Source organism: Mytilus galloprovincialis, chromosome 12 (genome assembly GCF_965363235.1).
Source record: "Mytilus galloprovincialis chromosome 12, xbMytGall1.hap1.1, whole genome shotgun sequence".
NCBI lineage: Eukaryota > Metazoa > Mollusca > Bivalvia > Mytilida > Mytilidae > Mytilus > Mytilus galloprovincialis.
In genome coordinates this window covers 71,692,184-71,836,362 of record NC_134849.1, presented here as the reverse complement: position 1 = coordinate 71,836,362, position 144,179 = coordinate 71,692,184, and the positions used below count along the sequence as shown (strand labels likewise).

The 144,179-nt window shown below is 32.4% G+C and overlaps 3 protein-coding genes and 1 long non-coding RNA gene across 11 annotated transcripts in view; 2 read left to right on the top strand and 2 right to left on the bottom strand.

The window, feature by feature from the left end:
- The window catches only part of LOC143054741 (ATPase inhibitor mai-2, mitochondrial-like), a 15,171-nt gene extending 788 nt beyond the window's left edge, over positions 1-14,383 (bottom strand). The window contains exons 1-5 of one of the 4 annotated variants that reach the window (XM_076227781.1): positions 14,285-14,383; positions 10,735-10,777; positions 9,145-9,170; positions 4,617-4,680; positions 2,984-3,064 (exon numbers count right to left, since the gene is read on the bottom strand). In XM_076227781.1, coding sequence (XP_076083896.1) covers positions 2,984-3,064; positions 4,617-4,680; positions 9,145-9,170; positions 10,735-10,777; positions 14,285-14,331 — 261 coding nt within the window. In that variant the 5' untranslated portion in view covers positions 14,332-14,383. Of the gene's footprint in view, positions 1-1,545; positions 1,627-2,983; positions 3,065-4,616; positions 4,681-9,144; positions 9,171-10,734; positions 10,778-14,269 lie in introns of all 4 variants that reach the window. The other 3 variants (XM_076227780.1, XM_076227779.1, XM_076227778.1) reach the window with 3 other exon arrangements.
- Positions 14,384-48,165: 33,782 nt separating this feature from the next.
- Positions 48,166-124,245, bottom strand: LOC143054738 (uncharacterized). 5 transcript variants are annotated; one of them, XM_076227773.1, is made up of 29 exons: positions 124,080-124,245; positions 111,899-112,020; positions 102,000-102,120; positions 96,486-96,539; positions 95,048-95,302; positions 92,261-92,392; positions 81,622-81,676; positions 75,272-75,337; positions 73,827-73,964; positions 73,001-73,116; positions 72,398-72,541; positions 71,877-71,990; positions 70,988-71,080; positions 70,327-70,414; positions 69,272-69,327; positions 68,759-68,839; positions 68,202-68,261; positions 67,146-67,201; positions 66,193-66,315; positions 63,679-65,289; positions 62,829-63,225; positions 61,663-61,797; positions 60,158-60,236; positions 58,708-58,832; positions 57,344-57,580; positions 56,958-57,095; positions 56,030-56,182; positions 52,741-52,884; positions 48,166-49,167 (listed from the first exon to the last, which is right to left on the bottom strand). In XM_076227773.1, exons 5-29 carry the CDS (start codon positions 95,252-95,254, stop codon positions 48,943-48,945), a joined length of 4,773 nt encoding a protein of 1,590 aa, XP_076083888.1. In that variant the 5' UTR covers positions 95,255-95,302; positions 96,486-96,539; positions 102,000-102,120; positions 111,899-112,020; positions 124,080-124,245; the 3' UTR covers positions 48,166-48,942. The 5 variants fall into 5 exon arrangements, with proteins under 5 accessions (XP_076083888.1, XP_076083887.1, XP_076083890.1 ...); XM_076227772.1 differs by lacking the exons at positions 111,899-112,020; positions 124,080-124,245 and adding an exon at positions 107,245-107,396; XM_076227775.1 differs by lacking the exons at positions 95,048-95,302; positions 111,899-112,020; positions 124,080-124,245 and adding an exon at positions 107,245-107,396.
- LOC143054740 (uncharacterized) lies at positions 86,266-88,389 on the top strand. The gene is made up of 3 exons (XR_012971811.1): positions 86,266-86,367; positions 87,376-87,715; positions 88,219-88,389. It is a non-coding gene; the product is annotated as an uncharacterized LOC143054740 (long non-coding RNA).
- Positions 124,246-124,345: 100 nt separating the features above from the next.
- On the top strand, positions 124,346-143,486 carry LOC143054739 (translocating chain-associated membrane protein 1-like). Its single transcript, XM_076227777.1, has 12 exons — positions 124,346-124,559; positions 125,470-125,533; positions 126,399-126,520; positions 127,572-127,688; positions 128,295-128,350; positions 128,643-128,727; positions 129,064-129,134; positions 132,349-132,459; positions 133,255-133,326; positions 134,410-134,481; positions 138,502-138,638; positions 138,914-143,486. The coding sequence occupies exons 1-12, from the start codon at positions 124,434-124,436 to the stop codon at positions 139,009-139,011; spliced, it is 1,131 nt and encodes a 376-aa protein (XP_076083892.1). The 5' UTR covers positions 124,346-124,433; the 3' UTR covers positions 139,012-143,486.
- The last annotated feature ends 693 nt before the right edge of the window (positions 143,487-144,179 follow it).

The window sequence follows — 144,179 nt, the reverse complement described above, 5'->3', positions numbered from 1 at the left end:
GTTCTACTGTGATGTGGAAGTTGTTTTGGCACTTCCCTTACATATAAAAAAATTTTATACTGTAAGATACCAAAATAAATGGGGAATGGGTCCATGGAACACAGATGATGCCCCGCTTGCATATCATAAAAAAACTAAAGGGACCATGAAAGTGATGCAACCTAAATTAGTACTTGTTCTGAATTTTGTGGTAATAAGAAGTGTATTATTTCCAATTGGTTGAAACCAAGTTAAGTTAGAGAACACAAACAAAAAATTAAGTTATTTTTCGATTTGTAAATAAGCGTTACTCTAGAACAGTTAAAGTGACTACCCCAAATTCAAATTTTATCTGTATTTCCTGGTAATATGCATAATGTATAAGTTTAATTTCATTTATTTAGTTCAGGTAAACTAATGTTAAAGATCAGAAACAAAAAAAATCAGCAATTTTTCCATTTGTGATGGGGCATAACTCTAAAACAGTTAAAGTGACACCACCAAAATTCAGTCTTGATCTGTGCTTTATGGTAATAAGCATTGTGTGTTAGTTTTCATAAAGTTTGGTTGAGTCAAACTTAAGAGAATATAAATGAACATTGGGACGTACTTTCTGAAGAACATAGACTGACAAGGGTAAATCTAAATGCAACCTCCACTACAACAGGGGCATAAAAATTCTATGCCATAAAAGTCAGGAATAACTATATTTCTCTGTAAACTTGTATTTAGTTTTTAGAGAATAAAGTATCTATCTATCTTTTATTTAAAAAAAATATCAAAACAAAGTTTTTTTGTAATAATTGAATAATAGTTTAAATTTAACAAGATATGAAGTCTTAAATGATTGATGTTAATTATGAGTATAGTTTAGGCTATAAATTGTTAGTTTGAATAAAGCTGTCATAGTTTGCTTGGGCATCATTTTGTACCTTCCTCCTCTATCTTCATGATCTATCTTTATTTAGTTTTGGTCAAGATCACTGGTATTGTTTTATCAGTATCAGTCTAATTGATGTTAAGAAATGAAAACAAGATAAACCACAGGGCCTTTTATAGCTTATAGTTTTGCTCATTATTGAAGGCCATATGAGTGGTGTATAATTATCAAAATGTCTGTGCAAAAGAATTTAACAATTAAACTTCTAGTTAAATATTGCATTTGAGGAATGTTTAAAATCCAATTAGCTTCCTTTTAAATACAAAAGTCAAGCAAACACTGTTACACATACTTTTACACAATCTTGAAAAAAATGTAGAACAAAAACATGTGCACACTATTTTGACAAAATGGCCATACACAATGACAGTAAAAGCAAATGCTTTTAAAAACTATAAAATAACATGACAATCACAACATTAAACAACATGAAATAATACCTTGTTTGACTCATATCACGTAAAAATCACATGGTATGAATCACATGACAATAACACAAACAAATGTCAGACACAATGCCATACCTAGGCTACATATCACATGACAATCACATGGTATGATCTTTAATCACATGACAATCACAATGGTATGATTCTTAACTACATGACTTTCACACAAAACCATACCTGGTGCTGTTTAATTTGTACTTCGTGATGATTTACTTCTTCATCTAAGTGATCTTTCATTTCTTTTAACTGTTGAGCTTGCTATAGTTTTACACAATAAAATAGAAAGGACAAAAACTAAGAGAAACAATTAGTGCCAGTACATAATGAGTTACAATGGATAAATTCTGAGAAAGGCAAATTAACATTCATGTTTAAGATACTTTTTATAAATTTAATTAAGAAGAGGCTGGGGGATGACCATCAATAAGTTTCCCTGGTAACCCTCAAAAGTTTACTCCCTTTTGATCAAGTGTCTTAAAAATTACAATATATACCCGATAAATTTTACCAGAAGCTTAAAAGGACAAAAAAAAATTATAAGTGTAACTTACTCCAACAAATTTCATATTTTTCGTGTAATCCAAATTAGAAGAAATTGTCATGAATAAAACAAAACAAAAATTAAGTCCATCAATAAATGCAATTTTCCTGTACGGTTATGTACATGCTAAAATTGTCCCCTTACAAAATAAAAATTGCTAAGCCTCTGGTGGAAGCTCATTTTCAGTATATTTTGAGACTTTTCATAAATTAATATAAGATTCCCTTTAGAATTTTGAATGGATGATAAGAGTTCTTAATGCAAAAACATTTCAATTATTTTGCCTTTCTCAGTTTTGTATAAAGCGCCATGCAACCATGCAGAAAACTCTCCTGTATAAATCCAAATACAACATCTAGAAGTAGGCCTTTTAAGATGTTGATCCAACATCTTATTTCAACTTGACCAGAGACATCAATACTTTTTGAGCTAAAATCATAATTTATGAAAACATAAGTTGGAAGCAAAAAACTTAATCAAGATTTTCAATGCCACATTGATTACTAATCACTTAAGTTCATGAAGAATAGTAAATAGTAGCAACAAATATATAAATCAAACTATTTTATAGTTTTAATGTTAATCTTATAAAATTTTATACATTAAAAAGCAAGTTAAATAAAATAATACTTTCTATCAACTTCTAGTCTTAAAATATATAAGTTGTTTCTATGACTATTTACTATTGTCATTTCAAAAACCTTAGAAGTTAGTTTGAAGTTTTGAACCTCAAATAATTATTATTAGAATAAGCAGAAACATGTTTAAGCAGTAAAAGCGAAATTCTAAAACTCAACGAATTTTTAGATCTGAAGTGTTATTGCAAGAAGAGTTTGACAGATGCCACCTGCTGGCAAAAGATCACATGGTCTTTAATCAAAAAAAGAATATATCTATTATAAAACAATTTAGTAAGCCTTTCCATGTTTGTATGTGAAAAGTACAGGAGAGTTTATATACTTTTGTACATGTCAATATGCATCATAAAATAGTTACGAGAATAATAGCGTGTGACTACTATATCATGGTACAAGCAAGGCTGTCTCATTGCCAAGATCAATTAAAAAATTTGACCTGATTTTTCATAATTTCCTTCTCATGGTAACTGACTTCTTCTTCCATGTGTTTGCGAAGATCTTTTATTTGTTGGTCTCTCTAAAAAGTAATTTTTTTATTTAAATCCATAATAAATATATTCTTATTTTTTGCGGCGATCTTTTATCTGTTGGTCTCTCTAAAAAGTAATCTTTCATCTAAATCCATAATAAATATATTCCTAGATCTTCATAACACTTTAAGCCAGGCTGAAGGTTTTTTTAAAGATTATCACAAAGAGAGAAATTGTTTTCAATCAAATGGTAAAAAAACTATCACTCATACAATGCAATGCTGCGAAATTAATATTCTACATTTTTGTTCAACTGCTGAAGAAATAGACAACTTTTGAGTTTGATGCATTTCCGTCAAAAACTTTGGTTTTATTGAACATCACTTGTGCGTTTAGGGACCTTGTCACTTCTGTTCCAGGTTGAGCGAGTGGTTGGAAAACTATGTTGCTGATATTGCACAAGTTTATCATGCACAGTGACAATCACAAAGACAATTGATGAATGTTAATAGTGCAGGGATACAGGCGATCCCCTCTATCTGGTAGTAAATGATGTCATAAAGGCGAGCATAATTGACAAGTTTTTTCCAGTGACTGATGAACTCGAAAGTCGTCTATTATTTCTCAGAAAATTGACAGCAGAATATTGAACTCCTCCTAAGAAAATCATAATAAACACCTGAGCCATGAGCGCATGTTAAGCCCGTCACTTTTTCAAAGAATAAAGTTCAATAACTTCTCAATGGCATATCAGAAAGGAGAAGGTTCACGAAGGGTTAAAATTGGCCCTGATTTTTTTATGTTTTTTAAATTGGGCAAAAAATTACAAATTTCACATAGAAATACTTGTGATAATACTACTAAGACAAAAATATTTTTTCTGGCACTTTCCTTTACTATTTATGGAGCAATGACCCCTTAAATGAGCATAATTTGTATATTAAAAGGTCAATTTTGGTACTTTTTGTCCATAATTTTAATTGTTTTTGGCATAATTAACCTTGGCCTCCATCTACGATCCAAAAAGTTTTTATATTGATGAAATCTATATCAAAATTGGAATCTTTTCGTTACAACACATTCTGGATCGTAGGTGGCGGCCAAGGTGTTTCAAAAGCTTTTAGGTCTGAAAAACGCACAAAATCATTATATTTTGACAAAATGTCCAAAATGGGCTTACTTTTGCGAATATCTTGTAGTCTTATGAAAAGAACTGATATATTTAGCATTTATACTTTTGAAATAGACCCATTTACGAACCAAATTGAGACCTTTTTGGTGTTTTATGATAAAGTTGATATTTTAGGCCATTTTGTGCCATTAGTGAACCTTGTCCTTTATCAACAAAAAAATAAAGGGAGGTCATCTAATAATACATATAAATCAGTCACCAAATTTTAATGAAAACTGCTCAAAGCACTTTAAGGATATTGTCTGAAAACTTGAAATTCACCCCTAAGGCCCTTTAAATTTTTATGAATGAAATCCCATATCTCAGAAACATAAAATCTAAAATTTATATAAAACGATAGTTTAAATACGGATAAAAATTTAAATCGTCTTTAAATTATATATAAATATAATATTTATTATTCTTACCAATTTTCTGAAGTATTGCTCTTCTCTGGCAGCCTCCATTTTACCAAACGCTCCACCAGCCTCTCTGTCATAATAGAATAACTTAATAATAAATTCGGAATATTCATATTCAAGTCATATGAAACGAGTGACTGGTGAAAAATAATGTTTATCCAATTCTTGAACCAAGGCATGTACATTGTATATATCATAAACTTAGTATTCTTTGCACAATTTTATCATTTTTTACGTAAATATATCGTATAATTGTCAATCTATTTTTCTCCCTGTCTGTTATGTGGTAAAAAAAATGGCAGCTACATTATTGTGGTGTTTTGAAGCCATAGTTTAACGATTGTCACCTTATAGTAAACAATCAACAAAGAAGCATGGATATTGAGCACGTGTTTAACATGTACATGTCAGATAATTGTTTATTTTAGACAGATTCATGTGTATTGCAATCACCTGATTTTTACGAGAAGGGTCACACTAAGGTCACTTTGCATATGGAAAATATGTTGACGAATTTCTTCCTGGAAGCAACCAATTAAAAAAAGTAAACTTCTTCAAAATGTGGACTATCTAAAGAATTTTCTTCAAAAAATAGTATATGGATATAAGTTTTATAATGAAAACTATCCATTTAGTTATAAAAAAACATATACATATTTTTTTCTAATTTTAGGTTTTATATGACTTTAAAATGTATTATCATGAGTATTACAAGGTTTTAAAATGAAAGTTTGAGGCTTTCTAGTCAAAACATACAACCAAAATCATGGTTTTTTTTAAAACCATGAATGCTTCATAGTATATAAAACAGCAGTGATCTGGAAGGTTTTTTTCACTATGGGCCCAGGGCCCCTCAAAAATAAATTCAATGGGCCATTTAAAAAAATAATGGGCCATGTTGTCAAATGAGTGGGCCATTTGAATTGACTTCTGTAAAAAAAAATAAAAAGTATCATTATTTTTTGGCAAAGGGGTGGGTGTTGGTACTTAGCTTTATAATTTTAAATAATATCATGGATATTGTTCCTGTGATTCTGTAATTTTAATGAATATACAATAACTTCTTCCAAAACGGACAATATTAAGATAACCTTTATTTACAATGTTTAAACTGGTACTGTTGCCTTGGATTGTTCATGTTCATGTTTTTTTTAACATTAAATTTGGGTCTTCGTCGATACCATACTTATTCCAGATGTTGCGTATTAGAGGACATTTCAGGCACTTCCTCTGCACTTCTTGTATTATTATTATTACTTCATCACGATGACAAGAATATCAGTAAAGAGTACCATTAATTGACAGAACAAAACAATAATTCGCTGAAGTCACGTTTATAAAATGTCAAAACGAGCCAAAAACCCAAAAATGACAAGGACAATTAAGCGGCTTTTATGGAGACAAAAACCATATTCATAAAAAGGCCTCAGGGATTTTCAATCGAAATAATAGCAAGCTAAACTATATTAAAAGATTATTATTAGATTTAAATCTCGTCTGTAATAGCCAAATTTCACAAATTTTAAGTTGCTAATAAAAAATTATATCATGAACGATGGTTAATTACGTATTTTCGGTTATCAGTTAAACCGCATGGTTCTATTGTATTACCATAGGAAAACACCTGAGACTTAATCCGCATGGTTTTATTACCATAGGAAAACATCCGAGACGTCATAAAAATATATAGGTGCTCCTATGATTTGAGGAACATTATACAGTTGTGAACACACACATGGCGGCACGGAACACGATCGGAAATTCATTTGACGATATCTAAACGTTTCGAAACGATGTGAAAAATATCGTGCGCCACGTGGGCCCTTACATTTGTCACTCTATGCGCCATTTCTGGTCAATATGCGCTATAGGCGCAGGGCGCACGTCCTTCCCGATCACTGAAACAGAACTGCCATAATGATCACATACTGAAAATTCAACCAGATGCTCCGCAGGGCGTAGCTTTATACGACCGCAGAGGTTGAACCCTGAACGGTTGGGGCAAGTATGGACACAACATTCAAGCTGGATTCAGCTCTAAATTTGGATTGTGATTAAATAGTTGACACAGCATAGGTTTCTGACACAGAATGAATGTGTTCTAATGAACTTAAAATTTTTGTTTTCTCTTAGAGCAATTCACTATGCTGTTGAATATTAATCCTCTCAAAAAAATGTTTGAAGAAATTTTCTTTTTTATTTATGAAATTTCAAATGAGCAAAAATGAACCCAATTTTTTTAATCACATCCCCCTTTCCCTTATTCCAAAACTAATCTCAATTAAAATTTCTAATGGAGTTTGCAACAATAACTACTCATTTAAATACATCATAAAATATTAAGATGTAAAAAAACTGCTTGTTATCACTGAATGGTAAAGATTATTTTAATTTATCAGTTGGTAGTAAAAAGTGAATATACATTGTATATTGTATATAACAAAGATTTAAGTTGATTCTGGACAAAGAAAGATAACTCCAATTAAAAAAAAAATCTTGCTATTGCACAATATTTTGCAATTAGATATTTCTTGCTTACTATTCTGGACAAAGAAAGATAACTCTAATTAAAATTTTTTTTGCTATTTCACAATATTGTGCAATTAGATATTTCTTGCCATTGCGCAATACTGTGCAATTGAAAAGACTTGCTATTGCACAATACTTAATATAATAATTTTAGATCTTGATTTGGACCAACTTGAAAACTGGGCCCATAATAAAAAATCTAAGTACATTTTTGGATTCAGCATATCAAAGAACCCCAAGATTTCAATTTTTGTTAAAATCAGACTAAGTTTAATTTTGGACCCTTTGGACTTTAGTGTAGACCAATTTGAAAACAGGACCAAAAATGAAGAATCTACATACACAGTTAGATTTGGTATATCAAAGAACCCCATTTATTCAATTTTTGATGAAATCAAACAAAGTTTAATTTTAGACCCCGATTTGGACCAACTTGAAAACTGGGCCAATAATCAAGAATCTAAGTACATTTTTAGATTCAGCATATCAAAGAACTTCACTGATTCATTTTTTGTCAAAATCAAACTGTTTAATTTTGGACCCTTTGGACCTTAATGTAGACCAATTTGAAAACGGGACCAAAAGTTAAGAATCTACATACACAGTCATGACAGTTAGATTCGGCATATCAAAGAACCCCAATTATTCAATTTGGATGAAGTCAAACAAAGTTTAATTTTTGACCCTTTGGGCCCCTTATTCTGTTGGGACCAAAACTCCCAAATCAATACCAACCTTCCTTTTATGGTCATAAACCTTGTGTTTAAATTTCATAGATTTCTATTTACTTATACTAACGTTATGGTGCGAAAACCAAGAAAAATGCTTATTTGGGTCCCTTTTTGGCCCCTAATTCCTAAACTGTTGGGACCTAAACTCCCAAAATCAATACCAACCTTCCTTTTGTAGTCATTAACATTGTGTTTAAATTTCATTGATTTCTATTTACTTAAACTAAAGTTATTGTGCGAAAACCAAGAATAATGCTTATTTGGGCCCTTTTTTGGCCCCTAATTCCTAAACTGTTGAAACCAAAACTCCCAAAATCACTCCCAACCGTTCTTTTGTGGTCATAAACCTTGTGTCAAAATTTCATAGATTTCTATTAACTTAAACTAAAGTTATAGTGCGAAAACCAAGAAAATGCTTATTTGGGCCCTTTTTGGCCCCTAATTCCTAAAATGTTGGGACCAAAACTCCCCAAATCAATACCAACCTTCCTTTTGTGGTCATAAACCTTGTGTTAAAATTTCATAGATTTCCATTCACTTTTACTAAAGTTAGAGTGCGAAAACTAAAAGTATTCGGACGACGACGACGACGCAGACGACAACATGATAGCAATATACGACGAAAAAATTTTCAAATTTTGCGGTCGTATAAAAATCGTTACATGCATTTATTATTGCGATTTTGTCGATTTACACTTAAATGCGATTTTAATTTTTACGATTTTGAGAAAAATCCTCTTTAAGTCTTACAAAATATTATAAAATGTTAGTTTGAATTATTGCATTTACACCTGTCGCATTTTTCGCAATAATAAAAACCTCACAGTAGTTTCTGAATTTACAGTCATGTGACAGTACATAAAACAGGACTGGAATGATGATCAACTGCATTCATAGATTTCCCTATTGTGAGTATACAAGTAGGGTCATATTAAAACCAGAAAAACAATGTAAATTCAAAAGATACTCAAACTTATGATTATTATTCAATCAAAACATGTGAAGAAGGATCACCTGAGATAATACCCTTGTTTTTAGGTGGGAACCCCGGGTTCATGTTCTTCAATCTTTAGTTTTCTATGTGTTCTGTTGGGTTTTTGTTTTGTTTTTTTGTCATGGCACTGTCAATTCTTTTTTACTTGGAAAGTTTGAACAATTTGGTATCTTTGCCCAATCATTTCCTAAGCCACAACTATAAAGCTGATCCATTATCAGTTGGAGAACTTCCAATAATATTTCTTACAGTTGAATAATACTTTGTTTTGTTATCTTACCTTACACTGCCACCAGCACCACCACCCTACAAAGATAAAATTATGACAAATATGATAAACATGTAGTGTACATTATCATTTCTTGGTTATAGAACAAACATTTATCCCAATGAATTGAATTTGAACCACTGCATAAAAGTCAAATTATCATGTATTAGCTGTATAAATAACATTGAAAACTGATTATGTCATCATTTGAATTTTTTCATAACATTTTATCAAGTTGTATTGAACGTTATTATCATACTTGACTTTTTATACTGATGTATGCAATGTATATGTTTGTATTTGTTTGATTTTCATGATGGAAGGGAAGATAAGTTATATAGCTAACTGTGTAACCCTCTTAAAATAAAGTATTGTTGTTGTTGTTATTAACATGATCAAGTAAAAGTGATTACCCAACATCAAAATTCAGAAGGTCCTTGTGCTGTGTAGTTTTCTTTGGGACTTAATACAACAACTATTTTACAGAAATAAGTCAACCTAAGCTTGAAGCTAAACTTCTTGTAATATATGTACATGTATATATGTCTTATCAGTCTTATCACAGTGCTAAATATTAAATTTGTTGATTTTAAGTCAAGTTTTCTTACCACAGAAGCTCAAAGTTACAATTTCATAAATTTTTTGTAAGTGAAAAGATGTAATAAAATTACCATGTATAAATGGTATATTTTGTCTTTGGATAAGTCTGCTTGAAATTAAGGTAGAGCTAAAATTATACAATATTTAATAGGATCAGAGGGTTTACCTTTATGGTTAGAAGAGCCCAATTATTCGTAATGCATTTTCCATAGAGTACCACTGGTGTTCCATATTTTTTTCTCTAAGACAACACAAACTAGGGAAAAACGGTTAGCAGTTACTGTTACTAGAAATGCCAGTGTTGCAACCAAAAAAATATATAGGGTCATGCAGCAGAAATTGACTTAAAATGCAGTTGAAAAAGATCATTTTTTTTTTTTAGCTTAATGAAAAAGGCATATTTTTAATGGCTCCGACATGCAGAAATGGAAGATATTTTCTATACTTCGTAAACTGTGAATATGATTTTCTGCAATTTTTAAACCTAATTGGATAAGCTTTAGGTTAAATGTAATTCCAATTCTGTATCATCCAATCAGAAGCAGTATAGTTTTCTATTCTGGGTACCATCTTGTGGTAAAAAACTTGCCGGTAAAATGTAAACAAATAATTGGGCTCTTGTAACCTTATATCATAATATCAAAGCTCTATTATCTCCCTTAAAATATTATCAAACTTTTTTATCTCCCTTTTCTACTTCAAAAAACACTTTTTTCTTGTGCATATTCTATATTTTCCCCATGTTTGTAATGAACAACATATTTTTGACCACTGATTATTTTTACAATTTTTCTTTTCATTTATATATACAGTCTTTGTGATAAACTTTGAATCTAAAGGCCTGAAGCTGAATTTTACGAAACTTTAATCAGGTTTTATTGGCATGTAGGGGTGATTTTTACAGGCCGGGTAAAGCATTTTACAAGCCTGGATTGTTTGAACTTAGGTTGAGATATATTGTAGAAGACTGTTGGGGATGAATTTAAGTAGATATGTGTTTACCTTTCCTGCACCACTTCCCCATTCATCACTCATGGCCCTGATTCTGAAATAAAAAAAAATCACAAAATATTACAAAACATGAATAAATGGAGATGTGGTCAGTGACAGATCCAGAAATTTTCAAAAGAGGGGGTCCACTTCTGTTATGCATCAGAGATTTCCTATATCAGGGATCTCCATGGATGAAAATTGAACCATGGAGGAACTTTCACCAGTACAAACCGTGTCTATGTTGTACAGTGTAGCGCGATCGGAATTATTTTATCCTTCCATACAAGGAATGGTGAACATGCTAATTCATTGCTTATTTAATTATATTTATTTGAATTTTCATTATAGAATTAGAAGTATCAATATTTTCATTTATTGCCGTTTTTAATCATTCAAATGCCAAGTCTTCATGGTCCCCCCTCAGTTGAGAATGACCAAAGCTGTCACGAAGGTCCCCATGTAGATTTTTTGTATTTTTGGTAATTGTTATGGGGGTTAAAAATCATATGATGTGGAGCTTATTTTTCATGGACACTGTCGAATTCAGAACCCATTACAGGTATGGCTGATTGGCAGCAACAACAAAACGATTCGTACGGGTTATGTAAAAGGTGAAAGAGATTTATAAAGCAAATGTTGACAAATGAAAAGGTTTTCAATGACTTTATCTGGCAAATTGATGCTGTGCAACATGCATCTTTCGAGTCTGAAAAGAAACCGGAAAAACGCGGATGTATCAATTTGATTGTAATATACGAAATGAATTCGGAATTACGATACGATATTTCTTTACAGGAAATATTTAAGTTTTTACTTTTAAACTTTTAAAGTAAATCTAAATTATCGTTACAGCAGTACTCGAGTTATTTGCGATGAAATAATATTTACTGTTTTGCGTCTTATTTTGTACTTCTTAAAAAAGGGGGATGCTGATTGCGTAAGTCAAAATAAAGCACGTGTTCGACTTGTTTTCTTTGTAACTGGATTATTAATTTATTTATTTAATCTAAATTATCATAATCATTTGCTGAAACTTATTTGGTTAATTCGACAAATGAATCGTCTATCCTCAGATAGTATTCTCCTGTCTGGTTTGTTGATCTACCTGTACAAGCTCAGGTACAAGTGATTAGCGATCTTAATCCGGATATACCCCAGGCGTTAGAACTGTATTGGATTATAACATAAAAAGCCTAAGGGTTATGCAATTACATGCATTTGATTATAATTGATAAAAAAAAAAATGGCGTCGGGCTACAAAAAACGATGAAGTTTTGAACGATGGCGGAAGACAATTTAACGATGGCGCAAGACAATTTAACGATGGAGCAAGTCATTTGACGATGGAGCAAGACATTTGAACGATGGCGGGGCGCCATCGTTAAACAGGCCATGGAGATCCCTGTATATATAATATTTTTATTTTGTACATGTATGTATTTGAACAATTTATCTTGTGGTTCAAATTTACAAAAGAAATCCAGATTAAGGAGTGGGTTCAGCCCTCACAAATATGTTTAACCCTGCCATATTTGTTATGTGCCTGTCCCAAGTCAGGTTCCTTTAGTTCAGTGCTGAGTAGTTGTAGTTTGTTCATGTAGTTCATGTCTGCCAAATTTGTTTTTTATAAATTGCTTTTTTTATATATTGGCAATCATATCACATCCTATTTAAATATTTTTATACATTTGTATATTGTTCAAATTAAAAGAGCATTTTTCTAATTACAGTACTGTGCATGGCCATTTAATGATTTATACATGAAAGCTGAACTTCTTGTATTTATTTTACAAATTAATGGTAATCAGCACTGTACAATAGGTGGATGACTTTTCATCTAAGAGTCTAGATGATATTTACAGAGTACAGATAGAGAATAATAGACTATTGCTACTGAAAATGGGGAAAATAAATAAATAAATACAGAGATTTTGAGTCTGTACATGTATGTTTTTGTTGATTGTGTTTGTTTCTAGGTTTATTTATTTATTTATTTTATTTTTTTTTTTGGAGGGGGGGGGGGGGGGTTCTCTGTTGACCTTTCAAATATTTTGGGCCATTCTAATTATCCTATTTAATGTATTGTGTGAGTGTGTGTTTTAGTGTAACTCCAATACCCTGATCCCATGTGCCATGCTCAGAGGCTTTAATGTTATAGGGGTAGTATAATTTGTAATAAGATTTGCACACTGCTATTCATATATAATTGTATACGTCATTACATGTACATGATTACCATTACCATGCTTAAAGACAATATTTTTGTCCAGTCCTTGCAGTTAACAAGTTAACAACTTTCAAAACCATACATCGTATATATACCGGTATGCTTTGGCTAGCATATATAAATAGTGCAACAATAAGCAGTAATTGTAAGCCTATTCAGATTTTTTTTGCACTTGCATTTGAGCATTCCATAACCATTTTATTACATGAGAGACTTACTTCACTTCAACACACAGCTGAAAAAAGTAAGACCATGAAAACAGTTTGAACAGACATTCACTTTATTTAAAGAGGTAGGTGTTTAATTTGTGAACAATATACAAATGTACATATTTATAGTAAAACTTTTTCCACAACTACAACTGAGGTTTTACTGCTATCGACCTTTTCATTCAAATTTAGTCTCATGAAAGAGGGGTCACTCTTGTTCAAACCTATTTGTACTTTTAATATGTCTAAGCATCTTTCTTATCAGAGTTGAGCGCAAACTAATTATTGAAATATTCCTATACCAAATTTTTGATTATCATGATTATCATGATTATATATATGTACATAACCATTTGTCCCTATTCAAATACATTTATCGTCCCCCCAAATGAGGGGGTTTGAAACCTTGCTATTTGTCTGCCATTACTGGATATCACAAAGTTCCCCTAAAATTTTGACGTCATAATACAAAATATACGACGCCACAATGAAAAAGCTATTGTTGTATGACCATGATGACGTCTATAGTTTAGCAGGGGCAGATTCTCGATTTCCAAATGAAAGAGCAATAAGGTGTATTGTGGGTGAAGTATTTTCTATTATAACGCCACCCCCCCTTTTCTGGGAAAAATTTGGTTGCTTCTATAGGGAATCACTGAAGCATGACTGGAGCAGCCCCCCCCTTCCCTTAGGCAGTCAGTGGGCCCCCACTTATGAAAATTTATAGATCCGCCACTGTGCATAGAAGTGCAAAACCTAGTAATGATCCAAAGAAGTCAATGATGTATCAAATTTAGTGATTAGGGATAAACATTTATGGTAAAACAAAATCTTAAAAAAGAGGGGTTACTATAGACTGTAATATTTTAAAACTGTTATCCTTAAATCATGTAACTCATTAACACTTTTACAGCAAATGTCTAATGTGGTTTTCCGTATTCAAAAATACATTACTGTATAAAACGTAATACACATGTGTGTTGACCATGCGACCTTCAACTGTTTGAACAGAGTAAAGGGCAAATTACTAAGTTCTTATGTGTCGTTAAAGCAATTTAATCTCTGTTATGAATAATTTGGTAGTTTTGTAATGCAACAGAAACATTACTTTATATTGCCATACCCAATAAACCGCAGAGAGGTTAATCTTTTAGCTGCTTGCAATGCCATAGTTATTTTACGTCTGCAAAGTTACGGATATAGAACCAAGGGAGATAACAACTATGGAGCGCATTTTTAACAAGAAACTTTTATTCATTGGGAGTCATTGGGACGTCGACATTTTCATCGTTTCTAATAAAGATATAGAATCGTTTGCAAAAATGAATTAATGTTACATAGCTTTAAAGTAATGATTTTTTAAAGTTTAAAAATATATTCTATTTTTTTTTCCTTAATTGTTGCAAAAGCGATATTGGGTGGGAGGGAGCAAGGATTTGTATACAAATCCTTGGAGGGAGCCAGTGACATTAAAAAAGTGACGAACACCCCAAAGCATAATAAAAATAAAAGAAATCTAAAACGTGAGATTAACTAATTGATAGAATGATATTTTGTGCCACTATCATCATTCGGTTGACTATTTCAAGTCCTGGCGACCATTTTTATTGGTGGGAGTAGATGAGTGGGCCTGAGTAGTAGTAGGAGTGTCAATTAAGTTTGTAGTCGAGCGCACCTGCCCGTGCAACCTCTGTGTTGACAGGCCAGTGATACTCTTCTTCTTCTTTCAGTTTCCGCATTCCATCATTATATTGTAGTCCTATAACATATGACTTCGCATTCTTATTCAATTGTTAACGTTTTTATACTGATATTTTCATTTTTTATTTTTTATTAATGCGGGTGGCACATTGATAGTAAAAAAATAAATATCAGAACAGTAAATAGAAAAAGAAAATAACGCCCCCGAGGTCATATGTTATAGGACTACATAATATTGATGATTATGTGCCGTGCATGCGTGGGTAAAATTTACAAGTATATATTTACATCAAAAACTAAATAAAGAAATAATAACTTGTTTTTGATTTTCACTGTACATGTAAGATAAAACTATTTACAAGGTGTTAAAATTACATGGTGTAGTATTGGTTGAGAACAGATGTAGGAATCTGTTCTCCGTGAAGGCTTCAACTGTGGTGCATTGGACAGCAGTACAATATTGGACTACTCAGACCCCCTTTCCCCTCAATAAAAGAGGGAGTGCAAGATGAATTATAATGCAACAACGTTTGTAACGTTCATTTTGATTGGATAAAGTCACTTACTTACATGGCATCAATTGACAATTGATGATATGGGGCCGATACGCGCAAGCGCAAACGGCATATGACGGATTTTAAATACATGTTTTAACGATGTTTTCTGTCAGTTTCATTAGAATGGAGATAACAATATTGTATTTTAAGCTCCGACGGCATCAATTGGGGAATTGATGGTCGCAAATACCCGTTTACTGTCTCCGCTAACGTGTCGCCAGTTAACTTAATTTAAATTTGCGACCATGAAATCCCCAATTTATGCCGTCGGAGCTTAAAATACAATACAGTTATCTCCTAATTAAATTTATGAAAAATCAACTAAAGAGCAAAGATCAGCTAAAGAAATCGAGTATGATTGCATATCATAAAAATAATAAAAATTACAAATCACAGGCATAAAAGTACTAATAAAAACAACAATTCAAATCTTTTTTTTCCTGAACAAAATCTCAAGTCAGCCTGGGACGTAGTATATTAGTAAAGATTCTTATAGTCAGTTCGTGTACGGTCCATTTAGTTTTCAGCATGGCAACATTGTTTTGTTTTGTTTACCCTATAGTGTTCCTGCTATGTTGTGCTTATTGTAGTTTCGTAACTAATCTATATGAACATTTCATGTGAGAAATAATGTAACTTTTAATTTTGTATTCAGATGTTTACTTCATAAGAGCATGCTTCAGTGTCAGTGTTCACGATGCTTTATAGATTGTTTTTATATGTACACATAGTAATATGAACTCTTGCTTGTTATGTTCAATTGTATGTGTGCATGACTTCCTATGTATGTTTTGTTGTGCTTTTTTTCTGTCGGTTTTAAAAGCTTATCAGAGCTAATGTTTGTAATTGTCATGATTGCTTATGCAGGCTGTCGATGGTCAAACAACATACTGTAACATATGTAAACCAGGACAGAGCATTCCAGGCTGTCGATGGTCGAAAAACATACTGTAACATATGTAAACCAGGACAGAGCATCCCAAGCTGTCGATGGTCGAACAACATACTGTAACATATGTAAACCAGGACATATCATCTCAAGCTGTCGATGGTCGCACAACATACTGTAACATATGTAGAAGTCTACTCTGGTACTCAGTGAACATCCTTGGAAACTCATATGGCCATTCATACCAGGCCTGTATGGTGTATACAAGTAAGTAAATTGGAGTTGAGTATCTGTATACTCATCCAGGAATGGCACTCCAGACTGCTTTGGAGGAGAATAAACAGGAGAAGAGAGAAACAGAGGACCAAACAGACATAAATGAGGGATTTTTTGACGACATAACAATTCCAGAAACCATTTCTGAGTCTTCCCATCATGATCTTCCAGTCTATGACCAGGCAATGGAACATACGCTGACAAATTTAACTTCCACCCAATCAAGTTCCCCTACATTGTTGAGAGAGTCAATGCCAGAAATGGTGCCTGAAACTGTCCCTTAAAACACAAATTGTCAACCACACCAATATTAATCGTATATTAAAAATACCAACATTAAATCATTTATTAAAAATGTCTCATTTACATAGTATTAATAACCAGCCGTCTTTCAATCAGTTGTTCATATCACACAGCCAGCCACTACAATTTCTCGTATACAGTCATGCAAAACTGATTATCATCCATCAACTTTCATGATGAACACTTCCGGCACCCAGTCGTCTAACTCTCTAAATCGCTAGACTGGTTCTTTTATAAAGCCGTCTCAGTCAGAACAATATGTCATCAACATCTCACAACCCCACGTCAACATTACGCAAGTAATCCTCCGCCTTTGTAAATCAGCCCTCCAAATCTCGCTTCAGGACACCCATTTCTCGATAGCAGCCGTCTTCTTCGAGTTACAACCAAAAACTTGCAGAATCCAAGCCTCAAAACAAAATATTAATGAGAGGGATCACTGTCATTGAGGGGATCTAGGTGGAGATGCTCAATCAGAACAGCAACATCAGGAATTTTCGGACGATGATGCGAGTCTTGAAATAGGGAGACGAATGGCCAGAAATATTGAAAGGTCCCAAAAGATTTAAACTATACAATTATAATGCCGAAAATGAGATATTGAGGCACAAAATGTTAAAATACTTTTACAAACCTCAACATGATATCTTTGGAATCATGCAGTACAATTATAGATATACATTGGTTTTAAATATAACAAGATACTAATGAAATGTTGGTAAGGGGTGGAACCTTTAACAGTTAATTAGGGTTTGTGGTTTTTTTTATTTGTTTAAAAAATATGTTTCGCCGGACTTATATATTCGTTGTCATTTCAGACTCTGTTGGGTGAAACATATCAACCAAACATTTGGATAAAAAAGGCCTGTTTGTCTTTTCTAACTCGTGTCGGTCGTATTGCGGTACCACGATTTCCCGAGAAATACAAGAAAAACATTCTATCCCAAAAACAAACTGATATATCCCGAGAAAAAGACTTTTTATGGTGTTATGCTACTTTTTACAGTGTTATACTACTTTTAACAATATTAAAGAATATTACTTAAAGATATTACTCGTTTTTATTCGATAAAAGTGCAATTTCAATTCAAAAATTCGATTTGTATGACTTGTTACGAATGCAAATTCCTTGTTAATACAAAATACTAAATTTTCTCAAATTTTGTTCATCAAAGAAATATGAAGACAATCGCTTGGTATTATTTTAGTAACATTTGCAAATAAAAAGTTATAATTTACGATTTTGGTGCTTGTTCTTCCAAAAAAATGATTTCTGCAAAAAAAGTTGACCGAACGGAATCAAAATTCGCCAATATTAAGATTTTAATATTTTGACCTCATCGACACAAGTGTTTTCATCGAATAACCCGGCGTATATCTTGTTTACAACAAGAAATCTTTGAGGTTATGATAACTTAACTTGCAACAAACCGGCGATCATTTCCATGTCTATTTTTTACTGACAAGTCCCACATCAATTAAGCTTTGAATCCATACTATCATTTTATGATAGACAATTAATAGGGAGAATATGAAGCATCAAAAATGTCCCACCCTTACACTTTACAGCAACTATAAAATATAAATGCCCCACGACAGGAACCGTTTAATTATGTATTTTTTAGCCCCAAAAAGGTCCCAAATTTTTTTTCCCTCGCTCCGCTCGGCGAATTTTAAACCTTCGCCCCCTTTCCAAAATCCTGGATCCGCCCCTGGGACCTTAGAATAAATGTGTTAAAACTACGGTGTTATTATATGTATTCAAAGTATTAAATTTTCAAAGAAATTATTGTGGGACTTTTTACCATGAAGAGCCGCAACACGAAAGGATTTTGGGGGTATGCTAATTTACGGAAAAATTCATCACACTTCGTACCCGGAAAATGTAACCACATATGTGAAAATGTCTCAGCTGCGAAACAAGCCATCATACATATGATTGCGATATGAGCTGAGCTACAGAAGAAAACGTTACCATTATCGCATATGGAGAAACAATTGCGCATAATGCCCCAAGTATTCATGATTTACGTTATCAGACAAGAATGTGAACAGATAATTGCTCCTTATCTGTAAAATGGTTGACCATTCGATCGGAATAATTATCCAAGTCCCACAAACATTAAAAGGATATTATCCTACAAGATATAGGCTGGTCATTATCTTGCATTCAAAGATTTTTTGTATAAAAAGACTGTTTAACAAACAGAGCGAATTAAATACATTCTTCAACTGGATATCAGCAGAGGCAGAGGGACATAACAATTTCTTTTCATTGTGAATAACAAAATTTCTCATTTGAATTATTGACTATTCCAACGGTTAACAAGACAAACATTACAAATTTCCCATTTTCCAGACCAAATCAAACGATGCTGATTATAAAGAAGATGTTATTTTTGCAGAATATTTTTGAAAAAAAACTTTATTAAAATATATACGGTTTATCATCTAAAATGATATCACGGTATATCAGTGGACGTTTTTTATGCTAGGCATATCGCTTACATATTCCATTGTAGCCAGTATGATTCTTTGAAGCAGTATGTGTTCCAATCGCAAGCCATTCCAGGACAGAGCATTATAAAACCCGTTGGCAGTTTTCTTCTCCGATTAGCATTATGAATATTCCCAGAAGAATATTAAGATATCCATTAGGGCTTATGTAGGAAATAACACACACATTCTTTCTTCTCATATATTTTATGATGGAATGATACAAAACCACTAACGGGAGGGATTGTGCTTGATTTTCATATGATGAAGACATAATCTTTCAGTCAGTTTAAATAAGGTCTTGAGCTGGCATGTCAGTAACTGCTAGTAGTCCTTTGTTTATTTATATATCATTGTCATTTTCCTTAGTTTCTGTTGTTACCTTTTCTGACAACGGACTCGGACTCACAAAACTTGTTAAACTCCGCTGCATTTTTTGAGCTTGTCGCAAGTCAGGAGCTTATGGACTTTGTTACTTTTGTATGTTTTTTAAGGTAGATTTTGATGAAGTTGAAGTCCAATCAACTTGAAACTTAGTACACATGTTCCCCATGATATGATCTTTCTAATTTTAAAGCCAAATTATAGTTTTGACCCCAATTTCATGGTCCACTGAATATAGAAAATGATAGTGCGAAGTTCAGGTTAAAGTTTTTGGTCAAGGTAGTTTTTGATGAAGTTAAAGTTACATCAACTTGAAACTTAGTAAACATGTTCCCTATGATATGATCTTTCTATTTTTAATTCCAAATTAAAGTTTTGACCCCAATTTCACGGTCCACTGAACATAGAAAATGATAGTGCGAGTGGGGCATTCGTGCACTATGGACACATTCTTGTTTTATATATTTTAGTTTATATACATGGATATGTTTTTGAATCTAGTATGGTGTACATTTTCACTGAACTAATACACATTTTCATTTAGGAGCCAGCTGAGGTACAGCACAGGGTGCGGTATTTTCTCGCTGCTTTGAAGACCAATTGGTGGCTTCGACTATTATCTGCTCTTTTGACGGGTTATTGTCTCTTTGGCATATTCCCCATTTCCATTCTCATTTGTATTTCACTTATTGAGAAAATCAACACCAGCATTGTGTAGGACAGCTGCCATTAACAATGGAGACAAAATAAAAAAATGGCCAAAAGATAATTTTAACTTTATGACAACAAATCTGTTAATTTTATCTATTCTTGGTATTCTAAACAAGTAAGATTAGATAAACTATGATACAGATGCCTCTATAAAAGAACAGGAAGAATGAGAAAAGCTAGCGTAATCTGTTTTGTTACCGTCTGATAAAAAGAAAATGATACAACAGATGCAATACTTGATATATGATGAGGAACTTCTATCCACTGTAAAGATGTTTCGATGTCCAAATAGTGAAATCATAATTACCATAAAGCATCGTTTTTACAGCACAGGTCTGTTTGACAGGAAATTCAAAGTATTGCGTCTCCTTAGATGATACTTTAGAGGATGATTATTTTGATAAAGAAACCATTGAAACATAAATGAATACTCGTATGATAGATTAAACAGTCATTTAACTACAATTCTATGAAATTTTCACATATTCACAGACACACAAAATAATTCCCTGAACTTTACTTGCATATTGAAAATGATGTACGAGATGTCAATACTGGTAAAACTACTATTGACAAAAGCCAGAAACACTCTGAATGAAATAACAAAATGCTTATACCGACAAAGGTTGAACGGCTATTTGGAGTGTTTGTTTCGCCTCTTTTTTAAGGGTGATCCTGTGTTATTGTGTAATTAAAAGACGTATCATGTAGCAGTATATAGACAGATCGCAATTTATATTGAAATGCTCAAATGTAGATTGAAACCTCGACAAACCTCAACTAAACAACCTGGGGAAATATACAAATGTTGTTTTTACCGTTTTCAGAATAGAAAATTGTTCTAGAATTTACTACAACTATTATCGGAAGTGTTTATCATAAAGCGAAAGGTCAATAAAAAATATATACCAAAAGAATCTTATAAAGTCAAAAATTGTTTTTCGGCTATCCTTACCAAAGGAAAAATCCACAGTGGAAAAATTATTAAATTTGAAAAAAATCCTGTACGACAATATAAAATAGTATATTTCATGCGCGCTATTTTGAGAAACAATCAACAGGATTGCTTAAACCGTCAAAAATAAAGAAAAAAAGCAAGATATATGTTTTATTGAAATTATTATCCTAAACACACTAAATATTATGTGCAAAAAATAAACATAAACAATGAAAGGTAAATAGTTTATCTGTTCCAAAATGTTTTGTGCAAAAGCAATATAAAACAAATATTATCCAATATGTAAATAAATGCACAAAACAAGTTGTTAGTCCTTATTAAAAGCAAATCACTAGATTAAGAAGTCATTTTGTTGCATAAAGCAAAACATTTATTAGAATATAAATCATTAGTTTTCCTATAAATATTTTATGCGGGGTCCTACATTGTATACATTGGATTTGCAAATTACTTTTTTTAAGAATAGAATTAATGTAATATGCAATTATAAAAAAACCAACAATCGAACACCCAATGGTTTATTTCGACTAGAATATTTAATAAAAAGTCTTAATAATCAAGCATCAATAAACATCAAAGACCAAAACTGTCTTCCCCCATTCATTGACAATATATAACTTTGTATAGTTTTGGTTGAAGCACATAGCGACTGGTTCTTTGATTCCATGTTGAGAATGAAGTGGTATATCTATCACCTTTCCCTCCTGTGTAAGTCTGTGTATGTTGTTTGAACCTTGTCCACTGACGTAAAGGTGTCGATTATCATCAGAGCATATATCAGTCGGTGTTTTAATGGTTGTGATGCTAGAAAGTTTTTCATCACGATAATACGAATCTTGAACTGCTGTCTTTCCGATCAGTATATCATTTGAGCCAACTGTACAAGAAAAAAAAGTTTCCCCATCAACTGTATGTGTCTTCACAACATCAGCACCAATAGAAATTCCTTTATTACCTGTGTATGCTGTTTCGTCTCCAATGTCACTGAAATAATTTAAATTAAATCACAAAGAAAAAAAAATATAGTGAGCAATTTTGTAAAACAGCGACATTGAACACCAACCTAATTAAAATTAATTTATTCTGCACTCGTTCTATTTGAGCAGTCAAAATGCGTTGACCGTATATTTCTATGTCATATACAGTCACTGACCTGATATCACTTTTCCTCATGAATATTTAATTAGAAATTTCCGAAATTATAATTAATTATTCATACGACCTATTCAACCTGTACTTGTTTCCAATGTATACAACTACTCAAACTTATTTCTTTTGCAATTTTTAGAAAAATAACATATTTCACTTGTTTTAAATATTTTTGGTTTGCAAACTATAAATTATTATGTTTTATGGTTATTGCTGATATTTTAGTTCACTCTCAAACAAATTCGTTCACCATGTACATTTCATCGTGTTTTATATTTCACCGCCCGCATGATATGAGGCCTTTTTATAAGATAAGATAAGATAGATAAATTTTATTTTCCAAATTAGGTCCCCAGGGGGGTATATACACATAACATATATGATTGATACAACATACAGTATTTTACATAACATTGTAAAATAAACTATTGAAATAGTCATACAGGTATTATTTGTTAAATAAAAAAGTATTTGAGAGTTGCTACTCCAGAGATGTGGCAAACCCCATTTATTTATTTACTTTTTTTTTCTCACTTGATTTTATAATATTTTGCTGAAAATGTATAAATATAAAATATAAAATAAATGATTGTATAGCTGCAACAGACACCAAGGGACGATGCTCTAGGATTGTGATCTTAAAAGCTCTAACAATCCTCCTCGTATCTGATGCAGAAAAACAAACACAAATGAAAAAAGTTTGTGTATATTCACAGCAATTAACATATACTGCAGTAAACAGGTATTGAGAATAGTGTAGGTTTCCCTACTGCAATAGACACCAAGGGGCGGTACTCAAGGAGCTGTGGTATTTACACAGTCCTCCTCGTGTCTGAAGCAGACAAGAAAGCCACATAATTAACAATTTTTCGAAATAAATTTACATGCAGCAGTGAGAATAGATTTATCTTCTGTGTTCATAAGCCATATCAGTTTATCTCTTGTGTTAAGAGTTAAAAAGTTGGGGCAACTTTTAGTTATCTCTTGAAATAGATGATTATAAAAGGGAGAAGTTTCCAATATTTAAGCAAATAATAACATTATCACATTAAACAACAATTGAAAATGTTATTTTTTAGATTGCAGAATAGAGACAATAATAGTGCATTGACTTGACATATCAACGATATAAGGATTCGGCCCGAAATGGTGAAAAAGCTCGGCAGAGCCTCGCATTTCCCCGTTTCTAAGCCTCATCCTTATATCGTTGATATGTCAAGTCAATGCACTATTATTGTCTATATAACAAGTTCAATTGTTTGCTTTCGTAGGTAAGTATACTGATTGAAGATTATTTCGAAACCACAATCGTACAGTGGTTTGAAATATTTATTTGCGTTACACATGAAAATGTATATTTTTTTATTGTCATCAGCGACCGAAACAATGGCACTAGAAGGTTGTTATTATACTACAATGTAATATTTAGAATAATTTTCTGTGCTGCAAACTGACGTGGAGAAATTAAATGATGGTTTTTTTCTTTAACAAAAACTGTTGGTGGTGTGGGCAGAAATGCAAATTAAGCTTTAAAGAGATCAGTATTTTATCTTCTGTGGGATGTGTTTTTTCGATTGAATTCATTCGTATGTATAAGAAAGATCCAAATATATTTCCACCTGCCATAATCTACTGTTTTATGAAAATTTGTCTTTAGGTTTAAAGGGGCCCTGGTAACCAAATGTCTAAGTAGTCGAATTATAGCATAACTGACATGTAAAATCTGAGGATGCGAGTCCGAATCCCGCACGAGGCAGGAGAGCGCAATTCGTAATCTCTTAGTTGACAATGCTGTCAGTTTTCCTACCGAGGTCGTTGGTTATCTATGGCTTCCTCCACCACTAAAAACTAACCGCCACAAAAATAGCACCATAGTACTGAAAGTTGCGTTTAACACCAATCAAGTAATCTATAAGTTTTTAATTGATTTATTTTTTATAAATGTCTCAATGATCCTTACTATAATTCGAGTTTAAATAAGGAAATTTAATGCTAAAACACCTTCACTATGAAATAACCTTAAAGTTCGAAAAGCCATAGAAGCATACATTAACAGTTCCAATATAGCAACTTGACCATTGTTATTAACCTCCCCTAATGTAGAGTTTTATTTTTTTGAGATCTATTTCAATTGGATATTAGCCTATCAAAGAAGACATAACAAGAGGTTGTTTACCACAATCTTACATTTTAAAAATGACATTAATTGTTCAAAGGTCCAAATACATTTGCACCTAGAATAACTGTTTTGTGAAAATTTATCTACAATTCCAAAGGGTCCTTGGTGGTTGAGTTGATTAAGTGGTGTATTGCAATACTTGCCTGTTGGCACTGAGGTGTTGAGATAAAGTTTCGAACGTAGAAGTTGATCGCAACCCAATTTAAATTGACTTGGATTTTACCAAAGGTGGTTGGTTCTTCCCGGCATCCCACACTAATAACAAAATGAACTCAAAGAAGTAGCACAGTTATAGTGCTTATCAATTAATTAATCAATCAATCAATCTTTAATTTAAACGTTTGCATATCTTGAAGCTCCATACTTTAGTTCAAGGTTTGACGCGCATACATTAATCTTAGTTATTCACCATCAAAATTCATGCACAAATAAAAAAAATACTAGTAAATATCTCTTCCATACAACAATTTTATAAAGAATTTATAAATTAAATGTGAACTCTTGATGTTTACTTCATATCAACTATGGTTTCTCAATATTGTAGCCTGCATTTTGCTTAAGATTTTGAAATATCCTAATTGGCTTGCTACAAATTAAAAATGACTTCCCCGTAACTGAATTGGAAAGGAAGAAACTTACAAATCTGAAGTGTTATCAAATTAAGAATTAACCATCTTGATTATGTATAATGACATCAACTAACCTTATGTTTGAATAATCATATATGTAGGAATTACCCTTCTCATTTACGACAAGTGAGCATGAACCCTTAACTATAGATGTCATGGTAGTCCTTAAATCGTTGCATGTGTTTTTCGATAGAACAACCATCCTCTCTGCATCTATCATCAATACAGATCTGGTATTAGGTTGAGTAATATATCCTATATTGTAACTTGTAATAGCCACATCGAATGGCTCACTGTCTACATTCAGCTTGGTAATATAATTTCCGATATTGTCAACTAAAATAAGAGTCTTGTTGTTATGGTCGCATAATACAATATTGCCATTCGATGAAGCTGCTAGTCCAGTTATTCGGCCGAAGTCATAGTTGAAAGTGCAATTGTAAGAAAACCCATGTCTTACGTCTCCTTGTACTGCCAAAACTTGTGCCATATCTGGAAGGAACCATTATGCGTGTTAGCTTTGAAAATAATAGATCATGTCCAAGGTTAGCTTATTTTTGTACAAAAATGCAATACTGATAATTTTTTATTATTCAAAACAAGGGTTCTAAAAAGTAAAATTTGTAAGGGTTCCACAGAACCCAGTGTCTCGCCTACTTTTGCTGTTAATCGCAGACTCAACAAAAATGAGGAAAAACATCAATACAAATTTCCCTCTCGATACTGTCTTTTGATTGAAAGAAGCTTCCAAGATTGGTAAAAAATCCAGGATAGTTTATGAATCTAATAAATGTTTTATAAACTTAAACTGGAGACTGTATGTAATGTTAACTGGAAGAAAAACTAAGTCCATTTATAAGTAAAATACGGAAAAAGTGAATTTTTTTTTACAAAATTTACTTCTGAATAATATCTTATGATCAGAAACAAGCTTTTGCCTAAGTTTGGTAGAAATCCAGGATAGTTTAAGAACATTATAAAAATTTTAAAAACTTAAACCACAGAGTGAATGTTTTGTTTCTGGCAAAAAAACTAAGTCCATTTATAAGTAAAATACGGAAAAGTGGAAATTTATTTTTACAAAATTTTCTTCTTGATACTATCTTATGATCATAAACAAGATTCTGTCCAAGTTAGGTACAAATCAAGGATAGTTTATGAAAGTTATTAAAATTTTAAAAACTTTAACCACAGAGTGAATGTAATTAATGTTTCCTCGCAGAAAAACTAAGTCCATTTATAAGTAAAATACGGAAAAGTGGAAATTTATTTTTACAAAATTTTCTTCTTGATACTATCTTATGATCATAAACAAGCTTCTGTCCAAGTTAGGTACAAATCAAGGATAGTTTATGAAAGTTATTAAAATTTTAAAAACTTTAACCACAGAGTGAATGTAATTTTTCCTAGCAGAAAAACGAAGTCCATTTATAAGTAAAATACGGAAAAAAATGGAATTTTATTTTTACAAAATTTACTTCTGGATACTTTCTTATGATCATAAACAAGCTTCTGTCCAAGTTTGGTAGAAATTCAGTATAGTTCAAGAAAGTTATTAAAATTTTAAAAACTTTAACCACAGAGTGAATATTTGTGGACGCCGCCGACGACGACGCCGACGACGACGGAATGTAGGATCGCTTAGTCTCGCTTTTTCGACTTAAGTCGAAGGCTCGACAAAAATCACGAAAATACTGAACTCCGAGGAAAATTCAATCGGAAAGTTCCTAATCATATGGCAAAATCAAATGACAAATAAAGGCAACAGTAGTATACCGCTGTTCAAAACTCATAAATCGATAGGAAAAAAAAACAAATCCGGGTTACAAACTAAAACTAGGGGAAACGCATTAAATATAAGAGGAGAACAACGACACAGCATTAAAATGTAACACACACAGAAACAAACTAAGCATTAGACGAAATCCGATGAGAATAACAAATATAACATCAAAACTAAATACATGAATTTGGGATAGAAAAGTACCGTGACACGTCTTATAATAATGTGAATTCATACTCAAATATAAGAGGTAACAAACGACACATAAGAAACACAACGTTAAAATGTAACACACACAGAAACGAACTATAACATAACAATGGTCATATTCCTGACTAGGTACAGGACATTTTTTAAAGAAATAAAATGGTGTGTTAAACCTGGTTTTGTGGCATGCCAAACGTCCCGCTTTAATAGCAATGTTAAATATAACATTAAAATGACAACACAACATTACAGGACTACAATACAAATAAATAGGAAAACACATTGGACAAAGAAACACACGAATAATTGTTTACAAAAGGCACCAGGTTTAAAATTTAATAAGCCAGAAGTGCGTTTCGTCCACACAAGACTTACTAGTGACGCTCAGATCAGATACAAAAGTTCGGAAGTCAAAACAAGTACAAAGTTGAAAAGCGCTGAGGAAAAGTTAAAATAAGTCGTGCCAAATACGGATACTAATTTATACAAAACACAACAAACGAAGGACAACAACTGTCATAATCCTGACTTGGTACAGGCATTTGTAAATGTAGAAAATGGTGAATTGAACCTGGTTTTATAGCGCTAAACCTCTCTCTTTTACAGCAGTCTCATCAAATTCCGTTTGACATATGACCTTTCACTCAGGTCTGAACTAGCTTAATAACAATACCTTCAACGAAATGAATACATTGAGTCAAATCTTGCAGCTTCTATGTAACAAAACATATAGGGGAAAAGATGGACAATGTTCCTTTTGATGTCAGTATTATTGTAAGAATAATTGAACAACTATTCCTTGCTAAATCATAACAGTAAATCTCTATCATTTGACTGATAATATAAATTATGTTTTGATAGAGTAAGTATCCAACCATTGCGTATCAAGTGACTCTAAAGTGACAGTGGTTTACAGATGATGAGATATCGTAAATCTTGTGAGAAGAGACAAAACTAGTTTGTATAGACGTCCATAATATGGCACGCGGGAACCACATAAATGAGAATTTATCGGGGATAATGATAGATTATCGGTCGACCATTATAGATGTACGGCGTAAAGTATACTTTACAGTTGTAAATGCATTTACGAAATTATCGTCGACAATCTATCATTATCGATCATTAATGCATTAACAGTCGACAATATATAATAAAGGAACGCGGGAACCACATTATTGGATAATGACAGTTTAACGGGCGATTCGTAAATGATTTACGCCCTGTTTTCGATAGCAATTCATATGTACCCAATCACAATAGGTTATCGACAATGCTAATTAATTTTGTCCAATCATATCCATTGATTCAAATGACAAGTTATTCCCGATAAAAATATTTAATTATGCTTTTGATTTTAATTGAGATCGGGGTCAAATCATTATTGAAAACAAATCTGTCCGATACGTATACGTCCATCCGTGCACGTATCCAAATACGTGAATAATGCAAATGCTCTATTAGAGTATTTGCATTAATCAAGTATTTGCTGGCGTATCCATATCAACGTATCGTATAACACGTATACGAAGAAAGGATAAATTAAGTCAAGTTATTCCCGATAAAAATATTTAATAATGCTTTTGATTTTAATTGAGATCGGGGTTAAATCATTATTGTAAACAAGTCTGTCCGATACGTATACGTCGATCCGTGCACGTATCCAAATACGTGATTAATGCAAATGCTCTATTAGAGCATTTGCATTAATCAAGTATTTGCTGGCGTATCCGTATCGACGTATCGTATAGCACGTAAATAAGGAAAGGATAAATTAAGTCAAGTTGGTCCCGATGAAAATATTATATGATGGATTTAATTTTATTTGAGATCGGGGTTAAAACATTATTGTAAACAAATCTGTTGGATACGTATACGTCGGTCCGTGCACGTATCCTGATACGTGAATAATGCAAATTCTCTATTAGAGCATTTGCATTATTCACGTATCAGGATACGTGCACGGATCGACCTATACGTATCGAACAGATTTGTTTACAATAATGAGTTTACCCCGATCTCAATTAAAATGTAATGCGTTATATAAATATTTTTATCGGGACTAACTTGACTTAAGTTATCTTTTCCTCATATACGTGCTATACGATACGTCGATATGGATACGCCAGCAAATACCCGATTAATGCAAATGCTCTATTAATAGTATTTTAGAATACTGTTTATCTGTAAAAATTGAGACGAAATCAATTACATGCAAGTTGACAGTTATTAATTATTTTTACGTTTGCAACAGAGTCAGAGATCAACAGACACGAATCCTGGGAATATTAATTATTATACTTATAATAATTTTACAAAGTTAATAAGTTATAACTGGCACTTATTTCATATACATGGCAAGTCGTTGTAGAATAATTTACTTTCTATTTCTCAAAATTAATGCATCATTTATCATTTTTAATATAACGAATAAATGCGGTACAGAAAAGTTTCTTGCAACATCAACTGATCATTACCAGATTTTAATTTTTAAATTAAAAGAAATGCCGAGAAAGTATAGCTTTTTATTTGTTTGGTGCATAAAATAACCATAAATCCACTTATTCATGGAGCGTATGACATTTGCGCCGATTTTGGAAATTTTCATTCTTTCATTTGCGCCGATTTCATTTTTTCATTTGCGCCGATTTTATATTTGATCCTAATTAGATTTACAGGTAAGTTAATACTTGTTCATGTACTTTACCATTGGTAAAATCTGGTTATAAATGTTGTTCACTTATGTTTAATTAGTTAATTTTGATTCATATTGTTCTGGAACTTCGTTGTAACATGATGGACATATTGCACATTAAAAGTCAATTCTTTAATCAGCGACGATCATACATATAGGAAGGTCAGTGTCCTAAAACATATCTTACTAATGAACCATATAATCGTGTAAATCCAGTCACCACGGATTCTGATAGTCTGACTATTATCAAAACACAAAACGAGCATAACCATGTGGCAGATGACCGAAAATCAGAGGCTATGAACTACGGGTACGGTCAAGGAAAAAGTCTGGAGATGTTTCTTGTGGTCCTTCTTCCATCTCCCCGTGGTGAGCAGGGGACAACAGTCACACACATATATATATATATATATATATATATATATATATATATATATATATATATATATATATATATATATATATATAAAATGACTGAATAAATAGTCAACGATCAATCTTACAGGGCGATGGATCATGTAATATGATTCTGTACACTACAAAATATAATATATAACAAGTCAAAAAGGGTACAACATCACCATTAAATAACTATAAAATACACAAATATTAGATATTTCGGATAACATATATATATATACAACTCGTCTAAACATCAACCCAACAATGTTAGATCTGTAAATTTGCTTTCGCAAATTTTTGGTTCTTCCCTCGCCGGGATTCGAACCCATGCTACTGTGATATCGTGACACCAAATCGCCTGCACTGCAGCCGTTCCGCTAGACCACACGACCACCTGGGCTCTCATAAAAGAGCTTTCGCTGGCCGTGTGTTACCTTTCCTCGTCAGTTTTAATCTAGCGGCGTACTACAGTACATGATGTATATAAGGCATGAAGATGTTATATATATATATATATATATATATATATATATATATGTTATGATTGACAATTCATTTCATTTGTACAAGTGGCTAACCGAAGACGTCTATAATAATAAATGAAAAATAACATGACTTTGTTAGAGAGTTGTCTCATTGGCACTCATACCACATCTTCTTATATCTATTCACCTGTAATTTACCTGTAAAAAAATCGGCGCAAATGAAAAAAAAATCGGCGCAAATGAAATGCAGATCGGCGCAAATGCAAAACGGTATGGCATCAATATTTCTGACCTGACACTACGTACTTTATATTGCTTAATTCTATAGAATTTAATATGCAATGTTTCGGGTTCGTTCAGGAATATTCCCAGGTAAACCCTCATCAGAGGCCGACAGATACTGTCTAGTGAATATATAATTGTACATAATTAAATAAAGTTTATCAAGAGAAAAAAAATCATATAGCTGACGGTGAAACACTTTTAAAGAAAGTAAGCCTCACAGGCAGACAGCTTAAACTCGAAAGAATCAAAATATTTTAATTTGGCAGAACTATAACCAATGAATATCTGTAGACAGAATATATTCAGAAACAAATTTGGTACATGTTGCTATTGTTTCTAATAATTCTCGCAATTTGTAAAGAAATTAAATTCTTCTTTGAATATATCAAATCCATCATTTCTCGTTCTTTTGTGCAATTTTGATATTATTTTTGTAAGATGTTGCTTTATTTTATTGTTTATTATTATTGTCATTGTCAAATATAGCAATAGCAGATATTTCCAGGAAGGCAATTCCGCCCATTAAGACGCACTAACTTCATAAAATATTATATGAAATGATATATAGATTTCTGTACATAAGAAAAACCCAAATAAATGTATATGATAATAAAAGGTATTTTACTTTGTAAACGATAGAGAAAACAAAACTTTATTTATGTGTGAAACTTTTAAATTTTACAAGAAGCTTCAATATTCGTGGATTGAAAATTGGAAACTATGTTCCTCTTCTGTCCATTCTGTTGCACGAATAGTCCGATGTACTTTACCATCATCATGATCATAGTTAATACAAGGATGTGTCAATTTGTGAAGTCCGAAATTTATTTTTTAAAACACCTGTTGAACATGTTTTAGAAAGGGTAACTTTTGCTTTAAGGAATTAACTTCAAGGAATTAACTTCCAAGAAAAAAGTTGACCACAATCAAAATCGATTTTACAATTGGCTAGCATTTCCGGTTTATCTAAAATTATCGAATTTACGACTTGTGTTTTAATTCACTTGGTCGAGGTCAAATATCATTTTCGAAACAATTCACCTTATCAATTGTTAATGCATTATCAAAGAAGTAACTACAAAATGTATCATTGTCTGCGCGCGAGTCACATTAATTAGACCATCTATGATGGTCGACCGTAAAGTATACTTTACGCCGTACATCTATAATGGTCGACCGATAATCCATCATTATCCCCGACAAATTGTGATTATCTATTAATGTGCTTCCCGCGTTCCTATAGACGGTTTTTTTTTATTGTCTAGATGGTAAGACCTCAACCTTTTCAAACAATGATAAGGACGAACAATTTCAGTAACTTCAGAACTAATGATACACTCTATACCAATATGCATTCAATTTATAAAGATGATATCAATTGGAAACATTGGTTAATATAGGAAGAGACAATTTCAAAATAACAGTTTCAACAATATGCATCACTTACCTAATCTGTCGTGTCTGATCATAGTCCATCACAAACGTCATGTATCAATAAAATCAGTATGTATGGAGGCTTTCATGTGACATGATAACTAATTATCTAATAAAAATATATAAATAATAATAATTTATTGCAAGCTAACGTTTGGTTACTTTCTTTGGGAAATATTAGATTGCTATGCAAGCAAGCTCGTGCAATATAAAATTCTACTCGGGACAATATTCCCTAATATTCATGCAATAACCCTATATTATAATAATAATAATAATAATAATAATAATAATAATAATAATAATAATAATAATACATTTCAAATAAATATTATTCAACTAGCATAAAGTACTTGCTCTATCAGGGTAATTAGAAAATAATTAAAGGTCAAATATTTTCTAAGCTAGTCCAGAAAATGTTAGAAGAGGGTTGTAAGAGGGGAGTTATTCTGGAATGCCGTGAAATTATATACACTGTATCCAGAATTCCCCAAAAAATTAAAACATTATTTTTCTAATTTTTGTGCTATTTTCACATTTCCTGACTGGTGTGAGAAAAATATTTCTCCTCACTAGTGAAAAATCTGTTCTCGGCAAATGATTAGTCGAAATTTGATTATGACGTCTATGTTTTGTTTTCTTCTGAATTTTCCTATTGTGACGTCATGAAAAAAGGCGATCATGCCTGATGACGTCGCATATAAAGAACACAAGTTTCTGAAAATCTTTGAAAAAGAAGGATAAAAATCATTAGAGAAACAGATTCCTACACTATAACTCGTGTATTACGATATTTCTCCACTCTCGACAGTTAAATTTTAGTTATTTAAAGAGCTCGGCAAGCCTCGCGCTTTAAATAATAAAATTTAACTGTCTCGAGTGGAGAAATATCGTAATACACTTGTTGCAGTGTAGGAATCTATATATCCCGGGTTCATTTATTTTTTAATCCTGAAGAGGGTAAATCCTGTAATCTTTTGAAAATAAAGGTCCATAATTTAAGGGCATACGATACAGTTTTGAACCTGTATTTACAAGTTGATGAAAATTTGCATATCGGCTATTTTTTACCTGATTAAATCAAATATGTAATGAAAAATATACCTTCATGTGCTACTTTTTGAGTAAAATAAGGTCGAAATTTTGTATATTTGCTCAAAATTCAGATTTGTGTCCGTATTTTCTTTTTCGAAAGAAAGACATAACTTTTTTGTTTTAAATGGTTTTTGTTAAATAATCGGTAATTTCTGCATTTTATAAGTATATCATTAAAAATTATGCAATTTTTATTCCGAAATAACTCTGTATTTATCAAATGTTCATGAATAGAGGAAAAAACGTAATATTTTGCTGCATGTTTATCAAAATTTAAAAAATTGCGCTATTTACAGTTTTATAAAATTTGGGTCACATAATCTCCTTGCAAAATGAAACAAATTGCTGTTTTAAAAAATAGGGGTCCATGCACTCGTTTTCAAATTAAATCAGTTTGAATGATAAAAATCAGTCGAAAAATGCATCATTTCCCGATATGTCAGAGTTTGACGTCGCGAAAATAACATTTTACGTTAGCAACGTCATTACCTTCACTGTATAAACTGTATCGTATACCCTTAATGGGTTGAACATTATAAAGTCGTAAATTATCAATTTTTAACTTGTAACTGTAATTTCAAAATACATCATTTGTAAATTGTCATTTTTTTTCTAGTTCATGTGTAAATTTGTACAGATGTGATATGTATATTTTATAATTCTTGAAATTGTTAATTCAACCTTTGTTAATTGTTAATTAGTGCTACATTTGTGATATGTTTAGTTGTTATTTGTAAATTGCCTAACTGTTAATTCGTTTGTATTTTATAAATTTGTAGATGTCAATAAGCAACTTCGCTTTTATGTTATATGTAAAAGCGTATATAGGTTGCACTTTGTAAATACAGCTGTTTCTCAAACCACGCCTCTTTTTGGGAGATCTAGAATATTCATAGAAAATTAATTTTGTTTACAGAGACAATAACTGTTTAAATAGTGTCTTTAAATATCAGCTGTATTTGTACGAGGCTAGGAAACAAGCTGTATGTGAGCTTTTAGCGAGCTATAACACCTGTTTCTAGCCGAGTAATTTATTTTCGATTTGAAACCCCTTGTGACCCGTGTAGTAATACGATACAGTAATCACGCATTCAGCTGAAGACGGGTTCGCAAAACTAGAGGCTCTAAAGAGCCTGTGTCGCTCACCTTGGTCTATGTGAATATTAAACAATGGACACAGATGGATTCATGACAAAATTGTGTTTTGGTGATGGTGATATGTTTGTAGATCTGACTTTACTAAACATTCTTGCTGCTTACAATTATCTCTATCTATAACAGTTCTTTCTGTGGAAAATGTTATTGAAAATCTTCAAATTTTAAGAAAATTGTTAAAAATGGACTATGAAGGGCAATAACTCCTTAGGGGGTCAATTGACTATTTTGGTCACACTGACTTATTTTGAGTTCTTACTTTGCTGTACATTATTGCTGTTTACAGTTTATCTCTATCTATAATAATATTCAAGATAATAACAAAAAAACAGCAAAATGTCCTCAAAATTACCAATTCAGGGGCAGCAACCTAACAACCGATTATCCAATTCATCTTAAAATTCCAGGGCATGCAGATAGATCGTGACCTGATCAACAATTTTACTTCCTGTCAGATTTGCTCTTAATGCTTTGGTTTTTGAGTTATAAGCCAAAAACTGCATTTTACCCCCATGTTCTATTTTTAGCCATGGCGGCCATCTTGGTTTGTTGGCCGAGTTACCGGACACATTTTTTTAACTAGATACCCCAATGATGATTATGGCTAAGTTTGGTTAAATTTGGCCCAGTAGTTTCAGAGGAGAAGATTTTTCTAAAAGATTACTAAGATTTACGAAAAATGGTTAAAAATTGACTATAAAGGGCAATAACTCCTAAAGTGGTCAACTGACCATTTTGGTCATTTGACTTATTTGTAGATCTTACTTTGCTGAACATTATTGCTGTTTACAGTTTATCTCTATCTATAATAATATTCAAGATAATAACCAAAAACAGCAAAATTTCCTTAAAATTACCATTTCAGGGGCAGCAACCCAACAACGGAATGTCCGATTTATCTGAAAATTTCAGGGCAGATAGATCTTCACCTGATGAACAATTTTATCGCTCTCAGATTTGCTCTAAATGCTTTGGTTTTTGAGTTATAAGCCAAAAACTGCACTTTACCCCTATGTTCTATTTTTAGCCATGGCGGCCATCTTGGTTCCGGACACATTTTTTTAACTAGATACCCCAATGATGATTATGGCCAAGTTTGGTTAAATTTGGCCCAGTAGTTTCAGAGGAGAAGATTTTTCTAAAAGATAACTAAGATTTACGAAAAATTGTTAAAAATTGACTATAAAGGGCAATAACTCCTAAAGTGGTCAACTGACCATTTTGGTCATGTTGACTTATTTGTAGATCTTATTTTGCTGAACATTATTGCTGTTTACAGTTTATCTCTATCTATAATAATATTCAAGATAATAACCAAAAACAGCAAAATTTCCTTAAAATTACCATTTCAGGGGCAGCAACCCAACAACGAAATGTCCGATTCATCTGAAAATTTCAGGGCAGATAGGTCTTGATCTGATGAACAATACCACCCATGTCAGATTTGCTCTAAATGCTTTGGTTTTTGAGTTATAAGCCAAAAACTGCATTTTACCCCCTATGTTCTATTTTTAGCCATGGCGGCCATCTTGGTTGGTTGGGCGGGGCACCGGACACATTTTTTAAACTAGATACCCCAATGATGATTGTGGCCAAGTTTGGTTAAATTTGGCCCAGTAGTTTCAGAGGAGAAGATTTTTGTAAAAGTTAACGCAGGACGACGACGGACGACGACGGACGACGACGGACGACGGACGCCAAGTGATGAGAAAAGCTCACTTGGCCTTTCGGCCAGGTAAGCTAAAAAAGAATCTCGAATGGTTAACAATAATACATCGCTCAAGGTGAATAGTTATCATTGTTACATAACAAATGATTTAAAAAGTAAATCAAATTACAAAACATTGTCCAATTTGAAACAGGAGTATATGAGTTGTCCTACGCTTCAGATTCGACATTCACTAAACATTCTAAACATGCTGAAATTGACATAGTTGTTTTTTGTAACACAGTCATACACATTCATTTTGAAATCGATAGTTGTCATCGTAGAAAAGACTGCTGCTCATGTGTTTATGTTATCAGAAAGTTGTACTGTACCCCTTTTACTATGAAGTTTTGAAAAAAATCTTTTCCTAGAATTGAAAGTTCATATGCGCTACAATTTTTTTCAAAGGTCAAAATATAGGGCTGTGCGGCATATTTTCAACGTTTATATGCCCTGAACTTTTCAGAGTTTAAACTCTCACAAAATTTAAATTTCTTAACTACCCCTACCTCGAATGAAGGAAGGGTTACCACAGATTTCAATGTAAACAATATGCACATGTATATTTACTGGTAACATTCCCAAGTTGTGTCTCTATGAGATGGAACACAGAGAGCATAACTGGGAACCAGTATGTAAACAAAATTAATTTTCTATGAATATTCTAAATCTCCCAAAAAGAGGCGTGGTTTGAGAAACAGCTGTATTTACAAAGTGCAACCTGTAATGATTGACTGCTAAACATTACATTTATAGTATTCTGATATGACTGCTAAACATTACATTTATAGTATTCTGATATGCTTTCAATATGTTATTAAAATAGTTTTAAACAGGTTCTAGGCATTTTATTTCAGAAAATATGCAAATAGGTTAAGCTGGCAATAATTAAAGTCTTGTTTTCAAATTCTTCAAAAAAATTGAAACAGGGAAGGGGGTATAAAATGTACAGTATAAAAGAAAAATTTAAAAGTATATGCAGTGATTACTTTAAGGCTATAATTCTGATAAATGAGTATTAATGTGAGAAAAACTGATTTTAGAGAGTTGTCTATTTGAATAAATGTTTGTATAGGTTGCACTTTGTGAATACAGCTGTTTCTCAAACCACGCCTCTTTTAGGGAGATCTAGAATAGTTATACCGACTCTAAATAAAGCTTTATGTCTTATGTCTTTATAAAGATTAATTCTCTAATACGAAAAAAATAACTATTTATTACATTGTTAAATCTATTGATTGTACACATATTTATGAGCTCAATAAAGAACTCAATTCATCATGCTTACAAAATAACAAACGAACGATATCGTAGACATAGACGAGAGTAAATATCTCCAAAAACCAACAAGAACCTCAAACCAGTCAGACACCATACTTACCTATTACAGCCAACAACCAAAGACAAAATGGTCCTTATTCGTAAATACCGCCAAGAACTTGAAGATATTGCCACAGAAAAGTTTCTTAAGATACTCAAGTCTCACGCGACCAAAACCTCAAACTAAATCAACTGAACAATTTGTTTTAACCTGTTTTTAATCATGCGCAACTTGTCAGAAAGAAAAAGAAGAAGAAGAACAATATATGCATAATACTAGTAATATAAAGATTAGGATGTGATCATATTTTTTTGTTATCAGTTTTCTACAGGCAAGCAAAACTTCCAAACATAATGTTTATACTTGACAACGAAACATTTTAGTAGAGGTTTTATTTTAAAATTGTTTCTGGTTGAAAAGACGGGGGTGACAAGATGAATATCCTGCTACATTGTACATCCAGTAAAGGACAGTCAATGCTTTAATAAATTATTTACTTAACAGGAGTTTCCTTTGGTAAATTTCGCCAGTATGTTTATTGAATAACCCCCCTCCCCAAATCCACAAAAAAATAAAAAAATAAACTACACGTTTATTTGAAATTGACAAAATTGAAATTAGACGGATCTTTTCTGAGTTTGGCCATATACACTGTGACTGAAAACAATGCAGAAACAAGTCTGCAACTGAAGGGACACAAGTGGTTCCCTAGAGATTGTCTTAAATCTGTCGATAAACTTATTGCCGAAACGTACACAGATTTTGTTGCAGCGGTAATCATCTCATCACAGTTACTGAAAGTAAATCTAACACATTTACATTTATTGCAAGTTGTAGATCATAAATTTGAGATGAGATATTTATTAAGAAGCTTCTCTGTTCAGGTTTGGAAGAAATCATTAATGTCTAAAAACAATTGACTACCAAAAAAAATATGGGAGAACGGGGGTATGGGAAACGGGGAGGGGTCCTAGAGAATCAGACGTCCTGTATTGCATAGATTATACTTGATCAGAAAAATTCAACGAAACTTGTGTCAAGTTTTCTAATATTATATATAAACTGTCAATAGAGTTGAGGTGGGTGTAGTATTTGATCGTGTAACAGTCACAAATTTAAATGGGAAAGATTAACTTGTCATACCTGGTAACATAACATAATGTAGTGTTGGCTTGTGAAACGACAAAATATTTTTTTGGTCCAGAAAATGAGCTTGGTCAATAGATATATTAATTGGTCAGATCAATCTCCGGTCAAATGTTATGAAACCCATAAAAAAAACCTTGTCATGCTTGGCGTTTCTCAATATTCTATAATGCAATGTACACCTCAATAAACGCACAGCAATCTTCAATATGAAAAAGACACGACCATCATATTCTAACGGATGTAAAGTTGGTTCAATATTTAACATTCAACATTCAACATTCAAATTTTTTTTAATTGTTTATTTTTTTTAATATTTTTTTGTAGCATTCATTTTCAACATTCAACATTCGATTTTATTATTCAACATTCAAAATTATTTTGTTTTAAACCTTTTTTCACCTTTTTTTATTCAACCTACGTTTTCAACATTCAACATTCAGCATTCGTTTTCAACTTTTAACATTCGTTTTCAACATTCAACAATCAGTATTCGTTTTCAACTTTTAACATTCGTTTTCAACATTCAACATTTGGCGAAAACGCGAAATCTCGAAGTAAAGAATTCGAAATACTTTTCTTTCCTATTTCGCATTTTCGACTTCGCGATTTCGGATTTTCTCTCTATATAATATAAAGGGCGAAAACGCGATTTGCTCATTGTTGAAGGCCGAACGGTGACCTATCATAGTTGTTAATTTCTGTGCCATTTTGGTCTCTTGTGGAGAGTTGTCTCATTGGCAATCATACCATATCTTCTTTTTTTTTTTATATTAACCGGCCGCCATGATAAATAGTTTTCGTATGCTTTCATTTTCTTTTTGTACTCAAAGGACCAGTTAAATCGTATAGCGCTTTTTTGTGTGCAGTTGATTCAATCAAAGATGATTGATTGAATGATTACATAATGTCAAGTGGCAAATATTGCAACTGGTGATTTGATCAACAAACGCGCAAAAATCAAACCCAGAAACATGTTCTTCTCAATTATTCTCTCAAAATGTATCATTCAAATAGACAGACTTACAGAATAAACACGTTGATATGATACATGAACTTAGATATAAGTTTGAAGAAAAACACACAAAAAAGCTTAGGTATGTTGTTCCCGATGCATGCCAACAATTTGTTAAAGTTTGTGTGATTAGGTCAGTTTAAAGGTGAATCACTTTTGATATTTTGTACGCAGTACGTATTAGCATTGGCTCATCTCATTTTCCTGGAGATTATTTGGCCCTGTCCCTTCAGTCATGGTTAATTGACTGAAATGATCGCAAAAATAACAAGTTGAAGTTTGTGATTAGGTCAGGAGTGGAATTTCTTAAGATTCGTCCATGATATATGATACTTAACTACTAGTATGCAGTTGTATAAGCTTTGGCAAATCTCATTTCCATATGAAGATTGTTTGTTCCCTCTGTCATGGTTTAAGGAAAACCATTTATGAATATTCAGTGATATTTGGCACTTAACTATGCAGTTGTATAAGCTTTGGCATATATCATTTCCATGGAGATTCCCAATTTGTCCCCTCTGTCATGGTTTAAAGAAAACCATTTATGAATATTCAGTGATATTTGGCACTTAACTATGCAGTTGTATAAGCTTTGGCTTATATCATTTCCATGGACATTATTTGTACCCTCTGTCATGGTTTAAGGAAATTCATTTATAAATAGTCAATGACCGTGATTTGGTAGCAGTTGTTTAATCATTGGAACATTTCATTTACATTGATATCATTTGATCCCATCTCAGTAACGGTATATTAATTGACTTTGATCCCATCTCAGTAACGGTATATTAATTGACTTTGATCCCATCTCAGTAACGGTATATTAATTGACTTTGATCCCATCTCAGTAACGGTATATTAATTGACTTTGATCCCATCTCAGTAACGGTATATTAATTGACTTTAACAATTTCATAAGTATAAATGTTAAAGTTTGTGATTCATTAGGTCAGTTTGATTTTCGTTCAGTAGCAAGTCCTTCATGAATTTTTAAACGATAGTTAAGTTTAATAGGAATCACTAATGGTATATCTATGATATTTTGTATGCAGTAGTAGAAACATTGGCACATTGTTTATTGACTTTGAAACGATTGCATAGTTTACATGTTTATGTATGTGATAAGAACGTTTTATGTGAACCACTTATGTTTCTAATACATATATAATAATGACAAAGTTACTCCTGATTGCCAGTTTCAGTGGTAAATTGTTGTGTCAGGGATTTCGATACCATAAATTACTTAAAACTTTTACTAAATTCTTTCATAGATAGATACAAAGATTTGATTAGTAAATTTGGCTATACCTGTAGAAAACTTATTAAAAATGGTATTTCACATCCTAAATTTTATGGTAATATTGTACTTAAAACAAGGAAATCACTATGTGATCCGTGTAATCTCATCGAACCTTTAAACAAACTTATAAGTAAGGGTTATCGTACCAATATTGTAATTAGATCTCTGAATATAGTTTACATTGGCACTAATATCGATTTTGTCATTAGCAATTAAAACATAACTAAATTGTATCTTCTTTGAGGCGGGATGTATAGAGACACAGACACGGTAATTTTTATCTTTATAGAAGTCGCTCCTCACTATCCTACTACCTGTCGATACATTTATTTTTGGCATTGCACAAGTCATATCTTCTCTGACTGTTCATGACGTTAAGATATTAAATCCCTGGGATGTGTTTTAGTTGATTTTGGTATCTATGCATGACTTTGTATTATTAATTTTTTTTGGCTTTTAACTAGCTGTCAGTAACTGCGAGTACTCTCAAATCGTATTTTCTTGTTAATTCGACCTGTTGATACTGTTTATAATGCTTTTTTGTTATTCTATATTTATATGGATCTTGTCTATATACCAGCTTTGATTATTTGGAATATTCTAATGTTCACTCACTTCGTCTTACCAGAGACATATAATACAATTGTATTATATGTCTCTGGTCTTACTACATTTGTATAAACTTCAAGATTTACCTGTATTTTTTAAAACCGTTTTTTTTCTAAAGTGAATATTTTCGAAGGGTTAAATATTTCGCAGTGGTGTCTTGCCATGGCTTTGTTTGGACTTGTTTGTTTGCTTTTTGGCCTTGAATGTTTGTCCCTAATATTTTATTAACTGTGCATTTGCATTCAGATATCGCATATCAAGTTTATTCGTTCATAGTGTATTAATTTACGTTTTTTGATTGAGTTAATGCCAATTGATATTTTACCGTGTGTTTTTCTATGTTGTGATGTTATGCTATTGTTTCAGGAAAAAGGGAGAAGGTTTGGATCCATTTTTAAAGAGGATGTCCATGGGAAAACCAGGCAGTGGATGGCACATGACATATTTTGTTTTCAAAATTTTTTCATCTATTTCATATCACAAATTCATTCTTTCTCAAAGTTATATTTAGTTTTTTTATTAACTGCAACAAATAAAGAGAAAAAAAATACATAGAAAGCACTGAAAATGCATTGAAAAGGGGAGATAACTCTTCATTTTGTACAAAATTTTGTTGAGTTGTAAGTGAACTTTAAAATCATTTTCTGAACCATCCACCTTTGATTAAAAAATATCTTTGACATATATATCCTTTGTATGCTATAAATATTGCATTGGAACCAAAAATTCAGTGGGAAAAAAATTATGTTGTGCCACCCATATCATAGGATTTGCCTGATATTTACTTGGACAGCCTCTTAAACGTTTAATCCCGCTGCAAATAGTTGCACCTGTCCTAAGTCAGGAATCTGATATACAGTAGTTGTCGTTTGTTTATGTAATTTATACGTGTTTCTCGTTTCTCGTTTTTTTTATATAGTTTAGACCGTTGGTTTTCCCGTTTGAATGGTTTTACACTAGTAATTTTGGGGCCCTTTATAGCTTGTTGTTCGGTGTGAGCCAAGGCTCCGTGTTGAATGAAGGCCGTACATTGACCTATAATGGTTTACTTTTTTTTAAATTGTTATTTGGATGGAGAGTTGTCTCAGTGGCACTCGCACAACATCTTCCTATATCTATCACATATGTGTTTATGCCACAAGGTTCCCATATCACGACTTTGAAGGACAGACATTTCAAGGAAAACGTATTTCTACTTTTAATTCATATGGTTTGCCTCACTGCCTACCTCAACTACTGCACAGAGTCTTGGGTGCTTTAAGAATTGGCTTTTTAAGATTGACAAAATAAGAAGTACCAGAAAACAAGGGTCTTGATGGTGGTTTTTTTTATTATTAAATAGAGAATCATAGGCAAAGGTGCAGAATAAAGGGCAAACAATAAAGATAAATAGACTGAAAAAAAGAATGGAAAATAATAGGCAAAGTAAAGAAAAAAACAGAAAAAAGTTCTAAAAAAATTGATGGACCTCCAAGCCAGATCCTAAGATATTTTAAAGGTTATTTTTGGACTTCACTTGAATAATTAAATAAATGACAGTGGTCCATAAAGAAGAAGATCTGATGAGTCAATCCCTTTCCAACTGACTTTGAGTTAGTTACACTACTGTCCAAAGAAATGAGAGGATTGGCCCCTCTGTTTGACATGTTTAACCTCTCCAAATTCTATATGTTCATGTGCAAGTCAAGAGCCTCAAGTTGAGTGGTTACTGCCTTTCATTTATAGTTTTATTATAAATCAGATCAATAGCTCAATCTTTATTGTTTGACATTGTGTCATGTCAGTCCCTTATTATCTTACTTTATGGTACATGCATGTGTTTATACAGTGACCTGAAGTGTAGAGGCTTACATCATGGTCATTGGTTTCTAGGGTCTCATTGATAATCATATCAACATCTCTTTATCTTAAATAATCACTTAAATGGTTCATGATAAAAAACACATACAAATTTCTTATTTTCATGCAATGCTCTTTTGTCGGCCAACATTAGTTAACCTATCAAATTATAGACTAGAATAGTGCTTTTAAATAAGTTTGTTTACATGTGTTGTTACACTACTGTCCAAAGTAAGGCCTAAAAAAAAATGTTGTGTTTCCGGTCACCCGACCGACCGTCCTTCAGACCCCCGACTCAAAAGTTTTTAAAGCTGATGTGGGAAAAAAATAATTTGTATACCTACCGACCGTTTTTTCTGAAAGAAAATAAAAAAATTTAAGTCCCTCGATCTTTTTATCTCCCCAAAAGAAAACAACGCTAATTTTAAACTCGAGGCTTATTTTTAGAATGTACTGGAAAGTGGAATCTTCTTGGCTAATTATATATGCGGGAGCATGCGCAGTAGTTATTTTCGTTTGTCAGTGTTTGAACATGGCAACACAACAGGTCCCATTCAATGTTGAACGCGGAAAGTGTGACCATTTCGCGGAGAAAAAAATATTTCTAAATTTTACAGAAAGTAACACCTTTTTTGACATTAGCAATGAAATTCATCCAATGTCTAACATCGATGAAAAAAAAAATACACAGCACAAATTTTGTGCTCGGCCACCGGCAAAAATGACTGGTCCGAGATTGATGACAATAACACAACTGTTGGGTCTCACTAATTAGCGACAACAAGCGTCAAGAAGCGACAACAAGCGTCAACAACCGACAAGAAGCGACAACAAGAATTATTTTAGCGACAACAAGCGACAAGAAGACTATTTAGCGACAAGAAAACATTTTTTTTTATTAGATATAAAGAAATTTGTATTTAATGGTTTTATTTAAATATACGAGCAGATATGTCTAATTAAAATGTTTTATTATATAGATAGACAAAGAAATGAAACATTTGTGAGGAAGAAAGAGATTGAGCTTCTTTTTTTATTTTTAAATATGAAGAATATGTATAAGATAATGTATGTATCTGTTTTCATCAAAGTCAAAGTATGAATAAACGAATGGAGAAATATATGGAGCGGGCATAATGGAATATAATATTTTGATTCATTTGCTTAATACTACATGTATGCTCTAAGTGTACTCTTGTTATGTCAATTCGATGCTTTATTTATAGAACTCTCAGCCACGCTTTGCCATCTTTATTATTTAAGCGTGTTTCCAGACCCCACGACGAGGACGTGGTTCTACCTTGGTGTCCACATATTTTTTATTTTTTTTAAATTATTTTTAGTCATTATATAGTAATATGTACATTCCTATCTAACATAATATTTATACATTTTGTACATGGTGGTCCCATTTTAATAAGCAAACATTTGGAACATCAAATGAGATTAACGAGTCGCGTGTCCCCTGTTTTATTGCTACAATAACATCCAATTAACACCTTCAACTTGTACACGCGTCAGACTATACAATTACACGCGCCAGAATATACAATCATTGTAAATAATGAACACCTGTTGAAAACTCAAGATTGTCATTAATTTCCTTTCATCTTCAATCAATATGCATAAACATGATAAATATTGTTTAATGAGGCAATAAACAAATAAAAAGATGAAAACATTCACATTTCAATTTTCTTTTCCTCCTGTTTGATTTCAGTTCTTTGTATTTCACAATTTGTGTCAATATTTACAGGACAATGATGCACAAATAATTCATTTTGCGAGCATAATATATATTGCACGAAAAGAGTTTTAAAAAACAAATTATGTGATAAATAATATGTTCTAAAACACAAGGAAAAGTAATCTCATAATACAATAATTAAACGTAATACTGGCTGTTATTCATAATAGATGATAAAATATTATGTAAATAATGTTTCATTTTTTTCTATCAATTTTTACTTTCTTGTCGCTAAAATTATTTTCTTTTGCATATTCTTTTAATATTTATTGCAATAATTAATTTTTAATTAAAAAAAAATGTTTTCTTGTCGCTAAATAGTTTCTTGTCGCTTGTTGTCGCTAAAATAATTCTTGTTGTCGCTTCTTGTCGCTAAAATTCTTGTTGTCGCTAATTAGTGAGACCGCAACTGTTGGAACAATGCAATCTTTTGGAATTAAATTTATTAAATTTTCATGCCAGACCCTTCTTCAAAATGAACCTGATATTAATCCATCTGAAACTGGTAAGCCAATCAATGCTTTAGACATTCTGATGAAAAGCCACAGATGCTTTGCCAAAAGAAAGTGTCCTGCCAGGTACAGTGTATATAATATATTTGTCTATCTGTAGGTTTGGGATGATGTTTGGTTCATGTTCCTATAAATGAATCTGTCCCACATCTTCTCAATTTCTTTCTCTGACAATCCCAAACTTTTGGTCCTGAAATAGGGGAATTGGGTTTAAAAAGCTAATTTCCTAGGGGAAGTGCTGCCCAAATTTTTTTTAGGTTTGGACTTATTTTTTTTTTCAGGGGTATTTTAAAAGGGGGTAAACTATTAAAGACTGATAAAAACTCGCACAATAACCTTGAAAATTGTCAAATGGTCTTAAGCAATGAACAAAGTGTCCATGCCTTTAAACAAAACCGAGACAGCAATGAAGCATAATATTTATAAAAAAAAAAAAAAAAAAAAAAAAAAATCTCTACCTACCGTCCCTTCAAAATTTCAAGGGGGTGATCGGAAACACAACATTATTTTTTTTAGGCCTAAGGGGTTGTGTTCTCACCAACTCATTCAACCCCTCCACAGTCTGTATATGCCTGTGCAAGTTATGAGCCTTTAATTCTGGAGATGTTGTTGGTTGCAGCCATTCATATCTGTTTTTATGCCCCATTTATGAGCATTATGTTTACTGGTCTGTAGGTCTCTTCGTTCATTCGTCTGTCCGTTCGTCCCGCTTCAGGTTCAAGTTTTTGGTCGAAGTAGTAGTTTATGATGAAGTTGAAGTCCAATCAACTTGAAACTTATGACACATGTTCCTTATGATATGATCTTTCTTATTTTAATGCCAAATCAGATATTTTACCCAATTTTCACGGTCCACTGAACATAGAAAATGATAGTGCAAGTGGCATCCTTGTACTATTGACACATTCTTGTTCTTTTCTGTTTTATCACAAAGGAGTAGAAAAAAAACCTTTTATGCCCAAAAATATAGCAGTTTTACAAAATTGTTAAAATGTAAACTTTTAGCTATTTATTGGAAAGTAGATTACTTCTGTTACATAAATATGGGCTGTTTTTTTACAATACAATGCACATTTAACAGTACTAGCATCATTAAGTCCTGCTAAATTACTGAAACCTTCACAATTTTAGCATTTAAGTTAAATTTTAGACGTTTTCCATCTTAAATAAAAGTGACCATTTGTGTTCATTTTTAATGTTTTATGGTGAGCTGTATTTGATGATAATACATAACATATATAAAGGCTGAAAGTGAACACCAATGAGGCCACTTTCATTTTTCAGAAAAAAACATTTGAAAAGTTACATATTATGGCATACTGGACCTACTCCATTGTTTTTTTGTTATGAATTTTCTGACATTTTGTCATGGTCATGATGTTAGGACCATATAACCTAACTTTATGGTTTTAGCTCATTGTTGAAGGCTGTATGGTGACCTAAAGTGGCTTACATCTTTCTCATTTTGGTCTCTGAGGTTTCATTAACAATCATACATCTCTATATTTATACAGTTAACACTTGAATGGTTTATGATAATCAAAGAGCTGAAGAGCTCTGAGGGGAAAGATGGCTAGTGTTTCTATTTTATTTAATTATTTTTTTTTTGGGGGGGGAGGGTTGTCTTTTGATAGTCTACATACAAAGAATGAACAAAAGAACAGCTAGAACATGTTGAAAGGGTGACAATATTGGACCAATGGAAGAGAATTGCACCTTCTCAATCAAAACATTTGATTAAAGTTGAAAATTAATTATCTAAAATTCAACTGAATTCTACCATTTAACAACAACTACAATATTTTTTGAAATTTTAATTGTGTACCACTGAACTGGAGGCTAGGGTCATTCTCCATTTTTTTGTGAAAGTACTCTATAAAGATTTTTATTTTTTTCTCAAGAAAGTGAGGACTGAAAAAATTAATATCAGTACTATAACCTCATGTTTCAACATAAGTACTGTTGATCACATAATTATAAGTCTGTGCTACAAGCTGGTAAACCATTCGAACAGGAATAAAAATTCAATACTAATACATGTAGTAACAATTTATTCTTTTTATTATAAAAATCAACAATTCTGTAATATAAATTGATTAACATAACAAGTGTGTAATGTCATGGTGTAAACATACAACTCTACCATATCATCACTGGGGTTTTGAGTGACATAAATCTATGGGCATAAAAACACATTTTCACCTTACAATTCAAATACTGTAAAGTTAGAAATAATTGCATGCATGAATAATAGCAACTTTGAAGAATGGACACAAATTTGAGATTAGTTATTGCTATTTCTGGAAAATTGGATATGCGATTCAGAATTTCAAATATATTGTGATTCCTCTCATTATTAGCATTTAATGAAACCGCACAATAACTACAGAATTTACAGTAACAGATCAGAGGCTATTAAGTTACAAAGGATTGAACATATATTGTGTCTATTAAATTGTTATTTCAAAAGTCAGCAGTCAAGGACTTTCAACTTTGAACCTCAAAGTTCACAGTCATTTGCATATTTGGTTAATGAATTGGCCACTCTGGTTCTGCCACACATAACATGATTGTTGATTTACAAGTAAGTGGCAACTAAGCCACAACTCCACAGTCAAAGGTCACAAAATTTAATGTGGCATACCATCACGGATAACCTTGAATACTTGTATATAATAACTTCACTGAGCCAATGTTAGAATGGGAATGGAATATTTCTAGGCATCTGCAGCGAAAGTCTCAAAATTTAATGTGGCATACCATTACCGACAACCTTGAATACTTGTATATAATAATTTCACTGAGCCAATGTTAGAATCGGAATGGAATATTTCTTGGCATCATGTTCAGTGATTGTCGTGGGGGTTGTCCCCCTTGTGATATCACTAGATGTCCTGGTTGCATCATGCCAGGTGGAATGTTCATTGGTGGTTGTGTCGGACGAAGTTGTACGGGGAACAATATGGAGTTGTTCTGAGACATCACTGGTTGATTCATCATATTGGTTAAAACTGGCTGACTGTTTGGCATTCTCATCTATAAATAAAAATAATGTGATTGGTTAAAACTGGCTGACTGTTTGGCATTCTCATCTATAAATGAGGGGGAGGACAGGGGGTACCCTTCTCCCTTCTCCCACCCCTCTTCTCCTTTCTCCTACCCCCGTTCTCCTTTCTCCCATTAGAATAAAACATCTCCTTTTGAGATAAATTAAAAAAATTCTCCTTTCTCCAAGCCTTCCTCTCCTTTCTCCCACCCTCTTTCTTCTTTCTCCTACCCCCTTTCTCCCCGTCTCCCTTACCCCTGTCCTCCCCCTCATAAATAAAAACTAGAAAATAATAATGGCATGTATTTTAGCATTTATTGGGAAGAACACAAAACTAGGGTGCTCGCATAATACAGCTTAACTGCATAATAATGTGATTGGCTAAAACTGGCGGACAGATTGGAATAATTTGTCCTGAGAAAGATTATATAACATTACAAGGATAGAATTTGTAAGCTGCAGAAGAACTCCAGTACACCAAAAATAACTTCTAGTTGTAGATAATAAACAGTACACACAACATACACAAATATCAAAATATTAAAATGAAATATATCTATAAATTGTATTGATGAAAAGTCCAAATTTTCAAATTGTTTAAAAAGTGCACCTTATGTACCACACATACCTGCCAACATTTCAAAATGTCCTTGGGAGTTTTACGTGCCAGATGGTTCTCATTAGTCCTATAAATATTTTAGGATTCTTCAAATTTATCTGAATGTTCTCCCTTTGCTTCTTCATACTTTTAAGAAAAATTTAGCCATTGTAATTTGCTTGGTTTTTTTTTATTTGTGGAAAAAATTGCTCTTTTAAAATTTCCAATTGGGAGCCTCCATCAGGGTTTCCCCAGCAAATAGTGGCAGTTGGCAGGTATGAATTCACATAGAATATAATTATGTCAGGTGACATATTACTTTTCATCCGTTTCTTTTTTCCTATTGTTATTTTCCACCTACCTGAGCAGACTGAGGTGGCGATGAGAATGTCTGAACACTGGGTGGTATGGACATTGGTTGAGGCAGTTGGACATATTAACTTACCTGAGCAGACTGAGGTGGCGATGAGAATGTCTGAACACTTGGTGGTATGGACATTGGTTGAGGCAGTTGGACATATTAACTTACCTGAGCAGACTGAGGTGGTGATGAGAATGTCTGAACACTGGGTGGTATGGACATTGGTTGAGGCGGTTGGACATATTAACTTACCTGCGCAGACTGAGGTGGCGATGAGAATGTCTGAACACTTGGTGGTATGGACATTGGTTGAGGCGGTTGGACATATTAACTTACCTGAGCAGACTGAGGTGGCGATGAGAATGTCTGAACACTTGGTGGTATGGACATTGGTTGAGGCAGTTGGACATATTAACTTACCTGAGCAGACTGAGGTTGTGATGAGAATGTCTGAACACTGGGTGGTATGGACATTGGTTGAGGCGGTTGGACATATTAACTTACCTGAGCAGACTGAGGTGGCGATGAGAATGTCTGAACACTGGGTGGTATGGACATTGGTTGAGGCGGTTGGACATATTAACTTACCTGAGCAGACTGAGGTGGCGATGAGAATGTCTGAACACTTGGTAGTATGGACATTGGTTGAGGCGGTTGGACATATTAACTTACCTGAGCAGACTGAGGTGGCGATGAGAATGTCTGAACACTGGGTGGTATGGACATTGGTTGAGGCGGTTGGACATATTAACTTACCTGAGCAGACTGAGGTGGCGATGAGAATGTCTGAACACTGGGTGGTATGGACATTGGTTGAGGCGGTTGGACATATTAACTTACCTGAGCAGACTGAGGTGGCGATGAGAATGTCTGAACACTTGGTGGTATGGACATTGGTTGAGGTGGTTGGACATATTAACTTACCTGAGCAGACTGAGGTGGCGATGAGAATGTCTGAACACTTGGTGGTATGGACATTGGTTGAGGCGGTTGGACATATTAACTTACCTGAGCAGACTGAGGTGGCGATGAGAATGTCTGAACACTGGGTGGTATGGACATTGGTTGAGGCGGTTGGACATATTAACTTACCTGAGCAGACTGAGGTGGCGATGAGAATGTCTGAACACTTGGTGGTATGGACATTGGTTGAGGTGGTTGGACATATTAACTTACCTGAGCAGACTGAGGTGGCGATGAGAATGTCTGAACACTGGGTGGTATGGACATTGGTTGAGGTGGTTGGACATATTAACTTACCTGAGCAGACTGAGGTGGCGATGAGAATGTCTGAACACTTGGTGGTATGGACATTGGTTGAGGCAGTTGGACATATTAACTTACCTGAGCAGACTGAGGTGGTGATGAGAATGTCTGAACACTGGGTGGTATGGACATTGGTTGAGGCAGTTGGACATATTAACTTACCTGAGCAGACTGAGGTGGCGATGAGAATGTCTGAACACTGGGTGGTATGGACATTGGTTGAGGCGGTTGGACATATTAACTTACCTGAGCAGACTGAGGTGGCGATGAGAATGTCTGAACACTGGGTGGTATGGACATTGGTTGAGGCGGTTGGACATATTAACTTACCTGAGCAGACTGAGGTGGCGATGAGAATGTCTGAACACTTGGTGGTATGGACATTGGTTGAGGCAGTTGGACATATTAACTTACCTGAGCAGACTGAGGTGGCGATGAGAATGTCTGAACACTGGGTGGTATGGACATTAGTTGAGGCGGTTGGACATATTAACTTACCTGAGCAGACTGAGGTGGCGATGAGAATGTCTGAACACTGGGTGGTATGGACATTGGTTGAGGTGGTTGGACATATTAACTTACCTGAGCAGACTGAGGTGGCCATGAGAATGTCTGAACACTGGGTGGTATGGACATTGGTTGAGGCGGTTGGACATATTAACTTACCTGAGCAGACTGAGGTGGCGATGAGAATGTCTGAACACTTGGTGGTATGGACATTGGTTGAGGTGGTTGGACATATTAACTTACCTGAGCAGACTGAGGTGGCGATGAGAATGTCTGAACACTGGGTGGTATGGACATTGGTTGAGGCGGTTGGACATATTAACTTACCTGAGCAGACTGAGGTGGGGATGAGAATGTCTGAACACTTGGTGGTATGGACATTGGTTGAGGCGGTTGGACATATTAACTTACCTGAGCAGACTGAGGTGGCGATGAGAATGTCTGAACACTTGGTGGTATGGACATTGGTTGAGGCAGTTGGACATATTAACTTACCTGAGCAGACTGAGGTGGCGATGAGAATGTCTGAACACTGGGTGGTATGGACATTGGTTGAGGCGGTTGGACATATTAACTTACCTGAGCAGACTGAGGTGGCGATGAGAATGTCTGAACACTGGGTGGTATGGACATTGGTTGAGGCGGTTGGACATAATAACTTACCTGAGCAGACTGAGGTGGCGATGAGAATGTCTGAACATTTGGTGGTATGGACATTGGTTGAGGCAGTTGGACATATTAACTTACCTGAGCAGACTGAGGTGGCGATGAGAATGTCTGAACACTTGGTGGTATGGACATTGGTTGAGGCGGTTGGACATATTAACTTACCTGAGCAGACTGAGGTGGCGATGAGAATGTCTGAACACTGGGTGGTATAGACATTGGTTGAGGCGGTTGGACATATTGCAGTTGAAGCTGTGGATTTGGTTGGTTGCCTGGCATCATGGGTGGATTCATTCCTGGATTATTTATCTGTCAATAAAAATTAAAAAAATGCACACATTGTAGAGCTACGCAAACCCCACATGTAATTCAAAGTATCGAGACAACAGGAAGTAGGCTTCGGATAAATTGTACAAATACTTAACAAAAGATATGGTAAGCTAAAACTGCAGTTATAACATGAAAACCATACTGCTTCTTCAAATATAATAACATATATATCAATATAAATATTTTACCAGAGTAAGTCTTCTAGTATCCATGAGGCTCACACAGGGTACCCCCCTCAGGTCGCAAGGTCGCTTTTAAATACGTCGAGAGGTCGTTTTTAAGGGAAATGTACAGGTCGTAGGTCGTTTTTCCCAACACGGAGGACGGAAGTCGGTCGGAGGTCGTTTTTAGAAGGCCCTCAGGTCGGAAGTTGCCTCTAAAAAGCCCAGAGGTCGCAGGTCGTTTTTGACCCTGCGGGAGCCTCATCCATGGTTTGAGACAAGAGGCTCTCAAGAGCCTGAATCGCTCACCTTAATTCTTTTGGTTAAATCTCTCATCAATGATTATTTTGGCTTTTCAATTTATTTAAATGTTTTTTGGATCGTCCTATTTTCTTCAAAAGCCAAAAAAAATAATCATTTTCTCCTATGTTCTATTTTAGCCATAGGAGCTATGTTTCTTGACATACAAGGAAATAAAATATAAAATTTATACTAGATACTCTGAAACTCATTTAGCCTAAGTTTGGCTGAAATTGATACAGCAGTTTCAATGGAGAAGATTTTTTTAAAGTAAGTCAACATGATGAACAAATTGATTATTTATCTGTCAATAAAAAAAAAAAAATGCACACATTGTAGAGCTACGCAAACCCCACATGTAATTCAAAGTATCGGACAACAGGAAGTAGGCTTCTGACAAATTGTACAAATACTTAACAAAAGATATGGTAAGCTAAAACTGCAGTTATAACATGAAAACGATACTGCTTCTTCAAATATAATAACATATATATATCAATATCAGTGTTCCAGCTAGGAGTTGAAAATAGAGGGGCGCGTTTTTAAAAAGGACACTTTAGCGCGTTCTCACTGAAAAGAATCAAATACTTTATGTTACCACATAAAGACATATTTTTAGCAAGCATGTAGCTAAGTTAAATAGCTATTATATACAAGTTTAAAAATCAGTTATTTAGAACATATAACATGTATAAGTTAAAATCAAACTGATAGCAATAATACATGTAATAGACATTACTATATTTATTTCTCTTTCAGAACTATAGATTTTTTCAAAGAAGAATGCAAATAAATAAACAACAATGACAAATCTTCTGTTTTTCTTTTTGAAGGTTGTCACACATTGATCAAGATTTTTTTCAAATTTAGTTTCATCACAGTTTAATTTTACAGTTAATATTTTTGTTAATGTCTGTGTTTTCAAGTTTGCCCTAGCTGCCTGTGACTTGTCTTTATCAATTTGACCTGAGAGAATATTTTCTCCACCTCTGCTGTACTGAGTGGTTGTACATGTCATATTGCAACACTGAATAGTTTTGCAACAAGAGGGAACATAAAGATAATAGGGTTTTATCCTAATGACAAGGTGAATGAAATAGCTCTAGCAGACTAGATAAGGAACGATCTGTAAGTTCTGCTGATGACACAAGAGCTATAAAGTCCTGTTATTGAATAAGGAGAGTTTCAAAGTCCATGTCAAATGTATTTGCCAGAGCTTCTATCTCTGTATAACCATACATTGTTTCACTGTTGTCTGTTCAATTCAACAAGCATCTCCGTATATTTCATGTTGAGCGTATTTAATAAAATCAATAAGTTTGTCAAAACGGATTTCAATCACAGGCACCTGTTCATTGGAAGACCCCCTATCAACGTATATTTACGGAAATATACGTTGATAGGGGGTCTTCAATGGATAGAAACAAGTGCCTGTGATTTCAATAAGAAAATTGATACAAAAATCGGACTTTCGAGAGCTCCGTAATCGCCACAATAATAAATTGATTCAATTTTGTAAGTTTATTATCAATTCAACAAGCATCTCCGTTTACTTCATGTTGAGCAATTTAATAATATCAATATTAAAGTTAGTCAAAACGGATTTCAATTTAAGAAAAAATTATATAAAAATCGGACTTTTGAGTGCTCCGTAATCGGCGGAATTTACAATAGAAGAACAATTGCGATATTTGATAAAAACCTTTCTTCTTCTCGATTTTTCATAAAGGTAAAGAATTAAATTATTTTTTTACTTTTGATGGTCATTATTCTTGAAAAAAGATGTAATAGACTGGCAAGTCTGATATTTTCTTCTTGTCATTTCCGAGTTGGTCAATTTTTCTTTTTTTCGTCGGCATTTTGCGTGTTGACCTATTGGAATGATTCTTTTTAAATGAACGTTATTTTATAAATAACAATTACAATAGAAATGAACACCTTTCTGCCGTTTACATTTATTTTAAAAATTCTATTTTGCATTGTCAGGTGTTAAAATAATCAATTCATTTAACTTCGATGTTTGGTGCTTCAGGGCAAAGGGATTAGACAGGGTCGTAAATTTCACCTGATTAAGTAATTGACTCTAATCAAATAGGTGATTATATACAGGTAACAAGTGTCAACAATTTTAATCTGTTGTCTTAATGAAGTGTGTGTATATAAAGACCTCAACAATATGGCGACGATATGATGAAAAAAGATCGTTTTTTAAACTTTTTTTCAAAAGGGCACAGAGGGGCCCAGGGGCGCTTAAAAAAGGCAGAGGGGCGCAAAATTTCGGGGGCGGGGTGTGGCGCCCCTCCATTTCATGCTAGCTGGAACACTGAATATAAATAGTAAAATACAGAGTAATAGTCTTCTAGTATCCATGGTTTGAGAAAAACAGTATTTTCATGGATATTTAATTACTTGCTTTTGCCAACTAGCAAAGGACAGGAAAAGATGGAAAGCTACTGTGGTCGCCTTATGTTTCCCATGGGACGAAGTGGATTAAGTCAAGTAAGTTTTGCCAATGTCTGCATACAATCCAATAGAAAATATTTAGGTTCTTTGTTGAACATTTAAATTCATGATTAACCTTTACCACAAATTCCATAATAATTGCTATCCCACATTAAATAATGAACACAGTAGCTTGTTTATAAAATTTATTTTAATTTTACCTTTGGTATTCTTTCTGATATTTTATTTCGTGGAACATTGAAAACTTTAGCGGCCTTGTTAATTGACATGCCGCCATAATTGACAGCGTTTACAGCATTGCTCATATCCTGGTCTGACCATACGTTTTTCTTTCTTGGGTTTGGCGGAGATTCCTAAAACAAATACACAATACAAATGTATGTCATAATATAAGGTATTTCTAAATGAACAATGACATATGCCATCATGATAGCTAATTTAATTAATCATCAAAAACTTTTATGGAAATATAAAATTCTCAATGCAAAATTTCCAGAAGCTTTTATTTGTAGTTCCTGTGAATGAAAAGTCATACAAAAATTTATGTAACAGATTGACACACCTAAACCTAGTTTCTCTAATTCTATGGAAATTTAACCCTTTCTGAACCCATTGTATAAAAAAAAAATCATTTTTGGGAAAATTTATTTTTTTAATCATTAGAGAAACAGATTCTTACATAGGTTACTCGTGAATTTTCGGATTTATCCAATCTTGAAAGTTAAATTATCAATTTTAAAGTCCTCCCTGAGACTCACAAATTTTCACATGTAAATCTTCTTTTAATCAAATACATTCTGAAGGGTACAAAAAGTTTTAAAATGTCTGATAGTCAAGTTTGACGCTGTAACAGGACATTAGGACGTCATACAGATTCAGCTTTAAACCTTTACATCAGACATTTTGAATCTTAAAGTACACTTTAGAATATAATTTTAGTTACAGGCTTACAGGTGTATTTATAAATTGAATAACAAAGGCAAAATGCAAGTGCTGTAACTTATCATTTACAAAATGACTACAGGCAAGAAATAATATGAAGTCTGACAAAATGGTAGGACTGGACAGTTTGAAGATATAGACATGTACTGTCTCATTTTACCATAAAAAGAAAGTTTAAGCAAGTACCTGTTGTCTATTATGCATGTTATGCATGACACCAGGTGGCGATGTGTGCATTGGCATGTAGCCTCCATTTGGTTGGATGTTAAACTGATGATGATGTTGTTCTTCAGCTCTTTGCTGCCGTCTTTGGAATTCCTCTTGCTGAAATACATGAATGAGTTAACAATAACAAATAGCTAGCTTGAAATTCATTCTTCTATTTGTACAATTACTTAGGTGGAAAAGCAATGACATTAGTATATTTTACATGTTTTAATTGACAGTCAATATCTAAATTTTGTGACAATCAAATTCCTCTGTCAACAAAGTAAATCAGGTGATCTAAATGTCTCCCATCTACAAAATATTAAACCCCATACCAGGAAAAAAATCTGCCCTAGAAAATTTACCTCAATTTCCATTGGACTTTTATTTGGCGGCTGGGGTCCACCAGGTCCATTGGTGTGCATACTTGTAGCAGACGCATGAATCATTTGATTGACTGGGGGCTTGTTAGCGTCTGGGTCTTTTGTCTGTTGCATACATGTTGCCATGTGAGTAGGCCAGTGAGACTGCTGACAAGGGTAATCACAATAACTGGTATTCCAACAGCAGTAGAAAATGGCTTCCTTACCACAGCTGGCACACTGTAAAATTACAACATTTTATTAAAAGTTGTGTTCTTTTTTTTTGGGGGACTTCAATCATGTCAATGGAGATTCATATTTGAGAAGAAATAGTTGTTAATTTTTATAATTTTTGATACAAATACATTCCTGTTTCAGAGCTAATTATAGTTGTGCAATGTTCCTGGATCCACTGGCTAAACTAATGGTGAGGGGAGACAGTTATGTTGCTAAGGTAGTGATTGTTTTTAACTATTAGTGTTTTTGTTCATTTAGGAGTGTTTTTTGTGTATTATCATCCTTCCCTATATCACCCTGATCATTGGCTCTATAGTTCTCTAATCTCTGTTTAGGGAAGTGATCAGAACTTATCAGTGATTTCCCAATACTGTAAATTCAGAAATTATTGCGTGCATTTATTATTGCGAATTTGTCATTTTAGACTAAAATGCGATTTTAATTTTTGCGATATTGAGAAATATCCTGTTTTTATTCATATTATAAAAAAATTTAAAATGCGAGTTTAAATAATTGCGATTATAACCCTAACACATTTTTCGCAATAATAAAAACATCGCAATAATTTCTCAATTTACAGTATTTGAGGGAAGTTATAAATGACATCACAATGTTTGATGAAAGGTTAACAGTGACATAACAATGTGTGAGGCCACGCTAACAGTTGACAGTTTTTATTCTGGAAGTATTTACTTAATTCTAAACATGACTAGTTTCAACACATTCATTTTTATTGGTAGAGAGAACTATGGCCTTAGTTTTGGAAAACTGACACCAAAAATTAATCAATTTTGAAATAATATGCTTTTAAAATTATACTACTTTAATCATCCATTAAAGATGTCTATGAAGAAATAACATAAAAAAATTGTTTCACATTGAATAACGGGGTTATTTAACAGTGTGCACCACATTTTTTATGTTATTTCGAATAGACAGAAAAAATATTACAGTCATTTCTTATAATTTAATTCTAAATTCCATTTTAAACCGTAGAAAACCATGAAAAAACGTTGATGACGTCACAGTCACATGATTTAATTATGTCTATGGGCTGATAACAAAATAACATCAGCCAATCAGAAGACGTGTTACATCCAAAATTAAATCATTATGAATTAAACATTTACCCATTGTTTTTTCTTTGTGTCATTGATAGCCGTTTCTTTTTCTTTCTTCATTAATTCCTTCACTTCATCCATTAGTCTAGATTTCTCCGACTCCCATGAAGACTTCATTTCCAAACATGTCAATCCTGAAACATCAGAATACCATGAAATAAAGTGGCATCAACAATGGCATAGAACAAGTAGTCAGATTCTTGCCCTGTCAATGAGGGGAGAATCATGAATGAATTAAAATGTTCTTTCAGGAGCCTGCAATTCAGAGGTTGTCATTTGTTACTGTGTATTTTGTTTATTGTTTTGTATATTTTCTCTTTTGAATTGTTTTACATTTTGTTATCATGTTGGGCCTTTTATATATTGCTATATGAGGTATGGCTTTTGCTCATTATTGAAGATTGTATTGTGACCTATAGTTTCTAACTTCTACATCATTTAGTCTCGGATTAATATTTGTCTTATAGACCACTTTCGAGTTCATCCATCACCGGAAAAAACTTGTCAATTATAAGCGCCTCTATGACGTCATTTACCAGATAGAGGGAGTCGCCTGTATCCCTGCACTATTTACGTTCATCAAGCGTCTTAGTGATCGTCAATGTGCAGGATAAACTAGAAAAATGAGTGTTCTGTAGGTAATTAATGACAATGCTCTAATGACAGCAGTGCTAATTGTCAATTTTGAGAATTCAATTTGCCGAATAATTCGTACAATATAAAATTATAGTTTTCCAACCACTTGCTCAACATTGGAATGGAAGTGACAACACTCCTAAACGCACAAATGACGTTCACTAAAACAAGAGTTTTGACGGAAATGCATCAAACTCGAAAGTTGTCTATTGGCAATCATACCATATACAACGTCTCCTGATTTTATAGTTCACAGATTTTCCCCAGTGATAAATTAGTAGGAACTTGAATCAATTATTTGCAAATACAAATCAAGGTTGACCTTTACAGTTGTTTAAATTCATCTATTATGATTCAAACGTTGATAATCTACAAATCTGTCAAATATAGAACTGAACATACTGTAGCTAGGAATAACATTCTACCAAATAAACGTTGATAATCTACAAATCTGACAAATATAGAACTGAAAACACTGTAGCTAGGAATAACATTCTACCAAATAAACGTTGATAATCTACAAATCTGACAAATATAGAACTGAAAACACTGCAGCTAGGAATAACATTCTACCAAATAAAAGTTTTTTGAAATGTCACCTCTTTATAATTATTTCTATCAAAACAACAGCCATCAACTTAAGTAGTGAAAGTGGACTGTATACATATTAAAATTTACTTTATTCCAATGTTAAAATCTTGGTTTTTGTTGTGATAAAAGGTTTTTGCAGTTGTTTTAATCAAGGTTGCAGTCATTACTATTGTTTTGGCAAAGGAACCAGTAAATGGGAGGCTGGCACTTACAAAAAATATTCAATACTTACTAAAGTTATACTTGAGCTCTGAAAACTGTTGTGTATATTCCCAATGTTTCTTATTGTCTTCACTTTGTTCTTCTGGAGTCTATTAACAAATAAATAAAAATAACTGTAATATGTGAATCAAAGGATGTTAAAGTCATATGAAACGAGTGAGTGGTGAAAAATAATGTTTATCCAATTCTTGAACCAATGCATGTATATATAATCTTAGTCCTCTGTGCACAATTTGATAATTTTTTAAGCAAGTATATCGTATAATAGTAAATTTTTTTCTCTGTGTCTGTTATGATTTAACAAATATGGCTGCTCATTAAATGCTGTGTTTTGAAGCCGAAGTTTACCGATTGTCACCTTATAATAAACAAATAACAAAAAGCATGGGTATTGAGCATGTGTTTAACATGTACAATCAGATTATTGTTTATTTTAATGACAGATCCATGCGTATTGCGATCACCGGATTTTTGCGAGAAGGGTTACGCTCAGGTCACTATGTATACGGAAAATATGTCGGTGAACTGCTTCCTGGAAGCAAGCAATTAAAAATAAGTAAACTTCTTCTAAATGTGGACAAACTAAAGAGTGTTCCTCAGATAAAAGTATATGTACATAAGTTGTATAATGAAAACTATCCATTTAGTTATAAAAAACACATGCATAATTTTTTTTAATTTGAGGTTTCTTATGACTTTAAACAATATAAAGTAGGAAAGTTTACAATTACAATACAATTCAACAGAAGAGGGGTTGGGGGGTTGGAGGGGTCCTGGTCGAAAACCCAGGCTTAAAAACATGAAATCCTGATGTCCCAAATTTAAAAAAAATCAAATCCTGAATCCAGAAATTCAAAAAAAGAAATCCTGGATCCAGAAAGGGTCAATCTTGAAATCCAGAGCTTAAAAACACCTGATCCCAATGTCCAACAAAAAGTTCATGCCCCCTCACAGAAGCATGATAGAAACATGCTGTTGATACATGTGTATGATCACTAGATTAAGCTGGGCTATGCTCTATTTTCAATATGCCAGTTTAAAATCTTGATTTCCGCCGCGGTCCTCGAATAAACCCTGCTGGTCCTATCATTGCTATTGCAAAATACCAAAATGAGCTGGTCCTTTGTAAAATTTTGATGTTGACAATATTCCTTCACCAACACATTAAACTTTGAGCTTTTTGAGCAAGCAAGTATAAAAATTTACTCCAACAGTTAGGGCTGCAACTTCTTACAATCAGACCAATCTATGTTTAAAGCTGTATGACTGACTGAGAAGAAGCAAAATTAAATCTTAGTATTCGGTTTGATCTCCCAAACTCAAGTCTAGCAGGAAACCACAAGACAGCAAAGTCAATGAAAGTTGTTTTTAACAATAAACTGTTTACACAATAAATAAAAGTGTGATTATTTTTCATATTTTAAGGCCTTACCTTAGGAAACATAATTAATAATATATTGAAATCAATTCTAAACTCATTCATTTCATTGCTAACTGACCGTTTGTATGAATTACCTTCTCCTTTTTCTTTTCTTCCAACTCCACAAGTTTTTCTTTTGTTTTAGATAGTTCCTGTTTTATTTTCTCTCTCTCTTGATCCAGTACTTCAGTGAAGAAATCAGAGAAAGCTGTTTGGATTGGTCCCATCACCTAAAATTATAATGAATAATACAAGTTGCATATTCTATGCAGTTAATACTGGGTCTTGAGTACAAAAACATATACCCGGTATGTATTTCTTAGCTAAATAAATCTTAAGACACAACAGGCAAAATATATTACTAGCTCATTTGGATTGAAAATTAGTATTGGTGCTAATTTTGACATCAAAAAGCTGATGCATATTTTTTTTTAAATATACACATGTTCTAATCACTTTTAGTTAAAAATTAAGGGTTATTAAAGGTCTTTATTATTAAGCTATTGAAGATCATTGAACTTTCTCCTTTCCTTTTGGAAAAACACAATATCAATTTTCAACTAAAATATATTTTCTTGTTTGTTTCTTGTATGTTCGCAGATGTAAATTTGGTTCAAATTCTGGAGTTTTTGTACAAATAATGTCCATGTTTCATTAGAAAATTTCTACAAAAAGCATTCTGTCACACTCTGTCACATGTTTGTTCATCAACTTGAAGGACTTTTCCTCTCTTGAAATACTACTTGATATTTGAGGCCAAAACAGATTCTAACCCCACACCCCTATGGATTCATCATTAATTCCTAGGATACCAATTATCCAGGACTTCGACATGTTCGTGGAGACAGATGAATAACAAATTCAAATATTCAGCTAATTACAAATCTTTTGGCAATACATGTACCAGGTAATTTTCCTCAATCTATGAAAATAAACATGATTGATTTTTTTTACATTGTCATTTCTGGGCCTTTATTTGCTGACTATGCGGTATGGGCTTTGTTCATTGTTGAAGACCGTACAGTGACCTATAGTAAATTATAGTTGCTTATTTCTGTGTCATTTTGGTCTCTTGTGGAGAGTTGTCTCATTGGCAATCATACCACATCTTCTTTTTTATATGATAAATGAGTCCACAGTAGTTAAATCTTTGAAATTTGCAACCTATACCCATGAAGGTCATGAAATTAGTTTTCCACAAATTATATTAAATAAACAATATACATTTTTTGTCAATATCATTACATGTACTTCTTCTTACCTTCTGAGTAAAATCAGTGATTAATGTATTCCGTGAATCGTCTGTTTTGTTTGGAGCACTACTTTGGTTGCTATGGATACTAGCACTTGATGCAATAGTACTTTTGGCTACATTTGAGATAATACTAGAATTTAAAATTGTATTTGCACGAGATGAAACTGGTGATTTCACTGTTGGAGATAAAACCGGAGATTTCACTGTTGGTGACATTATCACAGTCACAGGTGGCGCCACTCTATCAGGGGATTTCTTTGCCATCAATTTATTAGCACTATTTAATTCATTGTCAGGTTTGTGTTTTAACGAAATCTCCATGGCATTCTGGAAAAAATCTGTGTGGAGTTCTGTCTGAGATGAAGCAGGCTCAACAGAAACATCTTTGGTTTTTGGTACTGAGCTAAAAAAAAAAAAAAAATTTCCACTAAGGCTAAATAATTGACAGATTAAAAACAAGAGGAACTCAATATTCATTTTGAAAGAGACAACACCCAGTTTTTTGAAGGGGTTCATGTTACTCAGTCTTTGAATTAAATATGTTGTGTTTTGTGTACTTCTGTTTGGTAAAACCTGAGGATTTGTTCCTGCTTTAACTCCAATATTCAAATAGATAAACACTTTCTAATTATCTGAGTGGTCAATCTTCGGGCGTGATGCAAGCATGAAATTATGTATAGAACTATAATTCTATTGTTGAACTGAAGAAAATGCATCAATTGATTTCAAAAGTGATAGTGGAGTAAAAGAACATATATTATGTAGGATCTGTGCTTTTTTAGTCTTTGAGACATTATTATTTGACAGTAAAATCAAACATGTGTTACAAAACTTATAATGTACACATAATTTTTACCTTACAGCTGGTTTTGAGGTAGGAGGAGCACATTCAATTGTGGAAGTTTTTGATTTTTCAGTCATGTGACTTGACTTAGCAGACGACACTGCTTTCTTTGGTGAAGGAGACAAAGCTCTATCGTCGTCTGTATCAATGACAAGTTTATCTGTATCAGATTCTGTTTCAACCTCCATCATCAAACATGTGTCGTAATCTTTAGTTTCTGAGACAAGTTTTTCTTTAATTTGAGTTATCTTTCCTGTTGCTTCGTCCAGAACGTCTTTCACAACAGTATCGTATTCCCTTTCAATAACAGTTTTAGATTTAGTGTCAACAATTTTTACAACCTTATCGGCAATTTCAGTACTTTTATTATCATTTTCAATTTTATCACTTTTATCATTTTCTTTTATATCCTTTTTGGTCTCAGAGCTGTTATCTGGAACAGTTTCTGAGGTTTTAGCACTTTCAGTATCACAATTTTCATTGATGTTTGCTTCCTCGCTCTTTTCAACATCATTTTCCTCGCTTTCCTCCTCTGATCCTTCCTCATCATCGTCATCGCCATCATCTGTCTCTTCATCCTCCTCGTCCTCATCCCCTTCTTCTTCCGATGAAGATTCACTTTCTAAATCATCGTCTTTATCAATTATTCCTAAATTTTCCTTCCCTTTTTTAATGGTTTCTTGAAGTTTACTCAAATAATCATGTTTAGTTGGTGTTAACTTTTCTTCAATTTTCACACTTTCATTGTCTGTTCTTTCTTTTATTCCTTCACCATCAGAGCCAACCTTGTCTTTATGAATTTTCGTTTGTTTATTTTCTTCACCTGTATTTTCCAGTTTGCTTTTAGTCTCTTTAAACTTTTGTTCATTAGTCCCTTCTGGTAATTCTGAATCTTCATCGGAGGCTATTTGATTCAATTTACTTTGAATTGTCTCTAAAATCTTAGTCCTATTGTCCACTCGGCTTCTAGTTTTAAATGCAATACTGTCTACCTTTCCTTCACTGTTCACATCCTGAATATTTTCTTCTTTAGTGTCACAATTATCTCCCTTACTGTTATCCTCATCAACAGTCTGGCTTTCCACAGATAATTGAGAATTGTCCTCCTTTTTAACCTCATCTGAGTCGGCCATTTTACTCTGTAACCGAGTTTTTAATTTCAACACAATATCTGATGCTGCTTTTGGATCAACTGGAGCTGATAAAGAGTCTGTAGAAGATTCCTGATCATTGGAATTTTCTAGTGAAACACTGTTTGTAACTCCTTTTATAGGAGAGCTTCCAACACTGTTTGTATCTCCTTTAACAGGAGAGTTTTCCACAGAACTACTAATGCCACTTGCTCTCCTTGTAGTTATAATACTGTTGTATTTATTCCTGACTGCTGATGCTGTTTTTGACAATATTGTATGTTTTTCGGTTATTTTTGACTCAGAAGTCAAATTAGTTTTTGGTCGTTGTTTAACCAAAGATTCCTTCATTCCTGGTGATGGTCCAAACTTGAGACTAGATAACCTTGCCAGTCTCTTTTTAGGTGAAACTTTGAACTTTCCTTCTTTATAAACATTTTTTCTGTCATATGGACAACGGAATGGTGCATACTCATATGTCCCATACTTCTGTCTAAAAAATATAAAAAATAATTAAAAAAATATGTATTAATTAAAATACTCAAGTAAATTTTAGTAAAAGCGGAAGGGGAGTACATTTCCATGACTTGGCACAAAATTCTGTCTTTCACAATAGTCTCTACTCTCATCCTGTTTTCTTTTGAGTGTGTTTGTAGGGGATTGACTTTTTTTTTTTATAACAAATAAACCTATTTTATTTTTAGCTTGTGTTGGTAATACATACTAAATACTTTCTCAGACTTCTTTATGTGAAGTTCTTACTCCAGAATTAACTTATCAAACCCATTTGTGCTTAACTGTTGTTGGTAAACATACTGTAAATTCAGAAATTATTGTGAACATTTATCATTGTGATTTTTAATGAATGGACAATAATAATGCAAGACTAATTATTGCGATTTTAGGAGAAAACCTCTGTACATTTATATGTATATAAACTCATCTTAGATACCAGGACTTAATTTTATATATACGCCAGAAGCATGTATCAGATATCAGAATGCATTATTCACAGTAATAAAAACCTTGCAATAATTTTTGAACTCATAGTAGGGGGTCTCATTGGGGGTTCCGATCCCGGATCCCGCTTACTGTTTTGTCAGATTCCCGTATCCCACTTACACTATGTACGTAAGCAATTCTCATTTTTTTGTCATTTCCAGGGTCCCGCTAGACCTCATTTCCCGTTTTCATGACACAATAATTTGACTTTCACGTGTCCCGCTTACAAAAAATCAGCAATCCCGCGTCACGCTTAGACCCCAATGAGACCCACATAGTACTTATTACTTTCTCAGGCTTCTTAAAGTGAAGTATTAACTCCAGACTTAAATAATCAAACTCATTTATATTTTTTGTGCTTAGCTGGTGATGGTATACATACTAAATGACTTACTCAAGTTTCTGTATATGAAGTTCTAACTCCTGCATTGAGTAATCAAATCCCCCTTTTTTATTTTTAGCTGGTGTTGGTATGTTCTTTGATAACAGGAAAACTTGTGATGGGGGTAACAAAGATCTGTAAATATAAGCATATGTGAACACATCAAATATGTTATCAATATAGTCCAAGTCATCAAAATTGGCACCAGGTTTTCTATCAAATATTTTAAAAATATCAATCATATTCAATAGAGATTGCAACTTTCATATTAGTGAAGTAGTGAATTGTTGAATTGTTTCATATTTTTTCATCCCAGGGCCTTTTACAGCTAACCATACGGTATGAGTTTTTTCATTGTTGAAGGCTGTAAAGTTGCCTACAATTGATTACATCCACTTCATTTGAACTTTTGTGGATAGTTGTCTAATTGGCAATGTATACCACATCTCCTTATTTGTATATAAAATGATTCCAAAATCCACTACTGTGCTACTTTTTATTGTGATTGCACTGTATTATCATGGCCTATACTTGCTGTGCCTCTCTTTTGTTAAATTCAACATAGGCCAAACAATAACTCAGTTTAATCACACATTATTTAAAAAAAAAAAATTGAAAGTCCCTTGAAAATCACAAACAATGGAGTAACTTCAGATAAATTTTAGTAGCAATATTTTAAAGGTAAGATTTGATAGGGCAGTAGCTGTACAAAATGATGAAGCTTGTACAAAATGTATATTGATTACAGATCCTGATAGCATAAAATTGTCCCAAAATCATATATTCTACTTTCTAGAATTATGCCCCCTTTCAAAAATACTAGATACATCCATGATAAAGACCATATATTTGAAATCTAATCCACTATTCAAGGCCATGTGACTTTCAGATGGCTGTTTTCAGTGGACATGTGTAGCTAGATAGCTTTTTCAACCCATCATATATGGTCTTTTATTTTTACACACCTATCATGAGCTCCAAAGAAACGAACATCAACCTGACCTTCTACTTCACGTAACACCTGAAATATATAAATTTGCATACATGATTTATATTTTAAACAAGAGGCTCCAAAGAGGCTGAATTGCTAATCTGGTTCTTTCTTGCAGTTACATGTAGTTATTTTAATTATTTGTAAATCTCATTTAGTAGCATTTTTGTAGGTCTTTTTCACTGTTAACAGTTTATTCCTATGCAAGTCTATTAGGCCAGGGGAGCCTGTAATGAATATATAATTAGGTCAACTTTTTATAGCCCTTTTTGGATAATTTTTTTAAAACAAAATTGGGTAAAGAAAAATGTATAGAGAAATTTCAGGTTATTTCATGTTTACCTATGATAAGTTACTGATCCTACAATTATATAAGTTTGGTCCTTACAGATTTGTTTAAATTTTCCTTATTGTAAGTGTAAGAGTTCCCAAATCAGGAGCCTGTAATTTAGTGGTTTTTGTTCATTGCTGTATATCATATTTGTTTTTTATTTTTATCATGAATCAGGCCAGTAGTCTTCACCTTGTTTTACATTTGTCATTATATAGTCTTTTACAGCTTATTATGTGGTATGAGTTTTGCTGTTTTTTAAAGGCCCTACAATGACCTATAAATGATAACTTCTACACCATTTGGTCTCTGGTGGAGAGTGGTATCATTCAGTCATACCACATCTTCTTGTTTTTATATCATTAACTAAATATGTATGTTTCTATCATCTTTATGCAACATTCTTCAACTTTCTTAATGTTTTTTCTAATACTGTGGATTGGTTTATTTTGTTGGTACCAGTTTTTGTGGATTCAGGAACAATTACAATTTTGTGGATATTGAATTCGTGGTTTTGCCAAAGTCTGAAAACATTCTTATAGTTAATTTGTAATTCATCATAGAATGAATTCGTGGTTCCCAAGTAACCACGAAATCCACAAAAATTGGTATCCCAACGAATAATAATGAATCCATAGTATAGTGTGTATTTCTGATCCTTAAAATAAATTATAGATTTTTTGGACCGTATGATCTTACCTTGGCAGGCCAAAATGGATAACCTTTCAACTTGGCCCAAACCAGGCTGTGAGGACTTCTCTATAAAAGAAAATATACAAATTATCAGTACAAATTGTCTTCCATTACAAAACTTTTATTCATCCTTATCAATAAATGCCCCACAAATTTGATTGATTAATTGATTGTGGGTTTTTAACACCACTTTCAGCACTATTAATTATATATATCAAGATGGTAAGCTGTTATTGATGGAGCAAGCCAGAATAAATCATAAAATAAACGTGTAGAACCAGATTAGTGGAGGACATTACTAATATTAACCCTTCAACTATCAACCACTTTATATTATTTGAGAAGGACGTATTATTAACCCAATAGAAACATATGTAGTGGTAATAATTGAACCTAATAGAAAATCACCCAAGTTCTTGATAGAAGCCATTTTGATCATTTTGAGAGTAATGAGTTCTTTTTTCCATTCTCATTTTAGAACTTCCTACAAGTTTCAAGATGATTAACAGCAATTAAAGCACAATAAGTTCAATCATCAATTTTGATGTAAAAAAGAATCTTACACAAAGTTCGGTGAACCACTCATCATTTTTGCGAACACATGAATTCCAGTAACAATCTGGACAAAGTTCTATCTCAGCCATCTGAAATCAGATAAATAAGAAATTTTAATATTTTTATTTAGTTGTCTTGGAATAGATTTATACATAAAATTCTTTTAATTTCGTAGATTTGAAAGTATAGTTTGTGTGGTTTTATTATTAGTGATATTTGGTTATTTTGGTTTATTTGAATCAAATGCATGTGTTTATTTTTCTAACATGTATGTTTGAAATTTGGTTAAAATCATACAAGTGAAAAGAGATATGGTATATACATCAATGAGACGGCAACCAAACAACACAAACAGATTAGAGGTCATATTCAGCTTTCAACAATAAAAAAAGCTACAACTTGCTCAGATTGTAGAAAAGCTTTAGATAAAAAGTTTGGAAACATGTTTTTTATCAAATGTCAATGAAATGACACTAAATCTGCAATGAAATAAAATAATTTGAAAATAAAAAGAACCTCACCTCATGTTTACAAATTTTAATGATCATTTTAGCACTGGCAGTAAGTTTGTGATGGGCTGAAAATGTAAGAAAACATCATTTACCTTGTTAGATAGCAATCCCAAGACACAAAAATTCCAAAATAAATACAGATGTTTCTATTCAGTCTTCAACAAAAGACAATCTACAATGTCTATAAAATGTTTCAAGCTTTTATTCTTACTAAAGTCTATAGGATATTTTTGAAATGATTGTTATATTCTAATTAGCAGATTGTGATTTTTGCTGTATGCAGAAGCCAAATGTTGTCAACTTTGATTTTGATTTTTTTTCATTATACTACCAGTATTTGATATAGTCATACCAATTATTTTACACATACTGCAGATACATTGTTGAGGGGGGATAGGAGGGGTCCTGATCCCAAAATCCCAGGCTTAAAAACACTTAATCCAGAGGTCTCAAATTAAATAAAGTAAATCCCGGCATACCGAAATCCGAAAAAAAGAATTCCCGGATCCCGAAAGGGTCAATCCCGAAATCCCGAGCTTAAAAACAGCCGATCCCCGAGTCCCGATAAAGCTCCTATCCCCCCTCATTGTTGTTTGTTTGGTAACAATTTTGTTAGAATGTGTGGGTAAAGGTTAACTATGAATCTAAATGGTCAACCAAGCATTAAATTTCTATATAAAGCTGATTTTGTCAAATCCCTGAAATCAAATGTCCATGAATACACAATTTTCTGTTGAAAATAGAATCCAAAGTAAAATGTCCTACTTTCATTGCTTAAACAAGCAGACGAAAAACAGTCTCATAAAACTTTTGTCAAAATGTTTTTCAAATGTATGCTGAAATAGCTGATATATTCATTGCAATGTCAAAACTAACAATACATTGTACCATTCTATATTTGTATGTCAGGAATTTGGTAAGATAGTTAACATTGATGTATTCAAATTTTTATGATTGTGCTCTGGTTCTTTAAAATGCAGACATCATAACAATCCTACAACATTGAGCTTAAAAATCTAAGAACCTTGGCCAAAATATACTAGATATACTAAGAAATGACATACTTCCATTAAATATAATGCAGTTATGTAAAATCCATTTAGCGTCTGCCAGGAAAGCCTCAGTACAACCATACATCTTCTTCTTTATATTCTGTAAAAAATAAAATGTGAAGAATTTTCTCGACATCTTTTATTCACGATATGGGGATTGAATTAAAATATGTTCGCTTTGAATTCTTGATTTCTTTGCAGTTTATTTTTTCATATATGGTGTTTGACATTAAAAACAAGTTTTCATGAAATATTAGAGGTGAATGATTTTTCCCATATAAAACTCTCACAACAAAAAAACAGGAAAACAACTGCTGCAAAAATTTCCTGTTTACAATTATATTTAGTTTTTTTCTGATGTCATAAGTTACAAGGAATTTAAATAATTCAGTGGTTGCGGTTTGTTGCTGAATATCATAGTTTTTTGTTCATTGTTTTGAACATAAATCAGGTTGCTAGTATTCTGGTTTTGATATATTGCTCACGTTTGTCATTTTAGGGTCTTTTAAAGCTTTCTATTTTTGTATGGGCTTTGATCATAATAGAAGGCCATAGGGTGACCTGCAGTTGCTAACTTTATACTCATTTGGTCTCTTGTGGAGAGTCGTAATATAGGCAAACATTCCACATCTTATTTTTTATTGCATAAAATATTATCATACATTGTACATACCTTTTCAATCATGGTCAAATCCATCGGATTGAATATGTAATCAGAATAATGTGAAACTGACGACTGGTCAACAGGTATCATAAAGGGCTCACTCTGTAATGATAAAAAGTTTAAATTAGATTCATTGCATTTGCAAATAATCGTGATTGAAATGGGGAATGTGTCAAAGAGATAACAACCCCACAAAAGAGCAGAAAAAGGCCACTGATGGGTCTTCAACACAGAGAGCAAATCCAATACCCAGAGGAAGACCATTCAGCTAGCCCCTAAACATAAATGTGTACTAGTTCATTGAAAATTTTGATCTTTTGGGAAATGCTGATATTTCGGTACTATTGAATGATAGTGATTATATGATTGATAGCACCGATGGTTAACGAGGGGAATGTTAAGGTGAAGTTCAATGGATAATAATGGAAAGTCCTTCTGATATGCAAAGTTCTGTAACACTGTTCATAAACTTAAAATGGTTTTTGAAAATTGAATTCAAAACATTTCCAGTCAGATTTCCATGCAATTTTTATGTCAAATACTGATTTAAATAAACTCATATAAATTAATAGTTTCAGCTTTACAAAAGCTTGCATCATTTTGATAATAAACTGTTGGCAAAAAGATGTGTCTCAAATAAGACATACTTTATTTGAATAATGGATTATTGAACCATATCTCTACTTTTCTATTGAATATATATAGGCAGATTAATAATTGATTGGATTATCAAAAATAATCTGTATCCTTAACAGAAAATTGAAAGATTGTGCCATCTATTGACCTAAACACCCCTCAATTAACCTACTTACTAATTGATTAACCTACATTATACCCCTTGATTAACCTACTTACTAATTAATTGACCTACTTTATACCCCTTGACTGACCTACTTACCCCTTGGTGTTTCATTCTTTCTAAAGCAAACCCTAACAATGAACAAAGGGTATCAACTGTTATCATAGACATGGCCATAGACTGGGTATCCACACACTCAGCTCTCATTATTTTCTGAAAAAAAGAAAACATTAAAGTAGTTGTAAAATTTGTTTTGTAAATATTACTTTTTATAAGATCAAGCTACAGGTGAGGCTCTAGTAGAGAATTCCTCTTAGATCGATGCTCCCTTCAAACAAATGCTAGGTGCTGTCTTAAACTTGCAGCGATATGATTTTTTTTACTCTGTGTTGAATGCTTCACTGTGATTTTGAGATGAAGAACATTAACAAAGGCACTGTTATTTTGCTTTTGTGTTACTGCATATACTGATTTTGTGTCATCAATGGATACCCCATATCCTTTCTTTTCCTTTATTGTAAGGAATTGAACATTTATATACACAATTAGAATATTCATCAACATCTCCTTTCTACAGCTTGATACTAAGACCAATTTAATATTGAATATTGATTAATCACCTCACATTCTGGACAGACCCATTCCTTGGGTAGATCTGAATCGAGGTCCAGGCATCGGGTATGGTAGACCCTGGGACACAGTTCACAGCACACCACAGTCCCTTCCTTGTTACACAGCCAACAAAAGTAATCATTTCTGTTGTCCTGTAAAAATAAAGCCAAAATGTGAAATTGGATCCTATTTTTTAATCAAAGTGTTCTATAAAAAGAAGAAATAACAATGTTTTCTTGAAATATGATTGTTTGTTTGTGTTCAACACCACATACAGCAACCTTGGCATTATAATGATGGCTAGTTTGTTTTTTGTTGTTTTTTTTAATGGAAAAACTGTAGTACTCTTTGTAAAGCAGTTAACTCCAAACTGACTTAGTGGCAATATAATTTTGTGATTTTTCAATACATTTTGTATGTTAGTGATGTATATAAGTTTCTATTTCTATTCAAGTTATTTTCTACTCACTAATTATAAATTGATGACTAAACTTAAATGGTTTTCAGTATTTCTTATTAGTATTTTTATTTACATAGTCATAAACTAAAACCACAACTTCCCACCATCAAAGATATGTCATGCATTTCAAAATAATAAATAAATAAATTACCTCTCCTGTCCCATCATTTCTTCCTATCTTTCGTTTCTTTGGTGGTGGTGTTCCTAAATTAGGAGGTTCTATTAATGGTAATTTCTTCTTCCTATTATTCACACCACATGGAGAATCTACAACCAATTTAAAAGACCAGTTAGATAAAAAGAAATGATACCTGGAGACACAAGAACAAACAGTGCAGCTACATTTCATCCAATGGTTCTTAGGGGGAGTAGAGGGTGTTTCTCCCATTTGATAAACACATATTTTTTATTAGCATAAAATTGTTTATAATGTTTTTGCCTTGCACCTCTAAGGTATATTTTATATACCAAATCAGATCACTCTGACATTGGCCTTTGATAGTAAAAACTTGTCAAAAAGTTATATCAGGCACATCTTTGGAACCATACCCCCTCCCCCCTTTTCCCGCAAAAAAAAAAACCCATCTCTTTTCCAAAATGCTTCATCTGTCTATGGCATAAAACAAAATAAGTAGGCATTTGTCACCTTTTTCCCTATATATTTCATATAAATTGTTTTTTAGTTATTTGTGTTTGGAATTTACACACACCAAGTGTTGCAAAATGAAGATATTCTCTGACTTCTATCAATTTTTTATCTTCTGGAGTTTTTATTTTCCCTAATGTAAACACATTGATAGTTATTTAAGATTTTTTGTTGTTGAAATAAATTAAACCTCAAGAGTTCAAATAAAACTTGTGGTACAATCATCAGAAAATAACAACGGTTCATAACAACCAATAATGTCATTCACTACTAAAACACTGCCATAGACAGATAAATTACAGAGATGAGAAATGATAGAACTGTATTTTACCTTTTGTCAGTAGTTTACTATTGTTTTCAATCTCTTTTGCCACAGCTATAGTTGTTGTACCATTCATATGAATACTTCCTGTTGACAAACGGGTTCTGATTGGTCGACTGTCCTTCCCTTCTTTTTCTTCTTCTGGTTCTAAAATAAAGAATTCAAAACTTAATTTTTGGTTAGTGAAGATCATGTAATAGTACTTTCCCCTAATATCTCTTTTCCTTTCTTTGGCTATGTACTGCTTGGACCTGTCATTGTTTATTTCAACAAGTGATAAATACACCTTGTTCGTTACTAGCATTTTATCTGTACCATAGAATAAGTAACCAATCAGTGCTAATACATGTTCCATTTAAATGATGACTAAAAGGGAATTTCAAATTAGCTAAATTTTCAGCCAGTAAATATCTATTCATACAGTTAGATTAAACATATTTATTTATAGTGGATTGGGAAACAAGTTTTTCAACTTATATTAAACCCTTTCCACTTTGCGGGTGCGAGTGCTGCCTTGTAGCGGCATTAGCCTGCTCTTTTTCAAAATCTACAAGGGTGTCTTTGATGTGCAAGAGATATGGCTCTCTCTTTATACAGTTTGTCTCCTTGATTGCGAATTTCATCAAAATGAATGCATGTCAAAAGAAGTTCTTGTTTTGTACGCCAGACCAACTTTGAATAAAGCTTATTCATTATAATTCATCATGAGTATTAGATAATCCCCATATGATTTGAAGGACCTGTTTTCTGATCACCATATAATTTTAATGATGGGTTTGGTAATCACCATATAACATGTATGATATGAATTTTAAAAGCAAGGTGTCGTCTTATCACCATATGATTGTAAAGATGTGTCTTCTTATCACCATATGATTTTAAAGGTGTGTCGGCTTATCACCATATGATTTTAAAGGTGTGTCGGCTTATCACCATATGATTTTAAAAGTGTGTCGTCTTATCACCATATGATTTTAAAGGTGTGTCGACTCATCACCATATGATTTTAAAGGTGTGTCGTCTTTTCACCATATGGATTAACAGGGCTGTTCACTAATCAACATAGGAATAAACAGATGTGTCTGCTAATCACCATATGCATTATAAAAGGAGGCATGATTTGATTTGATTTTTGTTGTTTTAAAGCCACTTTTAAGCACCGCATTGAGACTATTTTGTGGTGGCCAGTTTTTATTGGTGGAGAAAGCCTGACTGCCCAGAGAAAACCACAGAGCTTCCATAGGAAAACTGACAATCCTAGTCAATTAAGATTGGAGTCGAGTACACCAGCACGAGCGGGTTTCAAACTCAAAATCTCAGTGTTGACTGGCTAGTGATTACAGTAGTAACTACTAAGACCACTCAGCCTCTGAGGCCCCTTAAAGGATGTATGAGGTATAAAATGTATTTAACCCCCAACATTTTATAACTATCAGACAAACTACTTCACAAACCTTTATTCTTAGCCTTGTCGTCTTTCCTCAGTCCCATTGATCTTCTTTTAGCACTGCTGGGCTCATCTGTAATAAAAACAATAAGTTATTATCTGGTACCTTCTAACTCGGCTCTGCTGGGCTCATCTGTAATAAAAACAATAAGTTATTAACTGGTACCTACTAACTTGGCTCTGCTGGGCTCATTTGTGATAAAAACAATAAGTTATTAACTGGTACCTACTAACTCGGCTCTGCTGGGCTCATCTGTGATAAAAACAATAAGTTATTAACTGGTACCTACTAACTTGGCTCTGCTGGGCTCATCTGTGATAAAAACAATAAGTTATTAACTGGTACCTACTAACTTGGCTCTGCTGGGCTCATCTGTAATAAAAACAATAAGTTATTATCTGGTACCTACCAACTTGGCTCTGCTGGGCTCATCTGTAATAAAAACAATAAGTTATTAACTGGTACCTTCTAACTCTGCTCTGCTGGGCTCATCTGTAATAAAAACAATAAGTTATTAATTGGTACCTTCTAACTCGGCTCTGCTGGGCTCATCTGTGATAAAAACAATAAGTTATTAACTGGTACCTACTAACTTGGCTCTGCTGGGCTCATCTGTAATAAAAACAATAAGTTATTAACTGGTACCTACTAACTTGGCTCTGCTGGGCTCATCTGTAATAAAAACAATAAGTTATTAACTGGTACCTTCTAACTCGGCTCTGCTGGGTTCATCTGTAATCAAAAACAATAAGTTATTAACTGGTACCTACTAACTCGGCTCTGCTGGGCTCATCTGTGATAAAAACAATAAGTTATTAACTGGTACCTACTAACTTGGCTCTGCTGGGCTCATCTGTAATAAAAACAATAAGTTATTAACTGGTACCTACTAACTTGGCTCTGCTGGGCTCATCTGTAATAAAAACAATAAGTTATTAACTGGTACCTTCTAACTTGGCTCTGCTGGGTTCATCTGTAATCAAAAACAATAAGTTATTAACTGGTACCTACTAACTCGGCTCTGCTGGGCTCATCTGTGATAAAAACAATAAGTTATTAACTGGTACCTACTAACTCAGCTTATCTGATACAAGTTATTACCTAATGCTGTGCTCTTCTGTATTTATCAAGATGTTAGTATCCGTAAGTTAATCCTTAAGTTATTTCTAGGTACCTACTAACTGGGCTCATCTGTAATTAAAACAATAAGACAACTTCTTACAAGTGAAGCATCATAACCTGATCCAGTACATAATGTAATTTGAGAAATCTTCCCTTTTATTAGGGAGATACCGCCATCATACAGTTACTGTAAATTCAGAAATTATTGCGTGCATTTATTTTTGCGATTTTGTCATTCTAGACGAATGTGCGATTTTAATTTTTGCGATATTGAGAAAAATCCTATTAAGTCATATATACTAAATTTCAAAATGCGAGTTTACATTATTGCGATTTTAACCCTGTATCAATTTTCACAATAATAAAAACATCACAATAATTTCTGAATTTACAGTATATGTTTATGCAGCTTTCATATATTTATCTTAAAAGTTGAAAATTTTGGTTGTTTCTCGGTTTACAATATTCATAGCAATCTCATCCCAGGATATGCCGTAAAATGTGTCCTGGAAAAAAACCATTCATATAACCAATAATCTAAAAATAATTTGGTTAGTGAAAATCACAGTCTGAAAATATGAGCATGTTTGGTTTGGATTAGATATTTTAACAGAGTCTGTAGACATCCCTGTATAATACAGGATTACTACAGAAGTCTTTGTCCTCAATCCTAATCCAATCACAACAAGCACTTGCCATTTTAATAAAAACACCATTACAGATTATCTACAAGTATATAAATCAAGCCATTTTATGAATGTGGCATTTATCCAAAGAATAAATAACAGGTAACTGTGTCAAAGTAAAATCAATAGTATTATACATGTTTATATCATTTAGATTTTAGTTTGTAAAACACTTGGCCTTAATGTGTTTTTTTTTTTATAAAATTGAGAATTTGGCGAGAAATATTTTATCCTGTCAACCATTTTATTTTGGTTAGGACTAATGTCATTTAATATATGGTATTTTATATCTGATTGTCAAAACGATTTTTGAGATGTCTCTTCAAATTGAAATAATATTGATACATGAATGCAGGTAAAAAAAACATCATGAAAATTCTCTAAAGATAAATTTCGGTTAATGTACAGATGGTCTGTTACTCATTTTAGATATTAAATCAAATTTATAGAATCAACTGATCTTTTGTAAATAATCAAGGGGAAATTACCAGCTATTAACTTTAGCATTGAACACTTTTTTTGTACACGTATGACAATTAGGAGATAACTGTTTTGTATTTTAAGCTCCGACGGCATCAATTGGGGATTTGATGGTCGCAAATTAAACAGGTATTTGCGACCATCAAATCCCCAATTGATGCCGTCGGAGCTTAAAATACAATATTGTTATCTCCATTCTAATGAAACTGACAGAAAACAACGTTAAAACATGTATTTAAAATCTGTCATATGCCGTCTGCGCTTGCGCGTACGTCCAATAGCATCAATTGTCAATTGATGCCATGTAAGAAAGTGACGTTATCCAATCAAAATGAACGTTACAAACGTTGTTGCATTAGAATTAGCGTTTTAGGCATTAATAGAAATCATATAACATAAAAAAGAAGATGTGGTATGATTGCCAATGAGACTACTCTCCACAAGAGACCAAAATGACACAGAAATTAACAACTATAGGTCACGGTACTGCCTTCAACAATGAGAAAAGCCTGTACTGCATAATCAGCTATAAAAGTCCCCGAAATGGCAATGTAAAAAATTTCAAACAAGAAAACTAACAGCCTTATTTATAAATAAAAATGAACGAAAAACAATTATGTAACACATAAATAAACAACAACCACTGAATTACAGGCTCCTGACTTGGGACAGGCACATATTTATTTTCATTCAGGCAAGGAAGATTTGTAAATTCATATAAAAAAGTATCTTATCTTGTGTTGGGATTAATACACCTACTGTATTTTAAAGTAACAGAAGCTGTTTTGTTTTTACTAATTTAATGACTTAATAAAATGAACATCTTGAATAAAAACCAAGTTTTACAGATAAGACGCATATATATTATATTGTAATATGGCGATATAATTGGAAAATGTGTTTTGTGGACAGGATTATAATCTCAGTGGAATGAGATATATCATTTTGGGGAGATTCATCAAATATTGGAGTCACTGTGTCAAACATGGGAAAGATTACATAATCTATAGCATTATCTAAGTATTATCTTAAAAGTTATAAAAATATTATTTCAAAACATCCATTTTGCAATCAACTCCTAAGACTTAGATTCAATGATAATTGAAAATATTTTGCCTGTGTTTTGTTTGATCTATTTTATGTAAGTTGATACAAGATCATACAATAACGTTTCTCTGACACCAAGATGTGATTATCTGTTTGTGTGTATTTTAGGTTTTTCTCTTGATCTTTTTCACTTACTAAGCCTAGCCATTATATGACACCTGTTAAAGATTGAGGTCTTCAATAAGCTACAATGTCTTCCAATTAAATTTAATGTTGAACACTATTTATGTGGCTTGGTGAACTTTAATAAGTCATGCCTGAACGACTGGGCTAAGAATAGATTTATCAGCTCTAGGCAGAAATACCGCTACATATAACTAGTGACTGATTTTAAAGTGGCAGATCTCTAGTCACATGACCTCATTTAATGTAAACTGTAGTCTGCTATCAAGGAGATAAAATACACACAGTAATGTTGTTGTGAAATGAAGAGGTATCCAGTGGGGAAATTAATCAATTCTTCTTCTGCAAACAAGAAATAGCTTTACATATTTTATAAACAGAATATTCTAATCTATGTTCTGAAAAAGAAAGCAAATGAAATTAATATAAAATACTATAATCATGATAATGTAAGTTAACAGTAAACTGCAAAGTAAAATGAATAAGTTTTAAATGTTGGCATTTCCTGAAATTCAAAGATTATACTGCTGTCTCCAATCTATTTACATCTTTAAATTCATTTGCTTTTTTTCAAAACATCATGTCTATTCGCTTTATTTTGTAATCCAGAAAGAGTAAAACGATGCAAATATAGGAGAATAACAATATTTGATAGGCAATGAACCATTTTTAAAATCATAATTAAACTTCATCAAATTGTAGCTGAAAGTTTAAAATAAATAATTATGGATTCAAAGAATTCTTTTTTCTTTTTTTTTTTGCACCTCTTTTCTGCAGAATATTTTTGTACACATGTATGTGTTGGTGCGATGATGAGTCAAACTAAATCTTAGCAGATTATTAGATATCTTTATACATTAAGAGTTTTGTCTTCCATTGAAGTCCATATGATGACCTTTAGCTTCAAATATTTACTCTTTCATTGATATTTAATTCAGGAGTAGGGTACACAATTTATCAATTTAAAATCACACAACCTGTAAATAAATTTAAATACAACAATTCTTCAAATGAAAATTGATACATTTTATGAACATCAAATATAACTGGACAAATTGTATCTGAAGTGTAGTGCATCAATCAACATCACTACCTAAAATTTAAAAAATAATAGTAATGGTTGATCCTTTTTGCCGATGGATTGGAAGAATTTTAACTGATTTATAAATTTGCCTAATGTAAACTAACATTTATACAAACGTTGGGATTAGAACTTTATTTTTGCCAAATTTTGGGTTTGGGCTATTAATTTCACATGAATTAAAACGTTCATTTATCATTATCAGGACTTGGAATTAGTGATCCATTTTTTGTGATCAGGGAATATTTTCTGGAATTTCAGAATGACATCCCTTTTTACCGCCCCTCTCCCAAGATCTCTTCTATCTATTTTATTCTCAACCTTGAGTCAGTTTTTATCATAAAAGCATATTTTTTTCAGTAATTTTCAATCTCTTTTATTTTAATTGTACTAGTTATTTCAACATGCATTAAGGGTAAATAGAAATGAAAGATAACTGAGCAAAAACTATTAAGATTTCAATTGAAACCTTTTATAATTGAAAGGTATTAAGGTATTCATTGTTGATTAAAGGTGTGCTTTCAGCAATACTGGGTCAATTTAATAGAAACATGTCCATAAAATGTTGTTCTATTCATAAAGGTTTTGATAAAATATTTCTAAAATGTGTAACAAAAATTCCCTTTCAGCCAGTTACATTATACAATTACCTGATATTTCTTGAAAAGAACACAATGGTTTTGACTGAATCCCCTTTATCTCTAAAAATACTTAAAATTAAAATTGTTTTATTGTCCTTCAAATGAATTGGCATACCTAATGGGAATATTTCTTGTCCTTTGTTTACTCTCAGCAATATAAGCTATAACAGTACAGGGTATTGTAGAGCAAAACAAATATCAAACTATAAGCCAAAAAAAATTAATTATACAATTCATTACAAATGCTGCATATTTACCTCTGACATGTAAATTCAAAGTTCTATACAACTATCTTGAGCTGCATAAGTTGACCGAAGGTCAAATACTGTAGACAACTTCATTACCTTCAAAGAGGGAGATCTCCCTCTCAGCTATGACAGCTGAGTGGCAGATTTTGCACCAACTTCATTTTCAAGTGAAATAAATGACCTGTGAATAATCTGTTTTTACTGTGACGTAATCACATCAGCAGTGTGACATTGGAAATAAACTCATTATTCACAGAAAATTGCACAATTCAAAATTTGTCTATAAGGTGTACTGAGAAAATAGCTTGAATTTACCAATTATCATAAATTTAAAAATTAGGAGATACAATGGCGGATCCATCGGGAGGAGGGGGTCCCTTTTTTTGAACGATCAATGTATTTTAATGGGAACTTATGGTTGGAACCCCCCTTTTTTGGACGATCAATGCATTTAAATGGGGACTTATGGTTGGAACCCCACTTTATCCTGGGTTGGGACCCAACCCCTTTTTAAAATGGCTGGATCCACCCCTTAGATGTAGTATGATTTCCATCAGGCTTCAAATGACTAGAAGATATATTAGCAATTTTTCATTACTTGTTGACATAATGCTATTTTTGCTTTTTTTTTTGTACTAAGAAAATTCTCTCATTTGATAAATAATTTGAACATGTTGTTAATGTTCTCTCTATGACTTCTGTCTCAAAGAAATAATAAGATGCTTCAATTTCAAATGTAAAAAGATTTAGAATTTTCTTCTCTTTCTGACCTATTGACCCTACGAGTTCTAGGAACCACAAAATATTTTTCTCATGGACGTCTATATTTTCTGAAAAACTGTTTTTGATTTTTCTATTAATGTCATACCTCTACTAGCAGATGACTCCCTTGAACTTTGACTCATTTTTAATCTTCTACCTTCCTGAAAAAGATAGCAAAAGATGTTTAATTTGTCATATTTATAATTACTAGATAAAAGAAGATGTGGTATGAGTGCCAATGAGACAATTCTCCATTCAAGTAAATAAACATGTGAATGCTATCTCAATAGCAAACAACCCATAATTGTAAAATATAAGTGCATACTGTGGATTCATTTATTTTCGTGTGTATCAATTTTCGTGGATTGAAGAAAACTTGCATATTCGTTAATATTTGATTTTGTGGTTTTGCCAATCTCTGTATACAAAACCTACTGAAAATATGTTATTTGTTGAACATTTGAATTCGTAGTTCAACTGTACCCACGAAAATTGGTATCCAGCGAATGATAATGAATTCACAATATTCTAATAGACTATTTTCATTACCTACTTTTGACTCCAGTTTATATTATTTTTCGACAGGTCACCTACGACATCCTGGTACTCAGTCAATTAAGAGCAGTCATAATAAATAAAATCAAACATTGAGTCAGTGTATTTTGAGGGGAAATATTACTATTTTTCGATTAGTCTGTCGTTTTAAGAAAATATGAATCAGTATATTTTCCCCAAGAATTGTACAGATTAAATAAAAGCTTGATTTTACTTTTTCACATTGCTCTAACTTGACATGATACCAGGATGTCGTAGGTAACCTGTTGAAAAATATAAACTTTGGAGTCAAAAGTCGGTAATATGAAAATAGTCTATTGTAAAATAACTACGGTAAATCATTTTGTCAATATGTATATGGAACATTTTTTATTCCAATTGTGTCTTTTTTCTTGGAAAATATTTAGTACAAGGAGAGAATATTCAATCTCTAAATGTTAATATGATTGTCCCCCCCCCCATCTTTCTGGGTTACAACACACCATGTAATTTATTGAATTTCATTATCAAATAACAACTGAAAACGATCATGGCTTCTAAAAACTCATTTATAAACTCTGCAGCAATCTGCAGTTTATCAATTTATAATTCAATGTCAATTAATCATACAAGGTGCCTAATAAAAATACAGACAAATATGTCAAATTAAAATAAAATTTTATTGTCATAACTGATAATCCGCATGCATAGGGGATGGCATGACTCATTATCATGTTATCCATTTATCACATCAATAAATTAAAGACAATTTATAAATCGGTGCTTGTTATATTCTTATTTTTTTGGGGTCATTTGGGGATAGTATAAACAGAAAAAGATGTGGTATGATTGCCAATGAAACAACTTTCCACCAGAGGCCAAATGATGTGCTACTTTTTGAGTAAAATGAGGTCGAAATTTTGTATATCTCTGTCGAAAGAAAGACAAAACTTTTTTGTTTTTAAAGACAAACACAAATTTTTTTTTGTAAAATAATTTGTAATTTCTGTATTTTATAAGTATCCTGAAAATTTATATATTTTATATTCAGAAATATCTCATATTTATCAAATGTTCATGAATGTAGAAAAAAAACATCATTTTTTGCTGTATATTTATCAAATTTAAAAAAATTGCACTATTACGTTTTCATAAAAATTGGCACACATAATCTTCTCGTGTGGTCAAACCTTACCAAATGGCATTTTAAATAAGAGGGGTCCATGAACTTGTTTTCAAGTTAAATAAGTTTGAATGATAAAAAGCAGTCGAAAACTGAATCTTTTCCCGATAAGTCATAGTTTGACGTCGCGAAAATAACAATTTACGTTAGCAACATCATTACCTCCCCTGTAACTGTATTGTATGCCTTAAGACTTAGTGATCTACAAATAGACAAGGAAAAAAACTTATTGAACCCCCACTTCAGTGGATACCAAGCAATTATAAAACAAAGATGATATACAGCGAAAAATGACAACCACTAAATTACAGGCTCCTGACTTGGGACATGTGGGAGAGGCACATACAAAATATGGCAATGTATTTTTTGCCATTAGGCAAAATTGTATCCTTTGAGCCTAAACTATTTTCTTTTCATCATGAACTTACATTATTTTTTATATTTCTGTATACATTAATGTTCCCTTAATCAATTTGTTTAAAAAAAGACTCAATCCAAGTCATATAAAATCGTTCAAAATATTGACAGATGTCCACAAAATAATTCCACTCGCTCAACATTGGAACGGAAGTGACAACCCCCTAAACACACGAATGATGTTCACTAAAACCAAAGTTTTTGATGGAAATGCATCAAACTCGAAAGTTGTCTATTGAAAACTGATTAAAATAAGTTTTTGTCAAGTTCACAGGGGGTCTCATTGGGGGGTTCCAATCTGGATCCTGCTTACTGTTTTGTCAGATTCCCGTATCCCGCTTACACTATGTGCGTAAGCAATTCTCATTTTTTTTGTCACTTCCCGGGTCCCGCTAGACCTCATTTCCCGTTTTCCCGACACAATAATTTGACTTTCACGTGTCATGCTTACAAAAAATCAGCAATCCTGCGTCACGCTTAGACCCCAATGAGACCCACTTCACAATTAAAATGAAAGTCAAACCAGTAAAACAAGCTACATCATAAGAATGTAAAAGAAAACAAACCTAGATAAACGCTTTGATATATTAACCTGGAATATAGAATAGGGAAAACAATTCTCATGATTTTATGTATATTGGATAATATCCTCAAGTAACTCAAAGATTCCAATTACTTGGGGTTTGACCTTTCCTGCAGGCCCGTAGCCAGGAATATCCAAGGGGGGGTTCGTTGGACTCATGAACTCGACTTTAACAGTCACAATTTGAACAAAACGTTGACTTTAAAAGTGCTTATTTGATTTCAAGGGCGGGGGGGGGGGGGGTCGAACCCCCCTGTCTACAGGTATGTCCTGCATGGTGAAAATAAATCACTTTGAACAATCATCTAATGAATATTTTTGTATCAGAATTTACAACAAAAAATAAGTATTCAAAACAAAAACATTTTCAGAATTAAAGGCATGGTGGGGGTGGGGAGGGATTTTTTGTTTTAGCCAAATATGAAATTTTCATTTTACTTATAATTCTAAAAACTTTTAATGCAACCATCCACAATTAAACATTTCTCACTACCATCAACAGCCCTGATTTAAAATGTGGCCCGTTAATTTTTCTTTTTTCAAAACCACACAGAATTATTTTTGCTCATTATATTACATTTACTTAAACATCAATATTAATGCAAAACCTCTATATTTAAATAATACTATGGCTCGTTAGTATATAAATGTTAGTATTTAAATAAAAATTCCAATAATAGAACGTTTTTTCCAATCAGCAGAAAGTACATTTATACATGTCTGCAAAATTTTAATCCTGGAATCTATGATGACCTCATAATATTAATGACAAGTTATTTAGTCTATGTATTAAATGTCTCTGCTATAATCATACATTGTAAATAAACTAACACAATATGGTGCAGGCAATATATTATTGCTTATATACTTTTGCATATTCGAATTCCTTCACCAAGATTTAATAACTGAGGTTAAAATACTTTACTATGTACAAAATGGTGTATACAGATAACTAAATTTTTGTAAACAAGGATGTATAATGCAACATGTGCAAAGTATACAATTATTTCACAACAAACATGACAAACTAAAAAGTTACTTCAAATAAATTAATAATCAGTATCAATATTAATATAGACAGAAGTTATAAACTATTGAAATAACGAGCTTAATTAATTCGCAATAATTAATATAAAGAATACATAATACACATCAGTTAAACAGATACCTTTCATAACTATACACTATACATATATTCCTTCTCATAATAACAAGTCTAGTGTCTATTTATAAACACAATATATTTACAAGATCTAATCTGGTGTTATGATATTGACAAAAATACTACAGGTGTAAATTTCACAATGTAATCAATTACACAGGTAAACATGATCCAATACACATAATACAATACAATGCATTCCTCTTACCATGTTTTTAAATTACTTTAGAAATTAAGATTGTCTACACTGCTGCAGCATGCTTCTTCTGTGTCAGCCATTTAATGTCAGATGACCTTCACACTGTGTGTGGATTATTTATGAGTTACACAGCTGTGATTAGTGGGCGGAGCTTGATTTGCACAATGCCATAGTTACAGAATTTTAATTGGACAATTTTGGAAGGGCTCTCAACATAGTATTGACTATGTTGTGAGGCTCTAAATGGGAATTATAGATGAGTTAAATGTGAGAAATGGTTTTATTAATTTTTTCTTACAAAAAAATGGTTAATCAATGTTTTAGATATTTTGCTAAAATTAGCGTAAACATTCTTTTTCATAGAGAAAATTAAATAAGCCTAATAAACAACTAGGATGTTTTAAGATAAAACCTTACTGTACAGAAGTGTATTTTGTTCAAAGAATTCTTTTCTTATATCAAATATGATAACTTATAAAAATTTTGAATTTAAACGATGTTTCTGAAATACACTGCAGTTTCCTAACATAAGAATTTGTTTCAGACTATTCTAATATTTATGTATACATATCAATCTTGGTATCATTACGATCATTATTTTGAACTTACAAAAAAATAGCCTCGACATATGTATATGATTGATTGATTGTTGATGTTTAATGTCACTTTCAGATCTCTTGGCTTATATGAAATGGTGTCAATTAAAAAGAACGAAGACCTTTGGGAGGAAAACTGTCAATTCTAGTTATTTAAGATCAGAGTTGAACACAACGGGTAATAAGACTGTTTGAACTTACAACCTCAGTGTTGACAGGTTAATATGATTGCTGAAGACGAAATACAGACCATTCAGCAACAATTTAGGCCCATGCAATACATGGAAACAAATTAAAAGATCTGTCAATCAACATACTTATATTTTCTTAGAAGACAAGTTTCGTCATGTTTAACTTGTATGTTTAACTATCTATTTGTGGATTCAATTATTTTATTATCATTCTGTTACAGTGTATATATCTGTGTGGTTACTTTTATGTGGTTTTGGTAGATTATCTTTTTACAAATCAGACATCAAATCTATGGAAAAATAAAGAGATGTCATTTGAGTGCCTATGAGACAACTATCCAATAGGGAAAAAGAATGAGAATGTTAACAACTATAGGTTAACATATAAAGAATTCTACAATGAGCAAATCCATACAGTAAAGTTAGCTCTTAAAGGCTCAGACATGAAGCGAAATACATTATGATCATTTTATAACTATTCACTACGATGACCTATACATGTATAGTTGTTAATGTCATTTTGGTCTTTTGTGGATAGTTGTCTCATTGGCAATCAAACCACACCTCCTTTTTTTTTTTTATATATTCCCTTAATTGAGGGATTTGAATCATTCTAAGTTACCTATTACATGTTGAACTAGAGATTTTTCCAATGATCAGACATAAGGTCATATATTGGACTTTGATAAAACCTCATATCAAAACACAATTTGGGAGCTACATGTATTCTTAAAATTCTTATGACATAAACAAGTTACATGAGAAAGGGTTGTTGCCTATTGACATTTGTGCACAAACGGGTTGTTGACCAATAGATATTTGTACATATAAAACATGGGTCTCTTTTATTTGCAATACTCAAAATATTACGGTGTTGTTCAACTAACATATAGTGCACCGAAAAGTGAAAAGTATTCCTTTATTTAGTAAATGGTAGTCAAATACCACTTTTTTACAAATCATGACTTTGGCTTTAGTTTTCATTTTGATTTCAGGTTTGCACCAACTCGGTCAAGAATTCAAATGACAATTTTTGGCCAGTTTTTATATCTGGAACCGGAGAGCACGTATCTACTCTACAAATTCATATCGTCACCAAAGGGATTCGAACCCCGGTCGTCTGCATGACAGTCAGTGCGTTAACCCACTGAGCCAAAGAATCGATTCTCTAGCTCAGTTGATTAAGACTGGCTTTATATGTTCTATCTGTACTGAGGGGAAGCAACCCCGCTACAATATCTGAAGAGCAAAAGACAAAACAGATGAAATGAAATTGTCAGGTCTTAAAATTAAAGGTGATCAAGTTCAAACTGGGATATGAAAATAACAATACAGGTAAAGTCAGAATGAATTTAATCAGATCTGTAAAATCTCATCTTTTAAAATTCATCACTGTTATATATATATATTATAAAGCTGATACTAAATTAGAAGTCAATCTGTTTAGTTTACCGATGGTAAAACTGGAGATATTTGCTTAAAATTAATAATACATTTGATGAAGTTCATACAAATTTATTTATCCAAACAATTCATAACAAATTGAAAAAAATTTAACAAAGAATTCAATATGACCTTGAACATTTTATAAAATACATCTTACAGGTACTTTATCTTTAAAAAGCTTTTAAAGAAATATTCTAGAAAATAGTACAGAACATCAAGGGCAGATAATCAAACTCCTGATAGTTCTGTACAGTATTTCTACATAATGGATTAATTGATCTGTATGGCTCCAATATCACTAAATAAGTCAATGTTACTTATAATAGAATAAAAACCTTCTCTTCAATTGGTTGTCTTGATGTAACCAGTTCTTCTTCTTCTTATGTCATTAGGGTTCAGTGGGAATGTCAGCAGTGTGTCACAATCTTCCCATGAAAGATGCAGTGCCTCAGGCTTCATCAAATATGTGCCAGTTGCCAATGATTCTTTTGTGAAGAGCACAATTAAATATGGTTAGATTTCAGATAGTTGTTTTTTTAATGCTTGATGACTACTGACTTCTTTATTAACTTGGGAATAAACTGAATATTGAATTTTCCCAAACTTATATATAGTTATCAAAGGTACCAGGATTATAATTTGGTATGCATGTCTATCTCATGTATCTGTAACCACTAACTGTGAAACCACCAGCCTTGTATGGAAACAATAAAATGTTAAAATCCTGTCAACTTCAACTTGGTAGATGAGGCGGTTTCATAGGAGTGACCGTAGCTGATATTGGGTATAACACCTCTGGCTGTGTCCATGAACTTATAGGTGCAATAATTCATTGAAAACCTGAGACTATAACAACTCCCAACTTGGCTGATGAGGTAGTTTCAGAGGCATGAATGAAGATGACACTAGATATAACACATATTGCTGTGGCCACAAACATATAGGCGCAATATTTCACTGAAAACCTTAAACTGCATCAACATTAATCTCCACATTTTTAGGAAAAGCTGTCTACCAACTTGTTATTGCAGACAGACATCTGTATGTTGTGATAACCATCAATATCTGGGATGTTGATGTCTTTCTGTTATAAGTGGAAGTGGTTTGGTCCAATAAAGATGTTGACACTATAAATATAAAAAAATATATGTCAGAGTACTTTCAATCAATCTCAAGTCCATTCCATCAAGCAATAATACATTAAAAATATTGATGTCCCTACCCCTTTATACACAACTTAACCTCATTCTTCATTACAGATTGAAAGAATTAGTCAAAATTTGTTTCATGGGCATACATAAAAAGATCAACGAGGATGCAAATATCTTGTTTTAAGTAAGGACAAATCATACTTTGTAAATAAAAAAACAACATATCAGATTCCAACCAAAATTTCTCTTAAAATTGAGAATGGAAATGGGGAATGTATCAAAGAGACCACAAACTGACCATAGAAAAACATCAGCAGAAGGTCACCAACAGGTCTCCAATGTAGCGAGAAATTCCCACACCCAGAGGCGTCCTTCAGCTGGCCCCTAAACAAATATATGCTAGTTCAGTGATAATGAACGCCATACAAATTTACAAATTGTACACAAGAAATTAAAATAACGCCATACAAATTTACAAATTGTACATAAGAAACTAAAATTTAAATAATACAAGACTAACAAAGGCCAGAGGCTCTTAAACTGATTATCAAGATGTTAGAATTATGACTGATATTCAATCATATTTCTTACCTTTGAAGAACATGATTGTCAACAGACAATTAGTATTCCTATGGGAACCAACTGTGCCCCTTTTCTTGCAAACTTGTGCCTTTATTCCTGTAAGGTGACTTCATTCAAAAACTTCTAAAGAAATATGGAAAGAAGCTGGCCAAAATCTTTAGCCTCTTCTGATATTATATAAACAAGACCTTTCACAGAATAATTCAAGGTTTAGTGATTATGTTGGTTTCTGTCTAGCAACATTTATAAGATACATGTACATGCTTCCTATGATGAATTATTTGAGAGAGGGTTACTGCATACAAGGAAAGCTGTTGAAATAAGGATTCCTCATGGTAAAGTAGAAACATCCATTCAAAAGTTTTTTGGTCACTATCATAATTTTGTTGGTTGTTACGGAATAACGAGAATATCTGTGTGTTTCACAAATGACCAATAATAATATGGTTTCTGATTGCACATGAGATGTTCCCGCTCTCTAATATACGATTTCACTATTGTTGTGACGTTATCTTCGTTAGAGTTCCAATACAAGTATCATTGTAAGCAGAGATTCTTTTACTTGGCATTAATTTGTGTCTAATGCAACCACTCTACAATAAATATGCTCCCTTATAAGAGCAATTCATCACTAAATTTTTACTTGGAAGGTGTATAATCACCATTACCAATAGTGGTGAAGAAATAGTTTACCTTCTCCATGAGCACCTGAGTTCATCCCTAAGGTTCTTGTACCTCAATCTTTAGTTTTCTGTTTAGTTTGTGTGGACTGTTATTTGTCTTACTGTCAATTTTTCTTTTCTGTTTGGTATGTCTCTTTTTTATTGACTTCCAGTTTTTGATTAATCCCTGCCAGGGACCCTGGTCATTTTCTCCCTCTCTTATAAGATGTCACACTACACCATGAACCTTCTTTAACATGTTCATAGGATGATTATTGGTGTTTTAACACCATTTAAAGCCACACTTTTGGGCTTTGTGGCAGTCAGTTTATATTGGTGGAGGAAAAACAACAATCCTAGATAAGAATCAAATGCACCCACACAGACACACTCACAACCTCAGTATTGACTTGCTACTGATTACAGTAGTAGAACTACTTAGACCACAATGGCACTTGGCCATTGAGGCCCTGCCACCATCAAACTACCAGCTGTGTTTACTGTTGACCAATTGTTGCAATTTCCAAGATGTATTATTGCCCTTCTTACAGAGAAAATAAACATTGTAACCAGCAATACAGGTTCTCCACATTCTGTGGGTACAACTCTGGCAAACACTGACCTCAAGCGACTCCCAAAAGCAATAATTTCCTGTTTCTTTGGTGATGTGTTGTGAGAGGAGTTTGTGAATTATACATGTACCAGGATGTAAGATGAATTGTATTTTTATATTTAGTTGGATTCATTATTCCAATTTTCATGGTTCTCATTGGTTAATATGAACCACAAATTCAAATGTTCAACTCAATACACATACTTATTTTCTATTGGCTAACACACAAATCTGTTTCTTTTGCTTGATTCAAGTAATGAAATCAAAGTTATCAGACAAAATTTGATATATTGATTAAATGGGTAACATCTAGTGGCAGATATTGCATGCATATTTATTTATCAATATGCTATTACAGTGTTTTCACTAAAAAAAATTGAAGACGAGTCAAGGTGCTGGTCATTTTTTAACAGGACGAGACCAACAGTGAGAAGATGAAATTTTATTACTATATGATTCTAATCTTTTAAGTCCACTTTACCAAATAGAGCAAAGAAATGACCTACTGTAAACCATCAATCATGATTGATTTTGTGAAAAGTAAAAACAAATTTAAACAATTTTTTGCCAATATTTAAACTCTGATCTACCCTTTAATGTGGTACCTGACACTACAGGGAGATAACTCTGTAAAAATCAGTTAAACGTTTTAATCACATTGTATTGCCAAGGAAATATTAAGCTTCTCAATAATCAAAATTGGTGTTTATTCAACTGCTACGTCTCCAATGAAATTTTTTCCAAGAAGTGTATGGTTCAAAGTTTTTGAAATTTTTATATTTTTGTTAAAGGGTCAAAGTAAATACTTGGTCAAAAATTTCGAGAAATTAAACGAGCCAAATTTATTTTTAGTCAAGGTGTTTGGTACCACCTTAATCCACCTAAAATTCATAAAATGGTGATATAAAAATTGATGCAGTTAGCTAGAAAGGGATAAAAACGCCAAAAAAACAGTTTCCACGAAAATAAGTTGGTATACAGCAATAGTCTCTTTTCATATTACCAAATAAGAACGGGTTCTATATTTTATTTATAGGTGACCTACTCTGTGGTAAGACATCCTGGTACTCAGTGAATTACGAGCATCCAAAAGAATTAAAATCAAATATATAAACAGTGCAATTTGGGGGAAAAGTTTACTGCTTTCTGATGATTTAGTCACGTATAGAAAGCATTTAAAAAGAGTAAACTTTCCCTCAAATTTGTACCGATTAAAATTTTGAATTTACTTATTTATGTTGCTCTTGCTTGACCAAGAACCATGATGTCCAACAGCAGAGAAGGTTACCGTAAACCTGTCAACAAAATATAAATTATTGAGTCAAAAGTCGGTAATATGAAAATGGTCTATCATAATTATTGACTAAATATCCATCACAATTCACTATAAAATATAAGTAAATAAAAATAAGTGTTTTTTTGTTACCTCAATCAGCTCTAGATCTCTTTTCCTTGCTTCATATCTGATGTCTACTCTGGTACTTTGATCAACAGCAAATATTGTGGGTACTGCATCTGGTTTAAGTCTCGGTCTAGGTGTATGGCCTATCAACTTAGTCTGTAACATAATGTAGTACTTGTTAGTTAGGTACTATATGGTTTAAGTCTAGGTCTAGGTGTATGGCCTATCAACTCAGTCTGTAATTTAATGTAGTACTTGTTAGTTAGGTACCATATACTATAGAGGGTTATTTTTACGGGTGTAAAATTTTGCGATTTTCATTGAATAAGGTATACAATATATTTTGGTGGTTATCATTTTGGCGAATTAAAAACTTTTATCTATACCTTTGCATGTGCCATTTTAAATTGGCAGTATACAATATATTTTGGTGGTTATCATTTTGGCGGATTCAAAACTTTTATCTATACCTTTGCATGTGCCATTTTAAATTGGCAGAATTTATTTTTGGTGATTTTGTTATATCCGCAAAAATAAGCAAAAATTTGCATCCCCCGAAAATAACCTGCTATACAGTAATATAGTAATGGGGTACTTACATAAGAGGTCTCTAAACACATTAGCTCCAAATGGAGCTTTCTTTAGTAGAAGCCATATTCATTTTGTGAAACAGGGGGAAAATGTGAAAGCATAAAAATATAATATATGCCGAAAAACATATCAGGAGCAGCATCTGGTGATGTCTCATAGCCTTAGAAGGTTACATGTAAAGTCACATTCTTTTTCACTTTTATCATCTAATCAATATAATTAAAACTAACGCACTCGCTCATTTTTTTATGCTTGGTCGCTGCTTGGTTTTACTTTACACTTAATTTTAATCAACCAATCATCCTTGCAGCTTTTATGAAACCTGCTAAGGAATTCAAAGTGTGAAGCCAAGCTAATCACCGTGTATCATCAGTACACCAGATATAGGTACTAACCAAGCAGGCGTGATCAATTTTGACATCACACGGTAACGAAAATCTTTGCTTTGTTCACAAAATATCAATGTGGACCTCAACTCTAACATAATTGTTGTTTTAAGAAATTATTTGGTTGTAGGTTGATGATGAGAGATGTCTCATTATTATCCCCAAACAAGAACGATTACTATAAACATGTGCAAATACTTGTCAAAGAAGTTGGTACTCGTCTCATCCGATATAATTCCATATTCATTGCAACTCTTTTTCTGATAGAAGGCCACTGTGCGTATGTAATAAGTATAGCTGTATCAATAATTGGTATTGAAATCTTTCATGCATATGTGTTTTCAATATTTTATTCTGAAAAGAATCGTTGTGTACGATGTTTAGCCGACCACATAAATCCTTATGTATGGTTCATAGTTAATTTGCTGCACACTGTTCACAAAAACTTTATTTTCATACTCATACCCAAAAAGTTTCAAGTAATGAGTAATCACAGGTAGGTTTATGATTGGTAACTATTACTTTTGCCCTGTATTAGCTTTCTTTTAGATAAAACATGTAAATGTAACACCAATTGTATCAAAATTATAAGTTGGGTGTTGACATTCACAACTATTTGCACATTTACAAGTTAATTGTTCTTAATAGAATATAAAAGTAGTCTTATATATAGGAAAAAAACGATATGAAAATTATTTTGAAGCATTTGAGAAATGTACATTAAATATTGATAAAACAAAACAAAGATTTTCGTTACTGCGTCAGTTCAAAATCGATCATGCTCGCTTGGTTAGTACCTATATATCTGCTGTACGATGATATACGGTGCTTATGTCACACACTTATCAAAACAGTTGTTCTTCAAACATCCTCATTAATTGGTATTTAAAGTGAATAAATTCAAGATTGATATTCTACCATACCCCATCCCCAAATCTAGTCTTACTGTGGATTCATCATTATTCGTGGGATACCAATTTTTGTGGATTTCGTTGGTATTGGTGAACCACGAAATTAAATGTTCAACGAAGTACAAATTATCTAAAGGCTTGTATGAGGACCTCGGCAAAACAACTAAATTAAAAATCCACGAACATGCAAGTTTTCCTTCATCCACGAAAATTGGTACACACGAAAATAAATGAATTTACAGTACCTGTCCGGATCGGATGTCTGACTGATTTGAAAAAAAAAAAAAAAATGGGGAAAGTGTTTACAGACGATGCATCCACTTGCACATAATGTTATAAAGGGACGTAACTGAGTACTGTTCAAGTGAGGCTACTTAAATTTGAACTTGATTGGAGTATTGTGGTAATTTGCATAGTTTATAAGTTATAACATTAAGTTGAGGCATTAGCTTAAGTAAGAGAATAGAAACAAATATTTCAGCAATTTTTCCATTTGTTGAGGTAAACTAAAGTCACAGAGTTGAAACCAGAAATTCAGCAATTTTTTTATTTGAAAAGGTGCATAACTCTAGAACAGTATAAGTGATGCTACCTAATTTTCAAACCTGATCTGATTTTTGTGGAGACAATGTGTGTAGTTTCATTACATTTAGTTGAGGCAATTTTAAGTTAGAGAAACAAAGAATTCACATTTTTTTTCATTTGTAAAGGGACATAATTCTAAAATGGTTTATGTGATACCACCAATATTACTACTTGATCAGTGTTTTGTGGTAATAAGCATTGTGTATAAGTTTCATAAAATTTATTTGAGGCAAACCAAAGTTTGAGAATGGCTTAAAAATAAAAACGAAGACATTTAAAATAAATGATAGCACTGAATAAAAACAGTTTTAACTTTGTCAGAAAAAAGTTATAATTACCATAAAATTCAACTCATAACTTGACGTTTCAAAATGGTCGCTACACACACCCTTGTGCCTTGAAGGAGTGAAACTGTCATCTTGAAGGTTAAGGATTCGCAGCCACGTCTGGTACAATTCTTTCTGTTTTAATGGGTCTGGAAACTTATATAAGCTTGCTCCTTTATAATAATAGCCAAAACAACCAAACACTTGGCAAGTCGACATTTTGATACTGAATAACGACCTTGGTACGTTATGCTTCTTTTTTGGAACCTTGTGGTAATTAGATATCACATGATCATTAGTGGTATGAAGCTGTCAAGATGTGGTTTCACTGTAGGTATTTCCCTTTAAGATAGTCAGATGAAGAAATCTACTGGCAATTATTTTTGTGGTTAACAACATTTGTTGAATCAGGAAAATTGTATTTTTTGGATATTTGATTTCCAGGTTGGGAAAAGTCTTCACAATAGAAATGAATGCAGCAGTCTAAGGGTTAAATACAGTACCAATAAAATCCAGGAAAAAGTTGGTATCTTACTAATAATAATGAATCCAAAGTATTTCATTCACTTTTTTCATTTTTTAATAGGAAAACCACAAATTTCAATCTTGAAGGAAGTATCAATTGTCAATAGTCTTGAAAGCACACTTTAATAAATCTATAAAATCAAATATAGATGCCCAAAAAAACATAATTTATCATTATTCATTATTCCGCAAAAATTAACACTATAGTACACTCAAGAAAATAAATGAAGCCCCCAGTATTTAGAAAAGTGCAATAATATACAACTTTGGACTAAAATAAAAACATTGTTGACTTTTGAAATGACAAAATTCAGAGGAAAGAGTATGTACAGTGCAAAAATCACTAAAATGGCAACCCAACAACAAATATTTAACAAATAGGTGAACATTAAGCCTTTTATGATGGAAAAGCACAAATGATGTATAACAAGGTCTAAATCATTGTCTATCTAGACAAATTTTGTGAGTGTTTTCAATAGATTTGATTTTTGGTATTTTAACACTGCTTTAACATGTTTAAGCACTGCTTTTGGACTATTTCGTGGCAGCCAGTTTTTATTGGTGGAGGAAGCATGAATGCTGGAGAAAACCACAGACCTTCAATAGGAAAACTGACAATCCTAGTCAATTAAGATTTGAGTCAAGTGCACCAGCACGAGCGGGGTTTGAACTCATAACCTCAGTGTTGACTGGCTAGTGATTACAGTTGTAACTACTTAGACCACTCAGCCACCAAGGCCAATAGAAAATATACCTAACTAGACAAAGTCTTGATCAACAAAACATGAAGAGACAGGAACAACTGTATAGTAATATATTGTTGCATCCATTCCATAAAACAAGTACTATTGATTAATTATTGTATGAACCTTTAGTCCATTATAAAATCTCTTCATTTATTACATCAGACAAAATTAGTACTTACAAGTTACAGTTAATCAATAGTCACCATTGGCAAATATTTTGAATGCTGCTACACCTGAAAATACATAGAAGAGGGTGGTAAAGGGGGGTGCTTGCACGAAAAAAACGTGAAATAAGACATAATTTCACGTTGAACGTGAAACAATTTCTGTAATGAACGTTGCACGAAAAATAAATACTTTTATTTGAACCTTTTGTGACTGAGTCACTGTCTTCTTGTATATATGGACCATAATTTGGTATTCGGCCTTTGGTTTCTTTTTGTATCCTTTTTTATAAGTTCTAAAATTTTAACTTTTATTTTGTGGGTTGTGTTGGTGTTAGAATAGTATGAATGGAACAATTGAGTTTTTCGAGAAAAAATAAATACATTTTGATTCACCGTTTACGTGATAGGAAACCAAACAGGAAACCAATCTTTATTTTCTTTATTTTGCACAATATAATTCAAAAGGCATAAATAAACACCATTACTAGTGTAACTTGCTTCATGTTAATATTTAAAATCTATTTTCAATGTTATATTAAAGTTTTTTTTAAACGTGACAGGAAACCATAAGAAACCGAAAGCATTTTTTTAGTTTTATTTTATTGCAAAATCTGCTTAAAATAATCTGAACAGTATACTTTTTCTTAAAATCCATCTTAAATGTAACAGTATTATAAAACTCCTAAATATGTGCTTGTTTTGAAAACAATTAGTACAATTTATTCAGAATTTTCCATATTTTCTTCATTGATACAGGATACCATAATCGTTGTATCTTGATGTTTTGGCCAAAAAAATATATTTATATTTGGTTTTGAAATTCCAGTTATATAAAATTTATTCCAAATCATTGGCAATGTAAAATTCTTTAAATCCAGTAAAGAAAAAAACTTTTAACTTGGAATTAAAATCTTTAAAATAGGCACCATGTGATATTTGTGACCTGTACACCATCTACATGGTTTCCACATTTTAACCTACTTTAGTGGGCTAAAATCAATAAAGTACTTCCTTTCAAGTCATGCCTGGTAAAAGTTTACTTTTCCTTTGACAAGTTTATTGCGTTTCTGAAAAGTGTTTGCAGAACATGAATAAAAAAAAATAATTAAAAATTGTGACAAAGTTACCAACTTTGTACATTCCTAGTGTAACGGTATATTAACATGCATTTTTCATTTAATTATCTTTATTCACCTAAAATATCCAGTAATATTTACTGCTGAAGCAAAATCAATCCAACGAACATCGGCACCATGATAAGAGACGTAATTTCGATTGAATTTTCCAAGGACCCTTTACATCGTTATTGGGAAACGTAGTGTGTTTAAACGTCGGTCAAATTTGAAATCGATTTGTCAAGTCATTGGGCATTTATTTTCACACAAGATCGTATGTAACATTATGCACATAGGAATAATAATAGACCCCCGGCACAATCTCTTTGAAAATTGTATTTTCCTTTTTTAAACAAGTCGAAACAAGTCTACAGATTATGTTTGCTAACATCCCGTTGGAAACAAATACAATGTTTAGAACTAGTATATTGTATGTCCGGCTGTAAGGGCGTGATCACATGTTAGTCACATGTTTCACGTATGACCGGAAATGATTAGAACTTAAGGACAAAAACAATTTTAATAAATAACTGGACTTCTGTTTCGTGTGAAATGTAACGCATAACGATAACGTCATTTTCTTACTTAATTATTACGAAGATCAAAACAAGAATGTAAATCATCTCTGATTTACCTGTTTGAACATCTCGCGAGAGTTCATATTTGCATATTGTTTTTAAGAATTCTATTACAACAAAGCAGATTACATCATCTAAAATTTGCGTTACGAAATCGGACACAAAAATCACGGCACTGTTCTTACATCTGCTACATAAATACTTATAGTTCTCGGCATTTTCTTCTCACTATTCTTATTGGTCGATGTTTTTTGTTATTTGAAAGCAAAAGTTACGAATTTGCCGGTGACGATTATCTATAAATCAGTCAGCGTTATGCTCTTCGGAAGCAAAAAGTAACGCGAGAAACGACACAAAAATACGGTTGTAGAATCTTTGAAATTCGTATATTTCAATTTTTTTTCTAGGGAAGAGTAGCATACACTTGTATGTTAATAAGAATAATGGCATCTTTAGATGTAGTTACAACTTTTCTTACAGTAATTCAAATTTTATCACTTTTCTATAGTTATAGGAAACGGAGCCCAATAGCAAATTATGGTCCATATTAACTCTTTGTTTTACTTGATATTCCTGATTTAGTATACACATTTATGATATAATTGGTTTACGGCTTTTAAAAAAGTATTTCTTGACGATCCCTGCCAAGTGTTTGAATTTTATTTGAAAAATACCGAGCATGCAAAATAAGTCTTTGAAAATCACGATGCACGTAAAATTAAATAAGCAGTACACGTTGAACGAGGCACCCGTCTTGCACGACTGAACGTCAAATAAAAAAGTAAAAACACGTTGACCGTGTAATAAAAAACAGCGATCACGTTGCACGAAAATAACCCTTAACCAGTCAGAGCTCAGACATAAACAAGTCGATTTCTGTTTTTGACTTAAAGAAGTCGAAACATGTATTTATTATAAAAATGTGTTTTCAATTTTAGACTTATCTAAGTCACAAAATGACAGACTTGTTTAGGTCTATTTATGTTGATGAAAAAACTAAACTTGACTTGGTGGCCAAAGTACACCACCTATGACAGCAAAAACCTGTCTGAGTGTTCACAAGGACTTGCGCTATCTATATTTAATTTTCTAATTGAACATCCTTACTAAACACAGATGTTTTACCTCATTAAGTGTGGATCCAGGTGGTTGCATTGTAAGGTTAATTAACATGATTCCCCCATTTTTTAGCCTCTCATTCATATTTTTCTTTAGAAGACAAAGCATTGGCTTTCAATGTTGTCATTATTTGATTTAGATGCATGACCTTTTTATAAATATGCGTGGGTCTTGAAGTTAACCAATTTTGGTAACTTATCGACTTGTAGGAGTCGATATTTGCAACTTTTTGATTTTGGTCAATCATTTCTTGCTTAACAATATTTGACTTATTAAAGTCGTATTTTGTCTTGCATTAAAGGGAGACAAATCCTAAAACTTACAAATTTAGACCTCTATGAGTCAAAAGCAGATTCAGACTTATTTATGTCTGAGCTCTGACTGTTAACCACCCTCATAACAGAAGGGGATATCAAATACACAGTGGAATCATTATTATGCATTGTATACCAATATTCCTAGGGTAAATGAGTATCTATAGGTGGTAAAACGTAATGACCCCCTCCACTAACGGTAGAGGTTTAAAAAGATTTTACATACAAAATTGTGATACCTGACAACTACAGAAACAAGATATAGATTAATACAGCTGCCTGTGGTTTTGGGAATTCTGAAACAAACTGAGTTTTAAGAAGATATGATATAATTGCCAAAAATTCAGACAACTATTTGACAGAGAAGTAATTCTTTTTGAACCTTGTCTCCCTTCTGATGCTGTAGATCATGTGTACAATTATTTACATACTTATACTGTTTTATTCTACCAACTATTATCCTGCAATTTTTCCATATAATAGGACAAAATCTAGATCAGTGAATGACACACTGCCCAAATTTTTTCGAACTCTGCATGTTCTTGTTCTTAGCAATATGTAGAAGTTCCATAAAATTTGGATAAAACAAATTTAAGTCATTTGTAAGTTAGAGTGTATAAATGAAAATAGTATGGTTGGTAACATGGACAGACACAAAGATAGAAAGATGGTCAAGGTAACATTAAATGTCCCCATTGTCTATGACAGAGGCATAATAAATGGGAAATATGTCCATGGGACACAGATGATGCCCCCACTTGCATATAATGGTATAAAGGGACATAACTCAAAAACTGTAAAAGTGACACTACTTGATCAGAGTTTTGTGGTAATAAGCAATTTTTATAAGTTTCATAACATTTAGTTGAGGGAAACTTATTAGTTCGAGAACGGAAACGAAAAATTAGGCAAACTTTTCCATTTGTAAAGGGGTATAACTCTAGAACAGTAACAGTGACGCCACAAAAAATCGAACTTGAACTTTTGTCTGAGATAAGGAAATAGTCTCCCATTATTTTACCAAATAAGAACGCCATGTCTTGCTCATATCAAGCTCTGACATTTCTATAAACTATGAAATAGACCAAACCCTAAATTTACATATTTCAGCCTTTATAATTAATTAAGTGTTTTGTTTTACAAATAAGTCTTGGAAAGTTATTCTATTTGCTTTAACACCTTAATTTCAATAAGGATCAATATTTTTTTCTAAAAGCTACCCTCAGCAGCTGTCAAGTTTATCTAGACAAGTGTTTTGAATGAAACAGTATCTATTTTCATTTTTTTTCCCTGAGACATGTGAGATCAGAATACATTTACTCAGTTGCAAGAAATATATATTGCTTGGAGAGTTTCCAAAAAGGGCGACATATAATTGCTTTTGTTTGTAGTCAATTTGATCTCTGGTGGATTATAAGTTGTCTCATTGGCAATCATACCACATCTTCTTATTTTTATATCCATAATACTAAACCACTGTAATGATTATTATCCTATTAAGGTAGATCATAAGTAAATATTTTTTGAGACAGAATTTTCTTATACTTAGCCAGAGTGAAGATTTTTATATGCTCTTTTCGAAAATATAATAAAAAGGAGGGGTCACCGTGCTATTTTTCAAGCTATGAGTCGTTGAAAATTGCTTAAATTTGGTTAGATTGTTCATGGAAAAACACATTTGTGTGCATAAAAAAAAATCTATGAGATAGAATTTTGAAATAAATTGTGAAAAGATAGGTTTTGTAATATGTTTTAAGAAAATAAAAAGAAAAAATGGTGTCACCGAACTTGTTTTCTTGCCACAAGTAAAAAGAAAAAAATTCCCTATCTGTCCAGTATAATTTTTTTACTAAAAGAGTTATCTTCCCTTAAATGACTCGTTTGAAAAAAATGATTCTAAAAGCAAGAAAAATGATATTTGTTTAAATATTTGGATTATACAATAAATTGACAAGTTTTATTTATATTTTTGAACAGTCTATAACCATTAAATTGCAAATCTGTCTTCAAATTTGCAGATTTAGGCAAATAACTAGACCGATTTTTTACTGTGATTATTCAATCCAAGATGGCGGTATACCATGAATCTACCTTAATTGAGATCAAAAGTAAACAAATATTTTCTTTGTAAGTTTTTTTAAAATATTTTTAAAATAACCATTATCATATATGCATATAAATAAATTTGGTATTTTTATCTGATCTGATTACAACTAGTAAATATCACATGGGAGGTTCACATGTGTGTTCTATTACGATTAAAACTCATTATTATTACAGCAGAAATGTTTGATTCATAACTTTCAAAGAATATAAACATTATGTGTACGGTATATGCATACTATAACACAGCTTACATTTAACCTCAGAGGCATTTAACAATCGTCAAGTGTACTTTACCTGTGTGGATCTATTCAATAGCTGTAAATGATTTTCTGTTTAATGACCCTCCTTGTTCACACTAATCTCTGTTGCTATGGCAATATCTGTCAGCCCGTTAATGTAAACAATCAACCTCACACTGAAATAAAGATTGAATAATCGTTACAATGTGCAGCTATTTATAGCTTTAACTTTGGTAACAAGATGCTCTCATAAGTGAAGACTATATGATCATCATGATACCATTTTCTGTGATAATAATTTTCATAATTATAAAAAGATTGAAAATTAAATAACAAATATGGGGATCATGGTTACCATTTTTTTTTCTTCATGATACTCATAATGCAAATTTTTTTTACTGTATGAAAATTGTAACAATTAAGATAACCATTGATATACATTAATATAAATGAAGGCACTTAGGGTTTTTTTTAAAATCAGTAATTCCCAAGGTTTAGTTTAAACATATTTATCTATAGTGGATTGGGAAACAAGTTTTGCAACTTATATCAATCCCTTTCCATTTTGCAGGTGCGAGTGCTGCCTTGTAGAGGCATTAGCCTACATGCTCTTTTTCGAAATCTACAAGGGTGTCTTTAACGTGCAAGAGATATGGCTCTCTCTTAACATGGGTGGACAGACATTTGGAAAAGAAATGTAAAGATTGGATTGGTCCTTAAAACAAAGGAATAATTAAGCTACCCACATAAAACCGAGTGCTCAGTTTTCAGGACCTGTAGTGTTAATTATAAAGGAATTTTTGATGGATCACTATAACATCATTTTTTTTTATATTTCGACATTTCTATTTACTATATAAAAACCCTGGTTATTAAAAAATAACACAGATACCTGCAGCTGCAGGCTTATAATTTTAAACAACAGACATGCTTTTGGTCTACAAAATATTCATCAGTCACCCTTGAATAAATAAGTGCAGAATGTATCCATGGGACAAAGATGATGCCCTGCTTCCTATAAATAAATAACGTTTTAAAGAAACATAACTAAGCCTTAAAGGACTTCATGTAAAAGAAGCGCCACCAATATTCAAACTTGATCTAGTTTAATGGTAATAAGCACTGTGTACTGTGGATTTATCATTATTCGTTGGATATCAATTTTTCGTTGGTTTTGTTGTTACAAGTGAAACACGAACTATAATATCCAACAAATGAAAAAAAAAAATCCATAGGGTTTGTATGAGGACAGTAATGGGGGTACCTTCATGATGAATAACAGTAAAAATTCTTGCAAAATCTTTTTGGTGCATGACGATAAAATGTACACTTTCTTTTATACGAAAAAAACTTGGACTGATTTCCAAAAAAATTATGCTTACGTTAATTATTTGAGATCTCTGACAAATCACGAATCATGGTAAAATTATAGCCAATTTGATGCTAACTGTAGCCGAAAATGACCGATTGATGCCTGACGGTAAAGGGTATCACTACCCTCTTGTATGCTGAGATTGTCAAAACCACAAAATCAAATTTCAATGAAAATGCAAGTTTTCCTCAATCCAAGAAAATTTATGCCCACGAAAATAAACGAATCGACAGTACATGTATATGTTTCATAACATTTGATTGAGGCAAACAAAAGCTAAACAGAACAAATATAAAGTTAAAAATATCATACAATGAAACATACATCTATTCATACTTCCAAGTCCACAAATGTCCGAATATTAATTAGGATAAAAAATATACATACATATGTAGCCGAAACCTTGTTTTTGCATATAGTCAATACTGTCATCATAGTCATTATATTGGTCCCGGTAATTTGCATCATATGGTATGGGTTGGATAAAGTGCATGCCAATTCTCCACAACTTAATTAATTTTCCAAATTCTATTATCAGTGACTCATATACAGTTATTAAGACTTTATAATGATTAAATCCATGAAATTAAATGAATACACAGTTTATGAGTTGTTGAAGTTTATGCATCTGTTGAATAGAGAAATTAAAAATATATTTTCAAACAGGGAGATGCATAAAATCTAAATTATCACTGTGACTCTGCTTACCAAATAAGAATTCCTCATAAACAGGCATAAAAAAGGATGGAAAAAGAGATTGCAACTGACCAATCTTGAGTTGTTCTTAAGTATGAATGAGTAACATTGGTTGACCTAAGGTCAATCACTGTAAATGATATCATTTAACCATGTCAGGAATTTAGTGCGAATATATACATGTTAACGTTGCTACCTGACTTATGTAATTATGGCGTTACTTATATATAGCAAGTGCTAGACGTTAGAATAAACATGATCTATACACAACACATTTATCTACTTTGCACAACATTTTATGGTGCTATCACTGACAGGAAATTAGTTCAACAATGGAAAAGAAGTTAAAGGCCATACGTGCCAGCAACAGAGCAGCAGTGAAGAAACTATGGACCAAATTCGAGGAGCTAAAGGAGAATCCTGACAACGTAGAAATGGAGGAATTCAAAGCCATAGAGGATGCTGTAACCCAGAAAATTAAATTCTACATGATTTGAACGAGAAGATGCGCAATCAAAACGTCAAAAATGAACGCTAATGCTGAATGCTATATACCTACATCAAACACTAGTAATACAAACACGTCAGCGTCAGCATTCATTGTTGACGTTTTGATTGCGCATGTTTTCGTATTTGCTTAAGTTTACTATCTAAATTAAACATATACTAATCCGAATCTGTAATTTCTTGTTCTATGTGATCCTTGTGTAGAACTTCTATCATCTTCTTGTTTAAATCATGTAGAATTTTATTTTTATATTAGTTTAAGTTGAAAGTGTTTTAAATAAGGGTTATATCTACAAGAATGATATGAACTTAAAACTATCAATGATCCATGCAAAAGGGATTAATGTAAGATGAACCCTGTCAGCAGGACATATTGCCCTCTCAATTATTCAATACACCAAATATAGTTGACTGATTGCTTTTAAGTTTTAGTGTATGCAAGGATTTTTATAGTGACACAAAATTCTTGATGTATGTGAAAAACTTTTAACTATGAAAACTTAAGCTTGACCAACAAAACAAGAAAATAAGTTCAAGGTCAGATATATTAGTAAATTATTTGCATTTCTCATTCATTTGTGTGATGTAATAGATTTAAATGTTAAAGTATATAAGGTGTTACCTAATAGTACAGGGAGATAACTGTAAAATCAGCTAAATGTTTTAATCACATTGTATTGTTACGGAAATATTAAGCTTCAAAATGATCAAATTAATGTTTGTCATACTGCTAATTATATTTTTCTGAGAAAGAGTGTGTTTCTAGTATTTGAAATATTGAAATTTTTATGAAAGGGGCATAGCAAATATTTTGTCAAAATTATTAAAAAAAATAACAAGCCAAATTAATTTTAGTCAAGGTGTTTTGCTACCACCTTAAGCACAGTGAATGAAAAGTTCAACTTGGTAGAAACATTTCCTAGCAAGAATGTGTCCTTAGTACATGGATGCCCCTACTCGCACTATCATTTTCTTTTGTTTAGTGGATCGTGAAAGTGGGGTCAAAACTCTAATTTGGCATTTAAATCAGAAAGATCTCACATATCATGGGTAACATGTGTACCAAGTTTCAAATCGGTTGGACCTCAACTTCATCTAAAACTACCTTGACCAAAAATTTGAACCTGAAGTAGGACAGACGGAAAGACGAAAGGACGAAGGAAAGAAACCACAGAGTGAAAAACGTAATGCCCCTAGTTGGGGCATAAAAAGATATCACTATTTATTCTTTATCTAATTTAAATTCTAATAGAATCATATAAGAATGAGTTAAATCTTTTAAAGACATCAATGCAATTACCAATAATGAGGGTAGGAATGAACTTTACCATAAAGCATCAAAAGGTCATTTTCGGCTAATGCAAAGCAAGGTTGGAGTCAAGTTGGTAAAAATTCTATCATGAATTGTCAAAATATCCTTATTGTGATTAGTCAGATTACTGATTTTGTTGGAAAGAATTAAATGTTACCAGAAAATCCCTATACAATTGGGCAAGAGCTGAAACCAAAAGTTTTTTAAATTCATGAGCAGTACCTAGACTGAGCATGCATGAAAGTTACAGTATGGATATTTTCTAAAAGATTGTTTCAAAGACAAATTTAGGAAGTACAAAAAACTGCATTTCCACAGCATATATTTCACAAATTCATCTGACTTTATATGGTTTCAGAGGAGTTGTGGCACAATGAAATCTGTCTTTTCCTTTAGCATGTTTAGTACAGTATAGATTCATCAAAAGAAGTTGATTTTTTTATCATCATAATAAAAATGTACATTTTGTTGTCATGCACCAAAAATTCTGTTAGTGTTTCTAGAAATAAAATCTTGGTGAGAATTTTACTGCTATCAGTCATTACGGTATCCCCATTATGGCCCTGACATGAATCAAAGCCAAATTTCACATTTCCCATTTGACACTCTGGTACAGAAAATGAGAACATTTAGTAAACCAATGACCACACAACATTTCCATTTCACAAGGTTTGTGTCCTATAACATTATATGAACAGGAGGGAATAAGTTGTTTGACGATATTCCCACCGGATAAGAAAATTCAAATATCAAAAATATTCTTCAGATTAATTTTGTGTACTTTATTTAGTTACAAGGTTTAACGGCAAGCGTTGAGTATATATATAATTAACTATGATCTTGTTCAATATTTTTATCAGAGACATATATACTAAAGAAATTTGTGACTAGAAAATATCACAGACTTCACAGCATTCGTAATCCTGGACTAGATTTTAAAACTATTGGATTTAAATGATTAATATGTCTCTGACTTTTATCTAACAAACTGCACATGAGCATTGAATGCTTTCTTTCAATTCACACATCATGTACATATATATATGCCTCCACAAGATTTCAAACATGTTCTTTCTCTTAAAACTACTACTTTCTTGATTTATAAAAAAATTCTGAATTTTTTGTTACATGTGTTTCAGCATTCCCAATGATATCTTTATGTGAAAATGCATGTGAATCAATAAAACAAAACAATAATTAGTCAAAACTCTATTGCAATGCATCTTGTAAATAGCAAATAAAAACATGGAGGATAAAACAAGCATGCCCATGCTTCCATGGTCCACCAAAATGATTACTTTACAATTAAAATTAATTACATAATTGTGACTAATAGGCAGTCACATACATAAATCTAAACACACATTAATAAAACATAATTAATAGTTAAAGAACCTGTTTTCAGACATTTACCTATTAAACAAACTAGTCGTCAATCTTTAGCTGTCTAACACACAATGTGTGTAAATAGTGTGATGACTCTATGATAAAATTCTCAGGTCTATTTTTAGAATAGACAACTGGTTAGCAGAAGTTTGTGACCATGGTAACTACTCAGTTTGAAATATTGATATCTGAGGATCTTATTGGATAAAATACTACAGATGATAATTATTGCAGACTGAAAACAAAATGATGTATTGATTATGTTATGCCTGACTGAACAGAGTATATACAAACGATAAGAGTTAATCATGTAAATGTAGAAGATTTAAAATTCCTTTTAAATTACTACTAGTGTTAACAGTTTATACATAACTACCGAATAGTATTTCTGATAACTAGCTATTCCAGATTTTTCAATAAAAATGTCATTTATAAATAAATAATTGGACTGTTCAGCACTGTGGGCCCTATATACTCTGGCTTCAGGAAGCGAGAACTGTTTCTTAAGGGAAAAGGAGGTGCATTTTTAAGAACAAACACCTGATTAATATTGCAGAAATAAGCAAATTTATTGCTTTGTGTAAGATCAGGTATTCATAGCCTTATAATTCTTCCAAAATATTAAATTTAGGCCAAGCGAAAAAACAGAGAAAGCTATGGGTTTTTTAGTCGGCAAAGAAGTAAGGACCAAAGTGATCTGCAATTACTTATGTCAATTTTCAAACTCACAGTCTCTCAATTACAGAATCAGCTATTGAGATATATTGTTTTCATGATTTTTACTGCCATAAATAAACAGTTGAATTAGTAAAATCGTGAAATTGAACAAAATTATTTGTTTCCTACTAAAATGTATAATAACATATATATACTGTGTATTCATTATTATTCGTTGGATACCAATTTTTTATGGTTTTTTTTGGGTACAGGAGAACCATGAATTTAAATGTTCAACGAATTACAAATTTTCTATCAAGTTGTATGCAGATCGAGTTTGGCAAAACCACAAAATTACATCACCACAAAAAAAGGCAAGTTTTCTGCAATCCACGACAATTGGTACCCACGAAAATAAATAAATCCCCAGTATGTAAAAATCATATCATGCACATATAGATCAGGACCTTGCCCAAAAACACATTCCCACAAGAAGTATTTGGGTCATCAACAGGAATTTTTTAATCTCAAGCAAAATATTACTGAAATTAGTCTCTTTTTGAACAAATATGAAAATGTAAAAGGCCTAATGATGTCCGGGTTAATTAATTATTATAATGATGCATGTGGGAGTTAAGAAGAGACTTCCAATGCCCACACTGTGTACTACCTTTATTTTTTAATTAGCATCATGGAAATTAACATTGCACTGGTTTTGTAAAAACAATATCACCATGGGCCTTTTACATTATATTATAAAATCATCAAAGATAGCACAATGGTAGAAAATATAGCACCACATCCAGGGTACCATGATAGTGCTTTTAGGCCTTGGGGAGAACACTGTCAGGCACAACCACAATACTTTCTTTGAATAGTTTTGAAAGTATATCGGTTGTGGGGGAATTGGATTATTGGATTGTTGGTGTTTTAATGTCACTTTTAAGTGAACTTTTGGGCTATTTAGTGGTGGCCAGTTTTTATTGGTGGAAGCTGCAGTGCCCAGAGAAAACCACTGACCTTCAATAGAAAAACTGACAATCCTAGTCAACTATGATTAGAGTTAAGTGCACCCACACCAGCGGGGTTCGAAGTCACAACATCAGTGTTGACTGGCTAGAACTACTAAGACCACTTAAGGAAGTTCGCTCTACTTTTTAAAAATAACAAGCTTTTTAAAAGTATATAAATAAAGAAACTAAAAAAGCAGAAAAAAATGGAGGGTTCGTGTGCTTGTTTTTGAGATATAAGCCATTGAAAATTTGGTGGGAAATAATTCTCTCTAGACCTTTCTTGCACTTAACATTGGCACCTTTTTTGTTAAAAAAAATATGAAAAATAACAAGGATATCATAAGATTTTGAAATATGGCTTTTTAAATAATGTGTAATAAAAATATGAAAAGAAATTAGGGGTTAGTGGGCAAAATATTTTAATGTTAATACATGGATAAATCCAGAGAATTCCGAAAATCTGGCAGAAATTCAAAAAGTAGAGGAGCAAACATCCTTAACATCTGTTATAATGGAATAGCATAGACAAATTATTTTCTTGGGGACTTTTTTGATGGAAGTTCTCAGAAGTTCATTGACAGTAGTTATTGCCTGTCAACACTGAGGTTGAATGATACCCATTTGTAGGTATGTCAGACTCTGATCTAAATTCACTAGGATTTAGGAGATAACTGAATTGTATTCTTAGCTCCAAAGGCAATTGGTGATTTGATGGTTGGAAATTAAGTTTACTTGTGACCCTTTAGCGGAGTCTCTAACAAGTCTAAACAGGTATTTGCGACCATCAAATCACCAATTGATGCTGTTGGAGCTTAAAATACAAGGTTCTTACCGACATTCTAATGAACTGACAGAAAACAACTGCAAAATTGTAAATAGTGAATTGATGCCATGAAAGTTCATGATGTTATAATCAAAATGAATGATACAAACAATGTTGAATAAGAATGCCAGTTATCCTGCCAATTGTTGATTGTTCACTTCAGGTACTCGTCCCTTTCTCCACTTAAAACTTGGTCACCATGAGGTAGTTAACAGTGTTGAAAGTGGTGTCAATGACACACTTCCTAACAATCAGATATTGTTCAAATCATGACAAACAAAATCTTTCCTCAAGTTAGCATTATGCATAATATAGCACAAAAAAAACAACATTTGTGTGTTCCTGTCCTGGTATTTCAAAATATGATTTTGTTGAAAATTGAAACACACTTTAAAATAGCAGAAATCAACAATTAAAGGGAGTTAACTCCAAAATTTGCTATCTTTCCAGTGGCGGATCCAGAACTTTGTGTAAGGGGGGCCCGCTGACTGACCTAAGGGGGGGCCCGCTCCAGTCATGCTTCAGTGATTCCCTATATAATCAACCAATTTTTTCCCACAAAAGGGGGGGGGCCTGGTTCCCCCAGGGTCCCTCCTTGGATCCGCCTATGCTTTATAACTCAAAGTTATCAGGAGATAGCTCAAATTATTAGACACAAAACAATATGATATGTCCTACCATTTCTAATGCAGGATGAGAATAATGTCAAAATACAATGGTTAGGATGATCATTTAATAATCAATGAATGGGGACCTTTATCCTTGGTTGGGACCCCCCCCCCCCCTTTAAAATGGCTAGAACTGCCCCTGGATATGGTTTAAATTTTGCTGATGCATAAATTAAGCCTATGATTCTTTATTTTTGTCTATCACATATAAATCAAAGATGCCCAGTCTGTAGTCAAGTTTGTATGTATGATTGGCTACATGAAAAAAAAAATCTAACTCAAAATACATACTGTTATATTCATTGGTAAGTTATAATGTTATTAAGAATTATATTAATTCTCAAATATGATGTGCTAGTATCATAATCTTGCATATATATTATTGTCAAGAGGGAAAAATTATTCAAAAATGTCTAATCTATGCCATGGTTGTGTTTCCTCAATTTAAATCAGAGTTTTGAAGTTTGCCCTAAAATATAACCTGTCAATAACAAATCTGTCTTACATGTAGTCGTAAAGAAATAGTCTTTCTCTTCAAAATGGTGCCTTTGATGAACATATGCAGTACATACATGTATATTGTGATTTGGTAACATCAATATCATTCTTTCTGGTGTAAAGTGATTAACTGAAATGTTGGTAATATTTTGGTTTCTGGACTGATATGTATAAAACCACTTAAGTTAAGATATGTTCCAAATGGACAGATTTTTCTACATCTGCTACAATAAATTAGTTATAATTGGGTACCTTAACCGATCGACCATGTGAGGGCTGTATAGCCAGTCAAGGTCGTTATAAACGTCCATCATCATATCTTAACTTAAAGTGGTTTTATGTATATCAACCCTGGATGTAATCATTTTTAAACTGATATAATCAGAAGCCAAACTCTGTCTGGCTGACAAAATGTCAGACAAAACATTATTCGGACAGACAGGAATTTTTATATTTTTCAGGTTTAAATTTCTTTTTCAGTCAGACAAACCATTAGTCCCCTTAGCTTATCACGTACTGTAAAACAATAAATTTTCTGGGATTCTAAATAGAAAACATTCACAGGGATATTGTTGGCTTTTTTCAAAACTACCTCTACTCTTTATTATTGGGAAAATATGCGTCATTTTTATCACATTAGGAAATTTTAAATAAAAGATGAATTTGACTGGAACTTCAACTTACAGACCCCCTTTCAAGAGGTAAACCCTCATTTGAAATAAGACCCCTTATTGTCAGTGATGATACATAAATAGACCCTCAAATGTGCACATATAGTCATTTTAGCCATGAAAATTGTTTAAATGAGTGTTTTTCAGTTTGTATTCATGCACAATTACTACTGAGACTGCACTGTTAGGGAACAAAGTTGTCTTTTTCTATTTATAATTTTTAGCCATTTTTTTTTCAAATTGGGATTTTTCTCCAGGGGAAAAGGCCTTTATTCTCCATTAGTTTAAGGCAAACAATATCACTGATTCAACAAAACAAGATTTTCACAGAACAAGAAAATTTAAACTTACCATTGTAAAAGGTTGACTGGCAATGTTTCAATAACTTTAGTTCTGCCATTTTTAAAGAACTGCCTTTTAAGTTGTCAACTTTACTTGTAACTAATTTCCTTTTTTTATCAACAATCTGCACTCTAAAAAATACAAAAGGAGATGTTGGTTTATTTGTGAATGAGACAGCAATTCAACAATACAAAAAAAAACAAGACATTTTGTGATGAAAAAGTATCTTAATATGTGCAGTGGACAGATGCAGGTTGCAATTTCTATTATTGTTGAGATGGGAAATCCCAAACTGGGTTAACTTTTTATCAGTGTGAATTTGGGTCATTATCCTGGGTTAATCCATGTCGACTCGGATTATATTTCATATAGTGAGCACTGCATATTTCACTTTAATTTACTATACTTGTCTGAATAAAGTTTTACTAGTCTGGGGCATCAACTGCTTAAAGCTGTAGCTTTTTTGTAAGGGATTGAAGAATTTAGATAAGAAGTTTGCCATGTTAAACTTTTGTGATGCTACAGGATCTTTTTTGTTGTCTAAGAAGCTACATGTTTTTTCCCCCCTTAAACACCATTGCATTGGAGACAAATTTAAAATAATGCAGCATGCAGATTATTTTTCATTGCAAGTCACGTCATCAATGTAACAAAACCTTTACTGAACCCCTTATTTGTATGACGTCACTTCATCAATATAAGGCATGGTTAAAAAAGATTTATCAAACCTTATGTTTTATGTCATGTCTTGTGAAAAATATGTAGGAGAGATAAGTTTTACTTGAGGTACTAATGTATATAATAAAGTGAACATGATATGGCTTTTTCAATATCACACAACATTTCATGCCTCAACCAATATATATATACAATACAATATTTGTTTATCATATACTTAGACTAAATAACATATGATTTTTACTGTATGATAACAGCCTTAAATTAATGTAAATTCCATATTTTTTCGAATTGGTGCTTAGCAGGCTGATATGAAAAGTTTATCACATGCATCGATTGTTATCACATGCCTTTCTGTAACGTTATCGCATGGCATTCTGGTGATACTCGGCAAATTCCGGAAAATACACCTCAATGCTACGTTTTCTATGAAAAACATTACAAAGTTGTGTACAAAACAATCATTTGGATACTGGAATGTATATTGTGTAAAATAATAAACAAAAAACACTAACAAACAAATTATTAAATAAATGCATTTTTAAAAGTATCAAACACAATTTAGAAAGTTACTTAAAAAAAGTTGACTTTTCAAAACAGTGTTCATCAAGTATAATGCAGCTCTTGGGCTGATATTGCACCTAAGGCTGATAATACATGTGATACGAAAAATGCCATGTAATAATCTGATATTTCCAAATTAAAGGGCCCATTAAGAGCATAACATTAATAACAACATGACATAAACATTACAGAGTGATTAAAGAAACATAAACTAATAGTTAAAAAGCATGAGGAAAGGGTCATTGGTCAAGGGGAGATAATTTTGCTATCTATTAAGAGTATTCAACTAATTTTCAGATTTTCTAAGTTTCAGGCCTTTATCAAGATTCAAGGTATACACATAAAATAGATAAAAAAAAACTGCAATCTTTATTACTCATGATCCACGGAATAAGATCAAAAAGATTCATTTCTGTTTAAATTAAATAAACTGGGGTCAGTTTTTACATTCTCAGTCATATCTCTACTGAGGTTATTGTAAAGAGAGCATTCCAGAAGAAAGTGCATTTCATTTTCAATAGAATTTGAATTACAATATAAACATCCTCTCATGTTGAGGTAATATTTCATATTTACCACATACATAGATAAATCGTTCATGTCTGCCAGTTTCTATTCTTTAAAAGGTGGTACCCAACACTTTCACTAAAATTAATTTGTCTCGTTTAATTTTAATAAAATTTTGACAAAGTATTTACTTTAACCCTTTAACAAAAATATAAAAATTTCAAAAATTTTTAACCAACCGTTTTGTCAGAAAAATTACACTGGTTATAATAAGCAGTTTGACAAACACCAATTTTGATCATTGAGAAGCTAAATATTCCCTTTACAACACAAGGTTATGTTCCGAATGGATGTTGTATAGCAGCACGAAGTTTTTGCACAGATCACAGATCCAAATACGGAGAGTTTATAAGTCTTTATTTGCACTTGTTTCCTCACATTTAAATCTTATAGGTCACTATACCTTGTTTAGATAATTATTTCAGGCATTTTTGTATATTGCACGGTGTTTTTGAACTAATTTATTTTGCTGGCCTTGCTGGACGGCCATCAAAATTTTCAGCGCCATTTTTGAATTCTGAATTTTGAGAAATAAATTTTATTTTTTCATACAGCAAGTCAAAGTATTTCCGTGACTTATAAATAAATAGATTAAATAAATTCATACTTTTGTACAATCATCTTGATTATTTAAATAAACTTTTCCATTCCATATTTGACAACTTTGACCCCTCCTCCTTTTATTTTCTAAATAAATTGCTCATACTTTTGGATAATCATTTCGATTATTTAAATAAATTTTTTGCTTTCCATTCTCTACCTTAATTTTCGCAAATAAAGTCTTTTGTTTTAGACCCCTCCCCCTTTTATCTTTAAATTTTTTGTACTGCATAGATAAATACTTAAAATAGTTAAAATTAAATTTTTTCTTAAACACACTGTACTTGTGTTTCAACTAATATCCTGTTTTGAGCTGATAGAAAACCTAGTATTCTGTTCCTCAAAAGATTGATACATGTCTGAGAATAAAATTATAAAGTCAAGCAGATACTTCAGAGTAAATAAGAGAGATATTCAGGATAAAACAGTCCAAAGCCAACCCATTATTATATCGGATAGTAAAGGAAACTACATAAAAAGAGCTATAACAACTGAAGATTTCCTAAACATCAAATTCATCACAAAAAAAGGACAAAAAGTACAGCAAGCTATTGATTGGGCTGAAAAAGAATTACCATCAATCTGCCATCAACACAAAAACATCACTTTTTATATTTGGCTAGGAACTTGTAATTTAACCGAACTTAACAGAACTACCAGATACATCTCTCTTGTGAACCAAAACGATTCAAACGTCAGATATCTAAGAAGAAAATTCATCGAACTTAAGGAACTCATCACCAAAATAAAACCAAATTCAAAAATCATCTTCTTAGAAATTCCGCCATACTCTATTCAACGTTGGAACAGATCTCAAGGCCACAAAAAGCCGGACATTTTCAGTGACGACGACCAAACACTTCAAAACCAGTTATATCTCTTAAATACCTTCATCCAAGAAATAAATCAATCTACAGAAAAATCACCTAAATTTGATCTTGACATTCGAAAAACATCTAAAAGAAAAGGCGGTACTGACGAATACTACAACTTTAATCTATACAGAACTGACGGCGTACATCCAAATTCATTACTAGCAAAGCTTTGGATGAGAAGAATAGCAACCAAAATTCTCCATCAATGTTATAGATAGAGTAGAATAGAACACTATACATATATAAACTTCATATCAACCATATTTATCCATTCCATATACAATAACATTCATATATAGAAATATAAGCAGCTTTTATATAACACCAGTCTATATTGTATAACCTGCAAATATAGAGATATATATCTACATACTCATTAAACCCGGATATCGGAAGATATAAAAGTTAACTGGAAAATTCTTATCTAAGCTAGCTTTCAGTGGGGACGCCCCGCTGATTGCACATTAACTTACATAGAACTTCTTCGTTAAAAGAAAACAGCAATATATATAAAGTGAAAAATGAGTATCCAGACTAGAACATCAGCAAGAACCAAGAGCAAACCTCAGCCCTATACACCAGCTAAATATGAAAACTTTAGTATCAATAAAACCAGGGCCCTGGACAAAAAACAAGAAGCATGTAATAGAGCAATGGACATAAAAATTGAGCAGAAACATCAAAACTACATCCTAGAGCTATCAGCAGCTGCTTATGAAGTCTTAAAGGGGGAAATAGACATATACTTCGAACAACACTCTACATACAAGCTCTTGCCCAAACACCAGCATGATAATCAAGGGCTATGCATCAGAACTTCACATTCGGTCAGAAATAGAAGTAATAACAGACAACTCTATCGCATCAATCTATTCCATACTACATCAAAGGTAGAGGTTAATGGCCAAGGTATGGAACTCTTCTTGACACACATTGAAGATATAAAAGAAAGAATGAAATCAAGAGGGAACTATAAGATTTACAACAAACAGATAGAGGAACAGATAAACATAATCAAGAGAAATGAAGTTGATATAGAAATAAGAGGAACAGTGAATGAATCATTCACAACAAATAATCAACCTAAAATCAACCACATAAATAGAATACAAGTATCCAAAGGGACAGAATGTATACAAAATACAGACACAGAATTATTAAGTAACTGGAATAGAGCCATTGAATGGTCAGAAGATGAAACAACACCCAGTCAGGACACAAGTACAGTCAACATGTCTACTATACATAACTACTGTGCCATATGCAATCAGACAGCACAACCAGAAACATCCATAGATTGTATTGCATGCAGTCAACTGTTTCACTATGCATGTGAAAACATTGATCCTGCAAGAATAAGCCAAACTGAAGAAGAACAATATTCATGTAGGAGTTGCTCTATCATGGACATGGACGTGGTAAATATATCAACAAGAAGCAATAACTCAATTATAGATACAGAAGAAACAATACCAAAGTTACTTCTAGATGAACAAAGCGTGACAGAGGATTATAGCGAAATAGGCCATATAGTTAAAAATATGCCAGAATATACATCTAAAGACAGTCCAACTAGAACGCAGATCACGAAGGAAGAAACAAGAAATTCTAACACAGAAGTACCAGACATGGTAGAAATGATCAAAACGGCTTCATACAAACAGCAAAGCCAAATGGTTCAGCACAGCAGGAATGAACAAATAGAAAATGTAGATGAGCCAAAAAACATCAAGGCAAAACCGAAAAGGCAATATAAGTGCAAAAATGTAAATGAAACTAACCAACAGCTTGAAGATCAATTAGCACAATGCAGAGCAAGAATAGTCATAATGGAAGATACCAATAGAGACTATAGAAACACAATCAATCTACTTAGGATGCAATCAGAAAAAAGCACTATTGACAAAAGTAACTTAAATACCTACCAGCCAAAGTGTGACTGTAGCAACAACTTGCAGGAACAGACTATAAACAAAGTCGATATGATGCTGAACAACTTCAGGTTAGAAATGGAAAATAGAGACCTAAGAATAAAACATCAAATGGAGATGAATGAATTAAGAAACAAACTGCAAATAATGGAATTACAGAAAGAAGTAGGAATGTGGCAAAGACCAGGAAGTCATGAATATTATCCTTATAATCAGAATATTGACAATACTATATATATATAGCTAGGAACTCAAACCAACATCAAATGAGTGATCAGCACTCTGGTGCACAGCTTATAAATCAGCAATCCAGGATTCCTAACCAAGCCAATCCACTATTCATGACACCTATGGCACCTCCACACTATAGCCAAATACCAACAGAGCAGAGCAGAATAAATCCTGGCCATATTCAAGCGCCAATGTACTACAATAACAGAATACAGGCTATACCTGTAAATAGCCAAAGTAGCCACCATTATCCTGGCTATAGAAGTATACATGTACCAACTGGCAGTATCAACACTAACATGATACAAAATGCACATTTATACAGACAGCAATATAGGATGACTCCACAACCTATACCACAAAATATAGATCAACACCAAGGATATAGTCAGCAACAGACAAACAGAAAGGAACAAAGTCAAAGAAACATCAATAAAAGAGTTTATGACCAAAGAACAAGCATGCCAGTAATAGCTAAACAAAGTCATGCAGAAGAACTTGAAAGACAAAAACAATTGCAACAACTAACAAATCAGGATGATAATACTAACCAAATAGACAAAGAACCAACAAAAGAAGCTAGAATGACCATCAATCTGACAAATTCAGCTGCCGCCAAAAATAATGAAGCCAAAGCACATACAGAAGTAAGCCATCAAGTAAATGTCATACCCAGAACTGGTCTTATAACAACGGCTTCTAGTGGGGACGCCCTGCTGGAAGCGGACTGCCATCAGAAGTTCCCCTCTCAAAGGGGGGCCAATGTTGGTGGTCCTAAGCATCTAAAGGGACTAGTTCAGGCTGACAATCTAGAAGCAAAAGAAGATGGGAATAGAAAGAAACCAAACCATTTTTTAGGCAGTGGCCGATCAAACAAGATAAAAGGGAGGATATCATTATAGGTACACTCAATGTACAAAATGTGAAATCAAATGCCCTCTATATCAAAAACTTGTTAAGGGATGTACATGTGCTATGCATTCAAGAACACTGGCTTTTCAATGCGGAAAAGAAAATCATAGCTGAAATTACTGAAAATAGCGGATACATAGCTAAAAGTGTTGATGATAATGATGATCCTGATTTCAACATATCAATGAAAAGGGGATATGGTGGAGTAGCCATAATCTGGAAAAAAGAAATTAATGAAAATATAAAGGAACTGATAGACGGTGGAAATAGAATACAAGCCATACATATTCAACAAGGAGACAAACCAATATGTCTTATAAATGTATATATGCCATCAGATAGCAAAAATGCAGACATCGAATACAAAGACACATTGGCTCAAATTGATGAAATGATAGAGAAATATAAAGACACACACGAAATTATAGTATGTGGAGACATGAACGGGTCCCTGGATAGAAGCTCGACACCTCATGATAAAATCCTAAAGACTTTCTGCAAGGAAAAATGTATAGGAAATACTGAGAAATGCCCAGTAAAAGAGACATTTTATCACCAGAATGGTATGTCGAAAGGACAAATTGATTACTTCCTCTTCAAAAGTAACTCAGAAATCATTAACAAAATCAGACAAATTGATGTCCTTGATACTGACCCAGAGAATACCTCGGACCATGTACCTGTTATCTTGACACTGAACAGCCAACTGAAAAAAGTCAGGGAAAAAGCAACAACTATCATAGCAAAACCTAAATGGACTGACTGCGACCATCAAATTTATAAGGAAGTCATCAATAAAGAACTTCCAAAACTCATGCAAAAATCAAAAGGAATTATTGAGAAAGATATAAAAAATCTAGAAAAACTGCTACATAAAGCCGGAGAAGCAGCAATCCCAAAGTATAGAAGAAAAATCAAAATCAAATCAAAGGGAAAGGCGATATGGAATGAACAAATAGATAAGGCATCAAAGCAATCAAAAAATGCATTTAAAGTCTGGAGGCAACATGGAGCACCTCAAGAAAGAAGTAATGAGCTCAAAATCAAAATGACAGCTGCAAAGAGAATACTTCGAAAAGCACAAAGACAAGCTTATGCCTCGCAGAGAGAATCAACAGCGGGAAAAATTATGAAAGCTTCAAACTCAGATACAAAACTTTTTTACAAGCTTATCAACATGCAAAGAAAAACACCACTTATTAATACCAAGATACTGAAACTAAACGAAAAGACTGCAGAAGATGGACCAAGCATAATGAACATCTGGCAAGAACATTTCCAACAACTAGCTACTCCAACAATAGAGGAAAATTTTGACACTGAAAAACTAGAGCTAGTAGAGATATACAAAACAATATAATAGAATCCATAGAAAGGGAAAAAGGTCAAGGCCTATATCTTGTTAATGTAAAGGAAGTAAATAAAGCTATAGAAAAACTTAAAGCAGGAAAAGCACCCGATGAAGATGGAATTTCGGCAGAACACTACAAACATGGGATGGAAGAGTTAACTCCCTTTATAGTACATTTGCTAAATTTAATCTTAACCTATTTGGATGTACCAATCTTCCTAAAGACAGGGATTCTAACACCAATCTTAAAGAAAGAAAAAGACAAAACATTACCATCTAGCTATAGAGGAATAACTGTAACTAAAACCTTTGCAAAAATATTACAAAGTATATTGAAGGATAGAGTTGACTCTGTATTTAACAACATACAAAACTCCCTGCAAAGAGGCTTTACAGAAGGAGTATCATCACTATGTGCAGCATTCCTCACATCAGAAGCAATCGAAGAAAGTAAGAAATTAAAGATACTGCTGATCTTAGTAACTCTTGACGCAGAAAAGGCATTTGACAAGCTAAACCATGAAATACTATTCAACAAACTGTACCATTATGGAATAAAAGGAAAACTCTGGATATTACTGAGAAACTTGTATAAAGGAATGAGCATCAAGGTTAAATGGGAAGGGCAATGTACAGAAAATGTCATGGTTCTCCAAGGAATTCAACAAGGTGCAAAACTATCTACAACGCTATATAAATGCTACAACAACGTCATACTTGATAGCATATTAAAAAGTGGACTTGGAGCATGTATTGGTGATATACAAGTCCCTGCACCAACATGTGCCGATGACATTGCTGTCCTGGCAAATAGTACTGCAGATGCACAAGGAATATTAGACATCGTACAACACCATACGAGCAGAGATCTAGTCAAAATCAATCCAACTAAATCTGAAGCGGTTCTATACAATGCAAAAGGCTCAAACATATCAACGTTGAAATTTGAAGACAATGACATCAATATAACCAATGAAACCAAACATCTAGGTATCAAAAGAAACGAGCAAAACCGTGCAAATATCTCAGAAAGAATAAGAACCGGAAGGGCAACAATATACAGCCTTCTTGGAGCTGGGTTACATGTCAGAAGGGGATTCTCACCCATGGTTGCATACAAGCTATGGAGAACATATGCAGTACCAAGAAGCATATACGGACTTGAGGTGATGAACTTACTTGCAAAAGAAAAGGATATGCTTGAACTGGCAGAGAGAAAAATCCTCCGACAAATTCAAGGACTTCCAAATAATACAGCAAATATGGCTGTATATACCCTGGTAGGAGCAGAACCTATTGCCATCACATTAGACAAAAATGTACTTACCTTCTTCATGAATATTGTTCGAAATCCAGGAACCATAGAATGTGAAATTCTGCGCCGACAAATAGTATTCTCAGACCAAAGAGGAAAAGACTTTATCAACAGAGTAGAAAAAACTCTATCAAAATACAATTTGAAATCCAGTAGCTACTACATAGAAAATCCACTGAATAAAATGGAATGGAAAAGACTAGTAGGAATAAAGATCAAGGAATACTGGAAAAATGAATGTCATAATGAAAAAATGGAAAAAACATCACTTAAATACATAGAGATACAGAACAATCCATTAAATGAAGCTCACAATATATGGAAAAGTGTAAAAAACAATAGTAAAGATGTAAAGGCAGGAGAAATAAAAGCAAGAATAAGTACTCAAACGTACATATTCCAAGCCAAAAGAGCTAATTTCGATCCAAAAGTTAACCCTATGTGTACAATTTGCGAACAGGAAAATGAAGATCTAGAACATTTTATTCTACACTGCAAAGAACTAGAGCAAATAAGATCTAAATACTGCTCAAAAATCGAACAGACAATGGATGAAATTGATACGTCAACATACAAGAAGATCAAACAACAAGGGAATTTACTGCAGCTCATAATAGACTGTACTAGCAAGGACATAAACTGTTACCCAACTGTGTATGAAAACATTGAAACTCTTGCTAGAAATATGTGTTATGAGATGCACTTGCTGCGCACAAAAAGGATAAAAAACCTGATCACAAGTACAGTATAAGTAAACTTCTTAAAATTGTTACTTACAAATAGTATACCATCCAACTACTTTACGGCTTACAAGTTTTTAAAAATAAATCCTCACTTTAAAATTGTAAGATATCAGTTATAATTTAAAAAGAGTAATGACAAGATCTCCATATAGAAATTAAACTGTAAAGAAAATTTTTTGTATATATTATATCTTAAATTTTGTCCAAACCCCAACCACTTAACATAAGTCTTACAGGAAATTTTTCATTATTATTCCTGATATATGTATAGCACTCTCAGCTATGATTATAAGTAATTTTAAACTTTTGACCATTTTAATTCTTGTAAATACATGTATATGCAGTTGTTGTTTTTTAACACTTTCCTACACCCTAGCACATATAAATTATTATATATTTTTTAAAAACTTTATGATGACAATCCTATGAATTAATTATGATATCTTTTATTTAGTGATCATTATAACCAAATTCAGTCATCTGTATATAATTTAATTAATTGTTTCCCTATGTTTTAAGGTGTAAATAGTTGCTCAAACTATACCCTTTGGGTAGTGCTCCACATTTAATGGAGGAATATACAAGAAACTGAACTGAACTGAACTGAACTATTAAAACGTTCAGCTGACTCTACAGAGTTATCTCCCTGTAGTGTTAGGTACCACCTTAAACAGTGATTGCTGAGTCTGTATTTTGTTAACACATGTTTTTGACCAAACCTCTTAAGATTACATGTACATATTGATGCCTTAAGTTGATGCAGGTGTGATATAAAAAAAGCCCTATGATGTTCTCTATAATCATGATTATACTTGACAGCAAATAAAACACAAGTATCTGACAATTCCAGTTTTTTTTTTGGGGTTGATGTTTCTCAATCCTTAGGAATGCTTAGTTTGGAGTTGCATTATTTTGTTGACTTGCTAATTTTGTCATTTTCATTTTGTCCACACCATTTTTGCATTGTCTTTTTTTTTTTTTTTTTCTAATTTGATTTTGGTTGTACCGTTGTTTTCAAGCAATAATTTTGAAATTTGGGGTGATTAAAAGAAGAGAATTTTTATTGAAGGAGATTTTTAAACTCCATAGTAGAAGATGTTGATGATCCAATCAAAATTTGCTATGTGAAATGTGCAGTTAAGTAAAATAAATGTAAATGTCAATGAAAACCTATTACATGTAATTTTATGTAGAAAGAAAAGTTGCTAGGCATAGGCGGATCCAGGGGGGGGGCCTGGGGGGGCCCCGGCCCCTCCTTTTGTGGGAAAAATTTGGTTGATTATATAGGGAATCATTGAAGCATGACTGGAGCGGGCCCCCCTTAGGAAAAGTTCTGGATCCGCCACTGCTAGGAGTGATTGTTTTTTTTTTATTGTAAGTTGTTTAAAGGTATTGTTATTGTTATGTGAATAAGTGTTCAGCATGTTGAGATCTGTCATAATATGGAAATTCAAAAGGGACCATCTAACATGTCTTCCCATATGGAGCTAAAAATTTCCTTCAGTTTAAATTATATTCCTTTTATCACATTTAGATAAAACTATCTAGATACATTTGATAACAAGAAAAGTTAGGTATACAAACAATTGGGATGAGAGCAGATTCCAAGATAATACTCTTGATTATGACCTCTGTACTGATTCCATATGTTGTGGCAGATGATTACAGTCTTTAACTATAAGTGGATAAAATGAATATTTCTTAGATGCATGATTTTTTTATTAGTTGTTAATGGCTTTGAACTTGCTGTCAGATAACTGTAAGTACTCTCAGATATGTTCCTAGTGTCTTTTTGTTGTCGGGATGTACAGGTGTAAATGCTCTTTTGTTTAGACGTTGGAAAGTTCCGGGTGGAAAGAACTAAATAGCCGAAAAAAATCCGGAGGAACTTATCAACTAGTTACTTTTTGTTTTTACTCTGGTTTAAAAGTTCCACCGGTTCTGCACAGAAATCTACTTCCGTTTCCAGTCTTGTTTGCAGGAGACTTTGAATTAAATGTATATTTATCAGTCTAAGAAAGGAGCTCAATACTAATTCATTTTTAAAAATTGTTTGTTATATAAAAAAAAGTTACAGTAATTGTCTTTGATATATACAGTGTTTCTTTGTTTACATTGAATATGACGTCATAACTTAAATAACGTCATAACTCAAATCCCTAACAACAGTACCAAAATCGGAAACATTACGGTATTTCTGTTTCTCTTTTAAACATGTTTGATGAAAAAAAAAATCATAATTGTCCCATTCACAGGTAATGCCTACCTCATATTAGTAGTCTTAGTGTCATGTCATCAATATGTTTATACCGTTTAAGTTTGATTGAAGATTTAGGCTTAAATGTTTTATAGAGTCAACTTTTTCTATAAATCTTTACTTTACTCTACTTTTAGTCTTTCAATTTCATGTTTTATTTTTTTACTTTGGCTTTGAATTTTCTCTCTCTGAGTCTTTTCCTTTCACAAAGTGACTTGATATGCAATGTCTATGGTTCAGTGCAACAAACTTCAAGACCCACTTTGATTTGAAAACCATATGACTCTACTTTTAACAGAAAACATGTTTTTTTAAATCTTTCATAGGCAGCCTCAGGCAAGGATTACAGCATAGACAATCTAAAATTTGACCTTAATCTAAAAATAATAATTATCCAATCAAATAAGAGCTTTCAAAGAAATCAACGCAGACTGGTGCATCTTGGGAAGAGACTACTACTTCCTTTTACACGCAATTTGCGGTCGTACGCCACATCGACGATTTTCAAACAAGGATAATCATGGGAATGAGACGTCCAAGAACAACAAAGAATCCTCCGATTCTAAGCCATGAATTTGTGATACAAAACCATGCAGACATTGTCTCCTGCATCGCCATGGTGTTTGTGGTTGGTCTCATGTTTCAGGTGAGATGGCCATATGGTACCGGTCAGGTGCCGGGTACTTTCTTTACTGCCAATACTGGCTTAATTTTACTTATTTGTATTATATAAATATGAAATATAACAGCATGTTTCTTTTCAATTTAAAAGTAAGAGATAGCCGACTATTTCGTCGTAAAACTGATGAAATTTTCGAAGCATCTGTCAGTGTCAAACGAAAATAACATCTTGACACTTTCAAAAATTCGATAGCTACATGTATACTATAGTCTATAGATCATACTCAGATAAATGTACACTGCAAAATAAACAATGGCATTTTTGTTTTTTTGTTATTAAATGCTAGTCAGATTTAAGATGTTTAATTATAAAAACACGATTGCCAATATGAAACAATGCCTTTTTCAGGCTTTTGTCTGACAACGGTCAGGTCAACAGGGTGTCAAACTGAAGAAACATTTACTGCTTTTTGTATATAAAAGACTTGTTGGAGTGGTTTATTTAATTAGCATGTCTAGAGAATACTTACATTTATTTCATAATTATAGATAGAGAACCCACCTTTTTTATTACATTATTTCAAAACTAAAAATATTTTTGCTATGTGAAAACATAGCAGCTGTTTGGCCAATTCAGAAAATGCAGAAGTTCATTCAAAATTTTTTTGAGGTATAAAAAAGGCTTAAAGTAGACCACAACAATAAATACATATGGACCTTGAACATAGTTTGAAATAAATCAATATCTGATCATGCTTATTGTAAAAAATCAATCCTTTTCAAAAGTACAAAAATGTACTGTTTTAGTGTTTATAACTGGCCAAAGTAAAAAAAAATATACTTGTTCAATAAGAAATTTGTGTATATTTATGCAGAAGTTGGACAAAAATAGACAGCTTTTATTGTGTATAATGAATTTATATATTTTATTACAGGCCACTTCTCCAGTAGCTTCACTGTTTGTTGCTTTACAACACAATGTATCGTCTACAGTTAATGGTGAGTGTAAAACAACTTTACGTGTTAATATAAACATTGTTTAAGGGGTACCCGACACTTTGATTTAAATATTAATTAAAATTTATTTGATGTACTATGCCATGAGCATTAACGACAAAAGGTATCACTCTAGTCCTCAACTAGGTGATTTTATAAGGACATGCTTATTCAAGGTTCAACATTCCAAATTTGACAGTTACTTGAAATAATTTCATTATTAAGGGGCAGGTCAATTGAAGAATTTCCCTTTGTACACACATTCTTATTTCTTTTCTAGTTTCAATAAGTAAAAAATTAAGGGTATTTATTTCATTGTTAAATAATTTGCTTTTCTTTTTTCACTCTGCATTCTTTTTAGTCAAAAGTGAAATACTGTTGCCCTTGGGCTTCTTTTTCTTTATACTTCAGCATTGAGTAATTTTGATGTTATGCGTCTTCTGATTGGCTGACGTTGTTTTGTTTATCTGTTCAAAAACCAAATTTTCTCATGTGACCCTGACGTCATCAACATGTTTTCATGGTTTACTCCTGTTTAAAATGGAAATTAGAATTAAATTATAAGAAAGGAGTGGATTTTTTTTTCTGTCTTTTCAAAATAACATTAAAAATGGGGTGCACACTTTGAAATAACGTGCTACGCACCACATTTTTTATGTTATTTCTTCGTAGACAGAAAAAATATAATATTACAGTCATTCTTTAAATAAAAATGCCTCTGTCATCACTTCTAATACACCCCAAAAAAATAACAGAAAAAAGTATTTCATTCTTATGTCCAAATGAATGTTAGCAGTTGGAAAAAGTAATAAGATCATGAAATTAAACCTGACTTTTGTTTTTAAATATTGATGTCTTATTTTTGTAGTGTCTGAAGCAGAGGACCTGCCCATAATGTATACTAATGGAGCTAAGGATATCTCCTGTGTGTTTTTCTACACCTTGATCTGCATTGTTATCCATGCTGTGGTCCAAGAGTATGTTCTAGATGTAAGTAGATAGCTGTTTGTTCAATATATTTTGTCTTAAAAGACAACAGTAGTATAAGGGTGTTCAAAAGTCATCAATTGATTTAGAGAAAACATAACTGGATTACAAACTTAAACTTTGGAAAACACATAAACTATAGAAGGAAAACAAAGGAACACTGAAGTGCAACAAAAACATGCCAACATCAGTTGTCTTTTTTTCAAAACTACCTATTCGGAAAAATGCATATTTTTTAATGAAATTGGGAAATTTGTATATTTTATTCTAAACACATCTCCGATTTTTTGCTGACCTTTGCTGTCTTTTTTGTACTGTTTTTCATGTATATTTTGGTTGTCAGACATTGCAACCTGAAAGGTACTTTGCGGAGAGGGGAAAGAAACTGAAGCAAGGATGGTACTTAATGCATTGAAACACACATGTGTTACAATGTATTAATTTACAGAAAGCATGATGATTCTGATCAGAAAACCGGATCTCAAACATTGTCAAAAGTGCTTTCTAATATCAAAATAATAACATGAATATGATATTTACAAACATTACTTTCAATGCCATCACTGTTTTGTGGAAAATGTTAAAATTTTTGGGAGGAATTTTAAGCCATTTCTTGGGAATTTTCTCAAGGGGAAAAAAACGAATTTCGGCTGTAATTTGTGGCAAACAATATCACTGAACGTTCATAGAAAAATAACAACTGTCATACTCCTGACTTGGTACAGGACATTTAAAGAAAAAATGTGGTGAACCCAGTTGAACAGCTAGCCAAACCTCTTGCTTTATGACAAAAGTTAAAAATATTGCTAAAATAAAAACACAACATGACAGATATACATGTAAAGCACAAACACAAGCAAGACCATTTATCACAGAGAAAAGCATAATTAAATAATATAATAGTTGACACAACATGCAAACTGCAGAACAACAATGAACATGTAGTCTTGATTTCAATACAATGTAAAGTATATATAGTTAACAAATGGTATTCTAAATCTTGGTTAAAAAAGTGGGATGTATGCAATATACATGTATATTTGTATTGTTTCAGAAACTAAACAAGAAGATGCATCTATCTAAGATTAAGCACAGCAAGTTTAATGAGTCTGGACAATTATTATTTTTCTACTTTGTATCAGCTGCCTGGGGAGCAGATCTGATCGTCCGAGTAAGTGGGATATTTTATCGTATATTTAATGTGGTACAATGAAAAAGATTCTGCTAATTGCATGGGAACAGATTCCACATAACTTAATTTTTGTATGAACCAATTTATTGATTCCAGAAAAATTGTATTTGAAGTTCTGCTGTTAACCTATTTCACATCTAAGTTCTCTTACATGTTTTGCATTGATGTTATTAAACCTTTCGCCAAAATTCACACTTCAAACAGCTGACAATGTGTCCCAGTTTACTGGGGAACAGAATACTTCTTTTATATTTCCTGCTAAAAAAACATTGCAAACACAAGTTATCTTTCTTTGTTTAAAGCCAAATGAAAGTGTAAACATGGCGCTTCTGTTTTTTGAAAAACGGGCCTAAAATCAGATGACTTTTACAGAAAAAACTGCATATAAATATATAAAATAAGATATCAGAATGCAAGTTTAAAGTTGTTTTTATTGTCATACTAATTAACCTATTCATATTTTTAGCATCAACAGAAACCTGGCAATAATAATTTCTGAATTTACAGTACATGTTTTGTTTTTACTTAACCTTTCCGTTTAGTTGACACCTACATGTAAATATGAATTTATTATGTTTATTTCAGGAGAATTTTCTGAACATCAATTCCTTATGGGAAGGTTATCCACATGCAAACTTAGGGTATGTGTTTTAAATTCAAAGAAAACTTTAGTATATTATGAAATTATCTAAACCAAGAAGAGAATTTCTTTTACTGTGTACAAGTTCAATGTTATTTTATAGCATATTTCCATTCAATTGTATAAAGAAAAATTACAAGTAATATTAAATGTTTTACGAACATATTGATATTTTAAAATTTTATGTGATACTTGTAGTAAAACCGTCAGATTGCAGACATTCAACATATTAATGTGAAGTAAAGCAGGCAAGATATTCTGAATGTTTTTATACTGCTCTTTTATTCTTTCAGATTTGTGAACAAGTTTTACTTCATCATTCAGTTAGCATACTGGTTACATAGCTTCCCTGAACTCTACTTCCAGAAAACTAAAAAGGTAAAATACATAATCCAGATTTTGACACTCTTTATGCACACTCATGTATAAACCACACGTTACTGAAATTTAAACTCACCAACACAAATAATGCACCATTTCTTATTTACTGTAGTTCCACAATTTGTTTTTGTTTGAAATTTACAAAACTTAATAGTAATCTAAATTTTGCAGAGAAAATTACATGTGAGTGGTGACTGTGTGGATTTCAGTCTGATATTTGTCAATTTCAAAAAGTTTATTTATTGGTTTACTTATGCTCCACTTTCCATTATAAAAAGTATTGCATCATTCTTAACATTATAATATATATATTGCATTCTCTTTATTTTTTAGGAAGAAATGTCATCTAGGATACAATATGCTGTGTTGTATTTGTTATTTATTGGTGGAGCTTATGTATTAAAGTAAGAATCTTTAAAGTATAATACTTTAAAAAAAACTTGTTCATTGTTTAGTATTTTGCTCTCTAGCAAGGTGTCGTATTATCTATTTAGTTGTTCATTTGTAACTTGTTGATCTATCATCTCCTTCAGGGTTTAAGCTAGGATTTTGAGGGCTTTAGTCACTTTTGCACGCCATGAAAATCAACCTTTTTTTTGTGTTACAGCAAGGGACCAAGGATATATGTTACTAGCTTCATCTTTGACTTTGTCAGATTTTAAAGGACTTGTAGGCATGACTGGCAGTCAGTATTGTATGATTTGACTGTATTGGCCCTTATTATGAAAGATTCTGACATGGGATGTGGAAACTTAGTTCACGATTTCTCTTCAGTTTGTTCCAGAGGACATTCCTGAACAACACAAGTTGGATTCATTTTTTTTAAACAAGGAATCACAGTAGAAATTAACTTGCAATGATTTTATCAAGGATTTGTATAGTAAGACCTTCCTACTATACAAATCCTTGATTTTATCACTGCATAATCATTATCCTTATAAATTGTCTAAATCGATATCTGGAAATCATTTCTATTAAGTTGGAACTGTATAAAATCCTTTTTGGAACGAGTATAACGAAAGGAGGTTGTAAACAAACCAAGAATAGATAACGTTTACTACTTTTGGTTTTAAAATGAAACGAAAACGGGAAGTGACACATGGATAGTAAATTCAAAACGAGTCCGGATTCATCAGGAAATTGTCATTTTCTGTTTTAATTTCTTTAGTAAGAGATATATATTTGTCTCTCTCGTTTAATTGCTTCTAAATGATATCTTATTTTACGTTGTTTTTTTATCAGGGTCTATAAATAGTTATAGGACTAGTTTCACGCATGCGTAGCACAAAGTACAGGAAGCACCTGTTTAACTCGTGAAGACAATTTGAACGTTTTGAATAAAGTTCTATATAATATTTTTTAAATGGAAATTGTCGAAAGTTTTTTATGGCAATTAATTTATATCAATTGTGATGAAAATGCGTTCAAATGATGAATCTACGACAAACAAACTTCAAATTGTGATCGTTTGAGAAATAATGAAATTGAAATGCGAACTGTCCGGGATGAACAAATTATTTCGATCAAATGACGAAACTATACTCCTGGTTGTTGAAATGCCAACTGACTGATTTTCCTGGGGAAATAATTATAATGGTCAATTATGAGGATTTATTAATAATTAACGGATTAGTGACCCATCAGATGGCGAAAAGCAGATTAGTTGTAATCACAACTTGTAACACCTGTTGAAAATGTTAATTACCTGGGGGTCATAAACTTGTCAAAAACAAAAAGACAGGTAGATTTATAGTTTTTAATGCGAAAATATTTTTACATTCAAAATTTAAGTGACGAAATTGATTTAAAATACTTTCGTCAATGAGAAAACTCTTTTGTAAATTACAAAAGTGACGAGCGCTAGCAAAATCACTGATCTCATTTCATTAAAATTTTTAAATGTTAAAATTGAACAAGTTCATATCTACATCCAAATCAGTGTTCCAGCTAGGTTTTCAAAAGGGCAGGGTGCCAATCCTGAAAAAGGGCATTTAACGCGCGATATGATAATATGAAAAGGGCATATTTTAATAAAAGATGTTAATCAAACATTTGTGTTTATTCGTTGAATCACAGGTTATACAAGAACAACATCTTTAGCCCATATAGAACTCTATCTTTCTACTTTTAAGGCTGAAAAACTTGTCAAGCAGCTTGTCACACAAGTTTTTTTATCATTGCTTGGCACAGTTGAACTTTATATGCAGTATGTTTTGAAAGGAGATCTGTTTCATACTGTTTCTATGGTCTACCACATTTTACCAGTTTCACCTTTCTACCCCTGCTGTGCTTGATGGCAATACAGCACAAAACAGCTGTGCTCAGTAAATTCACAATTTTAGGATATAAAGCAACAGTGAAAAATAGTATCAAAAATAAAGAATACAGAAAAAGATGACCAAGGCACCCTACCAACACTGCTACTAAGACCCTCTTTAACTTTTCCCATAACTCAAAATAAATACCTAAACATATATATTCTTAAGCAAGAAGTATGGAGACACATTTTAGAATATGTAAATGGGTTACTCAATGCTAGGAAAAAAATCAGATTGAGTTATCTTTCTTTATTCGGGTGTGCTCCTTCTTTGGAGGATTATAAACAGTACGTAAATATGATGTAAATATGATCACAATATGGCGGCCGATTTTTTTATTTTCGTATCAAAAATGAAGGCAGTCAATGACAAATACGTCTGAATTTTCTGTTTATTTTACAGAAAACAAGTAAAACAATGTCTTCAACGAGTTTATAATGGTTTTCCAACTTTCTGTCATTACGTTTCTTCCATGAAACTACGGTAAACATCGCAAATTGTGCCCAAGTTGTTGTATGCACATTTCTTCAAAGATAATTGCCGACTGACCGATTCTATTTGAACGAATTAATGTTGATGATCATTAATGACCCATCCGATAAACGGATTACCTATAACAACAGATTATGACACCAGTTGTAACCATTGATTAGCTTGGGGTGGTAAACAAAGTCATAATCTTTTCCCCAGGTAAAATTTAGTAATTAGCGTATCATATCAATACGCAAATTAATATGCAATCGATCTTCAAAAAAGGCAGGGCGCCCTGGAAACTGTAAAAAGGGCACAGGGCGCCACTCGGAAAAGGGCGGGCGCCGCGCCCTCTGAAAACGACCAAGCTGGAACACTGCAAATATAAACTTTTTTATTCAATTTTAGTCTTTCTGGTGTTTTGAGAATATGATAGCTGTTGGTTGATTTCACTCATTCAAAAAAGATAAAAGGGGGAGGGGGTTGGCAAAGCTTCCAAACACAGACATGCTACTTTATAAGAATTTAACATACAATAACCTTGAAAGTTTAGTTTGTGCTTTTGTGTTTCAAAATTGTCTACAACATCTGAGTTTCAATTTGAGCTACCCACATTGGACAAGTAAAACTATCAGAATCCTCATGGGCTGTAGTGCAACAATAAAATCTTTCTTTGATGAAAAAGCATTAAAATTGCAAAACGAGCACTGAAAGAATGTATTGTCTGCTCTTTGCTCGTGTTGTCTCTGACATATTCTTCATTTCCATTCTCAATTTTATTGAGTTTTCATGTTGACATTATATAAATATTGTGATTGTATAATTTCAGTTTTACAAGAGTAGCCTTAGGGATGATGGTACTTCACTATTCAGTAGAATTTGTCTTCCATCTAGCCAGGTTAATGTACTTCTCTGAGAAGACAGATTTAGCTAACACTGGGTGAGTTTATGATTGTGTGTCACACTTACTTTATTGTTCATTGCATTAAATATTTTTCTACAATATAAAAGTTGAAAAGTTTCACAAAATTCAAAATATTTTAGAATCAATTTGTTTATAGGTTGTGATGGCATCTGTATTTGAGGTGTTTTTATGCCCCACCTACGATAGTAGAGGGGCATTATGTTTTCTGGTCTGTGCGTCCGTTCGTTTGTCCGTCTGTCTGTCTGTCCCGCTTCAGGTTAAAGTTTTTGGTCAAGGTAGTTTTTGATGAAGTTGAAGTCCAATCAAACTTAGTATACATGTTCCCTATGATATGATCTTTTTAATTTTAATGCCAAATTAGAGGGTTTACCCCAATTTCACGGTCCACTGAACATAGAAAATGATAGTGCGAGTGGGGCATTCGTGTACTGGGGACACATTCTTGTTTTTTTTTAAAACAGAAACATTGAGAAATTGATAATGAAAAACCGTGTAGTGTTTGTATCTCAAGAGACAAGTATTTTAAGCAGAAAGATAACAAATTATATACAAACTATCTAAATACTCTGCATGCTGGGAAAAGAAGCAACTCATACTTATTTTACAGTCTTGTGGTTCTCCAAGCCTGTGTTAAATGCCAAAAATGTCTCCATCACTTCATAAGACAATATAGTTTGTTAATTTATTAAAATATTTTTTAAACATATTATATACTTTCTCATGTTTTGAGTTCTTAATGATCTATATTGAGTAACTCAACTTATTTTGTAAGAAATCACACGTTGTATGTAATACATTCTTATATTACAGGTTTATGGTATTTAATGGTCTCTTTGTGTTGGTGAGATTAGGAACAATAACTCTGTCAGTACTGACATTCTGGTAAGTAAACTCAAGGGAGATAATTTTGCTATAAATTTGTCTCTTAAGGTACATGAGGTGGTTATCTGATTTTGAATGTGCCCTTCTTGGCTAGGGCTATTCCATAAAAAATGTATGGGGGGGTTGGAAGGCACATTATATTAATAATACATGGGTGATGGGTATCAGAGCAACTTTTCACACTATAATGCACTATAATTCTCAAATACAATTGTCTGAGTGGCGGGTGCTGACAAAAACTGCCTTCCAACACCCCCATACATTTTTTTATGGAATAGCCCCTACCATGTGTGTTAAATAATCATTTGAAAGTAAAACTAGCAAATATAGAAAAATAAGGTGCACACTACAAATAAAACAAAAACATTGATTAATTTATTAAAAGTACAACTACTCTCAGTACTAACTGAAAGAGGGGGAGCAGTTGTCAATGCCACGATATTGTTGACAAAAAAACTATTCAACTTTTTAGTGTCCTGCAGACCTCCAACTCCAAACAGTATTCACGTTTATAAGATACAATAGAATGAGAAAAAAACAGTTGCTTTCATTTTCTACATTTGAAAATGCCTGTACCAAGTCAGGAATATGACAGTTTTTGTCCATTCGTTTTTGATGCGTTTTGTTATTTGATTTGGCCATGTGATTGTGGATTTTCCGAATTGATTTTCCTCTAAGTTCAGTATTTTTGTGATTTTACTTTTTTCAAAGCTACATTTTTATGCCCCACCTACGATAGTAGAGGGGCATTATGTTTTCTGGTCTGTGCGTCCGTTCGTTTGTCCGTCCGTCTGTCCCGCTTCAGGTTAAAGTTTTTGGTTGAGGTAGTTTTTGATGAAGTTGAAGTCCAATCGACTTCAAACTTGGTACACATGTTCCCTATGATATGATCTTTCTAATTTTAATGCCAAATTAGAGATTTTACCCCAATTTCACGGTCCACTGAACATAGGAAATGATAGTGCGAGTGGGGCATTCGTGTACTGAGGACACATTCTTGTTTAGGATGAATATGGTCAATTGAAATGTAGGTCCACAAACTCTTGATTTTAATTGTAATGATAAATAAATTGTATATTTTAGGTATGGTTTACAGCAAAGTAACCAGTTAACCATTGATTTCCCAGCAGGAAACTTTAATACTCAACTTGTAAGGTAAGAATAAATAATAAACAAAGAAAATCATTCAGGTGAAAACATGAAATATATCTGGATAAATGAAAATTTGGGTACTAACATAATTAACCAGATGTTCTTTACTAATGTTAATGAGGCCAGGATAAGATTGATGTATCTATTAACACTTTCCTTACTGAATTGTTTTTTTCCGCGACGTTGTGTGACCTGATCAAATTTCCGCGCGCAGTTTGCCTGGCCTGAATTAATTTGACGTGTGAATGGGGAAAAAATGACGTTTTAGAAAAAACGTGTGTATCTTTGTTGTTTCTCATCAAATCGGTTTCAAACTCGATATTGTTACACTTAAGTATCAAAGGAGTGTTGCAATATAAATAAATTTACATGACAATACCTACTTTTGATTTTGTTTAACCTTTTGTGGAAAGAAAATGACGTTTGATTTGCAAAATCTATTTTTTTTTTGTGACCGGTTTACATTTTTGCCTCCCATCTTCTAAATTAACAATACAAACGGTAATTAACAATTTCGAGTGTTCCTTTATCGAAGTTTTATAGAAAAAAATAACTCCAGAGTCAAAATTCTAGCTTATTAGTCAGAATAAATACGAATGAAAATGGTTTGTCAAATTCCGCGGCGGCCATTTTTTTACCTGTACAATGCAATCACCAGATAGGAAGTTGTGTCCCTGGATAAGTTGGAGTTGTCTTTCTTAGTCCGATGTTTTCTTTGAATTTTTGTATGAATATAGATATAAATTGACTATTGGGATCTTTTGTGGAATTTTTGATATTTTAATGGAGATATCTAATGATATTTTAATCTGGTAAAATCAAAACTTTTGAGATTAATATGTGCTTTTTTTTTAATGTGCCAATATTTTTTTCTGTTTTTTTTTGTGTATCAAACCACTGACTGCATGGAAATATTAATTAAATGTAAGATGACCTGACACACTAATCCATGTACATTTAACACTCACTTTAATAATGTGTTGATAAATTAAGTGAGACATAATTAAATGTTGAAAGACAATCATGAACTTTTAAAAATAAAATTACTTTGAAAAAGTCTATGATTTATTTTTAAAATTATTTATTATAAGTGTCCTGACTCCATGGGATGCTAGAATTTTCACTGTCTTTGGTTTTGTATTGTTCAATGATGAAGATAATTTAATGTTCCTTATTAAAAAAAAATGACAAAAATTATTAAATGAAAATGTCAACTGTAACAACAAATATAAATTATGAATATCCTTTCAACAACTTATCTGTGAAAACCTTTTCAACAAATTATGTATATAATATCCTTTCAACTTAAAAATTGTAACAAAATAACTGTTAAAGTTTAATTTTTGACTGAGTGGGAGACATTGAAGCAATGGGGTAGGCAAAGGGGTTTTCTACATTCAACACAACCATATTTTGAAACCTTTTTTCCTGTGTACCTTTAATATTTACCCTAGCCCAGCATATGTGACACCTTATCTTGTTTCCCAAAGTCTACTGGCAAACAGAGTTAACCTACATGTGTTTGATCTGTCTTGACGTGGTAGATTTCACAATATGACATACACTGTGTCTGACGCTACCAAAACCCAAAGTTTGATGGCCCATTTCTTTGTTTTAGGAGGCATGAATTGCTTGAATGCATCCCTCACTTTGTAAGGTATCATGAATGGTCACCTATCGTTTGGGGACATGTTGGTCCCTCATTTTTGTCTGTTAAGGGGGTCTTTTATTTCTGAGTTTGTAAGATACATCATTATTAGCCTCCCATCTTTGCTCACCTCGCTGGTGCGTATCAGTGAAGTGAAGATACCTTATTATCTGCATAATTACGTCCATTTCTTTGAAAAATTAAGAGACATGCATGACTTATATTTTTAATAACTTTAAACATGATAAAACCTTCAAGTGTTGGGATTAATAAATTTCAGGATAAAAACAATCTATGTACATTGTCAGAAAATATAACATTTTTGTCCTAAATTCTAAAGCTCATACAATTATATTTTATTTTCCGTCAATGTACATATATATTGAATATGAGAATAATTGCCTGTTAATATAAAAATATTTTTTACTTTAATATATGTGTGTGGCTCTGATCTGGCTGCGGTTTAACATCTTAGATTTGAGATGATTATATTCACATTTATATATGATTTATAAAAACATTACCGGTTTCATGTTAATTATCAAATCATTGCAATATTACTTAGCTCTTCATGGGCCCTTTAATTAGAATAAAAATATCTTATCTCTGTAATCAAAATATCCTATCTTTGGAATAAAAATGTCTTATCTTATCTAATTATAACTATCAATTATTTGGTTGTGAGATAAAAACATCTGGAAAAAATATCCTTCTTTGGGTCTCATATGTTTTGTGGACCAGTTACTTCTGGGATGAATGGGGGAGACCTCTTTCAAATTTCAAAATATAAAATTCTTGGTGCCATCAGTCATTGTTGGGGGACATATTTACATCTGCCAGCTGTAATTTTTTTCGTCTGAAAGTTCGCTGACCCCTTCTCTTTCAACATCACTTCAGGAGTGATCATGAAATCATCACCGATGTCATTTTGAGGTCAATGCATTTCATACCGTTGACCAAGAAGATCTACTTCTCCCACCGAAAATCCCTCAAACTCGTTCTCAGAACTATCGGACATTTTTGTCTCAGAATGTTACAGACACGATACAGACCATGAAACGACATTTTACTAATATTTACTATAATTTTGCGTCCTTGACATCGGCAAGTGAGAGAGGAATGTGATTGGATTGTTTTGTTTAGAACTTCCATAAAAGGAGTGCGACCTTTTGCACTCGTGGGAAAAATCCAATTACCGCGCCGACGGAAGTCGGATTATTACTTGATTTTATTCTCCGTGCAATTTTTAAAATCGTTTTTCGTAATTTGTATCATAATGTTAATCAAAATATTCATGAAATTAAATTCAACTTTCAATCCAAATAACCTTTTTTTCGACGAAAAAGATCACATGTTCGCATCACATGTCTTGTACAAAATGGCGGCGGCTTATTTTGTTTGTTGACGCTACCGATCTTTCATTGTATTGAAGTATATATAAGGTATCAAATTCAGTCAGAATTGGTATTCTTCAACTGTGATATACAAGCTTCCTGAAAACCTCTATATGTATTGGTTAAACGTAGCTTTACGGGGGGAAATGAGTTAAAAGACAAAAAAAATATGATTATCACGTGATTGTCTATGCCTGAAAGCATTGTTCGGCCTGGCTACGGGGATGCCTCAACACATTGTTCGGCCTGGCTACGGGGATGCCTCAACGCATTGTTCGCCTTGAAAGGGTTAATTAACAAATGTAAATATGTTAATAAAACTTAGTTTTAATGAGAGAAAAAAATAGTAAGAAGGTTAAATTTCTTTCATCAAGGAAGTATGTTATTAGAAACACCTCAGTCCACTTACAGAGTATTCAAGGAAACTACTGTTACAATTTCAATTGTGCAGACCACACATTTACTGAAACTACTGATACAAATGGTGAACTTATAGTAAAAATTAATTGATTCTGGAAATCACACTGAAGAAAAAAAGTTCTTGACTGTCATATACAATATTTTTTATGCCCCACCTACAATAGTAGAGGGCCATTAAGTTTTCTGGTCTGTACGTCTGTTTGTTCGTCTGTGCCTCCGTTCATCTGGATTCAGGTTAAAGTTTTTAGTCAAGGTAGTTTTTGATGAAGTTGAAGTCCAATCAACTTGAAACTAGGTATACATGTTCCCAATGATATGATCTTCCTAATTTATATGCCAAATTAAAATTTTGACCCAAATTTCACGGTCCACTAAACATGGAAAATGATAGTGCGAGAGGGGCATCCATGTATTATGGACACATTCTTGTTTTGAGAGAAACTAATCTCTTGAACCTAGAATTTTAGGAAGGATTCAATAAAAACACAATTTTTAGGAACATATAAATCATGTTTATTGGCTTTTGATGTAAAAAATTATTTTTTGGGGTTTTTTTTTCAGAATAAATTGCCTGGCAGCTGTATCTTTACTGCAGGCCTGGATGATGTGGAACTTCATCAACTTTCATCTCCGACGTCTCCGAGAAAGAAGTGCTGTCTCACGTAAAATTAAATCTCCAATCAAGAAGAAGGTTAAAAGTAAGTCAGGATACAAAAATTATATAACAGGGATATTTTTTTTTATAAACGAGACATTTATAACAAAAATGACCAAAATTGACCATTAAATTCGTAGTTATTTCTTAAACATATTTTACAATTAAATCTGATAAGAAATCCTAACTATTAATTGGGATAAATTATACAAGACTTTCTCAAAATTGTGTGTATTTCAACTGATGCATTGAATTATGTCTACCCCATACCACTGAAGCAATGGTTTATTAATAATAATGTTTTTTTTTTATTTACAGTGGCTGAAGAAGACATACAAAACCTCCCAGAAGTAGATCAACAAACTGCATCTGAGAATGGTGTGAGATCTCGCTCTAAAGCCAGCAAGAAGAACTAAGCATGTGTGACCTGTATCATGTGACATATCTGTTAGGATGTGTTGTCACATGACTTGTCTCCTTGATCATGTGACAAGATTTTGTTTGGGTGTAATGTCAGCTAACTTGTTTTTAGAAATTTGTGCCATTGTTTTTATTATTATCAAAACTGCAATAATAAATGTTTCAAGAAAATAAACATTTGCATTCAAAATTTTAAAAACATTGTAAGTAAGCAGAAAACTTGAAATCTCAAATTTGCAGTTATATTTGCATGTATCAAGATCTTGAAATGGGAACATAAAACAATTGTGTAACACAAGGCTATTTCAGGTCTCATTAACAACTGTTAAAAGTTTATGATTGTGTTACACAGGTGAAACGTATCTTTGTGTGAACAGTTTAATCAGGGCTATTCCAGAAAAAAATGTATGGGGGGGTTGGAAGGCACTTTTTGTCAGCACCTGCCACCCAGACAATTGTAATTGAGACTTATAGTGCATTATAGTGCGAAAAGTTGCTCTGATACCCATCACCCATGTATTATTAATATAATGTGCCTTCCAACCCCCCTATACATTTTTTTCTGGAATAGCCCTCAGCCAAAAATTACCTCTAGTAGGCTATCATATTTGTATTGTTTTATCCTTTCATCATTTGTTTATTTAAAAAAAATTCTCTGGCAACACCCTTACAGAAATTGTCATTTAGATTGTTGATGGTGGTGGTACAAATGTTAATGTGTTTGTAAGTTTGTTTGTTTGTTTGTTTGTTTGTTTGTTGTTTATGTCTGTTTTATGATATGCTTAAAATTATCGCATTAGCAATTTTAAGATGCATTTTTGTTATTTTGAATTGGTTTTATTTTAGCCAGCATTTAAGTTGTTTTATAAAATACATATGTTTAAGTCAGCTGTTTTATACAGAGATATTAAACATGATATAAAATTAATAATCAATTTATACCATGCATGACCATGTTTTAATGGAACAGCCCAAATTAAAAATTGATAAAAAATGCTTTGAACTTATGTTTTGGGAGTTTTTTGTTGGTCATATTTCTCAGAAAAAATTGTGTTTTACACAAGAAATATTATTAACTTCATTTTTTTAAGAATTCATTTTTAGTTTTATTTAAAAATTTGTTATGATGAATAATTATCAGTTATATTTTAGTAAAATATTTCAACCTTTTGTTTTTTTTACCTACCTATTTGTTCTTTTGGTTTATAATTACACTCTGTCATCTAAAGATGGTAATAAGTTTGATAGTATTAACTGTGTCCCTGAAAGTACATAATTAAGTATTTTGCCTGTATGAAAACAAGGGAGAATATGTGATATATTACCAGAATAATTAATGTACAATTTCATTCATTAAGTGCTCATCGTTTTAGATGTTGATTTTAAAACCACTACATGTATATATTGATCATTTCATGCCCACACATTGAAAACACCTTTTTTTCACTGTAGTGATATACATTACGAAATTATAAAAATGTAGATTGAAAATTTTAACAGATTGAATTAATTTGATATCTAAAAATTGATAATAAAATTTTTTAACAAAACACATTAATTTGATTTGTAAAATGTAGATTGAAAAGTTTACCAGACAAATTCAAATGTAGGTTGACAGTTACTATGATGAAGTAGGTGCTTGTTTGTCAGATCTATGGTAATATAAAATAGCTCACATGTTGTTGTATATTAATGACTGTTTCATATAGAAATATATAGTAGATAAGGAAGGTACATATTGTTTTATCCCACCATGCCTGATTGAGGGGGGATAGGACCTTTATCGGGAGTCTGGAATAGGGTGTTTTCAAGCACACGATTTCTGGATTGACCCTTTTGGGATTCAGGAATTCTTTTTTGAATTTCAGGGTATTTAAATTTATTTAAATTTGGTACCTCTGGATTTCGTGTTTTTTAGCCTGGGATTTTGGGATCAGGACCCCTCCTTCCCCCCTCCTGATTGATTTCTAAATGCTGATCTGTAGAAACATCCATCAATATTTTAAAGTGCCTTCCTACCTCCCATTATACAGTACTAGTTGTATATGGAAAACCTGTTAGAAAAGAAATCATTATTGATTAATGTAATTATTTTCAAGTACTTGTTATTTTAAAGCAAAACTTTTTGTGTTTAATTGTATAAAAATGTAATGAAAAGAAAAGATGTATTTGTTGATCGCAATATTTATGCATCACAATATTTTACACTTTGTTTGAAAATACCGTTGAAAATCATAATATCATATATCAAATAAACTCGATTTCACTATTAGTCACTCATTGTAAGAAATAAAACATGCAGACCACTTCAAAAATTATGATCTAGCAATGTTAATATCCAGTTAGATTAACATGTTTCTCATCATTATTACAGCTAATTTCCTAATGCTTGTACATTAAAACTTGGGTAGGCTTGCTTGCTGTTTGTATAAACGTCAATTCAAGTTTTGTAATTATAAAATATTGACATCTTCAAACAATTATATATAGGCATATTTTAACCTGTATGTATTATATTTAAATTTGATTGGACATTATCCCAATTACAATTGTACATTATACAAACAAAGCAAGCAAGCTTATCAAAGTCTTGCTTTACATACATTAGGATTGAAGACCTATTGGTGACCTTCTGTTGTTATCTCTTTGACACATTCCCCATTTCCAATCTCAATTTTATTAGGAAGTTAGCTGTAACAAAGAACATTGTTCAACATTTATTTAGGAACATGTGTTTGAGAGATCATTTACCCACACCAATAGATAATGAACATTCAACGGTATTTTTAAATGATGTGTAAGAATTAACTTGTTAAAGAATAAAGTTATGATCTGAATTTGTTGTCATTTGTTCTTCATTTATTGTGTATATTGTTAAATAAAGGTGTAGATTACTGATTTATAAACAATTCAACTTTGACAATGCATGCATGAATGAAAAAAATAATTGCAGATAAAAACCAAGTTAAAACACTTCGTCTTTCAGAATCAAATGCATTCTGGGTTAAAACTCCATAATGCATGGCTTGGTTAACAGTGTCCCAAACAAATTGAAATTCAACAAAAGACTTGCCGTCTTTTTCATATTTTGGTTCGAACAATGAAACTACCTAGAATGCATTAAAAACTGAAATAATAAATTGTTTTAAGAAAAAGTAGTGCTTTCTGTTTGCATACATGTATATGTGACAAGTTACAGTATTGCTCTACATTTGGAAATAAAAAGAGATATGAAATTCCTTATGAGTTTTGAATGAGAGATGTAATTCTAGTCATTTACACAGCTTTATGTATTAAATGCACTACTGTGTAGTGTGGAAATGTTGTACAAAAGTATTCTAAACCATGCAAAATGTAAGAAACAGTGATCTTTTTTCCTAAACTAAATAATGTTGTTTGAAAGGAATGTAGATGTCGTTAAGCCGTATGGGTTCAAGTTATAAAGTCAATTTTGCATGAAAGTTACTGTATATTCAGAAATTATTGCCATGTTTTTATAGAATTGGGAAAATTGGGAGGGGTTAGTTATTGCCAAAGGAAATAAAATTTGATAGCATTTTTTGTATGCATTGTTTCATGAAATTGTAATGAATAATCTAACAATGTTGTCCATTCTCAACAATGACATTAAAAGCTGCATGCAAAAGTTTCTGAATTTACAGTATTATTTTCCCTCTGGGTAAAAATGGAGGCTAGTATCTCCATTGCATTAGTAGAATTTAAATTGAGTATTGCTATAAATTGCAAGTGTTAGAGAAATATATATAGAAAAAAAAGTGTCAGAAAGGGAGATAATTGCTGTTAATTTTGGCATTTAAAAAAAGTGTCATAATTCTATTCATTTTTGGCATTTAAAAAAAGTGTCAGAAAGGGAGATAATTCTATTCATTTTGGCATTAAAAAAAAGGGAAAAAATTCTATTCATTTTTGGCATTAAAAAAAAAGTGTCAGAAAGGGAGATAATTCTATTCATTTTGGCATTAAAAAAGTGTCCAAAAGGGAGATTATTCTATTCATTTTGGCATTAAAAAAAAGTGTCAGAAAGGGAGATAGCTCTACATTTTGGCATTTAAAAAAAGTGTCATAATTCTATTCATTTTTGGCATTTAAAAAAAGTGTCAGAAAGGGAGATAATTCTATTCATTTTGGCATTAAAAAAAAGGGAAAAAATTCTATTCATTTTTGGCATTAAAAAAAAAGTGTCAGAAAGGGAGATAATTCTATTCATTTTGGCATTAAAAAAGTGTCCAAAAGGGAGATTATTCTATTCATTTTGGCATTAAAAAAAAGTGTCAGAAAGGGAGATAGCTCTACATTTTGGCGTTATAAATAGGAAGAAATAGTGTAGAGATGTCTTTAAATATAAGGATCTGTTATATATGTTAATATAAAGGATTTACAGTCAAATTTGTAGTTAAGTCTCATTGCATTATATAAGAAAAAGAATTTAATATTAAATAGTTTTAATGTATTTGATTTGGTTAATTGTAGGCCATATTGTATATTCGTCCATTGAAATTTAGGAAAAGTTTTTCACAACCATACCACATCTCTCTATTGTATTTTGTGTTACTGGTTCCCATCTTTTGCAGGATTTTTCTGTCCATTTTAGTTTAGGTAGGGAAAGTCTCAAATGTATGATGTGTTTTGTTTTCAAACTTGAGTAAGGTTCAAGAAAATAAGCAAATCCTAGTGTGTACTCACTGTACTGTGTAATTAGGTATTATCATACTTCTGCTAATCTCCACATGTCTGTCTAGTATAATATCTTTAAAAAACTTTCATAACATTCACATTTTGTGTTCCCATTATTGTTAAACAAAATTTTGCTAGAAGTGAATTCTTCACATGTTCCTGTGTTAATCATTATTTGTATGTTTACACTTATATTCCTTAAAATCTTTAAACATTCTGATAGTGTCAAGTCACATGGTCCTGTGTTAATCATTATGTGTATGTTAACACTGATATTCCTTAAAATCTTTAAACATTTTGATAGTGTCAAGTCACATGGTCCTGTGTTAATCATTATGTTTATGTTGACACTGATATTCCTTAAAATCTTTAAACATTTTGATAGTGTCAAGTCACATGGCCCTGTGTTAATCATTATGTTTATGTTAACACTGATATTCCTTAAAATCTTTAAACATTTTGATAGTGT

What these genes read in the sequence shown, in the direction of transcription:
- LOC143054739 (XM_076227777.1), top strand. Translation starts at nt 124,434, where the DNA reads ATGGGAATGAGACGTCCAAGAACAACAAAGAATCCTCCGATTCTAAGC. An exon ending in TGTATCGTCTACAGTTAATG is followed by an intron (nt 125,534 to 126,398) that starts GTGAGTGTAAAA and finishes TTATTTTTGTAG; the next exon opens with TGTCTGAAGCAGAGGACCTG. An exon ending in GAGCAGATCTGATCGTCCGA is followed by an intron (nt 127,689 to 128,294) that starts GTAAGTGGGATA and finishes TGTTTATTTCAG; the next exon opens with GAGAATTTTCTGAACATCAA.
- LOC143054738 (XM_076227773.1), bottom strand. Translation starts at nt 95,254, where the DNA reads ATGTCGACTTGCCAAGTGTTTGGTTGTTTTGGCTATTATTATAAAGGA. An exon ending in CTTCATATACAGAAACTTGA is followed by an intron (nt 65,290 to 66,192) that starts GTAAGTCATTTA and finishes TATATTTTTTAG; the next exon opens with ACAGAAGTATGGGACATATG. An exon ending in TCACTGATTTTACTCAGAAG is followed by an intron (nt 61,798 to 62,828) that starts GTAAGAAGAAGT and finishes TTATAATTTTAG; the next exon opens with GTGATGGGACCAATCCAAAC.